General features: G+C 43.2%; 8 protein-coding genes across 14 annotated transcripts in view; 2 read left to right on the top strand and 6 right to left on the bottom strand.

Annotated features, from left to right (window-relative positions):
* The window catches only part of LOC139536098 (low-density lipoprotein receptor class A domain-containing protein 2-like), a 17,639-nt gene extending 16,975 nt beyond the window's left edge, over positions 1 to 664 (top strand). For all 5 annotated transcript variants that reach the window (XM_071336256.1, XM_071336254.1, XM_071336255.1 and 2 more), the window contains one exon: positions 1 to 664. This exon is cut by the window's left edge and continues 2,584 nt beyond it. The gene's annotated coding sequence lies outside the window, so the exon portion shown is untranslated.
* Positions 665 to 2,859: 2,195 nt separating this feature from the next.
* On the bottom strand, positions 2,860 to 4,049 carry LOC139536096 (G0/G1 switch protein 2-like). The gene is made up of 2 exons (XM_071336245.1): positions 3,942 to 4,049; positions 2,860 to 3,802 (listed from the first exon to the last, which is right to left on the bottom strand). Exon 2 carries the CDS (start codon positions 3,771 to 3,773, stop codon positions 3,423 to 3,425), a length of 351 nt encoding a protein of 116 aa, XP_071192346.1. The 5' UTR covers positions 3,774 to 3,802; positions 3,942 to 4,049; the 3' UTR covers positions 2,860 to 3,422.
* Positions 4,050 to 8,555: 4,506 nt separating this feature from the next.
* LOC139536093 (laminin subunit beta-3-like) lies at positions 8,556 to 28,597 on the top strand. Of its 2 annotated transcripts, none has more exons than XM_071336243.1 (22): positions 8,556 to 8,611; positions 8,908 to 8,956; positions 9,168 to 9,322; positions 19,854 to 19,968; positions 20,074 to 20,147; positions 20,264 to 20,455; positions 20,573 to 20,636; positions 20,858 to 21,039; positions 21,126 to 21,246; positions 21,443 to 21,631; positions 21,806 to 21,961; positions 22,093 to 22,383; positions 22,560 to 22,932; positions 23,118 to 23,278; positions 23,478 to 23,689; positions 23,834 to 24,037; positions 24,190 to 24,334; positions 24,556 to 24,763; positions 25,313 to 25,454; positions 25,601 to 25,777; positions 25,885 to 26,047; positions 28,338 to 28,597. In XM_071336243.1, the coding sequence occupies exons 2-22, from the start codon at positions 8,932 to 8,934 to the stop codon at positions 28,475 to 28,477; spliced, it is 3,489 nt and encodes a 1,162-aa protein (XP_071192344.1). In that variant the 5' UTR covers positions 8,556 to 8,611; positions 8,908 to 8,931; the 3' UTR covers positions 28,478 to 28,597. The 2 variants fall into 2 exon arrangements, with proteins under 2 accessions (XP_071192344.1, XP_071192343.1); XM_071336242.1 differs by lacking the exon at positions 8,556 to 8,611 and adding an exon at positions 8,618 to 8,722.
* LOC139536094 (calcium/calmodulin-dependent protein kinase type 1D-like) lies at positions 28,134 to 47,291 on the bottom strand. Its single transcript, XM_071336244.1, has 12 exons — positions 46,758 to 47,291; positions 42,175 to 42,300; positions 42,006 to 42,080; positions 41,612 to 41,750; positions 41,015 to 41,138; positions 40,635 to 40,710; positions 40,286 to 40,398; positions 32,174 to 32,252; positions 31,918 to 32,005; positions 31,474 to 31,793; positions 31,246 to 31,357; positions 28,134 to 31,090 (listed from the first exon to the last, which is right to left on the bottom strand). The coding sequence occupies exons 1-11, from the start codon at positions 46,841 to 46,843 to the stop codon at positions 31,285 to 31,287; spliced, it is 1,299 nt and encodes a 432-aa protein (XP_071192345.1). The 5' UTR covers positions 46,844 to 47,291; the 3' UTR covers positions 28,134 to 31,090; positions 31,246 to 31,284.
* A 13,451-nt stretch (positions 47,292 to 60,742) lies between these two features.
* LOC139535295 (inositol 1,4,5-triphosphate receptor associated 2-like) lies at positions 60,743 to 61,964 on the bottom strand. Its single transcript, XM_071334604.1, has 5 exons — positions 61,845 to 61,964; positions 61,560 to 61,701; positions 61,254 to 61,300; positions 61,063 to 61,113; positions 60,743 to 60,913 (listed from the first exon to the last, which is right to left on the bottom strand). Exons 1-5 carry the CDS (start codon positions 61,935 to 61,937, stop codon positions 60,743 to 60,745), a joined length of 504 nt encoding a protein of 167 aa, XP_071190705.1. The 5' UTR covers positions 61,938 to 61,964.
* Positions 61,965 to 69,082: 7,118 nt separating this feature from the next.
* On the bottom strand, positions 69,083 to 72,065 carry LOC139536092 (large ribosomal subunit protein uL1). The gene is made up of 6 exons (XM_071336241.1): positions 71,972 to 72,065; positions 71,398 to 71,469; positions 71,173 to 71,253; positions 69,945 to 70,093; positions 69,615 to 69,787; positions 69,083 to 69,298 (listed from the first exon to the last, which is right to left on the bottom strand). Exons 1-6 carry the CDS (start codon positions 71,974 to 71,976, stop codon positions 69,128 to 69,130), a joined length of 651 nt encoding a protein of 216 aa, XP_071192342.1. The 5' UTR covers positions 71,977 to 72,065; the 3' UTR covers positions 69,083 to 69,127.
* Positions 72,066 to 73,143: 1,078 nt separating this feature from the next.
* On the bottom strand, positions 73,144 to 125,098 carry LOC139536090 (peroxisome proliferator-activated receptor delta-like). Its single transcript, XM_071336239.1, has 8 exons — positions 124,752 to 125,098; positions 97,623 to 98,100; positions 87,809 to 87,960; positions 87,483 to 87,621; positions 87,127 to 87,347; positions 79,354 to 79,560; positions 76,473 to 76,716; positions 73,144 to 76,246 (listed from the first exon to the last, which is right to left on the bottom strand). Exons 2-8 carry the CDS (start codon positions 98,032 to 98,034, stop codon positions 75,999 to 76,001), a joined length of 1,623 nt encoding a protein of 540 aa, XP_071192340.1. The 5' UTR covers positions 98,035 to 98,100; positions 124,752 to 125,098; the 3' UTR covers positions 73,144 to 75,998.
* Positions 125,099 to 128,509: 3,411 nt separating this feature from the next.
* On the bottom strand, positions 128,510 to 140,887 carry LOC139536089 (differentially expressed in FDCP 6 homolog). 2 transcript variants are annotated; one of them, XM_071336236.1, is made up of 12 exons: positions 140,724 to 140,887; positions 136,059 to 136,199; positions 135,743 to 135,925; positions 135,349 to 135,576; positions 135,064 to 135,210; positions 134,767 to 134,875; positions 134,288 to 134,475; positions 134,048 to 134,158; positions 133,669 to 133,856; positions 132,349 to 132,547; positions 129,307 to 129,397; positions 128,510 to 129,171 (listed from the first exon to the last, which is right to left on the bottom strand). In XM_071336236.1, exons 1-12 carry the CDS (start codon positions 140,817 to 140,819, stop codon positions 128,942 to 128,944), a joined length of 1,911 nt encoding a protein of 636 aa, XP_071192337.1. In that variant the 5' UTR covers positions 140,820 to 140,887; the 3' UTR covers positions 128,510 to 128,941. The 2 variants fall into 2 exon arrangements, with proteins under 2 accessions (XP_071192337.1, XP_071192338.1); XM_071336237.1 differs by having other exon boundaries at positions 133,669 to 133,835; positions 140,724 to 140,886.
* Between the last annotated feature and the right edge of the window lie 3,292 nt (positions 140,888 to 144,179).

Below are 144,179 nucleotides of genomic sequence, written 5' to 3'. Positions count from 1 at the left end.
GCAAAAAGCAGGAGAACGGGAAAACTGCTGGTTGACTTCAAAACATACAAGACGAACTAGCACAGAGAGACAGGAAACACAGGGATAAATACACTGGGGAAAATAAGCGACACCTGGAGGGGTGGAGACAATAACGAGGACAGGTGACACAGATCAAGGTGTGACAGTTACTTGTTAAATCCACTTCCATCAGTGTAGATGAAGGGAAGGAGACAGTTTAAAGAAGGATGTTTAAGCCTTGAAACAATTGAGACATGGATTGGGTGTGTGCCATTCAGCAGGTGAATGGGCAAGACAAAAGATTTAAGTGCCTTTGAACAGGGTATGGTAATAGGTGCCAGGTGCACCGGTTTGTGTCAAGAACTGCAACGCTGCTGGGTTTTTCATGCTCAACAGTTTCACTTGTGTATCAAGAATGATCCACCACCAAAGGACATCCAGCTAACTTGACACAACTGTGGGAAGCATTGGAGTCAACATGGGCCAGCATCCCTGTGGAACGCTTTCAACACCTTGTAGAGTCCAGCCCCAAAGAATTGAGGCTGTTCTGAAGGCAAAGGAGGAGGGCGGTGGTGCAACTCAATATTAGGAAGGTGTTCTTAATGTTTTGTACACTTAGTGTATGTAAATATATGTTTGACAATATTAAACATAGAACAATGAAGATGGATTCGACATTGTCACATTATATACTGTAGACAAATATAATTTTTTTAATAAAATGTACAAATACTTTGATATTTGGCAGAATATGACACAATAAGACAATGCATTAACTTTGACTGGTCACTTTATCTTTCCTCCTTTCTCCCTCTCTGTTTCTGTTATAAAACGAGTATAGGTAGGGTATTCATCTGGAGCAGAATATAATTGCTGCCTGGTTGGTTGTTCATCCTCTGAGAGCCTTGTTGACAATGGGAAGAGCTTGGCAAGGTCTCACAAGCGTCAAACTGTGTCTGTTGCCTCTGTTACTACTGGCAACCTTTCAGAGCAAATCCCTCCCCTTCTACAAAGAGAATCCTCTGTTTGAATGGTGTTTAATCCCTACCTCTCTATACTCTACAGCCTGACTTTGATTCTGGGTTTATTGTTCTCTTGGTGAAACATGACTTCTCGATTAGATGTTTTTTTCAAAATGATTATTAATTGTTTGAGTGTTCCCAAGCCAATTTGTGCTAGGGACTCAGAGTCTAGAAAAATCATAGTTCTTGGTCCCACATTAATCCCAGCTCCATCAGGCTTTTTAGTTCTGAGTAAAACAAGCCTGTTTTGCAGCTCAGGGACAATTCTACAATACCTCTCCTGATTCAGGGCACCTCCAGCTATTAATGTGTCATGTCTGTCCTAGTGATAGCCAAACATTATTATTAGAGACATTTACATAGGAGGAGGAACCCATATTTCTCTCTGTTCAGCTCGGTTTGGTTTTTGGTCTCAATCACATTTATGTGATTATCTTTGAGCTAAAGGTGTCACATTGTTTGTTCGGTATCTCAGTCGTCCAAGCCACAGGAAGTGTCATCTATGATTCACCCCCACAGCGCTGTGACCCTATTAAACTAGGCCAGGCATAAATGGTCTCTGGTTTTAGTGGGGAAAGGTAAACACACTGAACCCAATGGTATAATACTGTATCTTCGTGTTGCAGGGAAGACTAGACTTTTCAGTCGAGCCCCTCATAAGAGTGATGATTGTCTGCATACAATGGAAATAATAATGGATTTGCATTTATAAAGCACTTTACACAAGGTCTCAATGCGCTTTACACTGTAAGGGTAAGGCAGGGGTGACCTCATCCAAGACTAATGTGTAGAACCAACCAGGATGATGGCCGGCAGACATAGTATAAGGATATTGTGAGATTTAGTTGCTTCACAAAAATTGTTTTCTGTCTCATGCGGCAAGAATGAAATCCATTGAATCCTGGATATCTAGATTTTAACTGGATGCCATGTTGCACATGTTTAGCTCATTCAAGTCTTAATAGAAACCATACAACACCAGAAGTTACCGTCTTACTCACAAAGACAAATCAAATGTTACCCATAGCCTCCCTGTGTAGACTTTCCTGTGCACTGTCCTCTGCCAAGGCTTCTGTGCCTTTATGGCAAGATCTTAATTTGAGCCAGTTTACGTGCTACAGCAGAAAAATAATCCTGAAGCAACAGGAAATGTGGATTATAATTAATGGACATTTTTGTAAGGGTTGATATAATTTTGGAAAGGGAAAAACAAGTCTGAAATTTCTAAGTGGAAATTACACATTTCAGAAGCCTTTTTAAACACACACTACAAGTTTTACATTTACTGCATTGCAACAGGGTGATCAAATTAAGATCCTACATCTGTACAATAGGTAGAGACTTACTCTGCAAATGCAGGGGTCGCTGATACAACCCCCTCCTTGCCTGTTCCCCTTCCATAGCTACACCTGTAAGACCCCTTTGGGAATGCATGCTTCATTCACTACTACTCTCTTGAAGCAGCTTCTTACAGATTTGACAAAGGCTAGATTTAAAAAATAAATAGGATTGTTACATTTCTTTCACTTATCCAATCACGTCTAGTTCAATGATTGCTCAAGGGGTGGAGGTAGCAGGAAGGAAGAATCCCAATTGGAATCTTTATTATAGGCTACATTCGGGCCCCTTTGCTTACCCAGTATGAAGGCGCCCTCTAGTGGATCCTGACATGATGCAAGAATATTCAAAAGAAAGGTAACCACTGTAGGCTACTAAACCTATGATAGGTCTACTCATTTTGGTTTTACAATGCTGGTCGTGAATGTGTTTATATTTGGGTGCTTATAAATAATATATCCAGTATATCTCTCTCAGAAAAGACCATCTATAGACATTGTAAATAAAAATATGAATTTATTGAGTAGGAAAAACATCTAATATATTTACAGCATTGACATAGCACACAACAAAATCTAAATGTAACACAATTGGCACCATGGATGTAGTGGAGAATGAGATAGCAGGGCTGCGGCTGTGCAGTCAACGCCCTATCTCTCATTATCTGATAGTGAGAGTCGGACAGCTGCTCTTTCGCCGGCTATTTCGACCCGGGACTCAAATTTCAGCTTGGAGCTTCCAACTGACGCGTCAATTTAGGCTAACCAAAGCAGCGCAGCAAAGCGCAGCTCAACAGAGTCAACTCGTTTTTCTGTTGACTGTTTGAGGTTGCCAATCATTCCACTGGGCACACATTGTGAGAAACAATGTGAGAAAAAGCATTACAATCAACGTTGTTTCCATGTCGTGGAATAGACGTTGAATTGACGTCTGTGCCCAGTGCGATTCCTCTTGTGAAGCTTTTTCGAGTGCGTATGTAGCGCACCGTATTTGGCGTGGCAAGGACTATACAGTTCCTTAATAATTGTGTAGGCTAACAGCGTTTTGGCGCTGGCCCGGTTTTTACGAGGCGTGCAGTCGGTTGGCTGCACCTGCGCTTCTATGCGCTCCCGTGGCCTGCTGTAGCTTCCTGGGTATGGTGATCTGCTCTGGGGCCGAAACTGTTGCCACCTCCTCCTGTCTCCTTCTCTCCTCCGTCTCGAGTGCCCTCTGCTCCCGAGCCATCAACTGAACGAGCTCTGCGTCCAGCGGCTCTCCGGAGGAGAAGGACTGGCAGACGGTTTCCACCAGGCCCAGAACCATGCCCAAGAAGGCCACCACGGTGCCCACAAGGTACACCTTCAGCATACGGCGGCTAGGCTTTTGCGCCAGCATCTCCTTGGCGAAAGGGATGATTTCGTGCATGGTCTCCATTTCTGTTGGATTATGTGGTCTGAATTTGACTGGGGAGAGAAGGAAAGCGTTTTACAATCACCTTTTATGCGTGCAGTTGTAAATTGTAACAAATAGGCCTAAGCACTTTTCATGTCACAACAATGTGAGAAAAAGCATTACAATCACGTGCAATGGTAGGCTACTTACTGTATTAAAGTAATTTATCTTGTCCTTTTCTGGATATTCGATTAATTTGTTCTGTGTCGCTTGAGCACACTTTCGGAGCTTCTCATTTATAAAGACTTGGTTATTTTCATCCACGCCCACTCAGTGACGCTTTATGAATATTCAGTGAGCACAAGCTCACTGAAGGAGCATGGAGCATAGGTTATTATTATTGTGCAATGCCATCTTCAATAGGCTACCTTGTCGTTTATCTACTGTAAAATAAAGGCTTACCAAATCTATATAGAGCAGAATTAAAATATATACAACATAATTCAACAAAATATTGTACATGTGAAAATTATAAATTGTTATTCTGTATAGAATTGTTAGGCTTGACGACACCTGTTGGCCATAGCCAGCATTCAAGATGCTGAGATCAGACAGTCTGAATTAAGTCAAAGGCCGTATAAACCCAGTCACCGTCCTGTCATGATCATTATATTTGCAGATACTGTGAACTCTGTCTGTACTGACACACACACACACACACACACATGCAAACTCTTCCTGAGCAAACTGTGACTAATTTGATGATCTTATTATTGCATGAATTTGACTGGACCAGTCATACATAATTCCATATGAATTTGAGACAGATGATGTGAGAATTGGAAATCAGAGATGTGAAAAATACGAGGACTCTTGGCCAGTGTTAATAAGCTTGTGAGAGTGAAGGGTTTTTTCTCACTTCACCACTGTTTACAGACAAAAGGAGTTTGTCGAAGGTTTAATGAAGGCCTTGTATTAGTGGCCATTTACACTCGTCATTTTGGAATTAGCGGGTACACATAGCTGTTTCAGATGAGTAGATAATGGACCCAATTTGACAGTGTACTCCCTCACCTGACCCCTCAACCTTGCTCACATACACAGTAATACACACACACACTGATGAGGCATTGTAACGATTGTTCTCCTCCTCGTCTGAGGAGGAGCAGGGATCGGACCAAAGCGCAGCTTTTGTGGAGTACATAATGAATTTATTCAAACAAGACGAACACGAAGCACACTTGAATAAATTACAAAATAACAAAAACGACGTAGACCGACCTGTACATGAGAACTTACATAACACGAAGAACGCACGAACAGGAACAGACTAAACAAATGAAACAGTCCCGTGTGGTACATACACAGACACGGAAGACAATCACCCACCAACAAACGGTGTGAACAGCCTACCTTAATATGGTTCTCAATCAGAGGAAACGTCAAACACCTGCCCCTGATTGAGAACCATATAAGGCTAATTAACAATGAACCTAAACAAGAAACAAATAACATAGACTGCCCACCCAGCTCACGTCCTGACCAACTAAACAAAGCTAAACAAAGGAAAATAAGGTCAGGAACGTGACAGTACCCCCCCCCCCAAGATGCGGACTCCGGCCGCAAAACTGAACCTATAGGGGAGGGTCTGGGTGGGCATCTGTCCATGGTGGCGGCTCTGGCTCTGGACGTTGTCCCCACCCCACCATAGTCAATCCCCGCTTCCGTAGCCTCCTCCCAATGGCCACCCTCCAAATTAACCCACCTGGATTAAGGGACAGCACCGGACTAAGGGACAGCACCGGACTAAGGGGCAACACCGGGATGAGGGGTAGCACCGGACTGAGGGGCAGCTCCGGACTGAGGGGCAGCTCCGGACTGTCTAACGACTCTGGCTGGTCCTGGCTGTCTAACGACTCCGGCTGGTCATGGCTGGCGGAAGGCTCCGGCTGCTCATGGCTGGCGGAAGGCTCCGGCTGCTCCTGGCTGGCGGAAGGCTCCGGCTGCTCCTGGCTGGCGGAAGGCTCCGGCTGCTCCTGTCTGGCGGAAGGCTCCGGCTGCTCCTGTCTGGCGGAAGGCTCCGGCGGCTCCTGTCTGGCGGAAGGCTCCGGCGGCTCCTGTCTGGCGGACGGCTCCGGCGGCTCCTGTCTGGCGGACGGCTCCGGCGGCTCCTGTCTGGCGGACGGCTCCGGCGGCTCCTGTCTGGCGGACGGCTCTGGCGGCTCCTGACTGACGGGCGGCTTTGAAGGCTCAGGACAGACGGGCAGCGCAGGCGGCGCTTGGCAGACGGACAGCTCAGACGGCGTTGGGCAGACGGGCAGACTCTGGCCGGCTGAGGTGCACTGTAGGCCTGGTGCGTGGTGCCGGAACTGGAGGAACCGGGCTAAGGACACGCACCATAGGGCTAATGCGTGGAGGAGGAACAGGGCTCTGGAGACGCACAGGAGGCTTGGTGCGTGGTGCCGGAACTGGTGGTACCGGGCTGGAGACACGCACCATAGGGCTAGTGCGTGGAGGAGGAACAGGGCTCTGGAGACACACAGGAAGCCTGGTGCGTGGTGTTGGCACTGGTGGTACTGGGCTGGGGCGGGGAGGTGGCGCCGGATATACCGGACCGTGCAGGCGTACTGGCTCCCTTGAGCACCGAGCCTGCCCAACCTTACCTGATTGTATGCTCCCCGTAGCCCGACCAGTGCGAGGAGGTGGAATAACCCGCACTGGGCTGTGTTGGCGAACCGGGGACACCATGCGTAAGGTTGGTGCCATGTATGCCGGCCCGAGGAGACGCACTGGAGACCAGACGCGTTGAGCCGGCTTCATGGCACCTGGCTCAATGCCCAATCTAGCCCTACCAGTGCGGGGAGGTGGAATAACCCGCACCGTGCTATGCACACGTACAGGAGACACCGTGCGCTCTACCGCATAACACGGTGTCTGCCCGTACTCTCGCTCTCCACGGTAAGATCGGGAAGTTGGCGCAGGTCTCCTACCTGACTTCGCCACACTACCCTTTAGCCCCCCCCCCCCCCCCCAATACATTTTTGGCCTTGACTTACAGGCTTCCTACCGCGTCGTCGTGCTGCCTCCATTCGCCGGTATCCCTCCTCACACTGCGCCAGAGAATCCCAGGCGGGCTCCGGCCTTCTCCCTGGGTCGATCGCCCACCTGTCGATCTCCTCCCACGTAGTGTAGTCCAGATTTTGCTCCTGCTTCCGTGCTGCCTCCTCATACCGCCGCCTCTCGGCTTTAGCTGCCTCCAGCTCTTCACGAGGGCGGCGATATTCTCCAGGTTGTGCCCATGGTCCTTTACCGTCCAGTATTTCCTCCCATGTCCAGAAATCCTGCGATCGCTGCTGCTGCTTTTTCCCACGCTGCTTGGTCCTTTGTTGGTGGGTGATTCTGTAACGATTGTTCTCCTCCTCGCCTGAGGAGGAGCAGGGATCGGACCAAAACGCAGCTTTTGTGGAGTACATAATGAATTTATTCAAACAAGACGAACACGAAGCACACTTGAATAAATTACAAAATAACAAAAACGACGTAGACCGACCTGGACATGAGAACTTACATAACACGAAGAACGCACGAACAGGAACAGACTAAACAAACGAAACAGTCCCGTGTGGTACATACACAGACACGGAAGACAATCACCCACCAACAAACGGTGTGAACAGCCTACCTTAATATGGTTCTCAATCAGAGGAAACGTCAAACACCTGCCCCTGATTGAGAACCATATAAGGCTAATTAACATTGAACCTAAACAAGAAACAAATAACATAGACTGCCCACCCAGCTCACGTCCTGACCAACTAAACAAAGCTAAACAAAGGAAAATAAGGTCAGGAACGTGACAGGCATTTGGTACAGTACATGAAGGCCATAGTCATTTGAGATGAGTACTAGTAGTTTTTGTTTGGTCATTAGAGCCTCCCTCTCCCAAAATATTATACCAAAGTGTTCCCTGTTGTTGCCACGGATACCTTACCAGTCCTTATTCTACCTTAGGGTAAGCGGAAGCTATAAGGTGTGCCTACAGCCGTCTGGCAGTGTGTGTGTGTGTGTGTGAGATGGAGGTGAGTCAGAGAACACACCCTGGTCCTGGCTGTTAGTCAGTGGCTATGGAGAAAAACAGTGTGCATTCAGTAGCCCTGAGGCTAGGTTTTATTACACACAGGTGATGATCCACACCGCCACACACCAACACAAAGAATGCCAGAGTTACAACATAGTGGTGCCAAGCCATTTTACTGCCAGCAGGATAAACATTTAGATGTGTGTGTGTTTCTGTGTGTGTTTGTGTTAGTATGTGTTTGGAGACTGATTTAGATGGGAATGACGAAGAGAATAATTCAGCAAAATGGGTTAATTTACAAATGTTGTTGCGCAATGTATCATAAACAATCACTGCATACTTAGACTACTCTCCTTGTTGAGACAAGCTGCTAACCCAACCACTGATCCACAGCTATGTTTTACCACATCGCTACAGAGAACTGTTTATAATGTTATTCTCTGTAGTTCATTTTGGAAGGTCCACCCTTTTCAAGAATATGTTGTTGTTTCGCTACACCCGCAATAACATCTGCCAAACATGTGTATGTGACAAATAAAATGTGATTTGATTTGTTAGATGTACCATGTGAAATTCCATCTGGTACGTGTGTGTATATGTACTGTGTGTGTGTGTGTGTGTGTGTGTGTGTGTGTGTGTGTGTGTGTGTGTGTGTGTGTGTGTGTGTGTGTGTGTGTGTGTGTGTGTGTGTGTGTGTGTGTGTGTGTGTGTGTGTGTGTGTGTGTATTCATCCCAGCAGGGTGTGGTTGCAAAGGGGAAGGGTGTGTCTGCCAGCTACCTTCTGACACACTCTGTAGCCCAGGTGAGACAGTGTTTATAAGGACACATCCAAGAACCCACACACACATTTAGACAGACAGATTCTGAACAGCACACACACACACGCGTGTCTACATACATACACCTACAACTGGTGAGTACTGAGCTGGATTGATTCACTTTCACTGGAGATTGGACCTTTTCTTTTCAATGTAGCTCAACTTATTTTGCCTTCATACATTTCCTGTGTTGTACATTTCTTCCAATTATTTAGTCAACCAATTATTTCTTAAATTGTTGTGTTGCCTTTATTGTTTATTGTCTTTTTGTCTTTTAAAGAATTTCTCATAGCAGGAAACAAGGATGTGGATTTTATTCCAGTTAGCAGGTATGTTTCATTGATTTCTAATTGAAAATGATCGATGAGTTGTTACAGTTATATACATTTTAATTTATTTAGATTTGTAGTTCGTTTTAGTATTAACATCTAGATTGTTGTGATAGTTTTGTGTAGGATATGAGGAAATATGTAATTGTGTTCATACTTCTAACTGGGATGATACTGATTCATTGATTGATGAATTGATCCCCTCCCCCAGCCCTGACTGCAGTGGCTGCGACACAGAGGGACTGTTCTCAGGGGGCCTGTTACCCCCCTATGGGAGACCTGCTCCTGGGTAGGGACCGTCAGCTCCACGCCTCCTCCACCTGCGGCCTCACCGGCTCTGAGGTCTTTTGCACCCCCTTCGGACAGGTACGACCCTACTCTTACTATTCTGAAAGACACAAAGAACCTCATATATTACAAAGACAAGTGGATCTCATTGACATTGCTAGTTTTGAGAGTGTATACATAAAAGTGTGTAAACTTTCAAGTGAAGGTATGGGCTGTTTCTCTACCCAGGGTGTTTTTAACACTAGTGCATCGGCACTGTAAGAGATGGGGGACAGTAGGGCAATTAGGAGGTGTTGTAGCTCTTAATTATTATGAGTTGTTCACCAAGGTTGTTTAATGTGTTACAACATTTCAGGTTTGAAGAGTAGCTATATCTTTAGGCATGTCAGTGAGCCAGACAGACATGCATGTATAAAGACAGAAGACATACAGACAGACTGCTTGGTTGTGCATGCTGCTCTCTGTCTCACCATGCACAGTAGGAGACCAGGGAGGGGGTGAAGGGGTGGGATGGAGAGAGGGAGAGGGTATATGGAGGGTCAGGGGAGAACTAGTTGATGTAATTTGTGAAAACGTCTGGATCTGGTGCCAGAGTCACACAGTGCCAGATGTTGCAACTACAGTCTTTGGAAAAACATTGGATAGAGAATGATTTATTTGACTTCAAAGGAACAAGAGAACAATCAAATATACTGTTTTGAGGGGATTGATTAACTTTCAAACATCAGTGTTTAAGCCAAACGAGGGGCTGAAACCAGGTGAAAGGAGAACAGAGGAAAAATCTTTCTGATTTAATTTGTGGTGCTGCGTGTTTGATCGATAGTCAAGTCTTTCATCTGAGCCACACCCTTCATCTGGTGTTGCTGGACAAGGCAAGTTCTGCTCTCACAAATACCAGGCTGTCTCTGTCTGTGCAGGCACACACACGTGCACACACCACACAAACACACATACAAACACACACACCAGACTGTAGATATTTTTGGTGGTTCTGGTTTGAGTTTTTGAAACTCCAGCACTTTTGTATTTGAATATTTACTTGAAGTGATTGTGTTTCACTGGATGCATGTGTTGATCACACAACACAAACATGACATATGTTTTTAATGTTGGGCGTGTGGGAGAAAGGTGCCCCAGGCCATAGAAACTGGTCTAGACTGGAGTGTTGATGTAGTACAGCTGATTGACTGTGTGTGTTGAGTCATGTGTTAAGGCTGTGGGTGTGGATCGTATATCTCTCTGACACACTCTTTATCACTCAGTACAGTTGAGACATTGTGGACACTAGCAAGATGTGATCTGAAAAGAGTTACCTAGACATTATGAAATGTTTTGACTAAAGAGTTGCATTTCAACTGGCATTCCTCTCAAGGCCACAGAGTTATTACTAAGTTGTTACTAAGGATAAGGAAGGACACTGTGGTGTTGGATTCCTCTCCTTCTGTCCTAGTGCCATCTTGCATGTCCTCAGAGTTTACAGGTTCATGCTTGGAGTTGAAATGAACAGGTGATAAAACATGCTGTAACTGTACCGCCTGGTGTGCAGGCTGGATAGTTCAATAGGTAATAGTACTACAATGTGACATAAAATAAAATGAGTAGATTAGATCAACTTTATTGTCCCAGAGTGGATTTTTGTTTGTTTGTCCGTAGTCCCTGTGTATTAATCTTTGCTTGTTTTATGCAATCTCTGTCAGGTGTGTGTGTTTACTGTAGCCACCTGCGTGGCCTGCGGCAAGGCAATCACTACTCTTTGTACAGTATCGAACTCTTTGGTGGACTGACTGCATTTGATGATGGAAGACATGCTGTGCTAAACCATCTAATGGTCGATTAGAATGAAATACTTTATTGATTTCCCAGCAGAAATGGATGAGATTGCCATATCTGCTGAGTCAGCCAGAAGGATAGATGAGCAGTACAGTGTGCCAGGGCTTTATCACTCAGTGTCCAGGCAATGGCATGCATGATCTGTTAATGGCTGGGCAGGGTGCCCGGCATGCCCCTGCAGAGGATTTTGAAAGACGGCGAAAGAGAGGGATAGGAGAGATAGAGAAAGAGGATAGGAGCCTTGGCTTTCCTATCCAGTGTTGACAGATCTATTCTGAAGGGTATGGTTGGATTTAGTTTGGCACAGTGTTACGGCTAAGTTTGAATAACCAGACGGGCCTAACTTCTCTCTCTTGTCCAACACTCATCTCTACCCTTGACCTGACCTTGGTACTGGCAGTTGCCAGAGAGTTGCAGATAGCAACAAGCCAACATGGTTCAAAGGGATTTTCCATCAGGGTTTGGTATGAACCAATCAGAGATGAGATAAGAAAGGCTGATCCCCTTTTACTCAGGGATGGAGGGGATCTTAGCCAATAGCTGGCTCTGAGACCAGGTCGAGCCTACTAACCATATCAGGTTTCACACTGTGACCTAATTTCATTCCATGGTTTATACTCATTCGGTATATTTATGTGGTTAAGTTTTTTCCTTTCTTTATAGAATTATCCATTGTTCCCTGTGTAGAAATGTGGAAAGATACTAATATTTGAGAGATATTAACAACGTTTCCATCCAGTTTTTATGCCAGTCATACCATATAAAAACAAATCATGACATCTGTGATGGAAACAGAATATTTCAGTACAATTTTATAAATGCAGACAGATAATTTGTTTGTTTGATATGGTGGGATCTTTTTATGTCTGTAAAATTAATTATGCGAGAAATCCGGTGGAAATGCCTTTATTCTCAAATTCTGCTATAATAACCATCATATCGATGGACTTGGAGTCATGCGACGATATGGTGTGTAGTCCTCCCACTACCGCTTGGAAACCGTGCAGTTTATAAGGGGCGGCAGGTAGCCTAGTGGTTAGAGCGTTGGACTAGTAACCAAAAGGTTGCAAGATTGAATCCCGAGCTGACAAGGTAAAAATCTGTCCTTCTGCCCATTAATAAGGCAGAATACAAGAAAGACTACACATGTACCATGTCAGATATAGAAATCTATTCAATTTTGAGTTTGCATCCCAATATTACACTTTATATACATCACAGATGACTGAAAAATAACAAAACCGTTTGATGTAGAAACATCAGATTTTTTGTGGATTTTTTTTGTTTATTGACTATGAAATTCTGAAAAATATGAATATTATTCCACCCATTAAGGTAATTTGACTGAAGGAAAGAGCTACCTCATTCCCAAATAATCTTGTTGACTGGTCTTATTTGTGGCCAAAGCATACATTAAAAAAAAAATAATAATTTAAACCCCACCTTGTCTCTCAAACAGACTGTTTAAAAAATGCTGGCTCATTGGCTCGGCCAATCAGTGATCTACTCGCATTAATATTTTTAATGACCGATATACGCCCACACCATTCTGTTGTTGGGGTATCCCCACACGATTCCAACACACAAAATCTGCTTTTTAACTTACTTAATTAAAAGATGTGGAAAGAAAAGTATTTCACTCATATTGCAATTAATTATAGGTCATATTTCATAGAAATCGGGAATTACTGTAAAGTTACTTTAAGAATTACCAGCAGGTGTCTTGATTATAGAAAAAGCGTCAGTGGTTCCTGCACCATAGACCAGTAATTGTTTTGGAGTTGAAAGAATATTTTGATATTCCTATATGATCAACCCATAAAGAATCTATACCTACATGCAACAGTATCTCTTGCAATTTTGACAATGATTTCACATGAGGCCTAATTCATATATCTGGCTAAATATTTATAACCCATCCCCACTGGCCACAGACATCAGTTCAACATCTACTTTTGATTTACATTTGGTTGAGTTGTCAACTAATGTAAATTCAACCTGAAATCAATAGAAAATGTCACCATGTCATTGGATTTAGGTTCAAAGTTGGGTGAAAAAAAGACGAAATGTTCTTAAATGTATGACTTTTTGCAAATCCTATCAGTGTTCCACGTTTATTCAACATCATCACATATATTTTTTTGGTTGAATTTATGTGGAAACAATGTTGATTCGACCAGTTTTTGTCCAGTGGGTAGGAAATGATCATATATTTTTCTTTTGATTATTTGATTAACCTAAATCATGTTATTTCAAGTTATCCCTTTGGAGCGCAATATGATGTTGTTAAGAAATATGTAGAAATTGGGCATGCCTATGAGTTGGGCAATTGACAGCATCTAGGGTATATGTGTTTGGTGATTAATGATAGACCTTACAAACATTTTATGCAACATTATTGGCAAGTGACTTGATGCCTACTATGCCAAAAGCGATTTAGAGTTCTTGAATGGGAGTGATGTGTGTGTTGATATAACGTTAATATGATCAAAATTCTTCTTTTTACAACCAGTACAATATACATATCACATTGTTCAAAATATCAGGATTTATCTATTTAAAAGGATTGTGCATGCCAACATATTAGACAATAATTACAAGTAGGCAAAGTGATCGTGAAAATTATATCAATCGTTTACCATTGCAACATTTGATGTACAGTCACATTCACCGTGGTTGTCTGAAGCCTGCTATAGAGTTCACGGCTGGTCACGCCTCATCGTGATTGATTATCGCCCATAATTTGCAACAATGTTACCGAGCCTCATCACTATCTTTTCTTTGTGGTAGCTCAAACTGTCGTGATTACCAGCTGAGATAAACTTTATGAGTTTATTTTACTCCTGGCTCAGAGTTTGTCTGGGCAGTGTCTTAACATCATCCTGAAACATACTCTGAGCTGGGAGTTTTTTTGGTCTTAAAACAGGTTTGAACAGGATTCCTAGGGCATTTTCTGAGATGCTTTGTGGATAAGGGCCCAGGAATATCTCCAAGCAGTATCATGGTCCATGCATCTTTGGCGTGAGTGTCTGTCCTCTGGTCCAGAGAGCCGGCCAGCTGGACATACACACACACTTTGATACAGACTGTTACATTGGCACACTAAGCTCTTCTGGTCAGATTCCAGTGGTCTGGAAGAGTTTCTCCATATTGTCCTTAGCAGCCCGCAGCCCAAGGGCACTGACTGTCTGGACACTAGCCAGAGCCAGGCAGGGTCTGATGCAGACTATACTTAACTGAAACACTGTGTCATACAGATAGCTATAAAGCCAAGACAGTGAACAGTGTTGTCCCGTCAGCATATATGTCTCGGGGTCAATCACCCAGTGAGTCCTGACCACTGGTCCAGAAATAGACACACAGACAGACCAGGGTCAAGGCTGATGCCACAGCATATGTATTTAGATATCACTGTGGTTCTGACAGTCAAAGTTGTTGGTTTGATTGCGGATGTAGTTTTTGCATGGGATACATATTTTGAGCCTTGCCATGGGTATACATTGAATCAGGGTTGATGGACACTGCATGCATTCATCTCTCCATACAATACAGTAGACTATACATATCCTTCTTTACCACACCATTGGTTATGGTACAATTCACATTGACTTCACCAAAATACATGAATAATATTATTACATCATTATCACCCAATGACATTACAATATAAAGTTGTTATACAACACTGGCAATAGTTCACAAATTAGTGGACATAATTCAGTCTTTATATAACATTGTATTAACAATGTATTAATACACTGAATCCACAGTAAATGTTTGCATTCGTGTGTGTGGGTGCATGTGTGAGGATATGTGTGTGCATATGTGTGTGCACTGTGCAGATTTGAGATTGTTTGACGAAATCGGATTGGCAACTTGCCTGTTAACTTTTGAAATCGTTGTATGGAGGAAGAGGGGGGATTGGCTGAAGGAGAAAGAGAGTAAGCAAGCAAACGAGAGTCAGGAAGCAATATATATATATATAGAGAGAGAGAGCGAGAGAGCGAGAGAGCGAGAGAGCGAGAGAGCGCAAGCTGGGCAGTTGGACAGTAGCTGCAGCTGGTGTTGAAACATCCAGTGCAGAGAGACCTTTCCCCCAGTGTGGAACAAGGCCATGACCTTAATGGGATCTCTCACAATTCAGGCTAACTCTCTGCCACAGCCTCAAACCACTCCTGCCAGGGAAAGCTGAGGTGAAGGGGAGTGGACACAAGGGGGTTGGAGGTACAGTGCCTTCTGAAAGTATTCAGACCCCTTTACTTTTTCCACATTTTGCTACGTTATAGCCTTATTCTAAAACGCATTACAAAACAAATCCTCAGCAATCTACTCACAATACCCCATAATGACAAAGTGAAAATAGGTTTTTAGAAATTGTTGCACATTTATCATGCTTTGGATATACCTTATTTACTTAGGTATTCAGACCTTTTGCTATGAGACTCGAAATTGAGCTCAGGTGCATCCTGTTTCCATTGATCATCCTTGAGATGTTTCTACAACTTGTTTTGAGTCTACCTGTGGTAAATTCAATTGATTGGACATGATTTGGAATTTGTCTATATAAGGTCCCACAGTTGACAATGCATGTCAGAGCAAAAACCAAGCCATGAGATTGAAGGAATTGTCCGTAGAGCTTCGAGACAGGATTGTATCGAGGCACAGATCTGGGGAGGGTACCAAAAATGTTCTACAGCATTGAAGGTCCCCAAGAACACAGTGGTCTCCATCATTCTTAAATGGGATAAGTTTGAAACCACCAAGACTCTTCACCACCAACTCTGCCTTGGTCAGGTTGGTGACCAAGAACCCGATGGTCACTCTGACAGAGCTCTAGAGTTCCTCTGTGGAGATGGGAGAACCTTCCAGAAGGACAACCATTTCTGCAGCACTCCACCAATCAGGCCTTTATGGTAGAGTGGCCAGACGGAATCCACTCCTCAGTAAAAGGCACATGACAGCGCGCTTGGAGACTAATCAGGATCGAGGCAAAGATTAACTGAGCAAAGTACAGAGAGATTCTTGATGAAAACTTGTTCCAGAGTGCTCAGGACCTCAGACTGGGGTGAAAGTTCACCTTCCAACAGGACAATGACCCTAAGCACACAGCCAAAATAACACGGAGTGGTTTCAGGACAAGTCTCTGAATGTCCCTGAGTGGCCCAGCCAGAGCCCAGACTTGAACCCAATGTAACATCTCTGGAGAGACCTGAAAATAGCTATGCAGCAACGCTCCCCATCCAACCTGACAGAGCTTGAAAGGATTTACAGAGAAGAATTGGAGAAACTGTCTAAGTACAGGTGTGCCAAGCTTGTAGCGTCATACCCAAGAAGACTTGAGGTTGTAATCGCTGCCAAAAGTGCTTCTCTAGGATAGGGGGCAGCATTTTCACGTTTGGATGAAAAGCATACCCAAATTCAACTGCCAGCTACTCATCCCCAGAAGATAAGATATGCATATTATTAGTAGATTTGGATAGAAAACACTCTGAAGTTTCTAAAACTGTTTTAATCATCTCTGTGAGTATAACATAACTTATTTAGCAGGCGAAACCCAGAGGACAAACCATTCAGATTTTGTTAGGTCACTCTCTTTTCAATGGGTTTTCATTGGGAATCCAGATTTCTACTTGATCTTCTTGCAGTTCCTACCGCTTCCACTGGATGTCAATAGTCTTTAGAAATTGGTTGAGGTTTTTTCCTTGTGTAATGAAGAAGTACGGCCATCCAGAACGAGGGTAACTTGAAGTGTACTGTTAGATAGAGGCGCGTGACCAGAAAGCTAGCTACAGTTTGTTTTAATCCCGTATTGAACACAGATCATCCCGTCTTCAATTTTATCGATTATTTACGTTAAAAAATACCTAAAGTTGTATTACAAAAGTAGTTTGAAATGTTTTGACAAAGTTTACAGGTAACTTTTGAGATATTTTGTAGTCACGTTGCACAAGTTGGAACCGGTGTTTTTCTGGATCAAACGCGCCAAATAAATTGACATTTTGGATATATATCGACGGAATTAATCGAACAAAAGGACCATTTGTGATGTTTATGGGACATATTGGAGTGCCAACAACAGAAGCTCGTCAAGGCATTAATTATATTTTTATAAGGCATTAATTATATTTTTATTTCTGCGTTTTGTGTCGCGCCTGCAGGGTTGAAATATGCTTCTCTCTCTTTGTTTACTATGGTGCTATCCTCAGATAATAGCATTGTTTGCTTTCGCCGAAAAGCCTATTTGAAATCTGACATGTTGGCTGGATTCACAACAAGTGTAGCTTTAATTTGGTGTATTGCATGTGTGATTCCATGAACGTTTGATTTTTATAGTAATTTATTTGAATTTGGCGCTCTGCAGTTTTACTGGCTTTTGGTCAAGTGGGACGTTAGCATCCCACATATCCCAGAGAAGTTTTAACAAAGTACTGAGTAAAGGGTCTGAATACTTATGAAAATGTAATATTTCAGTTTTTTATTTAAAAAAAAATTGCAAACATTTCTAGAAACCTGTTTTTGCTTTGTCATTATGGGGTATTGTGTGTTAGTTGATGAGGGGAAAAAACGATTTTATACATTTTAGAATAAGCCTGTAACATAACAAAATTTTGAAAAAGTCAAGGGGTCTGAATACTTTCAGAATACACTATATATGTAGTAGGGTTGTAGGTTATGGTTGTAGTGGAGAGGGGGAGGAGTTGCTGTTCTATATTTGTAAAAATGTATTGCAAGGGGTGGTAAGAGGTTGAAAAAAAAAAATATGAAAAAAGAAAAACATGTAATAAAATGTATGCACTCTACTGTAAGTCGCTCTGGATAAGAGCGTCTGCTCTTGGCCAGTAGGGATATCCTTGTCTCAGTATGTAAAAATGTAATAAAATGTATGCACTCTACTGTAAGTCGCTCTGGATAAGAGCGTCTGCTCTTGGCCAGTAGGGATATCCTTGTCTCAGTATGTAAAAATGTAATAAAATGTATGCACTCTACTGTAAGTCGCTCTGGATAAGAGCGTCTGCTCTTGGCCGGTAGGGATATCCTTGTCTCAGTATGTAAAAAATTTAATAAAATGTATGCACTCTACTGTAAGTCGCTCTGGATAAGAGCGTCTGCTCTTGGCCAGTAGGGATATCCTTGTCTCAGTATGTAAAAATGTAATAAAATGTATGCACTCTACTGTAAGTCGCTCTGGATAAGAGCGTCTGCTAAATGACTAAAATGTAAAAAAAAAAAATGTAAATGTAAGTGAACACAGCCCGGTTGGAGGTGAGGGGAGTGGTCAAGCTCCAACTCCAAGCATGGCTAGGTGGAGCTGAGTGGAATTTTTTGAAGAATTTTGTAGAAAGTGCTGAACAAATCAAATGTAATTGATTGATCAATGGAACAGGGTTTGGAGGTAGTGAGAGCAGTAAGAACAGTGATGTGGAGAATTTAAGGTTAGTGAAGGATGTGTGTATGTATGTATGTGTTTGTGTGTGTGTGTGCATGTGTGTATGGACCAAGTGATCTTGGGTCACATAATACACGTCGCAAACCCAGGGCTGGAAAACTCCACTAGTGTTACACAAGAGCCTTCCCATTGGTGTTCTATTGATGAAGTAGACTGCTACTACCACTACCACTACCACTACCAATAGCACTACCACGGTGACACAAATCCTGACCAGCTGAATGATGTGGCGCTTTATTTTCCTTTTCTTTTTTTATCCCACCACCCCTCCCCTAATTGGAGTAAACTAATAGACAACAACACTTAGGCTTCTACTTCCAGTGTGTACATACTATATATATTTTATGGACACAATGTATTTTACACAAGTTATCTTTTATTTTTAATCCGATCCTTCAGCTAACATCAACCCCTCCCATCCATCTCTGAAGACCATCCATTTTTTATTTCTATTTGCCATATATTTTTCAACTGTGCTGTGATGTTTCACAAAAGTTCTGTACCTTTCTATTTACATAGTTTCTAGAGATTGTACATTTTTGCTAAAAGCATTATATTATTGACAATGACTTGATGGATCAGTGTGATGATGTCACAGGGTCCTGGTTGTGATTGGACACCCCATTCAGGGAGAGGGGAGTTGTTGGTCAGGGTAAAGAGAGAGAGATAGTGTGAAGAGAGCGTGAGAGAGAGCGAGAAAGTGACAGTACATTTTTTGTTTATTTCACTTTTGTTTATTATCTATTTCACTTGCTTTGGCAATGTAAATATATGTTTCCCATGCCAATAAAGCCCCTTAAATTGAAATTTAATTGAGAAAGCGAGAGAGAGAAAAAACATTGAAGGCTTTAGCTCAATGTTATCTATGGTGTCTGTGGGAAAATCTACATTAACATTTAGTTGCACATTGGTCGTTGTGAGAGATTCCATTGTGTTGGAGGAGGAACTGATACCCTGATCTGTGTTGTTGCTGTGTGATTGCTATACGTTCCCTTAGTCCATATTGGTCTGGTAAACTAGCATTTCCTGTCAAAGTAAGGGCAATGAAACCTCCCACGACTCACGTGCTGTTTGAATGTGTGCTGACCAATGACTCATCATCACAAAAAGAGGTCAGGGGACATGCACATGCAAGACAAAGGTTGCCAAATGAAGAATATAATGCTAAGTAGTATTCAAATTATCTCTCTCTATCTCTCTCTACCTCTCTTTCTCTCTCTCTCTCTCTCTCTCTCTCCCTACCTCACTCTCCCTCCCGCCTTCTCTTGCTCCCTACCTCTCTCTCCCTCTCTTTCTCTCTCTCCCACTCTCTCTCTCTCCTCTCCCCATCAGTCGAAGATGAAGTGTTGTCCCTGTGACTCCAGGAACCCATCCAGTCAGTTGGCTCACACCATCCAGGATGTTCTATCCACTGCTGGACCCAACAGGTGGTGGCAGGCCAGGAAAGGTGAGGGGATACAAAGCTAAAGAACACATATCTTAGTGCTGAGATCCATCCTAAAACTATGTCCTGTTGTGATCCAGAAAATAAACCAAACCTATGTTTTTTTAGATGTGAGTCCAGTCACCGTACAGTTGGACCTACAGAACCTGTTTCAGCTGGACACCCTCGTTCTGACATTCAAGGTAAGATCCAGCCCCCAGACCAGCATGGACAGGGCTTTTCCAATGTGCAAGGGCCAATTAGTCTTTTTAAGTACAGTAGAATCTGATGGACTGATTTTCCTGTTGCCTCTACACAGGGTCCTCGTCCCAGTGCGCTGGTGGTGGAGAGGACGCTGGATAACGGTAAAACATGGCAACCTGCTCTCTACATGGCCTCAGACTGCAGATCGGCCTTCCCTGGCATTGCCATGACTACGCCACGTTCCCTGGACCAGACGTATTGTTACACTCTGCCCCCTGCCACCACTAACCCCTACCAGGACCAGACGGTAAGGGAGGGGGACACAATGTTGAAAACTGGAGAAAATTCCCATGATATTTTGTCTCTGTACCATGAATAAGTTGTTTTCTGTACTCTTTTTGATTTTGCTCATTGTATTAAACAGATTCAATTCAGCCCCTTGCGTCAGTTCTCTACCATCAGCGTCCCCAATGGGCAGAAGATTCAAGGTAAGATGCTTACCCATCCATAACGTCCCCCCACGGTTGCTATGGACAATATAACTACATGTCCAATAAGAGTACTTACAGTATATTCCAATCTTTACACATGACATTTAAGCCATTTAGCACGTGCTCTCCTCCAGAAACACTTACACCTTTCTTGATTGACACAATCCTGATCCAATGAGGTTCTTTGCCCAGTGACTGACAGCTCTCTCTGTCCACAGAGGTATCAGGATTGTCAGGCCTGCGAGTGAGGCTGACTAATCTGGGTGCTGTGCCCCGCCTGCCGGGCCGCGCTCCCTCTCTGTTCTACGCCCTCAGAGAGATGAGAGTGATGGGCACCTGCCTCTGCCACGGCCATGCCAACCGGTGTCTGCCGGATACTAACCAGCTACCTCACACACAGGTACATATTGTTAAACACGCAGGTTACAGTTACAGTACAAGTGAATGGCTCTTTAGTGGGTTTATAACTCTGTGTATGTGTTGCAGGTCAGTGCTCAGTGTGAATGCCAACACAACACGGCAGGTATAAACTGTGAGCGCTGTGCAGATCTTTACAACGACCTGCCCTGGAGACCTGCAGAGGAGGGGGACACACATACCTGCAAACGTACGCAACCACTAATGTCTTAATACACTGACTACATCTTTTTGGTACAAGTGTGGAGAAATAGGATGACTTTGCTAATGTATCGCACAAGCAGCAACTCTAAGTAATAACTCAGTGAAGACTGATTTGTGTGAGTTGACTGAACATATACAGTCACAGATGTGTTGATTATTTCCCATGGTGCTGCCCCCTATAGGTTGTGAGTGTAACAACCATGCCCAGCGGTGCCGTTTTGACCCAGATGTGTATGAGTCGAGCGGACGGAGGAGTGGGGGGGTGTGTGAGAGCTGTCTGCACCACACGACTGGACCCAAGTGTGACCGCTGTGCCCCTGGATACCAACCCAACCACCGGAGCAGCATGGACCGGCCTGATGCCTGCATACGTGAGTGATCTTAAAATCGTAGTTTAATATGTATTAATAAAATACTGCTGCCTTTAATCCTCTTTCTCTCCTACTATAGGTTTAATCACCACCACATTAGGTCGCAGTGTTGCAATATCTTTGCTGTGTTTGATTATTGTTGTGTTTCTGTTTTGTTTCCTGTGTTTTGTACAGGCTGTCATTGCAGTGCTGAGGGGGTGGAGAATGGGGATCAGTGTGATGACGTCACAGGGTCCTGTCGCTGTAAGGCCAATGTTGATGGATCGCAATGTGACCGCTGCAAGATGGGATACTACGGTCTGACCGCCTCCAACCCTCTGGGCTGCAACAGTGCGTCATCTTTCACTCTTGACCCTGAATAGGCAATTCATAAACTCTCATGTCATGATTACTTACAGCTGTATTCACCATACTGTGGTGTTGGTCTATCCCCATCTGACTCTGTGTCTATCTCTCTCCAGAGTGCCTGTGCAGTAAAGACGGATCCCTGTCCAGTGTGTGTGACCCTGTGAGTGGTCAGTGTCCTTGCCGACCTCATCTCCAGGGGCTGACCTGTGAGCTGTGTTCCCATGGTTACTGGAATCCATCCTCTCCCCGTGGATGTGAGCCCTGTCACTGTGACCCCACCAACTCCCATGGTGACACCTGTGACCAGAGTACGGGTCAGTGTCAGTGCAGGTCAGGGTTCGGAGGTCGTACCTGTACAGAATGCCCTGACAACACCTACGGAGACCCACTCATTGGCTGCAGATGTAAGTGCCCTGTCGTGTTCTGTCACAGAAACCTTCAAAGGCTCTTAAACATGCTTTGTTCAATGCTTTTGACAATTCAATCCAATGGGCAGACTAAGTAACAATAATTTTCTCTCCTCATGACCCTGTTCTCTTCCCTCTCTCTCTCCATCTCCTCCCTCTCCCTTTCTCCGTAGCGTGTCAGTGTGCTGCTGGGGGCACAGAGCCAGGAGGCTGTGATAAGCGTACGGGGGCCTGCCGGTGCCGGCTGGGTGTCACAGGTGCCCGTTGCGATGCCTGTACCCGTGGCCACTGTGACTCCTTCCCTGACTGTGAGGTCTGCCCCTCCTGCTTTTTCTCTCTGGACTCGAACATCCAGAACCTCACCCTGGGCCTGGAGAAACTCTCCTCCAGGATTCCCTCTCTTTCTGGGGGCTCATTACCTACCAGTCTGGGTCCCCGCATCAGAACCCTGGAGGCCACTCTCACCCAGATACGAGACTCTCTCCCACTGCCACCTCCCTCTGCCAGACAAGTCAACGACGCCCTCTCTCAGCTCCGCAGGCTAAGGTGGGGGATGTTCAGATGTCCCGGCAAACTTAGAATGTCTAAATAGAAGTGGGCATCAGATTCCATAAACTGCGAAACTTTGCTTTTCAAAATTTCAGTGTATATATTTAAACACCTCTATTCCTGTAGACTACAGTCCTTCATTACCCAGCTCACTGTCCCTCATATCCATTGTAATCCTCCAGGGACCAGTTGGATCAGGTGGATGGAGATTTGTCACCCCAAGGCCGAGCCCCTGAGCTAGGCACACAGCTGGACGAACTCCAGGCTCTACTGGACGGCCTGGGTCTGGTGTACAACACCAAGAGAGATGCTCTCAGGAACTCTGTCAACTCCAACAATGCAGGTGAGGGAGACACTGCCACAGAGCTAGGAGCACCATCTATGTGTCGAGTGGCAAAAACAAGGTTCAGAATTTAGAGTGTGGAATTTAGAATCCACAATCAAAATCAGAACCAAAGCCTTGATGCCAGTCTGTTTTGGTTTGAGCTAAATTATGGCTGCTATCACACCTGTTTCTGTCCTCTTGGTTGGTTCTCTCTCAGGGGCCTTTTCTTCCATAAAGGATGCCTATGACGAGTCAACTGACTCTGCCAAAAGTGTTGATGCTAGTGGGAAGACTGTAGACCAGTCAAAAGCAGTCAGAAAAGACGCCTTTGACCTCCAGAACCAGGTCCAACCAGCCAACACCAGAGACCTGGAGAAACTCAGTCACCAGCTGAACACCAAACCTGACCTCACACCCACTGCCAAGCAGGTAAACCTAGCCCTAGTCCTAGTCCCAGCCTTAACCCTAACCCAAACCCTAGCCCTAGTCCTAACCCGAACCATAGCCCTAACTCTAGCCCTAACCCTACCTCCACCTAAATGTGAATGTGTATTGTTATTCCCTGTCTCTCAGGTGTGTGGCAGCATGCGCTTTGCCCCCTGTACCCCTGCTCAGTGTGATGGTGAGCTGTGCCCTGCAGAGGGGACGCCACCCTGTGGCCGTGGGGAGCGTTGCGTCGGGGCTCTGCCTCTGGGGACCCGGGCTGTGAATGATGCTGAGGAGGTGAAAGACAGACTGAAGCAGCTCAATGGGAAGATCACACAGGCCGCTGCACAGGTAGGAGCTAACACTTTGTTTGTTTACTGTATGTTTCTAACCGTTTATTACAGTGTTTTAATACTTACATGAAGGAGATGACTAGTTGTTCAAGTGGTTTGTTTCATCATGTGGCGTTCAATGCTTTGTTCTTTTCTCCATTCAATTCACAGATCCAGGAAACACAGGACACAGCCAATAAGGTCAGACAGTCCACAGACGATCTGGACAATCAGATGAGGCGGGCCAGGGATGACCTGGATGCAGATTTGCAGGAGACGAGAGACTTTGTTAAAGAGCTGAAGGACTTCCTGTCAGGTGAGACATTGACAGTTATGTTCCAGTACCTTCAATAACCACTTACTTATTTACTCTTCGTAAAAGTATTCAAGTAGTAGTATAGAATTTTTGGGAGTCTCTAGTTTAATGACATTCCCCTCCTCTCCCTCCCTCTCCCCCACCTATCTTCCATTCTCTCTCATCCTCCATATTCCCCTCTATATCCTCCCTCCCTCCCTCCTCTCTCTCTCTCTCTCCAGACCCATCATCAGACCCGACACACATCAGCACAGTGAGTGAGTGGATCCTGAATGCCAAGCTGCCTGTCAGTCTGGCTACTCTGAAGAGGAAGCTCCAGGAGATCAGAGACCTGGCGGCAGGACTCCCAGACAGCACTGCAGTCCTGGACCAGGCTGGACCACAGCTCGACACCGCCCGGCGCCTGCTACAGGAGGCTCGGGACGCCAGGTATAACGCCTTATGACCTCTTTTGTCAGTCTTAAGACAGGTTTATGTACTGTAGACATTTAAGATCAGCCGCAGGAAGTAGGGGTGCTGAGGGTGCTACAAAAAATTGTGGTATTTGGTATTTTATTAGCGAAAGCAGCAGCTACTCTGCCTGGGGGCCACACAAAACATGAAACATGACATAATACAGAACATTAATAGACAAGAACAGAACTACATCAATTTAAAACAGGCACACATAGCCTCCATATCAATACATACACACAAACTAGTGCACTGGGCTTTTACTAGTCCTGTATTAGTGAGCCAATATAGCCGTCTGAAGCGCGGGCACCCCCCAGCACCCTCACCACCAAACATCTTCCATTCATTTAAGTAACGTATCTTTAAGTCTTTAAGTATCTTCTATGAATTTAAGTAGAGTATGACTAGTTGTTGTAATTAATGACAATTCTGTGTGGTTTCTGAGGTCACTTTAACATTGTTGTGACTGCTGTGAACATTGTAGTAAGGTTGCTGTAACATTGCTATTATGTTGTTGTGTGACAGGGACGCAGCGCTGGGTGTGAAGGCTGATGTTGACGGGCTGTTGGAGGGCTTCACTACAGTGGAGGGCTCCCTCTCTGGCCTGGAGGAAAAAGTGCAGGAGAGCCTGGACATAGTGGATGACATCAGCAGCAACCTCACACAGGTGAGAGACGGAGATTAATACAAATATGCTTCCAAACTAGTCTGACACCTACATTGATTAAACAGCTTCTTACTGTATTATTCCTCTCATTTTGATCCCTCCTCTCTCCATCCCCCCAATGACATCCTTATTTTGACTCCCTCCAGACCAAGGCCCAGTTGTCTCCAGCGGTGAAGGCGCTAGGGGAGGTGTCTGCCCTGGCTGAGGGGATGAAGCCTCAGCTGGAGGGGCTCAGGGCTCTGGTGCGCTCTGGAGATATGCTGGCCCAGAATGCAACAGAAGAGGCCGATAAAGCTAAGAGGGAGGCAGACGCTGCGGCCAAGGTGAGTTTAGTTTGTGTATGTGTACGTGTGTTTGCTTGTGTATGTCCGTCTCTGTATATGAGTTTGTGCTCAACTCATGGCCTGTCTCTTTGCCTATGTGTTTGTAGGAGCTGGCATCCCTGGAGAAGCAGCTGGAGCAGCTGCGTGCTGCAGAGAGGACCAGTGGGCGTGGCGATGGGACGGGGACAGCAGGGGCGCGTCTCCAGAAGCTGCAGGAGGAGGCTGGTTCTCTGGCCCAGGACACTGGAGACATGATAAAGGCACTAGCAGGTACGGATAGGGAATGGCAAGGAGACATGTACATCTGCTAACATATATATACAGTGGGGAGAACAAGTATTTGATACACTGCCGATTTTGCAGGTTTTCCTACTTACAAAGCATGTAGAGGTCTGTAATTTTTATCACAGGTACACTTCAACTGTGAGAGACGGAATCTAAAACAAAAATCCAGAAAATCACATTGTATGATTTTTAAGTAATTCATTTGCATTTTATTGCATGACATAAGTATTTGATACATCAGAAAAGCAGAACTTAATATTTGGTACAGAAACCTTTGTTTGCAATTACAGAGATCATACGTTTCCTGTAGTTCTTGACCAGGTTTGCACACACTGCAGCAGGGATTTTGGCCCACTCCTCCATACAGACCTTCTCCAGATCCTTCAGGTTTCGGGGCTGTCGCTGGGCAATACGGACTTTCAGCTCCCTCCAAAGATTTTCTATTGGGTTCAGGTCTGGAGACTGGCTAGGCCACTCCAGGACCTTGAGATGCTTCTTACGGAGCCACTCCTTAGTTGCCCTGGCTGTGTGTTTCGGGTCGTTGTCATGCTGGAAGACCCAGCCACGACCTATCTTCAATGCTCTTACTGAGGGAAGGAGGTTGTTGGCCAAGATCTCGCGATGCATGGCCCCATCCATCCTCCTCTCAATACGGTGCAGTCGTCCTGTCCCCTTTGCAGAAAAGCATCCCCAAAGAATGATGTTTCCACCTCCAAGCTTCACGGTTAGGATGGTGTTCTTGGGGTTGTACTAATCCTTCTTCTTCCTCCAAACACGGCGAGTGGAGTTTAGACCAAAAAGCTCTATTTTTGTCTCATCAGACCACATGACCTTCTCCAATTCCTCCTCTGGATCATCCAGATGGTCATTGGCAAACTTCAGACGGGCCTGGACATGCGCTGGCTTGAGCAGGGGGACCTTGCGTGCGCTGCAGGATTTTAATCCATGACGGCGTAGTGTGTTACTAATGGTTTTCTTTGAGACTGTGGTCCCAGCTCTCTTCAGGTCATTAACCAGGTCCTGCCGTGTAGTTCTGGGCTGATCCCTCACCTTCCTCATGATCATTGATGCCCCACGAGGTGAGATCTTGCATGGAGCCCCAGACCGAGGGTGATTGACCGTCATCTTGAACTTCTTCCATTTTCTAATAATTGCGCCAACAGTTGTTGCCTTCTCACCAAGCTGCTTACCTATTGTCCTGTAGCCCATCCCAGCCTTGTGCAGGTCTACAATTTTATCCCTGATGTCCTTACACAGCTCTCTGGTCTTGGCCATTGTGGAGAGGTTGGAGTCTGTTTGATTGAGTGGGTGGACAGGTGTCTTTTATACAGGTAACGAGTTCAAACAGGTGAAGTTAATACAGGTAATGAGTGGAGAACAGGAGGGCTTCTTAAAGAAAAACTAACAGGTCTGTGAGAGCCGGAATTCTTACTGGTTGGTAGGTGATCAAATACTTATGTCATGCAATAAAATGCGAATTAATTACTTAAAAATCATACAATGTGATTTTCTGGATTTTTGTTTTAAATTCCGTCTCTCACAGTTGAAGTGTACCTATGATAAAAATTACAGACCTCTACATGCTTTGTAAGTAGGAAAACCTGCAAAATCGGCAGTGTATCAAATACTTGTTCTCCCCACTGTATATGCGCGCGCATTTGTGGCACATTGAAAAAGACACTGAATGCTGAGGTGAAATCTGAAATTATGTGATGAGTATTAATGAATCAAACATTCCCCTCTCTCCCTCTGTCCCTTCTCCTGCTCTCCTCTCCTTCTCCTTCTCTCTCCCTCTGTCCCTTCTCCTTCTCTCTCCCTCTGTCCCTTCTCCTTCTCTCTCCCTCTGTCCCTTCTCCTGCTCTCCTCTCCTTCTCCTTCTCTCTCCCTCTGTCCCTTCTCCTTCTCTCTCCCTCTGTCCCTTCTCCTGCTCTCCTCTCCTTCTCCTTCTCTCTCCCTCTGTCCCTTCTCCTTCTCTCTCCCTCTGTCCCTTCTCCTGCTCTCCTCTCCTTCTCTCTCCCTCTGTCCCTTCTCCTTCTCTCTCCCTCTGTCCCTTCTCCTTCTCTCTCCCTCTGTCCCTTCTCCTTCTCTCTCCCTCTGTCCCTTCTCCTTCTCTCTCCCTCTGTCCCTTCTCCTTCTCTCTTCCTCTATCCCTTCTCCTTCTCTCCCTCTCTCCCTCTGTCTCTTTTTCTGCTCTCCTTCTCTCTCCCTCTTTCCCTTCTCCTGCTCTCCTCTCCTTCTCTCTCTTCTGCCCCCCCCCCCCCCCTTTTCTGTCCAGGTAAAGCAGACTCTCTGCATAGTCTACAGGATGAGGTCCTACTGAAGTCCCAGAGGCTGACTGGCCTGGAAGCCAAACTGCTGGACCTTGTGGCTGACATGAGACAGAAGGTCACGATCTTCTCCACCTGCCAGGGCTGAGGTCAAAGTGCAGAGATCATCCTCACATAGTCTGTTCTTTGGGATAGAGGAGCGATGTTACATATTTATTTTGTTCCACTTTTGTAGAATGAATGTCCCAATAAAGAGCTTTATTATTGATGTTGTGTGGTCTGGGAGTTTTCCTAAATGCGTGGCAGGTTTTTATTACTATGGTACATCCTGATTGGCCCAACATTGGTGGAAGGTTTGAGAGACAATCGGATAGCTGTCGAGGAGAGAGGGGTGGGATCTGTGATTGTGTAAGGTGAGAACACCAAAGCACAGAAGAGGAAGTTTATATAATTTGTTTTATGAAGAAACAAAACAAAGACGCAAAGTATAGTGCCGGTGGTTATAAGATATGAGCATCTCCAGTCATACAGTCACAATGGCATCGTCAATACAAGAGGAAGTCTATAGCAGCTTATGGCATAAAAGTGGCACATATCATTTAACCCTGTATGTAAAGTGGTGTTAGTGCACAGGACCACTTTAAGTGGTGTAACCATCTTCTCTTACACAGAGAAACGACAGCCCTCCAAACCCTTCTCGCCCTAAAGTCAGTGTGTTATGACATGGGTGTCAGGATTCAAATAGTGAGACCTGTCAATGCAAGCTTCATAACAGTCAAAAGCCTTACATTTAGGATTATAGAAGATAAAAAAGAATTCAGTCAATATAAAAATACATAACACTTCAACAATGACATCTCGAAACCCTTCTCCTTGAATACTGAGATGTTGTAAAGTATTCATAAACTTTTCGATGAAACCATTACTTTACCAGGTTTCCATTTTTCTCCAGATCCATTATTAGTTTCAGATGTGAGTGAAAGAACAACAAAGCTTGATTCAGTTCAGACAACAACATAAAGTAGCCAAAGAATTAATGAGTTGGAATCTAGCTGTCACAGCTATCATATCAGCAAAAAAAGTATATATATATATATATAAATAAAAGTACATTTGTTTTCCATAGGTCAATAAGCATTAGTCATAGACAATTATACATTGCAAATACAGTACCAGTCAAAAGTTTGAACACACCTACTCATTCAAGGGATTTTCTTTCTTTTGACTATTTTCTACATTGTAGAATAATAGTGAAGACATCAAAACTATGAAATAACACATACGGAATCATGTAATAACCAAAAAAGTGTTAAACAAATAAAAATATATTTTAGATTCTTCAAAGTAGCCACCCTTTGCCTTGATGACGGCTTTGCACACTCTTTTCATTCGCTCACCCAGCTTCATGAGGTAGTCACCTGGAATGCATTTACATTGACAGTTGATGAAACTGGCTCTCATGAGGACCCAGCGTTACCTCTACTGCAGAGGATAAGTTCATTAGAGTTACCAGCCTCAGAAATTGCAGCCCAAATAAATTCTTCACAGAGTTCGAGTAACAGACACATCTCAACATCAACTGTTCAGAGGAGACTGTGTGAATCAGGCCTTCATGGTCAAATTTCTGCAAAGAAACCACTACTAAAGAACACCAATAATAAGAAGAGACATGCTTGGGCCAAGAAACATGAGCAATGGACATTAGACCGATGGAAATCTGTCCTTTGGTCTGATGAGTCCAAATTTGAGATTTTTGGTTCCAACCTCCGTGTCTTTGTGAGACGCAGAGTCGGTGAACAGATGATCTCTGCATGTGTAGTTCCCACTGTGAAGAATGGAGGAGGAGTTGTGATGATGCTTTGCTGGTGACACTGTCAGTGATTTATTTAGAATTCAAGGCAAACTTAACCAGCATGGATACCACAGCATTCTGTAGCGATACGCCATCCCATCTGGTTTGCACTTAGTGGGACTATAATTTGTTTTCAACAGGACAATGACCCAAAACACACCTCCAGGCTGTGACAGGGCTACTTGACCAAGAAGGAGAGTGATGGAGTGCTGCATCAGATGACCTGGCCTCCACAATCCCCTGACCTCAACCAAAATGAGATGGTTTGGGATGATTTGGACCGCAGAGTGAAGGAAAAGCAGCCAACAAGTGCTCAGCATATGTGGGTACTCCTTCAAGACTGTTGGAAAAGCATTCCAGGTAAAGCTGGTTGAGAGAATGTCAAGAGTGTGCAAAATATGTTTTGATTTGTTTAACACTTTTTTGGTTACATGTGTTATTTCATAGTTTTGACATCTTCACTATTATTCTACAATGTAGAAAACAGTACAAATAAAGAAAAACCCTTGAATGAGTACGTGTGTCCAAACTTTTGACTGGTACTGCATATTTTTTAATACTTCAAATATTCAAATATATATATATGTTTCTGTTGAGATAGAAGGACAGAATGTACACTTCTAAAGCTTCATCGACAGTAGCTTGGGTCAAAGAAATTAAAGTTTGCATTTGTGTGTGTGAGTGCATACATTTGTGCGTGAGTGTAAATGTACTGCACTGTAATTGGGTATGAACCCCAGGTCTTCCTGTGTTCTCCTCTGGAGAAGGTTCGGGCCCCGGGTCCTTGCTATGGGCCCCTGAAAATCTCAGAAGAGCACTACAGAAATGAATCAGCAGGAGGCAGCAGACAGACACCTGTCGAGCAGCAAGGAGTGGCTCAAACTTCTTGACTGCAACACTGCAGAAACACTGGAGAGAGAGAAAGGGGGGTTCCACATGAAGATTCATATAATTAATGTGAGAAAGTTGGGTGTTTTCCTATCAACTTATCTCTCTGTATTTTGTTTATTGTGTGCATGAGTGTATTCAAATGAACATGCATTGTGTATATGAGACCAATTTACCTTGACGTAGTTGAATTGATCCTCAGGCCAATCAACCAATCACATGACAGAACACACCCCAGTCTGCATCGTCTGGCCATTCCTATTGGTCACCCTGTTCATGGCGTCACAGCTGAAACACAACATTAAAAAGCAGAGCCTTCAGAACCACAGATTCTACACTTAGTGGACATATCTGAACCCCCCCGACAGCTACATTCAACCTCCACTCAGTCCACTTGGACTCACCTCTTAGCTGCCGTGAATGAGGAGCAATTCTCTGCGTTATATGTCTCCATGACGACCGGCGCGTGCATGGGCTCGCTGTGACTGGCTCTCAGGCCCCGGTACTGTGCCTCTGGAGGGGTCATGTGACACACTGGGATCGGGAGGTTGCCGGTGGCGTCAACGTCCTCTGTGGTGATGTTGTTGACACCCCGCAGGGGATTCTGGGAGTTGCAAGGGTTGATGGCTATGGCAGGGATGGGAGGGAGAGGGGCGTCGGGGTCGGCGTGGGCCAACTGCAGCTTCTTCATATGTTTGATGGCTGCTGTGGCGTTGAAGGCTTGCTGTAACACACACAAACACACAGGAATATTAGCATTCATAATTGGGTTTTGTTAATAATAATAATAATAATATAATAAATGTATGTATGCTAGCATACTGTATGTCGCCTCATATGTTGCTCACCCTCCATTTGGACTTGGCAAAGTTCCTCTGGATCTGCATGCTGACTGATTCATAGATGTCCTGATCCCTCGCTGTCTTTCCAATGATCCTGCAACAGGAAATGACATTGATAGGGTCACCAGGAACAAGTAATAAACAGGAAAGAGTGAGCTACCTAGACACTGATCGGAGGTCAGTTTTCTATTTTCCTCCTCTGATGGCCATAGTTAAGATGAGGAGAGGATAGGCTGATCCTGGATCTGTGTGTGTGACTCACCAGGGGTGTCTGAGGGCCTGTTCTGTGGTGAACCGTTTGTTAGGGTGCTTCTGCATCATGTTCCGGATGAAGTCTTTCGCTATGGAACAGAGACAGACAGAAACATCAACAACTGACATGGAACTTTCAGCCTTCTAAAAATTATGAATATCTTTAATATATACAGTACCAGTCAAAAGTTTGGACACACCTACTCATTCAATGGTTTTTCTTTATTTTTTACTATTTTCCACATTGTAGAATAATAGTGAAGACAAACTATGAAATAACACATATGGAATCATATAGTATCATATAGTAAACAAGAAAGTGTTAAACAAATCAAAATATATTTTATATTTGCGATTCTTCAAAGTAGCCACCCTTTGCCTTGATGACAGCTTTGCACACTCTTGGCATTCTCTCAACCAGCTTCATGAGGTAGTCACCTGGAATGCATTTCAATTAACAGGTGTGCCTTGTTAAAAGTTAATTTGTGGAATTTCTTTCCTTCTTAACACGTTTGAGCCAATCAGTTATGACAAGGTAGGGGTAGTATACAGAGATAGCCCAAGTCCATATTATGGCAAGAACAGCTCAAATAAGCAAAGAGAAACGACAGTCCATCATTACTTTAAGACATGAAGGTCAGTCAATACGGAACATATCTTTCACGACTTCTGCCGAAGTCGATGCCTCTCCTTGTTCGGGCGGTGTTCGGTGGTCGACGTCGCCGGTCTTCTAGCCATCGCCGATCCATTTTTCATTTTCCATTTTTGTTTTGTCTCGTTTTTCCCCACACACCTGGTTTTCATTTCCCAATTACTGGTCATGTATTTAACCCTCTGTTTCCCCCATGTCTTTGTGTGTGATTGTTTATTGTTAAGGTCGGTACGTTTCCGGCTGGTTTGGTCCGGGTGCTGTGTTCACCCGTGTTGTACAGTAACCATTATTGTTCGCACAATGATTTTGTTACTTTGTGCTATTTTCGCAAGTAATGTGCGTTGTTCACTCATCTCTGCTCTCCTGCGCCTGACTTCATGCACCAGCTACACCCACCCCCTGACAATATCAAGAACTTTGAAAGTTTCTTCAAGTGAAGTCGCAAAAACCATCAAGCTCTATGATGACACTGGGTCTCATGAGGACCGCCACATGAAAGGAAGACCCAGTTACTTCTGCTGCAGAGGATAAGTTCATTAGAGTTACCAGCCTCAGAAATTGCAGCCCAAATAAATGCTTCACAAAGTTCAAGTAACAGACACTTCGCAACATCAACTGTTCAGAGGAGACTGCGTGAATCAGGCCTTCATGGTCAAATTGCTTCAAAGAAACCACTACTAAAGGACACCAATAAGAAGAAGAGACATGCTTGGGCCAAGAAACGCAAGCAATGGACATTAGACCGGTGGAAATCTGTCCTTTGGTCTGATGAGTCCAAATCTGAGAGTTTTGGTTCCAACTGCCGTGTCTTTGTGAGACGCAGAGTAGGTGTACGGATGATCTCCGCATGTGTGGTTCCCACTAGAGGCTGGCCGATTAATTACGGCCGATTTCAAGTTTTCATAACAATCGGTAATCAGCATTTTAGGACGGCGATTATGGCCGATTACATTGCACTCCACGAGGAGACTGCATGGCAGGCTGACCACCTGTTACGCGAGTGCAGCAAGGAGCCAAGGTAAGTTGCTATCTAGCATTAAACTTATCTTATAAAAAATATTCAATCTTAACATAATCACTAGTTAACTACACATGGTTGATGATATTACTAGCTTAACTAGCTATCAAACGTTGCAAATAATCAATGCGGTGCCTGTTAATTTATCATCGACTCACAGCCTACTTCGCCAAACGGGGGATGATTTAACAAGCGCATTCGCGAAAAAGCACTGTCGTTGCACCAAAGTACCTAACCATAAACATCAATGCCTTTCTTAAAATCAATACATAAGTACATATTTTTTAATCTGCATATTTCGTTAAAAGAAATTCATGTTAGCAGGCAATATTAACTAGGGAAATTGTGTCACTTCTCTTGCGTTCTGTGCAAGCAGAGTCAGGGTATATGCAGCAGTTTGGGACGCCTGGCTCGTTGCAAACTGTGTGAAGACCATTTCTTCCTAACAGAGACCTTAGTTCATTTTCCAGAATTTTACATAACTATGACATAACATTGAAGCTTGTGCAATGTAACAGCAATATTTAGACTTATGGATGCCACCCGTTCGATAAAATACGGAACGGTTCTGTATTTCACTGAAAGAATAAACGTTTTGTTTTCTAAATGATAGTTTCCGGATTTGACCAAAATAATGATCTAAGGCTTGTATTTCTGTGTATTTATTATATTATAATTAAGTCTATGATTTTATATTTGATAGAGCAGTCTGACTGAGTGGTGGTAGGCAGCAGCAGGCTCGTAAGCATTCATTCAAACAGCACTTTCCCGCGTTTGCCAGCAGCTCTTCGCAATGCTTGAAGCACAGCTCTGTTTATGACTTCAAGCCTATCAACTCCCGAGATTAGGCTGGCAATACTATAGTGCCTATAAGAACATCCAATAGTCAAAGGTATATGAAATACAAATGGTATGGAGATAAATAGTCTTATAATTCCAATAATAACTAGAACCTAAAAACTTCTTAACTGGGAACATTGAAGACTCATGTTAAAAGGAACCACCAGCTTTCATATGTTCTCATGTTCTGAGCAAGGAACTTAAACGTTAGCTTTTTTACATGGCACATATTGCACTTTTACTTTCTTCTCCAACACTGTGTTTTTGCATTATTTAAACCAAATTGAACATGTTTCATTATTTATTTGGGACTAAATAGATTTTTATTTATGTATTATATTAAGTTAAAATAAAAGTGTTCATTCAGTATTGTTGTAATTGTCATTATTACAAATATATATAAAAATCAGCCGATCCATCGGTATCGGCTGTTTTTGGTCCTCCAATAATCGGTTTTGGTATCGGCATTGAAAAATCATAATCGGTCGACATCTAGTTCCCTCCGTGAAGCATGGAGGAGGAGGTGTGTTGGTGTGGGGGTGCTTTTCTGGTGACACTGTCTGTGATTTATTTAGAATTCAAGGCACACTTAACCAGCATGGCTACCACAGCATTCTGCAGCGATACCCCATCCCAGCTGGTTGAGAGAATGCCAAGAATGTACAAAGCTGTCATCAAGGCAAAGGGTGGCTCCTTTGAACAATCTCAAATATAAAATAGATTTTGATTTGTTTAACACTTTTTTGGTTTCTACATGATGATCCCAAAAACAGACATAGTTGTCTTCACCTCAAACAGCAAGCAAACTATGTCTGTTTTTACATCCATTGAGAATTACAATAGTTCCTCAATGTATTTGAAAAATCTTTCCAGCTCTCTCCCTTTTGATAACCACTCAGCGTGAAAGGGAAAAATGTCATGCTCTGATCCTGTGGAAACGTCAATAAAAAAGGCTTATCAGTGCTTGACTTGGACTGAAATAGGTTCAGGTACTAATTTTGGGTGCTGGTACTGTTTATATTTAGGTGCAGGAGCTCCACAATACTTTTGAGCTAATATTCTATAAGAGAAAGAGGAGCTCAAGCAGTAGAACATTTGAGGTGCCAGTACCCAGCTCCGGTGAGCTTCTTCCCAAGTCAAGCACTGCTTCTTATCTCTTGCGCAAATAGCCTACAGCTGTGTCTGTCCTGAGCTTACTGGCATGGGAAACTCTGAGGGCCCAGAATATTTTATACAATGTTGCGCAAGCTTCGGGCCGGACCCAAGTTAATAGTTGACACAATGTTTCAAATTTCGTTGCAGATAGGCCAGGTGTAGCCAATGCGATTTATAGGATATTTATTTTTATCAGGATATTTTCTACCTGCAGGCTGCAATGTTTTTATTTGTCGGCTTTATGGAGGCTATTTTTACATGGTTGGCAATGCCAATAGAAGTTACTTTTTATGTTTGTATTATTTTCATTTAGATTTGGATAGAATTTTGATTAACCACATGACAATGATTTTGAGATATGACCTTATTATAAATTAAATTAAACAGTTTCACAAAAATATGCACATGAACACCATAACTGGCACGCAGAACGGTAGAAATGGTAAGATAAAATGGCATTCCACATGAGAAAGGTTGCAGACTCCTCGTGTAGGCTATAACCCGACAACTTCAGGAGAATTAGCACAAGTCAGCAGGAGCGGGAGGAGAATAGTTGGGTCAGTTTTCTTCTGGTTATCTAGATCTCTGGCGCCCTCTTGAGGCATCAAACCGTAAGCTTAAGCATCAGACAAGCTCAATGCATATAGTTGATTTTATTAAAACACATAGGGTGTGTCTATATATGGAAAAATACACGTTTGTGTAATCGATTGGTCGAAAGAACAGATGACTTTCGGTCTAACAAGATGTTTTTTAGTCAGGTAGCCCTACTATGTACATAAGTAGATATTATAAAAGGGACATCTTTTTTCTAATTAAACAATGGGCAGTTTGGGTTGCGGTTGGATTTTTTTTTGTAAATTTCTAGCCTGCAAAGTTGCTGTTTTTTATATGGTCTGTGCGCTGATAGAGTTTGACACCCCTTGGCTATCTTTTTATGTAGCAAGCTATTTATTTAGCAATATAAAAACACGGAGTCTAACGTTAGCTAGCTAGCTTGCTGCTGGGAGGATGTCATGTCATTGGAGGAGTGGGTGAGTGCCGACTTTTCCCCCTCATATCGTTTTTTGTTGGCTACAGCTAGAGCTGCTGCAGGTGTCATTTGGTTAACTAGCGATAAATGTGAATCGCTTTGCTAGCTAGCTAGCTACAGTATGCTGAACTTGAACGACTAGCATACCTCTTAGTTGTCAATCAAATGTATTTGGCATCGATCAAATGGGCAGGCAGGCAAGTTCTCATTCAGTTGTCAAAAAGTGGGTTTGGACAAGCATGCATTGACAGGCAAGTTGCAGAAGGACGAGCAGGCTACTATTCCCCATCATTTATCAGTGCAATTTTGACAGACAACTAGCTGAAAATGTTTGAGAGGGTTTATCTAATGTTCCCTCAATAGATTTTAGCTCATCTTGCCCTAGCTAGCATTAATTGCTGATCTTGTTGATGTACATAGTCAAATCTGAGGGCCTGTTGTCTCTATGGGGGTGCCACAGGGTTCAATTCTTGGGCCGACTCTCTTCTCTGTATACATCAATGATGTCGCTCTTGCTGCTGGTAAGTCTCTGATCCACCTCTACGCAGACAACACCATTCTGTATACTTCTGGCCCTTCTTTGGACATTGTGTTAACAACCCTCCAGACGAGCTTCAATGCCATACAACTCTCCTTCCGTGGCCTCCAACTGCTCTTAAATACAAGTAAAACTAAATGCATGCTCTTCAACCGATCGCTGCCTGCACCTCCCCGCCCGTCCAGCATCACTACTCTGGACGGATCTGACTTAGAATATGTGGACAACTACAAATACCTAGGTGTCTGGTTAGACTGTAAACTCTCCTTCCAGACTCACATAAAACATCTCCAATCCAAAGTTAAATCTAGAATTGGCTTCCTATTTTGCAACAAAGCATCCTTCACCCATGCTGCCAAACATGCCCTCGTAAAACTGACCATCTTACCGATCCTCGACATCGGCGATGTCATTTACAAAATATCCTCCAACACCCTACTCAACAAATTGGATGCAGTCTATCACAGTGCCATCCGTTTTGTCACCAAAGCCCCATATACTACCCACCACTGCGACCTGTACGCTCTCGTTGGCTGGCCCTCGCTTCATACTCGTCGCCAAACCCACTGGCTCCAGGTCATCTACAAGACCCTGCTAGGTAAAGTCCCCCCTTATCTCAGCTCGCTGGTCACCATAGCAGCACCCACCCGTAGCACGCGTTCCAGCAGGTATATCTCACTTGTCACCCCCAAAGCCAATTCCTCCTTTGGCCGCCTCTCCTTCCAGTTCTCTGCTGCCATTGACTGGAATGAACTACAAAAATCTCTGAAACTGGAAACACTTATCTACCTCACTAGCTTTAAGCACCAGCTGTCAGAGCAGCTCACAGATCACTGCACCTGTACATAGCCCATCTATAAATAGCCCAAACAACTACGTCTTCCCCTACTGTATTTATTTATTTATTTATTTTGCTCCTTTGCACCCCAGTATTTCTACTTTGCACACTCATCTACTGTCAAATCTACCATTCCAGTGTTTTAATTGCTATATTGTATTGTATTGTATTATATATTGTATTTACTTCGCCACCATGGCCTATTTATTGCCTTTACCTCCCTTATCTCACCTCATTTGCTCACATTGTATATAGACTTATTTTTCTACTGTATGTTTGTTTTACTCCATGTGTAACTCTGTGTTGTTATATGTGTCGAACTGCTTTGCTTTATCTTGGCCAGGTCGCAGTTGTAAATGAGAACTTGTTCTCAACTAGCCTACCTGGTTAAATAAAGGTGAAATAAATAAACATAGGGAACTGAGGGAGAGATAGACTACCTTTTCATGGTTGTTTGATCACTAGTATTGTGAAGTTCTCAAATGTAGGACTCCCGTGGTATTTACATATTTGCAGAAATCCATTCGGGTGTATTTTGTTTGTTCTAATGATCTAAAGTCACGCTGTTGCTATTGCCTGTAAACACACAATCCAGCTCAAAGTGAATGATGGCAGACCCGTGTGGCAAATGGCTTTTTTGCATATAGGCCTACTGTAGCTCTGATTGGCTATGGCACACCCGTCTGCGTAGAATCCGGTCTGCGTAGACTCTGGACAGGACAGATGTTTTTATTCAGTTTTATATCCTGCAGTGTCTATTAGTGTCCAAACGCACGGACGCTTTCACACTCTATATTGCTTTAGAATTTTCACAAATGCCTTACTCTACGTCTGTAATGTCTGCTTCCAACTCACACTCTCAAACACGTAGATCCCCTGAACACAGCTCACTTTCCAGCCCACTTTCCAGCTCACACTCTCAAACACATAGATCCCCTGAATGCAGCTCACTTTCCAGTTCACTTTCCAGCTCACACTCTCAAACACATAGATCCCCTGAATGCAGCTCACTTTCCAGCTCACACTCTCAAACACGTAGATCCCCTGAATGCAGCTCACTTTCCAGCTCACACTCTCAAACACGTAGATCCCCTGAATGCAGCTCACTTTCCAGCTCACACTCTCAAACACGTAGATCCCCTGAATGCAGCTCACTTTCCAGCTCACACTCTCAAACACGTAGATCCCCTGAATGCAGCTCACTTTCCAGCTCACACTCTCAAACACGTAGATCCCCTGAATGCAGCTCACTTTCCAGCTCACACTCTCAAACACGTAGATCCCCTGAACACAGCTCACTTTCCAGCCCACTTTCCAGCTCACACTCTCAAACACGTAGATCCCCTGAACGCAGCTCACTTTCCAGCCCACTCTCTCAAACACATAAACCCCCTGAACGCAGCTCACTCTCCAGATCCCAATCACCTGAATTCTAATCACCTGTTCACACACCTGTATGTCATTTACACACACTATTTAGTTCAGTTCTTTGCACCCCATCATTGTTAGGTATTGTTTGTTTTGGTACACATTCTATTCGAAGCTCTGTTTAGTTCCGTATTAGTCCTCCCGTGTATCGTAGTTTTTGGCCATCCTCACTAACGACACCTCCCTGCCTGTACTTTTGCCTATCAGATTTCCTGACATCTCCCTCTTGCCTGATCTCCCGGACCACGTTACTAGCTTTTTCCCTGCCTGTACTGTTACCTTTTTGGAGTCCCTGTGTATGACCTTCTGCCTGCCCCTGGACCCAGCTACCTGCCTCCTCCTGTGGTCCTTTACTAATAAACACCTGCTGCGCCCTACACTTGAAACCAGCACTCTGTCTCCCATCGTACTCATTACAACGTCATTTCCAAACATTCTATGAATTTATGAAAACGACCATATCTAAGTGCTCGCTTGTCTGAAAATGTAAAAAAAAGGTGTCATATTCTTCTGTGAGGTGTATATGAACAGATTTTAATAAGATTTCATGTTGCTAAAATGCTGTCAGTTCCACTTGAAATACCCTTGTTGTTGTTGTTGATGTGGTGGTTTTGTCTTACCTGACTCAGAGATATCATCCCAAAAGGGCGAGTGGAAAGCATAGTCGGCCCTCATGATCTTAGCGAACAGACGTGTCTCGTTGTCCTCGAAGAACGGAGGGTAGCCACACAGCCTGTCACACAGAGAAAGAGAGGGGACATACAGTCATTTTACAGAGTTAACACAGAGAGAGAGGGAACATCCAGTAGTTTTTAAAGAGTTAACACAGAATTCATCATAGAATTACAATAACTTTTCCCAAAAGTGATATAGAAATACCATCTCATAATGCAGTCATCCTGATACTATGAAATGGTTGAGAAGAGGTGCTGGCAAATATAGATCTAGAAGTCCTAGATAGGCACTCACAGGATGTATGTGATGACTCCTATGGACCAGCAGTCCACTGCCTTGCTGTAGGGTTTCTGAGCCAGAACTTCAGGGGCTGTAGAGGATCAAATATAAACAGGGTTAGATACCATGCTAATACTCTCTAGCTGTGCAATGAAGCTTTACTCTCTATTTTAATGACCAACCATCTAACACACACTTGCTGCACATCTGCATTAAATCAAATCGCATTTGTCACGTGCGTTGAATACAACAGTGTAGACTTTACCATGAAATGCTTGCTTACGAGCCCTCTGAATCATTGGGAAATGCTCGTAAGCAAGCATCTCACAGTAAAGTCTACACCTGTTTGGCGCATGTGACAAATTTGATTTGATTTGACACACACACACTCTCACCAACATATCCTGGCGTGCCGCAGGCTGTGGACATCACTCCATGGTCGGACATCTTGGACAGGCCGAAGTCACTGATCATGATCTTGGAGTTCTCGTCTGAGTCGAAGTATAGCAGGTTCTCTGGCTGCTCTCACACACAGGGAGAGAGAGGGGGAGAGGGTCAACAAGCAGCAGAGGAACTGTTCTCTCAACATGGTATACAAAAAATAGATGGGTTCGAGGTTCGCTGTGAGTAAAGTAACGCTCCCTATACTTTCAATGCATTTTCTAGTAAAAAGTGGGTAAACGCTTATATGTGTGTTTACCCTCCAATACACCACTGATGATATAGTAACGTGTATGAGATATGTTTGACTGGGGCTTATATGTGTGTTTACCCTCCAATACACCACTGATGATATAGTAACGTGTATGAGATATGTTTGACTGGGGCTTATATGTGTGTTTACCCTCCAATACACCACTGATGATATAGTAACGTGTATGAGATATGTTTGGAGTGGCAAATTGTATATTATTTATTTACTTTTTACCTACATTAAAATGTACTTTGACCCTCACTCTACCAGGTATGTTGACTGTGTGTGTGTAACATACCTTGAGGTCCCTGTGCACTATGCTGTTCTCGTGAAGGTAGTTGACAGCTTGCAGTACTTGGCGGACCAGCTGGCTGGCGTCCTTCTCTGTGTACACCCCCCGATCTATGATACGGTCAAACAGCTCTCCACCAGACACCCTAGGAAAGAACACACACATCAGAATCTCCCCACCATATTCACCATCATCATCCGCATCATCACCTTAAACATCCTCGTCATCACCATAAACATCATCATCATCGGCATCACCATCATCAGCATAATCATCATCACCATTCTCATCACCAGCATTTACAACCCTTATTAAACACCTGACTAATACAGCGAGTTCTCTAAAATAGTAACATTTATACATGTATTTAGCTTATGTAGTGATAATGGTTTGCACTCACAGCTGCATGACGAGGTAATAGTGTGTCTGAGTCTCATAGAAATCTTCCAGTCCAATCACATTGTCATGCCTTATCCTGAGAGGAAGATTGAGAGATATGTGATGTTAACTTGTTCAGCTGTGAGAGTGTGTAAGAGTATGAGCGTGTGTGTGTGCGTGCGTGTACTCACTTCTTCAGCACAGTGATCTCGTTCTCCAGGTTGCTACAGCTGAGGTGTTTTTTCTTCAGACACTTCAGGGCGTACAGGTTTCCTGTCTTCTTCTCTCGCACCAAATACACCTCGGAGAACGAACCCCTACATTCCCACACAGACAGACAGAGAAAAAGGTTAGTAGTAGTAGTAGTAGTAAGGCGCCCTGGAGAAAATTAGGGTTAAGTCCCTTGCTCAAGGGTACATCGATAGATTTTTCAAGTTATCGGCTCTGGTTCTCGAACCAGCGACCTTTCGGTTACTGGCCCAACACTCTAACAGCTAGGCTACCTAACGCCATGTACTGTAGGTGGAGTCACCACCACCCAGCCTCACTAGCCAGGCTCATAGCTGACACACAGCTAGGAACGAGACGAGGGTGTCCCAGATAGAGGCTCAGGTATGGCCAGTGCACCTGAGGCCTGTGCTCCTGAGGCCTGTGCTCCTGAGGCCTGTGCTCCTGAGGCCTGTGCTCCTGAGGCCTGTGCTCCTGAGGCCTGTGCTCCTGAGGCCTCTGCTCCTGAGGCCTCTGCTCCTGAGGCCTGTGCTCCTGAGGCCTGTGCTCCTGAGGCCTGTGAATAGCAGCAGGGCAGGACTAGTGCTCAAGCACTTTACATAACCCAGCCTGAAGCTCAGGACAGGGACCCCTGAACTGATTGATTGATTGATTGAACTGATTAGATCATTAAAAGTAGTAGTCTGCTCAAGCGGGAGACAACATAACATACATAAAAAATGATTGCCGTTAAAAACACAATAAAGCCTGGAGGCTTATTTCCATTGTGGTCTTAATTTGTTCATTGTGTCCATTTGTCTCTGTCTGACCTAGCACAGTCAACCCTGGATGAACCCTGAGCAGGCTGTGGGTGGGTTGTTTCTTCGTCAGACCAAACAAACACCCCAGCCATAACATGACATCAGGAGAGAAGTTAGTGTTAATGCCTGGGAGGGAGCCAAAAGGATCCTAAGACTCAAAATGGATCTACCCTCCATCTGCTGATTTCCCTGTTTGAAGGAGACCAAGGTGAGGGTAATCCTCTGTTTAGCAGACACTCTGGGCCTGACCGTCACATTCCGACACCTGTGATACTGATGCAATGAGTGTGTTTGTGCCCAAAGACATCACTGTCTGGGAGAGACAGACATACAGACAGACACAACTAGGCCTGGGTTCAAACACTGCACTATTTGTTTTCTTTCAAACACTTTGATTGAGCTTGCCACTTCGCTTCCTGGCAAAATGGGACCAATATACTAGTTCCAAAAGTGCAAATTCCTCTCATCTGATACTCCTAAAAGGCTCCATCAGACACTTAACGTATTTGAAAGAAAATTATACTAATTGAACCCAGGTCTGATGAACACACACATACAGATACTTAAATTCACAGTCAAACTCACACACGCAGACATGCAGGCACACACATTCCCTCACACAGTAAACACACAGACACACAATCCCAGGCCCCTAATCCTATAACAGAGTTAGGATGTTCCTGAGCTGTAAGGACGTCATTGCTCACCTGCCTGGCTCACACCTCTCTCTCAACGTCAGCCTCTCATTCACAGCCAGGGATGTTCTGGAGTATAAGCTGCTTGAGCAGGAGGCTCAGATAAACAGGGGCCAGCAGACATACCACTCTCACTCTGCAGATATCAGCATTGTGTGGACAACGCCGTTTCTTCTATTTGATTTCGCAAAGCACAACAAACTCTGAAACAGTCATAAAGTCCTCTTATACCCCACACATACTGTACATTCAAACACATGGGCTTAATGTATAAACACACCAGTGTTTTCCCTATATGCTGAAAAAAATCCTAGGGGAAACATTGCAAAAACAAATACCAACACATGCACACGCCCACAAGCTTACATGAACACACGGCCGCCCACACACACAGACAAGCACACACTCAGGCACAAACACACAACTAAACATGTACGCTCACACACTGGGCAGATATTGGTTAACAATTTTTACAACATTTTGCAATGTCCTGTCCTCTTTTGGTTACTTTTGCAATCTCATCTCAAAAATCTCTAAAGAATTGTCTGTACTTGGGTACTAGTTGAACCGTATCTAAAGAGAAAGAGGCTGTATTGTGTGAGCGCCAAGTATTCCACTTCAGTTGATAAAGAAGACCTGCCCTGACCTGGGTCCTGATAATCTGGGTGGAATGTTCAGGCCCGTCCAGGATTATAGTGCTAAACTAGGATCCTTCTCTGGAAACCGGTAAAGTAGGTCTCCTGGAGATCCCCTAAATCATGTAATAATGGCACTTTTGTCTGAGTTAAGAAGCTGACAAGAGTCGCTACCCAGCAACAAAGGTCCAGTGAAAACGACCAAGCAAAAAATGTCTGCCGTGCGTCACCCAGGTAGGTTCTACATATTAAATGATGTAAATTATCCCAAAAGCAAAACAATAGTGAAGACATCAAAATTATGAAATAACACATGGAATCATGTAGTATCCAAAAAAGTGTTAAACAAATCAAAATATATTTTAGATTTTAGATTCTTCAAAGTAGCCACTCATTGCCTTGATGACAGCTTTGCACACTGTTGGCATTCTCTCAACCAGCTTCACCTGGAATGCTTTTCCAACAGTCTTGAAGGAGTTCCCACATATGTTGAGCACTTGTTGGCTGCTTTTCCTTCACTCTGTGGTCAACTCATTCCGAACCCTCTCAATTGGGTTGAGGGCGGGTGATTGTGGAGGCCAGGTCATCTGATGCAGCACTTCATCACTCTACTTCTTGGTCAAATAGCCCTTACACAGCCTGGAGGTGTGTTGGGTTATTGTCCTGTTGAAAAACAAATGATAGTCCAACTAAATACAAACCAGATGGGATGGGGTATCGCTGCAGAATGTTGTGGTAGCCATGTTGGTTACGTTTGCCTTAAATTCTAAATAAATCACAGACAGTGTCACAAGCAGAGCACCCCCACACCATCACACCTCCTCCTCCATGCTTCACGGTGGGAACCACACATGCGGAGATCTTTGTTCACTTACTCTGCATCTCACAAAGACACGGGGGTTGGAAACAAAAATCAAAAATTTTAACTCATCACACTAAAGGACAGACTTCCACCAGTCTAATGTCCATTGCTCGTGTTGTTTGGCCCAAGCAAGTCTCTTCTTATTGGGGTCCTTTAGTAGTGTTTTCTTTGCAGCAATTCGACCATGAAGGCCTGATTCACGCACTCTCTGAACAGTTGATGTTGAGATGTGTCTGTAAAGCATTTTTTTTGTGCTGCAATTTCTGAGGCTGGTAACTCTAATGAACGTATCCTCTGCAACAGAAGTAACTCTGGGTCTTTCTTTCCTGTGGCGGTCCTCATGAGAGCCAGTTTCATCACAGTGCTTGATGGTTTTTGCGACTTCACTTGAAGAAACTTTCAAAGTTATTGAAATATTCCTGATTGACAGACCTTCATGTCTTAAAGGAATGATGGACTGTCATTTTCTTTGCTTATTTGAGCTGTTCTTTCCATAATATGGACTTGGTCTTTTACCAAATAGGGCTTTCTTCTGTGACCATACCTGGTCACAACAACTGATTGGCTCAAACGCATTAAGAAGGAAAGAAATTCCACAAATTAACAAGGCACACCTGTTAATTGAAATGCATTCCAGGTGACTACCTTATGAAGCTGGTTGAGAGAATGCCAAGAGTGTGCAAAGCTGTCTTCAAGGCAAAGGGTGGCTACTTTGAAGATTTGTTTAATACTTTTTTGGTTACTACATGATTCCATTTGTGTAATTTCATAGTTTTGATGTCTCCACTATTATTATACAATGTAGAAAATAGTAAAAATAAAGAAAAACCCTGGAATGAGTAGGTGTGTCCAAACTTTTGACTGGTACTGTGTATTTATTTATTAATTAAATGTTTTTGTTGTTGGCCAGATATGATGTTGGGATATCGGGAACCTAACTAGCTACAGTACCAAGAAGCCATTTCAGGCTATCAATCAAGTTAGAATAGCTAGCTTGTCTAACTATTTTAGCTGTCATGCTTGCTGGCAAGCAATTATTAAATGTACTGAATAAGATTCACATTCCTTTTAAACTTTTACCCAGATTTTAGCAGAGAAGCCTATTTAGTTTATTTAAAAAGAAAACACCAGTCAGGAGGATACAGACAGCTCAAGAGGTATGCTTAGATATAAAGAAAATAGAATAGAATTCATCATAATGATTATGGCTCTAGATTGTAGGAAAAGGCTGCTTCAGGTGTATGAAAAGTGCTAAATTCTCCAACTTCCCAACGGGGTCCTAGCCCCCTCCAGACCACCGCCCAGCCATACTTTATGCCCCCTCAGATTTTTGGGGTGCGTGAGGGCCCTGCCCAGAAGTAAAAGTGCTTTGAGTTAAAAACGTAAAACACATTAAATGGCTTGAGGCACAGAGACAGAGTTAAAATGTATATTAAAACCTAGACACCAAGGTTTGCCTACAGTGTCCCCTTAGAATGATTAAGTGGTGGTTTTAAACACTGACCTGGCTAGGAAAACCCTCCAGGCTCTAATCATATCAGACAAAGTACTTACGATCCCAGCGCTTGTTTGAATTCGAACACATCTCTGATGTTGTTGGTGACTTTCTTCCAACTGCAAGTTATTTCTTTGCGACCCATGTTGTCGTCACTGCAGGCTCCTGGAACAACAACATACAGACAGGCAGGTTTACTCTTCTGTCTCGTTAAGACTGGGCTGTCTTAGATGTATATACATCAATTTTTGTAACGACAACCCTCACCACACATAAAGAACATGACCAAACACTTTGGGCCAGTGTTTCACAAATGGCGGGTGGGTACTGGGGACCGACCAACTGGTAGGTCACAGCCAGTTCCTCTTGGGTCACGTCTTAGGACTAATATGGCAAGACACACTTCAAGTAGATCACAAAACAAAAAATGTTTGGGGACCATGGCTTTGGTGGATATCTCTGTTAGGTACCTTCATTTTGTATACAACCCTGTTTTCCTTACATAAAGCTTGCATGTTCAGTATGAGGTCAGTCATGATTGGGCTAAGCTTGTTTGTACCTATTACTTACAGAAGGCCCAAAGGGGTGCAGGATTAGAGCTGTAATGCCTAGTAATGGTTACTTTTCTACCCTCCCCCTCCTTTCTCTGCCAATTCAGGAAACAGATTACTGCTGATTCCCTGACAAACCCCCAAAACTTGGTCAACTTATTATCCTGACCTTCACATGAGGCAGTTGTTGTGCCTCAAACTCTCACCAAGCGGGTTGTTTATTTTTAAATCAGCATCTGAATGAAAAAGTATCCTAAGCCCCCTTGAGTTCTCTAAATGCCATAGAATATAACGATGATGAAAAGTCCTACTATCTGAAAAACATAGACTACCATCAGTAGATATATCAGGCAACATAGAAAGTGTAGGTAGACCATGGTAGAATTCCATTTTGGGAGAATCCATAAATGGAGTTTGCCGTGTGTCCATTCCATGCAGATTTCTTTTTGTAAGCTTTGTCCAGTTTAAAATGAATCCAAAAAACAACGTATTTTCCAGATCATTCATAATATCCAGTAGCGCTGTGGGAAGAATCCGGGTGATCATCTGATAGCATCCATCCAATAGATCCTCAGAACAGTGCATAAAATGTTCATATTCCTTTTACACATGGATAAATCCGGTGGATGTCGAAAACTATGCCCATATGAAACTACAGTAAATGGTTCATTACTTGAAGCCAGAGATAGCACTTCATTTCAATTATATAACATGCTCTATTTTTGTATATATTTTTTACAAACAACTTTATTTTCTCTAATAATGTAGCCTAAAGACAGAAAACAATGACACAACAACAAAGTCTTTAGATCTAAATAATTGAATGGAAAAGTAAAATGGCCATTTGTTCTTACCTTAGCTACAGAGAGGAGCGAGCGGACACTTTTTGAGGTATCTCGATAGACCTACCTGCCTCTTCCCTGCAGACACGGACACTTCAGCCGAGCGTCTAGGGGGCGTGTTTTGCCCTCCTCATCACTTGCTCTGCAGTCCGCCAACACATCCTGCGCGGTTTATTGGCGACAATGCAGTATAGTGTCAGTGGATAACGTCCTAGTTTACTGTATAGGAAAACAACCCGTAACCTGCCAGATTGGCATATTTTGCTTTAGATGGCCTCATTGTGAACCTATGGCAAGACTATTCAACTACGTAATTGCATTCCGGGGGTGCATACATTACTTTAAATAACTATACGAGTGCTTTCAATATTGTATTATGTCATAGTATCACGCATTTGCATTTGCAGTATTATAAATTATGAGTAAGTTGTTGATAATATCTATCTTTATGTAACATCTTACATTGTTATATGGGTGTAATAAGTGCTTATGCCAATTCTTGCCACGCATTGTAATGCATTATACCTGCCCTGTAGGCTTTTCGTATCTTTCCATGTGTACATTGAGGGTCCGAGTACAGGTGGATGGATTACTTTCTGTAGGAGCAAGGACTGGATGGTACGGAGACGAATAACTATAATAACTATTTAATAGCTTCAACCGTTAAACCACATTGAACACCATCAACCACAATTCAAGACTGTCCCTTCCAGCCTCAATAAAGCTATTACAACTTCATTCATGCCTTGGCCAATCAGAAAACATATGATTAGTTACTGGGTAAATCACAAATAACAAATAGATCTCGCTAGATTTGAGCATACCTCAGTATGATTTACCTCTCGTTCGTTCAGCCATTCCTATGGTTAAACTTATTGGGGAAAGAATAGGGTTTTCGAATAAACGCCAAAAATAAGGTCTGCGGTTAACACAGGCTTATGAGCTCTTATACGTTTTGTTATTTGAGATTTATATCAGTCAGTTAACATGACCTTTATGAATTATGTGTCACGTTCGTCATAACGATGAGACCAAGGCGCAGCGTGATTTGAATACATTCTTCTTTATTAAACAAAGAACACTTACCAAACAAAACGAACGTGAAGCTATTTAAACCGAGTGCTGACATGAAACTACACATAGACAACTACCCACAAATACAGGTGGGAAAAGGCTACCTAAGTCTGGTTCTCAATCAGAGACAAAGATAGACAGCTGCCTCTGAGAACCACACCCGGCCAAACACACAGAAATACAAATCATAGAAAAAGGAACATAGAATGCCCACCCAAATCACACCCTGACCAAACCAAAATAGAGACATAAAAAGCTCTCTACGGTCAGGGCGTGACATTATGAAGCCTTTATGTGTATTATGTGGGGGGGTTTATTACAGAAATGCTTCAAAATTCACAAAAAGTGACTTTAGCTGATGAAGATTATCTCATAGAACAAAACCTATAAGATTGCCTGGCGTGTATCCAAACACCTTCCAAAAAATACATACATTTTCCCATAGGCTACGTTCTATGAACCATGGTGGATTTGGTGCCTACAAAAATGACATTACCATTGCTCTCTATTCCACACATTTCAGAAATCCATGGAAAATAACTGAGTTTAGTTTAACAAAATAATAATACTATCTTACACAATCATCAAACTGTTTCATTATATTTCAACGTACCCAACTGCAGGTGCACATTGTTTGGCTGGGTATATAATCTACAGCCTAAATATGACGCCATCACCCCAATACCACACACAATTAGGCGCCTGCTGAATATCATAATGTGTAAGTCCCAACCTGTCTCCTCCCTCTGATATGAAAGCTGTCCTGGTTCACACCAAGCTGCAAGCATTCTCTCTGCCGTAGCATTGACAATAGTGTGTGTGTGTGTGTGTGCGTGACAGTGTTTGGAGACCTATGGCCTCACTCTGGCCACCTATTAAAATATAAATGCATGACAACATTCATCATGTCTGATTCTATGATTTTGATAGTCCCCTCGCTCTGCCATAGAACACGTTTTATAAGGCACAACACTGGACACCCTAAACTAAAGCTGGATAAAGAAGATTTTAGGGAGTAGAGAAGCCCTGTAACAGATTAAGAGGGTGCTAGCGCTTTCTCTATTACCTCATCATCCACTGCTGTTGTAGTTTTGTACCTACATACAGTTGGTCAGTTCTGGCTGCAGTGTCCCTCTGGACTGAGGGGTCAGATCAAGCCCTAGCACTATCAGGTTAGGAGTTCTTGAAAAGCATGTTCTTGAAGAACCAAAACATGAACTGGTGAGCTGAACATGTGACTAAAACTGCATACAGTCTGCTGTATTCCCTAAAATGGGGAGTCAATATCACATAAATCTACACTAGGTTCAGGGTTCAAATATGGAAATGGCTGGCCTGCTGGGCACTCCCACTTGCGTTTAAAATACCAAAATACCATCAGAGTAGGATTCTATTGCACATGACTCAGCCCATATGCCACCTAGGCCGGTGCAGCATAACCAATCAGAGCTGCAGTAGGCCTATACAGTATATAAATAGACCATTGCCATATATGGATCTGTGCCATTTACTTAGAACTGGGCTGTGTTTTCAGCTGTGGTTGTGAGTGTTTTGAGATCAAAGCAAGAGCTGCATGTAGCCATGTGTGGACATTTTATTCATAACCTTTGCTAGTTAGTGAGCTTTTAGCCCACTTATAATTTGTAGTCAGCAATAGGGGAGTTATTGTTTCCTTCAAGAGCACAAAATGTGTACATTTCTAGACATCTTTGAAAAGGGATTCAGGTAAATACATATTTTGTTTTACCTTAAAAGGGGCAGTGATGTATTTTGAGACAGGCTTGAATAAGCTAAGTAGCCAACATGCAGAGGGTAGAATAATTTGTCTGATTCTCTGTAATAATGGTATGGGAATAATAATGCATATTATTTTGTAAAGTGGTTTCTTGCATCAAACACCACAACAACATTTTCAGTCACCTCCTTGTCTGAAGGACAAGGTTAATGTCAACCTCTACGAGATCAGTGTCCCTATACCGGGACGGTTGTTGCTAACTGCCGCTAATGTGACTAGAATGACGTAAGTAACATCCAACTTTCCAGGACATAGACATGTCTTATATGTGTAGAAAGCTTAAATTCTTGTTAATCTAACTGCACTGTCCAATTTACAGTAGCTATTACAGTACACATATATCATGCTATTGTTTGAGAGTGCACAACAAAAAACTTTTATCACAGCACTTGGTTTGATACATTCAGTAAACTTGCTCTGATTTGTCATCCGGAGGGTCCTAGAGATAAAAATGTAACAGTTTTGTTTGATAAAATCTATTTTTAGATTCAAAATGTAGGGACTGGGTACTAAAGTTTGAACCCCTGCTGTTTCTGGTCCCACAAAACTATGCTACATATTCTCCTACATTAATTTCACATTTCCACAAACTTCAAAGTGTTTCCTTTCAAACGATATCAAGAATATGCATCCTTGCATTCTGGTCGTGAGCTACAGGCAGTTAGAATTGAAAAAAAGGGTCCGATCCTTAAGAGGTTTTTAATGTCAAGCCCTGCATGTTTTTCCCCCCAAATGTCTCCTGGAATGTAGGTACACTGAACACCACACATTGGCTGAATGATAGAACAGCTAATTCCATGTTAAAATGTTATGGGAAGCATTTTCTCCATTGTTTTTGATGGTAGGTCACTCTGGTAGGCCTACATTATCAAATAGCGTACTTGGCCACTGTTAAAACTGAGGGTACAGCCTCAGTGTTAACAGTAAACGCTCGCTGGAAGTTGCACAGAATTTTCACAACATTCAAGTTTGAGCTCAGCAGACTTGAAATTTGCTGTGCCGAAAAATATGAGGGAACATTGCCAATGTGTGCACTACCATTAGGCACTGAAGCTATCAACGTCATCCCAACCCAGACTTTTTAGGGCAAGAGAGGATACAGTTAGGCACGAAGGGTCAATGTAAAGTTAGAAGCCAGCAAAGTATACTGTTAATTTCAGCAGCCTCAGAATGTCCCTGCTCTTTCAGAAAGGCGGCAGTGGTTAGTCTTAGGTGCCCTCTGACTTAATTTAGCCTCATTGCAGCAGCAGTGGTGGTTGGGTGCCTAGATGAAGACAAAGAGGTTTGGTTTGTGTGGTGACAAGAATTGTCATCTTGTGGCCTGTGTGGTCTAGTGGTTGGTGCTGTTGACCCCAGCACACATATACCAGTCAGTCAGTTCTAAGCCAGCCCACTGTACTTCTGACTCGCATTCTAGATGGCATAGCAGTCAGACGTCCTTTGCCCTCGTCTTGTCGTGTCCCGTGTATATACTGTATATATTTACATCTTTCTTCGCATACCTTTTATATATTTTCTTTTCCAAAAACTCAACTTCAAAACTCTCCTGCAACCCGCCTCACCAAATATTTTTTTAAAGTATTATTTACCTCAAATCTGAAATCCACAATAGAAGCTAGCCAGAAGCTAGCCAGTTTACTGGCTAACGTTAGTATTCAGCTAACCACGGTTTGTGGTCATCAGCTATCCTTTAGCTTGAAAAGCTATCGCCAGTTTTGTACAACGCGACTCAGACCAGAACATACCGGACCTATTTTTCTCTCCATATCCCCGGATTTCAACTGCAAGCTCTGGACATTTACACCTGGATCTCGCAGCTAGCTAGCTGCTATCCGTGTGACTATTGGCTTACGTCGATCCCGGAGCAAACATCAATTATTCCAGAGCTAGCCAGCTGAAGTGTTCCATCAGCCACTCCTGGGCTACAATCACCTATCCGGACCCGTTTTACTGCCGATGCGGAGCCCCACCGGGCCTTCACGACTGGACTACTGACGTTATCTGCCCGAGGGAGTTATCCAACTGGCCCCTCCTTCGCGATGTTACCTGAACGCCCATCTGCGGCCCGCTAATTGTTAGCTGTCTTATCGGCTTCTATCTGAATAGGTCTATCTATCGGACAAATTTTCTTGGGTCACTATAACTATATCTATTTTGCCAATTGGATTGATCCCCTCTACCACACGGAACCCCACTAATCTACCGTCGGAAACGCACGAGGTGGCTAAAATCAGACTTCCATCCTATGCTAGCTTGCTACCAATGGCTCAGCTAGCTGTCTGAATCGCCGTTACCCCAACCATCTCACTACTCCCTTATGATCACTCGACTAAGCATGCCTCTCCTTAATGTCAATATGCCTTGTCCATTGCTGTTAGTGTTTATTGGCTTATTTCACTGTAGAGCCTCTAGCCCTGCTCATTATACCTTATCCAATCTTTCAGTTCCACCACCCACACATGCGATGACATCACCTGGTTTCAATGATGTTTCTAGAGACAATATCTCTCTCATCATCACTCAATACCCAGGTTTACCTCCACTGTATTCACATCCTACCATACCTTTGTCTGTACATTATACCTTGAAGCTATTTTATCGCCCCCAGAAACCTCCTTTTACTTTCTGTTCCAGACGTTCTAGACGATCAATTCTCATAGCTTTTAGCCGTACCCTTATCCCACTCCTCCTCTGTTCCTCTGGTGATGTAGAGGTGAATCCAGGCCCTGCAGTGCCTAGCTCCACTCCTATTCCCCAGGCGCTCTCTTTTGATGACTTCTGTAACCGTAATAGCCTTGGTTTCATGCATGTTAACATTAGAAGCCTCCTCCCTAAGTTTGTTTTATTCACTGCTTTAGCACACACTGCCAACCCGGATGTTCTAGCCGTGTCTGAATCCTGGCTTAGGAAGACCACCAAAAATTCTGAAATCTCCTTTCCTAACTACACCATTTTCAGACAAGATAGAATGGCCAAAGGGGGCGGTGTTGCAATCTACTGCAAAGATAGCCTGCAGAGTTCTGTCCTACTATCCAGGTCTGTACCCAAGCAATTTGAACTTCTACTTTTAAAAATCCACCTCTCTAAAAACAAGTCTCTCACCGTTGCCGCCTGCTATAGACCACCCTCTGCACCCAGCTGTGCTCTGGACACCATATGTGAACTGATTGCCCCCCATCTATCTTCAGAGCTCGTGCTGCTAGGCGACCTAAACTGGAACATGCTTAACACCCCAGCATCCTACAATCTAAGCTTGATGCCCTCAATCTCACACAAATTATCAATGAACCTACCAGGTACCACCCCAAAGCCGTAAACACGGGCACCCTCATAGATATCATCCTAACCAACTTGCCCTCTAAATACACCTCTGCTGTTTTCAACCAAGATCTCAGCAATCACTGCCTCATTGCCTGCATCCGTAATGGGTCAGCGTTCAAACGACCTCCACTCATCACTGTCAAACGCTCCCTGAAACACTTCAGCGAGCAGGCCTTTCTAATCGACCTGGCCGGGGTATCCTGGAAGGATATTGATCTCATCCCGTCAGTAGAGGATGCCTGGTTATTTTTTTTAAATGCCTTCCTCACCATCTTAAATAAGCATGCCCCATTCAAGAAATTTAGAACCAGGAACAGATATAGCCCTTGGTTCTCTCCAGACCTGACTGCCCTTAAACAACACAAAAACATCCTATGGCGTTCTGCATTAGCATCGAACAGCCCCCGTGATATGCAACTTTTCAGGGAAGCTAGAAACCAATATACACAGGCAGTTAGAAAAGCCAAGGCTAGCTTTTTCAAGCAGAAATTTGCTTCCTGCAACACAAACTCAAAAAAGTTCTGGAACACTGTAAAGTCCATGGAGAATAAGAACACCTCCTCCCAGCTGCCCACTGCACTGAGGACAGGAAACACTGTCACCACCGATAAATCCACTATAATTGAAAAATTCAATAAGCATTTTTCTACGGCTGGCCAAGCTTTCCACCTGGCTACTCCTACCCCAGTCAACAGCACTGCACCCCCCACAGCAACTCCCCCAAGCCATCCCCATTTCTCCTTCTCCCAAATCCAGTCAGCTGATGTTCTGAAAGAGCTGCAAAATCTGGACCCCTACAAATCAGCCGGGCTAGACAATCTGGACCCTTTCTAAAATTATCTGCCGAAATTGTTGCAACCCCTATTACTAGCCTGTTCAACCTCTCGTGTCGTCTGAGATTCCCAAAGATTGGAAAGCAGCTGCAGTCATCCCCCTCTTCAAAGGGGGGGGGGACACTCTTGACCCAAACTGCTACAGACCTATATCTATCCTACCCTGCCTTTCTAAGGTCTTCAAAAGCCAAGTCAATAAACAGATTACCGACCATTTCGAATCCCACCGTACCTTCTCCGCTATGCAATCTGGTTTCAGAGCTGGTCATGGGTGCACCTCAGCCACGCTCAAGGTCCTAAACGATATCCTAACCGCCATCAATAAGAAACAATACTGTGCAGCCGTATTCATTGACCTGGCCAAGGCTTTCGACTCTGTCAATCACCACATCCTCATCGGCAGACTCGATAGCCTTGGTTTCTCAAATTATTGCCTCGCCTGGTTCACCAACTACTTCTCTGATAGAGTTCAGTGTGTCAAATCGGAGGGCCTGTTGTCCGGGCCTCTGGCAGTCTCTATGGGGGTGCCACAGGGTTCAATTCTTGGACCGACTCTCTTCTCTGTATACATCAATGATGTCGCTCTTGCTGCTGGTGAGTCTCTGATCCACCTCTACGCAGACGACACCATTCGGTATACTTCTGGCCCTTCTTTGGACAATGTGTTAACTTCTTATGGCTGCAGGGGTAGTATTGAGTAGCTTGGATGAAAGGTGCACAGAGGTGCCCATAGTAAACTGCCTGCTCCTCAGTCCTAGTTGCTAATATATGCATATTATTATTCGTATTGGATAGAAAATACTCTGAAGTTTCTAAAACTGTTTGAATTATGTCTGTGAGTATAACAGAACTCATATGGCAGGCAAAAACCTGAGAAGTTCCACTTCCTGTTTGAATTGTTTCTGAGGTGGCAGATTTTCAACCAAGCTCTCATTGAAATTACAGCGAGATATTGATGAGTTTTCACTTCCTACGGCTTCCACTAGATGTCAACAGTCAATAGAACTTTGATGACTCTAATGTGAAGGGGGGCCGAAGGAGACAGGAATTAGTAATCACTGCCATGAGGTGACCACGCATTGAACACGCGCCTTCACATGAGGACCTCCGTTCCACCGCTCTTCTGAAGTCAATCTAATTCTCCGGTTGGAACGTTATTCAAGATGTATGTTAACAACATTCTAAAGATTGATTCAGTACATCGTTTGACATGTTTCTACTGACTTATGGAACTTTTGGACATTGTCACGTTATAGTGGATGCGCTCTGTGACTTTGGAATTGTTTACCGCTAACGCGCTAACCAAAGTAGCTAATTGGACATAAATAACAGACATTATCGAACAAATCAAGCATTTATTGTGGACCTGGGATTCCTAGGACTGCATTCTGATTAAGTTCATCAAAGGTAAGGAAACATGTATCATGTATTTTCTGGTTTCTGTTGACCCCAACATGGCGGCTAATTTGGCTATTGTTCTGAGCTCCGTCTCAGATTATTGCATGATTTGCTTTTTCCCGTAAATATTTTTTGAAATCTGACACAGCGGTTGCATTAAGGAGAGGTATATCTATAATTCCATGTGTATAACTTGTATTATCATCTACATTTATGATGAGTATTTCTGTTGAAACGATGTGGCTATGCAAAATCACTTGATGTTTTTGGAACTAGTGAATGTAACACGCCAATGTAAACTCAGACTTTTTGTTATAAATATGAACTTTATCAAAACATGCATGTATTGTGTAACATGAAGTCCTATGAGTGTCATCTGATGAAGATAATCAAAGGTTAGTGATACATTTTATCTCTATTTCTGCTTTTTGTGAAAGCTATCTTTTTGGAAAAATATCTGTGCTTATTGTGGTTTGGTGGTGACCTAACATAATCGTTTGTAGTGCTTTCGCTGAAAAGCATATTTGAAATCGGACACTTTGGTGGGATTAACAAGATTACCGTTAAAATTATAAGAGACATGTATGTTTGAGGAATTTTAATTATGAGATCTGTTGTTTGAATTTGGCGCCCTGCACTTTCACTGGCTGCTGTCATATCTATCCCGGTAGCAGGATGCAACCATAAGAAGTTAACAACCCTCCAGACGAGCTTCAATGCCATACAATTCTCCTTCCGTGGCCTCCAATTGCTCTTAAATACAAGTAAAACTAAATGCATGCTCTTCAACAGATCGCTGCCTGCACCTGCCCGCCCGTCCAACATCACTACTCTGGACGGTTCTGACTTAGAATATGTGGACAACTACAAATACCTAGGTGTCTGGTTAGACTGTAAACTCTCCTTCCAGACTCACATCAAACATCTCCAATCCAAAGTTACATCTAGAATTGGCTTCCTATTTTGCAACAAAGCATCCTTCACTTATGCTGCCAAACATACCCTTGTAAAACTGCCCATCCTACCGATCCTCGACTTCGGCGATGTCATTTACAAAATAGCCTCCAATACCCTACTCAATAAATTGGATGCAGTCTATCACAGTGCCATCCGTTTTGTCACCAAAGCCCCATATACTACCCACCACTGCGACCTGTACGCTCTCGTTGGCTGGCCCTCGCTTCATACTCGTCGCCAAACCCACTGGCTCCAGGTCATCTACAAGACCCTGCTAGGTAAAGTCCCCCCTTATCTCAGCTCGCTGGTCACCATAGCAGCACCCACCTGTAGCACGCACTCCAGCAGGTATATCTCTCTGGTCACCCCCAAAACCAATTCTTCCTTTGGTCGTCTTTCCTTCCAGTTCTCTGCTGCCAATGACTGGAATGAACTACAAAAATCTCTGAAACTGGAAACACTTATCTCCCTCACTAGCTTTAAGCACCAGCTGTCAGAGCAGCTCACAGATCACTGCACCTGTACATAGCCCATCTATAATTTTGCCCAAACAACTACCGCTCCCCCTACTGTATTTATTTATTTTGCTCCTTTGCACCCCATTATTTCTATCTTTACTTTGCACATTCTTCCACTGCAAATCTACCATTCCAGTGTTTTACTTGCTATATTGTATTTACTTCACCACCATGGCCCTTTTTTTCCCTTTACCTCCCTTATCTCACCTCATTTGCTCACATTGTATATACTTATTTTTTTCTACTGTATGTTTGTTTTACTCCATGTGTAACTCTGTGTTGTTGTATGTGTCGAACTGCTTTGCTTTATCTTGGCCAGGTCGCAATTGTAAATGAGAACTTGTTCTCAACTTGCCTACCTGGTTAAATAAAGGTGAAATATATTTTTTTTTAAATAAATAATATTCTTCCTAGTTTCCCATCTTCTCTTCACTGACCAATCTGTTTATTATGATAAAAGATGGTTATATATGAAACCTATGTTAGTGTGCTGCCATTGGTGACATTTCAAGCTAGCTGTGGAGTGAGCTTACGGCACGCTCTTAACTTTGTTACACTCACCCCTCTTAAAACTCACTACACAGCGAGAGACTCCAGTCGTTGAGCTGAGCCCAACTGCAGATCTGGGTCACAGCACCAGTAAAACAGATTTCAGTGTGCTGCTAACAATATAGCTTCTTCCACGGTCCCTGTCCCCATAACGGGCTCAAACCAGTGATCCTCTGATCGCAAACACACGTGACCGCCCTCCTTGACAACGACGACGCAGGGAGTACGGACGCAGTTGCAGATGGTGAGTTTAATAATAATGAATATAGCGTGTTACAAAACAAGCGCAGCGTCTAGACATGAAAACAGAACCAATACTGCCTGATGACTGAGGTTGGTGAGAGCTATATTAAGGGAGAGTAATCAGGGTGGTGATGAAGTCCAGGTGTGCTTAATGATGGGGAGCAGCTGTGCGTAATGATGGTTGCCAGGTGCACGCAATGTGGGTTGCAAGGACCAGTGGTTAGTAGACCGGCAACATCGAGCGCCTGAGGGAGGGAGTAGGCGTGACAACAACGTACTGTACCAACCAATTGAGCTATAGAAAAGGATCCAGTTTGCTATCCATTGGTGACATTTCAAGCTAGCTGTGGAATGAGTTTACTGCACATTCTTAACTCCGTTACTCTCACCCCTCTTAAACTCACTACACAGCGAGAGACTCCGGTAGTTGAGCAGAGCCCAACTGCAGACCACACTATGGGAACTCTTGCGTTCACAGAGCCAGGCCCAGTTTATCTCAGTTGGTGGTGGTGCATAGCTCAGAATTCAGTTCTTAGACCTCAGTGGTACAGAAGTAAAAATATGCACGGCATGCATGACTGTAAGTTGCTTTGGATAAAAGCGTCAGCTAAATTGCATAAATAATATTAAGTCATATCTCAGAACGTGGATCCCAGAACTCTGTGGTGTAGAGCTGAGATGTCAGAAGCTAGAGCTGTGGTGTGGAACTTTCAGACCCCAGAGGAGGAACCCCAGCAGCAGGAAGAAGTAGAGAGCAGGGAGGAGCAGCACCATCCACATCCAGTAAGACAGCCACGTAGCTAGGGGGCGCTGCTCTGACAGCACCACTAGCCTGGAGGGAAACGGAGGTATACAGATTAAAATCATGATCTCAGCAAATGTCCAGTATTCATGCTATGGCCAGATTTATGTCTACATCATCATTATCCAAAAGTTGCATGTTTGTTTACAGGGAATCCCAGGCTGTGTGTCACTATTGCCTTCAATGTACATACTTTCTAGCCTGGCCAGATAATGACAACTGTCTGCTATATCAGTTGAATAATATGGTGTTATCTTAATACATTTTAATATCACTTAATAGCAGCTTAATAATGTTAAGTCATCTTAACACTCACGGTTCTGTGGTGCAGACTGATTCAGCAATACAGGTACTGAGCTCACAGGTCTCGGATGTGCCTGCTCCAGACCCCGCTCCTACTCCAGACCCCGCTCTTGACTCCTTGGCTTCGGCCTCCTCTGAACTAGCCTCACGCACCACTATTGCAGACCTCCGCCTGTGATGTAGCGTCATCTGCCGGGAACTGAAACACACAGACACGGGCACACACACAGTATTAGAGGAAGGGAAAGCCCTGCATCAGTCACACCTGACCCTTTGGTCATTATTTAAATGTCAATGAGTCATAAATGGGGAACCTGTTGATGAGTTAGGGGCTACCCACCTGATGTGAGGGGCTACCTACCTGTTGTGAGGGGCTACCCACCTGGTGTGAGGGGCTACCTACCTGGTGTGAGGGGCTATCTACATGGGGTATGAGGGGCTATCTACCTGGTGTGAGGCACTACCTACCTGGTGTGAGGGGCTACCTCGCTCTCTTCCTCCAGGCTCTGGGAGCTCTGTGTGGAGCTCTGTCTGAACAGGAGGGGGGTGTGGTGGGGGGACATCTCAGAGGGCCTTTAAAAAGGAAACAGTTAAATTTACACTTCCAACTAAACAAGGTAATACTATAACAACAAACAATGCTGCTGTTACAGAGGTCTGTATAGTTCTGATGGTATGAACACAAGGCACAGCACATTGATAAGCCATAAGATCAACAGACACCATGCACACACAATGTGTTCTCTACAGCAGTTAAATCCATCATAGGTTTATACTGTAGTCCGTGCACTTGCGTCTAAGCCTGTGGTGCATATGCGTATGAAAGCCTCCACATTGACTAGTATGGCCATCTAGTGACTAGTGACAACTGACCATGCAGATGACTCTCAGTGCGCTAACTGCACTAATGACAGGGCAGATTTTCCTGTACCTGCTGGCTTGGTTCACACTGCCCCCTTCTGGCCCCTGGCTGTCAGTGTCAGCACTGGCCCTGCAACCCTCCTGGAACTTGGTCTCCAGGTCGCTGAGCTGAGAGGGAAAATGAGAGGGGGGAAAGAGGATGGAAAAGAGGCGATTGAAGAGGGGGGAGAAAAGAGAGGTCAGCATAGAATTAGAGTTATGCATACCATGATCACATGACCACAATGGGAGTAGGTCTTAGTGTTATTGTTTCTAACCTGGGATCCCGTTGGGATTAGTGTGACGCTGACTCTTCGCCGAAGGAGGGTCTGAGAAAGTCGGGGAAGTGAAATATTTAAAAATATATATAATTCAAGCCACTGGGCTGCCCTCACTGATATTTTCTATTTATTTAACTGAGATATTTGAAGGAAGGATATGAAAAGCAATGAAGTGAACTGTCTGTTACCTGTTGGGAGTCTCGCCTGGCAAACAGGTGCCTAACGTCTCCATCCTCTGTAATGATAAAAAGCCAACAGTCAGAACACAGCTTTTCCATATGTGGAGAATTTTGTTACACTGTACAGTCAGAGGATACTGTGCTCCTATTATGAAAATCAGTCACTTATGTATAGTGCATCAGGCCTACTTACAATTAATTATTCTTTTAAGAATAAATGTACTTTAAGAATCAAAATATTCAGAAAAGACTGCTTTGTGATTAATTTTCCTTTCACTTGTCCACAAAAAATCCATTGAGGGGCAGCACTCAGACCTGAATCGCTGTGTCTCCTGCCCCGGCTGCGGTGGAAAAACTTCCTGGTCTCCAGCAGCTCGGATCTCTCCACAGCGTGACGACGCTTCAGATGCTCCACGTGGATACCCATCATCTCCACAGAATGACACACGCGCGCCTCCTGACCCAGCAGAAACATTCATCAAAGTTTCATTCAAACTACATGTATAACAGTTTTAAACAAATATATTTTTCACAAAGCACTAACCAAAACATGGACTTATACCTCAAAAGAGCAAGCCTAGGATTACACGACAGTCTCACCTGGTGCACGGTCCCCAGCATCTCAGCAGCAGCGATGATGTCACTCACGCCGTCCAGCACTGTGTCCAGACTGGCCTCAATACGACTCAGCATCTCAGCGTCTACACATCTACCTCTCAGATACTGGGTGAGAAGAGGGGGGGGGAGAGGAGGGGAATAGAAGATTGGAGGATAGATATAGTAAAAAGAGAAAGGAAGTGTGGAGGAAGAGAGAGGTACGGTTTAAACTTTAAACATACATTTATCAGACCATTAACTGTGAAGCAGCCAGGTCAAACACACATGTACACACCCCTACCTGCAGTGTGTTTCTGGTTTGCTCCAGTTCAAGGATGAGGTTCTCCTGGGCCACTGTTCTGTCGTGTTCCTCAGCCTGCAGTCTCTGGGTCAGGGTGTACTGGTCACAACGGAACGCCAGTGCAAGCTGGGTAAACGCATTCTATAGGGGACAGAACAGTGTGTGGATGAGTGTGCAGTGTATGTGTATGCGTGCGTCTGCATGTGGGTGCATGTAGTCTCTAGTCTCTTTGTCCAAGTGTACTAATCGCAAAAAATTCTCACCTCAACCTCCTTTTCAGTCATCTCTGTACCACTGAGGGCAGGAAAGAAACGGTGAGGTAGAGAGCCAGGACAGGGGAAAGGGGAAGAAAGGGGAGGGAGAGGTAAGAGAAGAGTGAGGTTGTGACTATCGAAAAAGTTAGTGTTAAAGTAAGTGTGTCCGAGTATAAACTGACCTGCTGAGGCCCAATCTCTCTAGTATAAACTGACCTGCTGAGGCCCAATCTCTCTAGTATAAACTGACCTGCTGAGGCCCAATCTCTCTAGTATAAACTGACCTGCTGAGGCCCAATCTCTCTAGTATAAACTGACCTGCTGAGGCCCAATCTCTCCAGTAGAAACTGACCTCCAGAGGCCCAATCTCTCTGGTATAAACTGACTTGCAGAGGCCCAATCTCTCCGGTATAAACTGACCTGCTGAGGCCCAATCTCTCCAGTATAGGAAGGTGCTCCCAGGAGATAGCCAGCTGATCCTCTGGACTGGGCTCTGAGGAGAGGAGCAGAGGAGAGGACAGAGTGTTCATAGCTTCGCTAGCATACAACAACAGAGAGGACAGGAAATGGAAGTACAGCCACGTCCTGTTGCTGGCAACGATGCAGCTCAAGCAGCAAAACGGATTCCTTACCTTCGTCAGAGTCCGAGCTGTCCCCCAGTATGCCAGCATACTCACAGGGAGTGGCCTTCTTAGCAGGGTGTTGGGAGAGGGACGACACACAAATCAGTTAGCAACCTCGTGGCCAGGCTGTTATTGTAAATGAGGACAAGTTCTCAATAGACTTGCTTGGTTTAAGAATGTTTTCATTAAGAAAGAAATGTTCCTGCTTTACCTGTGCATTCATGGTCCCAGTGTTAGGCAGAGTGGTACAGAGTGTGAGTACAGTGTTGTTTATATCTTTCTCCACACCCCTGATACTTTTTACCAACCCTACAGAAAGAATACCTCACTGCTGAGAGAGAGAGAGAAAGAAAGAACACACAAATAAGATTCACACTTCCATTCTACAAGTATATTGAAAGATGGCACACACACACACCCTGTTAAAGGAAGGGAAAACAGGGAAAGATGGCCCACAATTTCATTCACACGCTCACAGGAATACTGACACTGACCCTGCCCCCAGGTCACAAGTTTAACGCTCAATTCATAATGTGACATCCTTTAAGAATGAGTAGAGAAAGCTAACAGGCAGCTCTCAGTTTCAATAGAGGCTGTGTCTGAGCACAGTACCACGGGGGAAACATGGACACAGAGCAGCATGCTGGAGAACAGTTAGAGAAAGATATGCAGTAGCTATAAACAAATAGAAGTGGGGGTAGGGACTATCGGAACACAAAGGAGGAGAGGAAAAGGACAATCATTAACTACATGAGTTTAACCTGAGGATAAACAGCTGGCTTGCTTTAGGAAACACCCACACATCTAATACTAACAATATAACCAAAAAACTCCAGACAGAAGCATGTACAAGTGTCACTATAAACACTTATTTTCTATTATTCTAAAGTAGCGTTAATAGTCCATACTTTTGACAGTGGACAGTCACAATATTCACGTCATAACATGAAAGAACAGCAGTTACATACTGTAAGACCTGAGGTTAACACGCTGTCTTAAGATGTCTCTGACATACAGTACCAGTCAAAACTTTAGACACACCTACTAATTCAAGGGTTTTTCTTACTTTTTAAAACTATTTTCTACATTGTAGAATTATAGTGAAGACATCAAAACTATTCTCTCAACCAGCTTCATGAGGTAGTCACCTGGAATGCATTTCAATTAACAGGTGTGCCTTGTCAAAAGTTAATTTGTGGAATTTATTTATTCTTAATGCATTTGAGCCAATCATTTGTGTTGTGATAAGGTAAGGGTAGTATACAGAAGACCGCCCTATTTGGTAAAAGACCAAGTCCATATTATGGCAAGAACAGCTCAAATAAGCAAAGAGAAATGACAGTCCATCATTACTTTAAGACATGAAGGTCAGTCAATACGGAACATTTCAAGAACTTTGAAAGTTTCTTCAAGTGAAGTCGCAAAAACCATCAACCTCTATGATGACACTGACTCTCATGAGGACCGCCACAGGAAAGGAAGACCCAGAGTTACCTCTGCTGCAGAGGATAAGTTCATTAGAGTTACCAGCCTCAGAAATTGCAGCCCAAATAAATGCTTCAGAGTTCAAGAAGAAGACACATCTCAACATCAACTGTTCAGAGGAGTCTGTATGAATCAGGCCTTCATGGTCGAATTGCTGCAAAGAAACCACTACTAAAGGACCCCAATAATAAGAAGAGACTTGCTTGGGCCAAGAAACATGAGCAATGGACATTAGACCGGTGGAAATATGTCCTTTGGTCTGATGAGTCCAAATCTTTGATTTTTGGTTCCAACCGCCGTGTCTTTGTGAGATGCAGAGTAGGTGAACGGATGATCTGTGTGGTTCCCACCGTGAAGCATGGAGGAGATGGTGTGGGGGTGCTTTGCTGGTGACACTGTCAGTGATTTATTTAGAATTCAAGGCACACTTAACCAGCATAGCTACCACAGGATTCTGCAGCGATACACCACCCCATCTGGTTTGTGCTTAGTGGGACTATCATTTATTTTTTAACAGGACAATGACCCAACACACCTCCAGGCTGTGTAAGGGCTATTTGACCAAGAAGTACAATGATGGAGTGCTGCATCAGATGACCTGGCCTCCACAATCACCCGACCTCAAACCAATTGAGAGGGTTTGGGATGAGTTGGACTGCAGAGTGAAGGAAAATCAGCCTACAAATGCTCAGCATATGTGGGAACTCCTTCAAGACTGTTGGAAAAGCATTCCTTATGAAGCTGGTTGAGAGAATGCCAACAGTGTGCAAAGCTGTCATCTAGGCAAAGGGTGGCTACTTTGAAGAATCTAAAATATATTTGAATTTCTTTAACACTTTTTTTATTACTACATGATTCCATATGTGTTATTTCATAGTTTTGATGGCTTCACTATTATTCTACAATGTAGAAAATTGTAAAAAATAAAGAAAAACCCTTGAATGAGTAGGTGTGTCCATACCTTTGACTGGTACTATTGTTTATCCTTTTAAAACATTTATTCAATAGACCAGTCACTGTTTCACTAAGAAGGTGATGCTCTTCTTTAACTGTTCTCTTCTCTAAGTTTAAAACAATTCCAAAAAGCAGCATAGTTACACACTGAAGTCAACTTTTATTCTCCCTCTATTTACTTTGGAGCTACATTTTTATGTCTAAACAAAAGGGAAACATCCATATTTAGTTATTGAGGGCTGTGGTAGTTGTGAAATGACAGAGATTCAGCCAAATATGTATAGGCCTATAGACATTCCATTATTTAGACACAGAAGACACAGACCAAAGTGGTCACAAAATAATCCAACATAGAACTAATAACTTTGAGTCTCAAAAAACCAACTAGTTCAATTTGAAACAGTGTTAGATATCTTAATACAATCTACTAAACTGCCAAAAACAGTTGCACGGCCATTTTGAATATGATGGGACACCATTATTATCTTACCGGTGTAGTGAGGCCCGTGGTGTCCAAGGATGTCTTGTTTTTCAGGAGCTACTGAGCACAGTGACATTCCGGTCTAGTGATGCAGCCCACACTCCTTCCTCGCTCTTCTTCCCTGTTCTCCTTCTCTCCCTCCTCATTCACTTTTCCCTATATTGGCTTTTTAAAGCTCCCCTGACAGCTGTTTGAATTCCCACCAGCTTTGTTCCCTCACACCAATGGGGGAGTCATGGTTTTCTAGAGGGTATGCATCCAAGAGCTGGTGATAAGGAGATTAGGGACCACCCTCAACCCCAAAACACATGCACACTTGTTTGAGTGAACTCTTGCTCACTCATACAAGAGTGAACTTCACCTGAAGCTAGAATGCTAGACTAAACAAACTTCCAAACAGTCTTCCTCCTTTGCTTACCAGTTAAAACAAGAGTTTTTATTTGACAAATTCAGGTAGGTCCCTTCCCGTTTTGTTCCGTTTGCTTCAGTTTAACAGAATCAGCGTAATGAATATGCTCATGGTTGCGATGTCAGAGCTCACTCATTCTCCCCTTCACACATCCAACTCCAAATCAACTTGAATGCCTATAGCTACTTGGGTGGAGCTGAAAGGATTAGATTGGTGTAAACATTATGGCAAATTGCACCAAGCCATTCAGAGATACTGGTTGGTCTTTAACCATACATAACTAATACATCCTTTTAGATCTCAATGAAGTGCCTAGGGGGGGTTATGATATTGGACAGCAGTCAGAGGCAGAAGGATGATAATATAAAGTGCATACAGAAAGTATTCAGAGCCCATTATTGTTTTTCCAAATGTTGTTACGTTACAGCCTTATTATAAAATTGTTTAATAGTCCCCCCCCCCATCAATGACAAAGCAAAAACAGGTTTAGAAATGTTGGCAAATGTATAAAAATAAAACAACTGAAATATCACATTTATGTATTCAGTCCCTTTACTCAGTACTTTGTTGAAGCACCTTTGGCAGCGATTACAGCCTTGAGTCTTCTTGGGTATGACGCTACAAGCTTGGCACACCTGTATTTGGGGAGTTTCTCCCATTCTTCTCTGCAGATCCTCTCAAGCTCTGTCAGGTTGGATGGGGAACGTCGAGGCACAGTTATTTTCAGGTCTCTCCAGAGATGTTTGATCGGGTTCAAGTCCGGGCTCTGGCTGGTCCCCTCAGCGACATTCAGAGACTTGTCCCGAAGCCACTCCTGCGTTGTCTTGGCTGTGTGCTTAGGGTCGTTGTCCTGTTGGAAGGTGAACCTTCACCCCAGTCTGAGGTCCTGAGCCCTCTGGAGCAGGTTTTCATCAAGGATCCCTCTGTACATTGCTCCATTCATCTTTCGCTCGGCCCTGACTAGTCTCCCAGTCCCTGACGCTGAAAAACATCCCCTCAGCATGATGCTGCCACCATGATGCTTCACCGTAGGGATGGTATTGGCCAGGTGATAAGCAATGCCTGGTTTCCTCCAGAATTAAAGCTTGGCATTCAGGCCAAAGAGTTCAATCCTGGTTTCATCAGACCAGTGAAACTTGTTTCTCATGGTCTGAGAGTCCTTTAGATGCCTTCTGGCAAACTCCAAGCGGGCTGTCATGTGCCTTTTACTGAGGAGTGGCTTCCATCTGGCCACTCTGCCATAAAGTCCTAATTGGTGAAGTGCTGCAATGATGGTTATACTTCTGGAACATTCTCCCTTCTTCACAGAGGAACTCTGGAACGCTGTCAGAGTGACCATCGGGTTCTTGGTCACCTCCCTGACCAAGGCCCTTCTCCCCCGATTGCTCAGTTTGGCCGGGCGGCCAGCTCTAGTAAGAGTCTTGGTGGTTCAAACTTCTTCCATTTAAGAATGATGGAGATCACTGTGTTCTTGAGGATATTCAATGCTGCAGAATTTGTTTGGTACCCATCCCCAGGTCTGTGCCTCAACACAATCCTGTCTCGGAGCTCTACGGACAATTCCTTCGACCTCATGGCTTGGTTTTTGCTCTGGCATGCACTGTCAACTGTGGGACCTTATATAGACAGGTGTGCCTTTCCAAATCATGTTCAATCAATTGAATTTACCGCAGGTGGACTCCAATCAAATTGTAGAAACATCAAGGCTGATCAATGGAAACAGGATGCACCTGAGCTCAATTTTGAGTCTTAGAGTAAAGGGTCTGAATACTTGTTAAGGTGTTTATTTTGAATACGTTTGAAAACAAATCTAAAAAGTTTTTGCTTCATCATTATGGGGTATTGTGTGTAGATTGAGGACAATTTTTATTTTGTAAGTCGCTCTGGATAAGAGCGTCTGCTAAATGACTTAAATGTAAATGTCAATTTTAGAGTAAGGCTGTAATGTAACAAAATGTGGATAAAGGGAAGGGGTCTAAATACTTTCCAAATGCACTGTATGCATTGAAGGACAGTTCTTACCCTGTGACTCAGCTCTATGCTCTCCAGTATCACCGAGTAGAGAAGACAAGATAATCGTATTGTCACAGCAACCTCCTGTGCTCTGCTATTGAGTCAAACAGGCAGGAACATCAGGGGACTGTTTGCTTACATTAGAAGTGATTGTGCATGCATTTTAATAGTGGTACACATTTTTGCTCTGACTACATGGACCCTGTTTTAAGGACCATTTCTTCATGACCCTTACCCTGCTCAGCCTCAACACCTGTTAATTTTGAGGGCCCACTAAGCCCATCTGAAGCAGAATGTCAACCAAGAACTGACAAATTGAAATTGTCAGCCATGCAGACTTCAAACCAAATATCACTTTTAGGGAAAATTAATTTAGGTCTGCATTAGATTTGACCATATGACCAAAAAATTGCTATCCCCCTCCAACCGCTTGTCATGTTGGCCACTCCCATCAATTTCACTTACTAGCTTCCGTAGAGACTGGGGCCGATTTTCTGTGAATCTGTACCTTGAGTCTCGATTGAGCCAATTTGCCCCCTTTAGAAACGTAATCTGTCTGACATTTAATATAAATGCATGCAATCTGTAGACATTGTGCTACTTCCAAAAACAGGCTGGTAAATATTTTGTTTTTAATATCAGACGTCTCTGATCCCTCAGAGGATGACCAGCACTACACAACGTAGTCTGGGACAACAAGAATACCCACAAAGCGAGGAGATATTTTTTTATGTCCTTTTATTGGTAGTAAAAGTAGTTTGGTCATCTAGTAGAGGCGCTGAGGCTTTCCCATGGTGCTTTTGACGTAGAGGGCACGGACATTCTGCCAGTTCTTCTTCAGCAGAGACACCAGGAAGTTAACTGCCAAGTGGATGTTGTAGACCAGCTCCTCCTCGGACATCTTCACGTGACCCACAGCCACTGCCAGACACAGCACCTTAAATAGAGTGGCGAGGAGATTGGGTCATGTTACACTGGCAGGTAGCCTAGCGGTTAAGAGCATTGGGTCAGTAACCGAAATGTCGCTGTTTTGAATCCGCGAGACGAATAGGTAAATAATCTGTCGATGTGCCCTTCAGCAAGGCACTTATCCAGAGTGACTTACAGGAGAAATTAAGGTTAAGATTGTCTGCTAAATGCTAAAATGTAAATGAACAGGCGGATACATAAATGCATTGATCCTACAGACTGCATGTATCCATCATGTAACATCTGCAATAAAACTACATATCTGGCACCAGACCGATTCATACCTTCTTCATCTGGAACTTGATGGTGGATTTGACCTCATCAACCTTGACGTTGAGGTTCTCGTTGTGGGTGAGCAGGGAGGGGAATTTGCCAGCCTTGTTGAGCCCAGGCCCCAGGATACGAGGGATCTGTTTGATCAGCGATTCCGAGGCCAGGAAGGCATCATACTTCTTGGCTGTTCGGGCAGAGATTAGAGTCAAGAACAGAACTATCAAGACCCAGACCTTCAGGACAGGGGAAATGTAAGACTCATTTAAATGCGGATAAACAGTAGTAAGACCTAGACAGATCATAAGATGGACTATCTGGAAATGACTTGAAGCACCACTCACCCAGTTTCTTGACCATTTTCTTGTTCTTGTTGAGTTTCTTGAGGGCCTCAATGTCCATGTGGGGCAGCTCTGCAGCCTTGGCCTCGTCACAATGCTGCTGGTCTCCCAGGATGCACACAGAGAACTTGGGCCTGGGGGTGGTCTTCAGTCTATAGGGGCAATTCAGTACAGTTGACAACCATATGGCACACCAGTAAAGCTCAAACCACATAACGCAGGGGCTTCACCATATGGCCATGCTAGAATGGACACGCAACTAAAGAGATTCTAACCCATAGCCCTTTCCTGCAGTCAATGACCAAAACTGCCCTCTGGCCTCATGGCTGGAATGTTAATATTTTTCCTAATTTTAACATTAATAAAGACATTAAAGACAAGAATCCAGTGTTTCTACATCAAACAGTTATTATATTTCAGTCTTCTGTGATGTATATAAAGTGTAATATTGGGATGCAAAATCAAAATTGAATAGATTAAATATATCTTACATGGTACATGTCTTTTTATGCCCATAAAACATATGTGAGGTGTATACTTTTATGTCAATTTTTTTATGTAATTTGTTTAAGACTACCAAAAATCACTTTGACCCTGATTTAGTCGACTGCAATAAAAGGCTAAATCTAACTTTACCCAATCCTTCCCCAAACCTAAATCCTTAACGTTACACCACTAGCTTATATACTTCCTGACTAGACAATAGTCACTTCCACCCTTCAACATTGCCATCCATTGACTCCCCAAAATGGATGAGATCCAAACCCAGAGGGATGACTTGTACCAGAGAAGAGTACTCTGTAGTCTTACCAGAACCACAGACCAGCTTCTCTTCTGGACTGCACCAGCAACACCATTACCTAAAATGGTCGGCTCGAGTGTGGGCACAAAGACCCCCCCCCTTGCCTCCCCTCATGTTTTAAGACCCAGGGTAGGGGTCCGTCCGCTGGTTCCCTCCCACAAGGCGAGGTTCAGTCAGACTACCCAGAACACTTCTGCACCATCCGTCCCACAACAGCCCTGCTATTGAATTTAGTTTCTGTATGAGTGAGTGTGTCAGAGATTGTACATTACTAGATAAGTGTGGATCTTGAGTGTGCATAAAGAGGACTGGGTTTGAGCCAGTGAGATTTTAATGTCCAGATCAAGGGGCCGAACCAGGCCCGTTCACATTCAGGACTAAACGGGGCAGACAGGCAGAAGGATGGGTGATACAGGAAAAAGGCCAAACCTGACTGTGCCAGAGAAACGCTTGTCCTTCTGGGGATCGTAGTTCTTCAAGCTGATCTGGAGCTCTACAGACTCTGTGAACCTTTAGGAAGACAAAGCACACCAATCAAGATCATCACTGAGATTTACCTAAATTAGGGATTGTGACATAACATGCATTATTTTATTAAAATGGCCAAACCAACGTGCAAAAGTTGCTAATGGTACACTAGAGAAAGGGTCTTACTTGCGTGGCTTGGCAAGAGATCCCGCCTGGACCTCCTTGACCACCTCATAAAGCATATCCCTGGATACCTTGCTGTAATTAAACACAAAATGTCATTGAGTCAGAAAGCCGATGTCAGTGTGCATAATTATACATAAATGTTTTGGCAAATGACTAATTAATTAATATTTGCGCCCCCCCATTCCACTGAACTGACTTGACGCCATAGCAGGTTCCCGATAGTAGTCGACAAACCGGTAGACAATCGAGTACTTATAAAAGCCAGTAAAATGTACAAATCACAACTATTACAACATTAACAATAATCCAGTTATGTACGACACTACTTAATTCAGTTCGGAACATAAACGATTACGATTTCATGTTAGATGGATGTGGATTTGACCGTAGTGTTAGCATTCAAGCTAGTTGCACTATGGCAGAAGTTAACTACTGTAACTACACTCCACACACTGCTCATGAGGTTCAAAGTGAACACGGTTATACTGCGGAGTTAGTAAGTCTTAAACTGATGACTGACAACAATATAACATGTCTGACTTCTTGTTTTTTTTTACTTGTGATTTCCTCTCACCTCATATTGACGGTACTGCTCTCACGCGACAAAGCATTGAAAAGAAGTAAGCAGGGGCAGTCCGTCGCAAGTTATAGACGTATTTCCGTGACGTAAATTTTGCGATTCCAGGGACGGCCATTTTTGTAGTTTCTCTCGTCTAGCCTATTTTATGAAATCAATATATGGATTTAGACATGTATATCACTTGCAATAACAATATGCTAGCTAAAGCATGTGAAAATACTATACATAAGCCCTATAAATAGTATTTTTTCGTTCAGTATCTTAGACTTTCAAAGACATAAAATAACAAATAAAGTATTTAGTCATAATGTGGCATTGGAGGCACAGTGAGATATTTATTACTGAACTGTGACTTGCCTTGCCCATGTGATCTTTTATAAAATCCAATGTCCATTTATAAGACAAAGTAGAGAACAGGGGACGCTACACTGGTAAGACTGATGCCCTTAGGCTACAGCGACAAGCGAATTGATGAGAGACTTGTGTTAACACATAAGCCATGTCTATCATCAATCATAACACCCCACAATTGTCACAATGCCTGTAAACTAAGTGCTTATGCACTAACTTTTACAGTCTCACATTCCTATTCCCATTCAAATGCAGTGGGGGGCTATAACAGTCTGATGTCAGGTTAGGGTTCACAGGAAGAGTGACACTGTATGTAGTGGTCCACCCAGACCCCCCCTCGGTGGGCTCCATTCAAGTTCAAGTTTGATTGAACTGATCTGTATGTAGGCTGGATACCGCAGCCTGAGCCAAGCCTGTCCGTGAAAAACAACGGCTGAAGGGTCAGCAAGGTCTCTGGGGTGTGATTGTTGAGACGCATGGCCTCGCTCACTGGGTTCACACACACCTCAAAGGAAACGCTGTCTCAGGAAGGAAGCCAGGGGCCCGCCAGGCTGTCCAACACATGACAGTCGATACACACAGACCTGACCCATCCCGTTGTAGAGGATTGGTTTTATTTACCTTGCTCTCACACATGCACTAAACTTATAAAGTGCACTACTTTTGACCAGAGACACTTTTTTGGGTTGATGTTCCTTGACATTACGATATAAACAGGTGTCAAACATTTAACATATGAGATTTTATCCAATAATTGAAAATGAGAACATCACATGTAGTCGAACAAGTAAGAAGAAAGCAGAAGACATCAAAAGTATTAACCAATGTTTTTTAATCAATCATTTATAGGAAGTTCTATACCAAAGGTAGAAATCCTATACTTTCCCTCAGACGGTTAACACCAGGTGTTTATACAGATGTTAAATAGGGGGAAATGCACAGTATTGCTGTGATAGACCGTAGAATATTTCAGACCTGTGCTGTTGTGCTCATACATTTGTATGCAGAAATAAAACTATTAGACAAAACAATTGATTTTCAAAGAAAAATGTACACAATTTAGCTTTTTTCTCATGCAGTAGTACTACTTTGCTGACATTTCATTGTAACTTGTTCTAGTCAGTAACATCAAATGTGTAATTATAACTAACCACAGGCGGTCCGTGACAATGACATTTCTAGGGGCACCAGAAAAAAAGCAGGAAAATAAAAGCAGGAAAATTCATACTGAGAGAAAGGAAGAATGTAAGAGAATTAAAGAAAGATGAGTACAGGGAGAGACAGGACCCCCCCCATCCGCCCCAGGGTACACTGACTCCAAGTGGATACAGCACTCTAACCAGAACAGGTGGTTCACCACTGCCACTTTATTATTATCATTGTCTCAACGGTTTCTGCAGTTAGGTGAGCATCAGATCACTCATTTGTGCTTTATCAACTCCCTGTGGGCAGAAATAAAGCGCTTATTCAAGAGATATCTGTAACCTCTCTACTGTATAGGCAAGGATTCACATATATCATGTCCTCCTCTTACTCGTGCTAGAATAAAAACTTTTTTTTGCAATTTTAATGTCACAATATAGAAAATAATAAAAACAGAAACATACATTGTTTTGCATATCATTTACATAATTGCTATGTACAGTAGGAAGTGCAGTATTTCATCAGTTACCATAATTGGCTGACCTAAAAGAATGAGGATAAAACTTTTTCCTCTCATGGCAATTTAGATTGGTCCCCCTGCTGCCATGCATCTCTGAATTCTGATGGCTTGTCTAGAAAATAAGTAATTTTCTAGAAGTAATTTCTTGACCGTTGCCATGTATTTCAACTCTTCAAATGCTCACTCACTCCCTTCAATTGATCATGATCTAGATGGGTACAATCTATATGGTGGAAGCACTACAGAAGCGTTTTCTGTATTGCTTTCATTTGACCAGGCCTTTTGAGATCAGTGAAGAAGTGAAAGCGATAGGAAGGAACCAAGGGAGACGGATCCATTTTTCTCTAAGTATTATGAACGGGTCATTCCCTGCCAGAAGTTAGACTGCGCGAGGGAGCGATAGCTGGCCAAATCCATAGCACCATACTTAGCGGAAGAATAAGAAGAGAGGAAAAGAAAGAAAGCGGGAAGCTCATAATATGAGAAAAGTACTGTTAGAGTTTGGCTTGTCGACTGTGCGCAGTTAACAGAACACCACCTGGCTGAAAAAATATATATACATACCATACTTCAATTATACATAATTAAGTAAACTTAAGTAAAATCAGGCATTCAAAACGTCTTATACAGACACTGTGATCAGGTTCTCCTTCACAGTATGACAACACAGCATCATCCCATGGTTTTAGACCCATCAGTTGTACACAAAAGAAAACATAAAAGGTATTGAGGTTAGGATGTTGTAAGAATCTATAAATGTACGTGTCCATTGAAAAGTGAGACTGACTGGACTGGGTGTGCTTCCTGGTCTAACAGGAGGAGAAGGGCTGGGGGTGGACCTCAAATGGAGGAGATTCATATATAAAAGGCATACACAAAATCACAGCTCCTACTATCACACATTCTCTGGGGGTGTGACGATGGATTTTGTTCACTAGCACAGAAGGGAGGTTCTTCGAACCCGGGACTGTGAGTTATCAAACAAATCCAAACCGTTCTATGATTAGATCAGTGGGAGGTTGAGGGGTGTGAATTTATACATATGTGGAAAGGAGAACTAAGGGGGGTTTGGTGATAGCTTATCCCAGTGTTATGGCCTTAGGATGGGATGGTAGGGACGGACGGTCAGGGGACACCTATGGTTGCTGACAACCCTCATTTGTACAGGCAAGCAGAACCAGCATTTTTCTGAATATCAGCATCATGGCTTCTCAGGAAGTTTGTAACACAAACAATGGCAGAACAAAGTCTGGTAATGACCCTGAACCGCAGGGTTAAGAATGTGTTGACCGTTGTAAAAAACACTGCGCATCGGGAGACTACAAAAATCTGTTGTATAAAAAGAGCAACGCTGATCATCCTTGTAACATTTAGGGGGAAAAGAGGAGTCTTGGTTTTGTTGTGGCGTTGGTTGATGAGCCGTTTGGTATTCTCCTGGAAATGAATACCTCGACACTGCACCTTCACCACGTTCAGAGCAGGACACTACAAGCCATTCAACTGCATCAGTCCTGTCCAACCACAGTTAAAGGCCTGCTATACAACAGCATCCACTTGAAACAGCACAAATCACCTTCTATTTCGGGCACCCAAACACGTTTAATATGTGGTAGGGTGTATGTTACTCTGTATGTCTCCCATCAGTCTCTTGCTCCATTCCAGGTCAGTACATGTCATTCGTACAGTCAAGAGACCCTGATGAAGGCAACTTGCTGCCCAAACTACGGTGATTTATAATAAATCAATTGCATCTGAACAAGTGTGCAGCTACATATACGTAGTTATAACTCCCACCAGCCAGCGGTTTCCTCATTATTTTATTGAGACGTCAGAATAAACGCTGACACACATGATTCAACTGATCAAGGTCGTGGTTGATTGGCTGATGAGGTGAATAGTGTGTTAATGATGGGCTGGAACAAAAACATGCACTCCCTGTGACTCCCAATCCCAGAAACCAGGAGTGAGTGAACACTGCCGCTGTACTCGGAAGCTAAATCAGTTCAGTCAGTACATGTCCTTGTAGATCTCCTGCAGCAGCGGGTGCAGCGAGGTCTCGGACTCTGTCTTCTTGATCTTCTGGACCAGCATGGCGTTCTCAGTTACCAGCTGGCGCAGGTCAGCCATCTTGTTGAGCAGCTTGGGGAAAAGGTACTTTGAGTCAGTGTGGTTGGCCAGCAGGTGCTGGTCCAGGGCCTGCAGGATGTTGTCCTGAATCTCCTCCACCTGCTTGATGTTTATCAGCCCCGGACGGTCTGACAGGAGGAGAGAGAGGGAAAGGATGGGAAGAGGAGAGGAGGGGCGAGAAAAGGAATGGGGAGAGGGAGGTAAGTATCTGTCAACTGGTAGAAAACAAACGTATATTTTAGCACTAACCTCAGCTTGTGATGATAGTAGAGGGGTTAGGGTTATTAGGACAGTGTATTGTGGTAATACAGTAATGAGTTTTCCCGGTAGCACCAGTATAGAATCAGCACATACCTCCACAGAGGATGATGGCGGCCACGAACAGGGCCAGGTCACTGTCATCCAGCTCCAGGGCGTTGAACTTGACCGCAAACTCAAACTTGGGCTCCATGATCTCGCTGAAGGGGCGCCGCAGGCTGCGCAGGAACTCTCGGGTCACAAAGCCCTTCCCATTGGCCACCAGCAACCCGTCCTTGTTCATGAGCGAGGGCAGCATGGCGAAGATGGCCTCGTGGACGCCGTACTTCAGCAGCGTCACCTGGTGGGGGGAGGGAGAACAGCAGCCTGATTATCATCACCTGATATCTCAACTCTTTGCTTATGTCAAGTATGTACACTGCATTTGGAAAGTATTTAGACCCCTTGACTTTTTCCACATTTTGTTACATTAGAGCCTTATTCTAAAATGGATTTAATAAAACATTTCTCATCGATCTACACACAATACCCCATAATGACAAAGCGAAAAACAGGTTTTAGAACATAGAACATGTATACATTTTCGAGTCTCATAACAAAGGATCTGAATACTTATGTAATTGTGATAGTTTATTTTTATTTTTATACATTATCAAAACAAATATCTGAAAACCTGTTTTTGCTTTGTCATCATGCAGTATTGGGTGAAGATTGATGGGAGGAAAAGCATTTTAGATTAAGGCTGTAAGGTAACAGAATGTGGAAAAAGTCAATACTTTGGGAATGCACTGTATACACGTTCTATATGTTATATTATAGTAGTTTGGGTCTTGAACACTGATTGGTTGAAACAGCATTCTAGCTGTGTGTGTGTGTGAGATAATTTTATATAAATATATATAATATGTAAGTGATTTTAGGGGCAAGGCCATTTGGGGCAAGGCCAAGGTCTGCCAGGGCACATAGGCCATTAACCAAAATAGCCAATTAAATTGATCTGAAAACCAAAAAACACTAGCTATTCTGTTAAGAAAAACATAAGTGTATGTTAATGTTAATATTTTTTTATTTAACCTTTATTTAACTTGGCAAGTCAGTTAAGAGCAAGGTGGCGCCGGCATAGATTGTCGCCTCGCTTCCGAATCCTTAGGAACAAGCATTTCGCTAGACTCGCATTAACATCTGCTTACCATGTGACCAATAAAATTTGAAGAACAAATTCCTATTTACAATGACGGCCTACCCCGGCCAAACCCGACCAATTGTGCGCAGCCCTATGGAACTCCCAATCACGGCCAGATGTGATGCAGCCTGGATTCGAACCAGGAACTGCACTGAGATGCAGTGCCTTAGACCACTGGGCCACTTGGGAGCCCAATACATACATAATAAGCCTACATGTCAAAGTGTAGGTGATAGGCTACAGTCTGTCATGTCCAGACCGATGCTGACAGGAGGGAGGCGCCTGAAAATGTAGTCAAACTTTAATTTGTCTTTTAATTACATAGATATAGGCTAAATGCCAGTCATGTTTGACAAATATAATGTAAGATAATTAATATTATCGTCTAAAGGCTTGATTCTGTCATACTCAAGGCACTGTTCGTTCAGATAGCAGAGAAAGGCCTGTTGTGCACAGCAACATCACCCGCCTTACAATCTGAGCAGATTGTCAACACTGAAACTATTTAACCATAATTATTTAAAACCTGGATGTTTTTTTGTAATTTTATGAGGCATGTCTTACCGTGTTCCAACCACAGGAATGTTAAGGCAATTATTTTATAAGCACTTCCTTATTTGCCATTGAAACCAATATCTCTCTCATGTTCAACTTTATTTTTCCAGCAGCCAAAGACGCAATCCTAGTCATAGAACAACCCATGCTAGTTGTTGCATCTTTAGATCTTGCCTCTAAATTTCTAAAGGCTATTTTCATCTCTGTCATATGAAACTGCTCACATTCGCGGTGCACTTTGGAAAACGGTGTTTTCCCGCTAATTGCTTTTTGGAACACTTGGGCTTATAGCCTACTGCTGTGTGCGCATTGCTGTGTTTATAATGTGAAGAAATTGCCTAATACTTGGTCAACATTTTAAGCTAAACATTCTGATCTGTTGCATCAGCCGCATTGCTTTAAAACATTTTTAAAAATGATGTACAGTGGTTGTATTAATTTGGGCTCTATCATCCCACAACTGTCCCAGAGTACGTTTGGAATATTTATTGCACAGAAGAAGAAGCTGACCAATAGAATAGGTCAACTTTTGTACTATGGGGGATAGTAGATTGACATAGGTAGTGCTTTTGCTGTTCGTTACTCATCTTGTTGGCTGACGAAAAGAACATGTGGACAGTTCCAGAAGCCAAAGTCACAATCCTAGTCATATTAGCAAACCATACTAGTTGTTGTATCTTTAGATTCCCCCGAAGTTTCTAACAGAGATATTTGTCTGTCACATATGCAACCACTATCAGGAGCACTGTTTAGAATGGTGTTTTCCCCCGAATTGCATTTTAACAAATGTTTAAAAATAATGTTTTATTGGCTGCATCATTACATAAGTTGCATGTTCTATTAAGATGCATTACCATAATCTAAATGTGACTGTCATTCTGAGCACCATGGACGCCCTAATGGGTTATGCACCCAAGGCATATTGTTCTGTTATATTTCTTAAATGGCCGGTAAATTAAAATATTTTTGTTCACGTTCTCCGGCGCCACATTTTCCTAACAGAAACCCTGATTGTCTTACATAGACACACAGCTGAAATGCTGTTTCAGCCAATCAGCCTCCAGGAACCAAATGACCCAGTTTATAATGGCCAACATACCACACCACCTCTGGCCTTATTGGTGAAATATATCATAGCTTGCTATATATACACAATTCCTGGCTGTACAATAACTTTCCAACTTGGATAACAAAACTATTGATTAACGATTTGATTGAATGTAGTGTTGCTGTATATACCTGGTCGTTGAGGAAGAGGTCTACGAAGCCGGGGATGCTCTTGGCGAACTCAGTGAGCTCCCTGACCGTCTCCACCGTGGTGCACTGGCAGCGGTAGAACACGTGTACCCCTATCTCCTTGTTGGGGGTCGTGCCGTTGATCAGCTGTTTCCACACCAGCCCGTTCTCAGCCTGGCACAAGGAGTCCATGTCGTGAATCACAAAGGGCTGCAGAGGAGGGAGAGAAAAGAAAAAGGGAGAGAGAGAAGTTATTTAGTTAAGAAATAGAAGTAAAATAACAGTAACAGACTTTTCACTGGAAATTGCATTCTGCCTGTGCCTGGTTTAGGAAGATACACTAATAGGAAGAAAGTGTTTGCATACAACGGTGACACTGACATTTTGGCCTGTTCCCCTCTCCTTCCCGTCTCAGACACAACAGTGATAAGGCCTTGAGACAACCAGGATTTTTACCACAAGCTTATACACAGCTGCTAGACAACCAACACTACTGGAGAGCTAGGCAGTGTGAACAGAAGTGAAGTTTTAGTGCAGCTGTGCACCTTGGTGCTCCTGTGCCTTAGACTGCCATTCTAGAGTATAAGCTACATGCCTGTTGCTTCAATTAGTGTTGATTGAAATTAGAATCAAAAAGGCCATGGACACAATTGAAGTGCATGGAAATAACTTAAGGTATAATTTTTTTTTAAAGTATTGTTTGATGAAACAGTGAATTTGGCCTTACTGCTATCAGCCCATAGAAATGCATTGAATAACAGGTTAATTTATGAATAAACAGAGTCCCTTCAAAAAATATAAGATAAAAAAATATATATTCTTGATCTTTCTTATAACTCCTTATTTTAGGCACTAAACTATCTCCATATATACAGTGCATTCAGAAAGTATTCAGACCCTTTGACTTATTCCACATTTTGTTACGTTACAGCCTTATTCTAAAATGTATTAACACCCCCCCCCCTATCTACACATAATACTCCATAATGACAAAACAAAAACCAATTTCAAATTTATACTAGAAATACCTTATTTACTTAAGTATTCAGACCCTTTGCTATGAGACTCAGGTGCATCCTGTTTCCATTGATCATCCTTGAGATGTTTCCACAACTTGATTGGAGTCCACCTGTGGTAAATTCAATTGATTGGACATGATTTGGAAAGGAACACACCTGTCTATATAAGGTCCCACAGTTGACAGTGCATGTCAGAGCAAAAACCAAGCCATGAGGTCGAAGGAATTGTCTGTAGAGCTCCGAGAGAAGATTGTGTTGAAGCACAGATCTGCAGCATTAAAAAGTCCACAAGAACACAATGGCTTCCATCATTCTTAAATGGAAGAAGTTTGGAACCACCAAATCTTTTCCTAGAGCTGGCTGGCCAAACTGAGCAATCGGGGGAGAAGGGCCTTGGTCAGGGAAGTGACCAAGAACCCAATGGTCACTCTGACAGAGCTCCAAAGTTCCTCTGTGGAGATGTTGTTTTTCTGGAAGGTTCACCCAATCTCTGCAGCACTCCACCAATCAGGCCTTTATGGTAGAGTGGCCAGACGAAAACCTGCTCCAGAGCACTCAGGACCTCAGACTGTGGCAAAGGTTCACCTTCCAACAGGACAACGACCCTAAGCACACAGCCAAGACAACATACGAGTGGCTTCAGGACAAGTCTCTGAATGTTCTTGAGTGGCACAGTCAGAGCCCGGACTTGAACCCGATCAAACATCTCTGAAAAGACCTGAAAAAAGCGACGCTCCCCATCCAACATGACGGAGAAGAGAGGATCTACAGAGAAGAATGGGAGAAACTCCCCAAATACAGGTGTGCCAAGCTTTTAGCGTCATACCCAAGACGCTGTAATCACTGTCAAAGGGGCTTCAACAAAGTACTGAGTAAAGGGTCTGAATACTTATGTAAATGTGATTTCAGTTTTTTATTTTATATAAATTTGCAAAAATCTATAAAAACCTGTTTTTGCATTGCCATTATGGGATATTGTGTGTGGATTGATGAGGTAAAAAAACAACTTAATCCGTTTTAGAATAAGGCTGTAACGTAACAAAATGTGGAAAAAGCCAAGGGGTCTGAATACTTTCTGAATGCACTGTACTTCCATGAATCTTTCCATTCAGACTAGTCTTGTGAGGCATCCAAGAGCAAAACAACCAACATGTTCAGGAGAGACTTGCCTTTCCACAGAGGGGTCATATTAGTGTGTAGCCCAAACGATTCAGACAGAAGTTGGCAGATCGGATGTACCAACTTCAGATCAATCCTGCGAGGCTTATGGGGGCCGTAAAGCAAAATGGAGAACACCATCGTGTTCATGGGAGCGTTCAGACGCTACAGACGTTTTTGTGAGAACACAGATTTTTGGGATGTCTCATGATCTGACAAACACAGCTCTAGCTTTGTCACCTTTCACCATAGATGCGGAAGGCAACATAGGCGGATGCAGTGGGTTGAGACACAGCCCATGCAAAAACAGTTATCTTGTATTTTTTTATTTCACCTTTATTTAACCAGGTAGGCTAGTTGAGAACAAGTTCTCATTAGCAACTGCGACCTGGCCAAGATAAAGCATCTCAATTTGACACATACAACAACACAGAGTTACACATGGAATAAACAAAACATACAGTCAATAACACAGTAGAACAAAAGAAACCAAAAAGTCTATATACAGTGAGTGCAAATGAGGTAAGATAAGGGAGTTAAGGCAATAAATAGGCCATGGTGGCGAAGTAATTACAATAAAGCAATTAAACACTGGAATGGTAGATGTGCAGAAGATGAATGTGCAAGTAGAGATACTGGGGTGCAAAGGAGCAAGATAAATAAATAAATACAGTATGGGGATGAGGTAGGTAGATGGGCTGTTTACAGATGGGCTATGTACAGGTGCAGTGATCTGTGAGCTGCTCTGACAGCTGGTGCTTAAAGCTAGTCAGGGAGATATGAGTCTCCAGCTTCAGAGTTGGAGAGTTTTGCAGTTCGTTCCAGTCATTGGCAGCAGATTGGAGATGCTTAATGTGAGTCTGGAAGGAGAGTTTACAGTCTAACCAGACACCTAGGTATTTGTAGTTGTCCACGTATTCTAAGTCAGAGCCTTCTTCTGCATTGATCGGTTGAATAGCATGTATTTAGTTTTACTTGCGTTTAAGAGCAGTTGGCGGCCACGGAAGGAGAGTTGTATGGCATTGAAGCTCGTCTGGAGGTTAGTTAACACAGTGTCCAAAGAGGGGCCAGAAGTATACAGAATGGTGTCGTCTGCATAGAGGTGTATCAGAGAATCACCAGCAGCAAGAGCAACATCATTGATGTATACAGAGAAGAGAGTCGGCCCGAGGATTGAACCCTGTGGCACCCCCATAGAGACTGCCAGAGGTCCGGACAACAGGCCCTCAGATTTGACACACTGAAATCTATCTGAGAAGTAGTTGGTAAACCAGGCGAGGCAATCATTTGAGAAACCAAGGCTGTCGAGTCTGCCAATAAGAATGTGGTGATTGACAGAGTCGAAAGCCTTGGCCAGGTCGATGAATACGGCTGCACAGTAATGTGTCTTATCGATGGCGGTTATGATGTCATTTAGGACCTTGAGCGTGGCTGAGGTGCACCCATGACCAGCTCTGAAACCAGATTGCATAGCGGAGAAGGTACTGTGAGATTCGAAATGGTCGGTAATCTGTTTATTGACTTGGCTTTCGAAGACCTTAGAAAGGCAGGGTAGATATAGGTCTGTAGCAGTTTGGGTCAAGTGTCCCCTCCCCCTTTGAAGAGGGGGATGACTGCAGCTGCTTTCCAATCTTTGGGAATCTCAGACGATTCGAAAGAGAGGTTGAACAGGCTAGTAATAGGGGTTGCAACAATTTTAGAAAGTGTGGGTCCAGATTGTCTAGCCCGGCTGATTTGTAGGGGTCCAGATTTTGCAGCTCTTTCAGAACATCAGCTATCTGGATTTGGGTGAAGGAGAAATGGTGGGGGCTTTGGCGGGTTTCTGTGGAGGGTCCCGGGCAGTTGACCGGGGTAGGGGTAGCCAGATGGAAAGCATGGCCAGCCGTAGAGAAATGCTTTTTGAAATTCTCAGTTATAGTGGATTTATCGGTGGTGACAGTGTTTCCTAGCTTCAGTGCAGTGGGCAGCTGGGAGGAGGTGCTCTTATTCTCCATGGACTTTACAGTTTCCCAGAACTTTTTTGAGTTAGTACTACAGGATGCACATTTCTGTTTGAAAAAGCTAGCTTTAGCTTTCCTAACTGCCTGTGTATATTTGTTCCTAACTTCCCTGAAAAGTTGCATATCACGGGGGCTATTCGATGCTAATGCAGAACGCCACAGGATGTTTTTGTGCTGGTCAAGGGCAGACAGGTCTGGAGTGAACCAAGGACTATATCTATTCCTAGTTCTAAATTTTTTGAATGAGGCATGCTTATTTAAGATGGTGAGGAAGGCACTTTTAAAGAATAGCCAGGCATCATCTACTGACGGGATGAGGTCAATGTCATTCCAGGATATCCCGGCCAGGTCTATTAGAAAGGCCTGCTCGCAGAAGTTTTTTAGGGAGCGTTTGACAGTGATGAGGGGTGGTCGTTTGGTCGCAGACCCATTATGGATGCAGGCAATGAGGCAGTGATCGCTGAGATCTTGATTGAAAACAGCAGAGGTGTATTTGGAGGGCGAGTTAGTTAGGATGACATCTATGAGGGTGCCCGTGTTTACGGATTTGGAGTTGTACCTGGTAGATTCATTGATAATTTGTGTGAGATTGAGGGCATCAAGCTTGGATTATAGGATGGCCGGGGTGTTAAGCATGTCCCAGTTTAGGTCACCTAGTAGCACGAGCTCAGAAGATAGATGGGGGGCAATCAATTCACATATGGTATCTAGGGCACAGCTGCGGGCAGAGGGAGGTCTATAGCAAGCGGCAACAGTGAGAGACTTGTTTCTGGAAAGGTGAATTTTTAGAAGTAGAAGCTCGAATTGTTTGGGTACAGACTTGGATAGTAATACAGAACTCTGCAGGCAATCTTTGCAGTAGATTGCAACACCGCCCCCTTTGGCAATTCTATCTAGGCAGAAAATGTTATAGTTAGCGATGGAGATTTCAGGGTTTTTGGTGGTCTTCCTAAGCCAGGATTCAGACACGGCTAAGACATCCGGGTTGGCAGAGTGTGCTAAAGCAGTGAGTAAAACAAACTTAAGGAGTAGGCTTCTAATGTTAACATGCATGAAACCAAGGCTTTTACGGTTACAGAAGTCAACAAATGAGAGGGAGTGGGAGTGGAGCTAAGCACTGCAGGACCTGGATTAACCTCTACATCACCAGAGGAACAGGGGAGAAGTAGGATAAGGGTACGGCTAAATGCTATACGAACTGGCCGTCTAGCACGTTCGGAACAGAGTAAAAGGAGCAGGTTTCTGGGAACGATAGCATAGATTCAAGGCATAGTGTACAGACAAAGGTAAGGTAGGATTTGAGTACATTGGAGGTAAACCTAGGCATTGAGTAATGATGAGAGAGACTAGAGATATAGTCTCTAGAAACGTTTAAACCAGGTGATGTCATTGCATATGTAGGAGGTGGAACAACATGGTTGGTTAAGGCATATTGAGCAGGGCTAGAGGCTCTACAGTGAAATAAGACAGTAATCACTAACCAGGACAGTAATGGACGAGGCATATTGATATTAGAGAGAGGCATGCGTAGCTAAGTGAACATATGGGTCCAGTGAGTGGTTGGGCTGACTGGGGACATGGCGATTCAGACAGTTAGCAGGCCGATGCTAACACGCTAACAGTTAGTAGGCCGGGGCTAAACAAGCTAGCAGTTAGCAGACCGGGGCTGACAAGCTTGCAGTTAGCAGACCGGGTTAGCAAGCAAGCAGTTAGCAGGGGCTAGCAGTTAGCAGACCGGGGCAGGCAAGCTAGCAGTTAGCAGACCGGGGCTAGCAAGTTAGCCTTTGGGGGACGCCGCGATGGGGGTAAGTCTGTTTTTGCCTCTTCTTGCGGTGACGTCGATAGACCAGTCATGGAATTAGTAGGGTTCCAAGTAGCTCTAGGTAGCTAGCAGGCCTAGCAGGTTAGCAGAATGGGCCTTCAGCAGGCTTCGCGCCTGAGGGGCCTGTTGGAATCCAAGGGCAGATTATGTCGGTACTCCAGTCGTAGAGGATCGGCGGGGTTCCGTGCCCCGTACCGGCAGTAGAAGGGTTCCGGATATTGTAGCCCAGAAGTGGGCTTCGGTGGTAGCACAGGAGCCCTGGCCGGGCTAGCTTCAGGCTAATTGGTGCTTGCTCCGGGATGGAAACGCTAGCCAGGAGTGGTCACCCGGGATTGCGGTTAGGTAGTTGCGAAGATCCAGATGAAAATGTTCAGAGTTTGCGGTAGGAATCCAGGGATATGGAGAGAAATAGGTCCGTTATGCGCTGTCACGTTGTTCGAACTGGCGAAAGCTTTCCGAGCTAAAGGTTAGCTGATGACCACTAGCAATGGTTTGCTAACTGATAGCTGGTAGGTAGTTAGCTGGCTAGCTTCAGTTGAGGGATTCCAGATCCGAAGTAAATAGAAATACCTCAGAAAAAAGCAGATCCACGCCACATTGGGTGAGGCGGGTTGCAGGAAAGTATTTAGAAGTTGAGGTTTAGGAAAATATTTTTAAAAGATATGCGAAGAAAAAGATATATACAAGGGACACAACAGGACAAAGACGTCTGACTGCTACGCCATCTTGGATGTATCTCTAGTTTAAATTGACAGATTTTGATGGTGATTTTTACAATTATGCTAATTAGATTCCCGCATACTGACATTGACTTTGGAGGTCAATACAGATGAAAATTGGAGCTGGTCTAAGGGTAACATATGTTTTATAGTCAGTATGCAGACTATGTATACACAGTACTGGGCTACAGATGGTGTTAAAGTATTATGTGTCTGTACTGTATGACGCTGGAACTGAAGTTAAAATATCAAATGTATAATATTTACATATGGAAAGAGTATGGAACTGGTGTTAAAGTATTATATGTATAGTGAACAAAAATATAGACGCAAGTGTTGGTCCCATGTTTCATGAGCTGAAATAAAATTTTAAAAGCCTATTTCTCTCAAATTTTGTGCCCAAATTTGTTTACATCCCTGTTAATAATGAGCATTTCTCCTTTTCCAAGATAATCCAGCCACCTGACACGTGTGACATATCAAGAAGCTGATTAAATGGAATGATCATTACACCTGTGCACCTTGTGCTGGGGACAATAAAAGGCAACTCTAAAATGTGCAGTTTTGTCACACAACACAATGCCACAAATGTCTCCAGTTTTGAGGGAGAGTGCAATCGGCAATGCTGACTGCAGGAATGTCCACCTGGACTGTTGCCAGATAATTACATTTTTATTTCTCTACTACCATAAGCCACCTCCAACGTCATTTTAGAGAATTTGGCAGTACGACCAACCAGCCTCACAACCGCAGACCATGTGTTACCACATGGCCCAGGACCTCCACATCTGGCTTCTTCGTCTGAGATCAGCCACCCAGACAGCTGATGAAACTGAAAAGTATCTGCCCTTTTGTGGGGAAAAACCTATTCTGATTGGCTGGGCCTGGCTCCCCAGTGGTTGGGCCTATGCCCTCCCAGGCCCACTCATGTGAAACCCATAGATTAGGGCCTAATGAATTGACTTCAATTGACTGATTTCCATGAACTGTAACTCATTCAAACTGTTACAAATTGTTGCATGTTGCGTTTATATTTTTGTTCAGTATATTTCATTTACATATGGATACGCTACTGGGCTGGAGCTGGTCTTTCCGGTGAGGATGCTGCGAGCCTTCTTCTTGGTCATGTTGAGGTTCTTCAGATAGGCGTTGTTGACTCGCTTGGCCAGGGATTTGAGATCTGAGCCATTAGGGTTGGTGGTCGGGACTTTCTCTCCCGCCAGGAGGCCCGCCACCAGCTTCCTCTTCTCTGCCTCCGGCATGCGGCCATACCGGATCGCTGGGAACAAGCAGGAAAACTCATTTTAGTCTGCATCCATAAATTGGGGATACTCACAAGTACTCACTGATGGGGTACATCCCCAACTTTCTCCAGTAAACATGTGAGAATAGGAGGAAGGTGGTTGTGTCTCACCGTCATGGGACATGCCCAGCAGCAGGCACTTCTGGAAGCGGCAGTACTGGCACTTGTTTCTGCTCTTCTTCTGGATCTTACAGCTGCGCTCACAGCGCTCATAGTCCAGCTTCATACGGATGGTCCGCCGGAAAAACCCCTGAGAGAAACCGAGTCAGTAGAGGGGGGGAAGAAAGCAAAAACAGTGAGAAAGGTTTTATTAGATATATAGAGCAGTAGACTTTACAGTTTATAAATTATGCAAAGAGCTGCTCCAATAGATTTTACGTAACACATTCTGGGAGCCTCCTGGGATCTTCCCATCCCTTCAATCACTGCTTCCTCACCTTGCAACCCTCACAGGCGTGTACTCCATAGTGGAACCCTGAGGCCTTGTCTCCACAGATACGACATTCCACATTGATCCCGGCCCCCGTCCCATCCTCTCGACCCAGGAGGAGTTGGTCCGACAGCGATGGAGACGACGTCTGGGACAGATCTGGAGAAAGATAGATAAGGGAAGGTTCTGTTATTCTAGGGCTCTGAATCCCTGACTGACTAACTAGGGACAGGAGTTTCTCCTGATCACATTACCAGACAAGGAACATCTCCTCGTCATATAAATGTACTTGTATTATATTTGGGATTACTGAACAGTTCAATTACTCATATAGTTAGCAATCCACATGGAAATGTGTGTAATATGAAAGCATTTCTCTGTAATACTGGAGTGACTGTAAAGAGATGGAAGTGAGATAAGGATGACACTGGAGTCAGACTAAAAATGTTAAAGTTAATGTTGGTGGCACCAGTCTGGACAGTATATTTATGGCTTTGCGTGTATCACTGGGCTATATGTACATTTACCAACACTACCTCAACAATGTTATGTATATGTGCAGTGATTAAAGTACTTAAGTAAAAATACCTTAAAGTACTATTTCAGTCGTTTTTTGGGGTATCTGTACTAACTATTGATATTTTTACTTCACTAAAATAATGTACTTTTTACTCCATACATTTTCCCTGACACCCAAAAGTACTCGTTACATTTTGGATGCTTAGCAGGACAGATTTTTTTTCTAATTTACACACTTATCAAGAGAACATCCCTGGTCATCCCTACTGCCTCTGATCTGGCAGACTCACTAAACACAAATGATTAGTTTGTAAATTATGTCTGAGTGTTGGCGCATGCCTCTGGCTATCCGTAAATAAAAATAAATAAAAAACAAGAAAATGGTGCCGTCTTGTTAGCTTTATATAATGAATTTTAAAATATTATATACTTTTACTTTTGATTGTTAAGTATATTTCAGCAATTACATTTACTTTTGATACTTAACTGTATTTAAAACCAAATACTTTTATGCTTTTACTCAAGTAGTATTTTACTGGGTGACAGTCACTTTTACTAGAGTCATTTTCTATTAAGGTATCTTTACTTTTACTCAAGTATGACAATTGGGTACTTTTCCCACCACTGTTATGTGCAATGGGAGTTTGGCGTGAGTGCACTTGCACGCATGTTTATGTGCATGTTTCTATATGTGTAAATGCAGTGGTGTAAAGTGCTTAAGTAAAACTACTTTAAAGTACTACTTAAATCGTTTTTGGAGGTATTTTTACTTTACCATTTATATTTTTGACTACTTTTATTTCATGACATTCCTAAAGAAAATAATGTACTTTTTACTCCAAACATTTTCCTTGACACCCACAATGGTCAAATTCACACACACTTATCAAGAGAACAAACCTGGTCATTCCTACTTCCTCTGATCTGGCGGACTAACTAAACAAATGCTTTGCTTGTAAATAATGTCAGTGTTGGTGTGGCCCTGGCTACTTTTGATACTTAAGTATATTTAAAACAAAATACTTAGACTTTTACTCTAGTATTTTACTGGGTGACTCACCTTAATAGAAAATGTATTTTAACTTTTACTCAAGTATGACAATTGAGTACTTTTTCCACCACTGTGTAAATGTGTATGTGTCAAGGATCTGCCCAGTGCTGGTGAGTTCCAGCCTGCTCCCTTTCTGAGATGTAATCTCTGCCACTGCCTGCCAAAGGGTTCTCCCAGTGGAGCCCATGAGCTATGCTAGAAATGCCAGGGGTAGGAGACACCATAGAATAACACCGGCTAAGAGGGACAATCGAATTAAAGTGACATTCCATTCCAGAACTTAGAACCATGTGCGTTCCACTCCACACATTATGTTCCAACCATGTGTTCTGTTCTATCCGTTCTGTTGCTAGGGGGATTTCTCCAACACCCTGTTTAAAACTAGAATAGCAAGGAGGGACATTACGTTATAAGGCAACATTCCATTTCAGAATTTGTAACCAAAAGCCTTCTGTTCTATCCACTCTGCTACACACCATAGAAACAGAATGGAGTAGAAGGAACAATCCACTTCAATGCAATGTTCCACTTGAAAATTTAGGACCACGTTACGGGTGTTCTAATCTATCCATTTAATTCTAGGTTTAACCTGACGGCAGGGCTACATTGCTAGGCTAGGCCAGGATGAAAACATGGGAAACCCAGCAGAGCAGGGGCAGGCCGGGCAGCGGAGAGCCACACAGAGAGCGAGAAGGAAGAGGGTCTGAGCTCCGCTGTGTGGGAGGAAGCCGAGGCGCCTGAGGAGAAGTAACTCCCCCAGAATGAGAACAGACTGACAGAGAACCGAGGGGGTTCTCAATGCCTCATCCATGACCACTTTCCTCTCTCTAAGAGACTCTTTCCCAATTAATCTTTCCTCCATTCCTTGCATCTTATTTCCTTGCCTCCTTCTCAAAAAACATTGGAGAATAGGGTCAGTGGGGAGAGACCTTGAGTCTTCTCCTATATGGCTGAGACGGAGGCGAGGAGATGTTAGCAAAGATTCATTGAGAAAGTGCCATAGTGTGCATCAATCAATCAAATCTATTTATAAAGCCCTTCTCAGCTGATGTCACAAAGTGCTGTACAGAAACCCAGCCTAAAACCCCAAACAGCAAGCAATGCAGGTGTAGAAGCACGCGTATCAGTCCAACACTAGGTTTTAATGACGAGGAATTCAGTGAACTTGCTTTTCTATTCGTATAACGTAAACTCTGCTTAAACATGAAGCACCTCATTGCCACCTTAATGTGCCTCCTTGGGGTAAACTATCAAACACTGAGTAGATAGAGATGTTTTCCATCTCCAGTATTTTTACCTTCAGTACTTAAACTGCCTGTTGTCCAGCGCCTGAGAAGAGTGGTGTTATTAATACGTTTCAGTGGCAAAGTTGCGTGACAAGAGTGTAGTCGTTTCGAGGGAAACACTAGATGTTGCTTGTCTGCAGCGATACTGTTTACTTGAAACCCTAATAGAGTGTAGTGTAGTCTGACTCATTCTCAATGTTTTTACGAAAAAGAAAAAACTTCACAGAGACCTCAACTGACCTGACCGTCGTACAGACCGCATCCTAACAACATTAGTTCCTTTGAGAAGGTGCCATCTCCCACCTGCCAAGACAAACACACACAGCTCGACTGACCAGACTGGAACATTTAGGTTGGCAGAGCTTGGAGAGGAGGCCAAATACGACCAGATTGTAGGAAATAGAGAAGAGTCCTATACGGGAGAATAAAGGAGAGAATGTCTACATGGCCCTGTAGAGAACAAGGTTTCTCATTCCATTACTCCCAGACCTCCACCTAGTTCTGTTGCACTACCTCATAAAATGTCTCCTATTGATTTTAATAGAACACCATGGAGGATGTCTCAGGAGCCACTGGTGGAGGAAACCGTGAGAGCAGTGTCCTCTTGGTACAGTAGCTGTTTGGTCTGACTGGTTGGTGTAAACGCTTTACCGAGACACATTGAACTGCTCCATGTACTGAGGGTGTGTGTAAGTTGGTGAGGGTGTGCATGCGTGTGTGAGTATGCACGCATGAATGGCGGTGTAACTATGTGTGTGTTTAAGTGGACTGGAGATAACGATCTCTCGTCCGTAAAACACAAACAGAGAGGCAGTGCTCCATATCAAAGGGTGTCTGTATCTGGAGGAGAAGTCAATGGGCCTCTCAAGGACACAGGGCTAACCATTCTCTAAAGCCATTTGTGGATGAGATCTAGGCCTGCAAATTCAGTTAAGGCTAATTGCCGACCATTTGTTTACAAGGTACTAGGGCTGTCACTGACTAAAGAAATCTTGGTCGACCGAAAGTCCTCTGTTCGTTCGACCAATCGATTGTATGTGGACACCTGCTCATAGAACATCTAATTCCAAAATCACGGTTATTAATATGGAGTTGGTCCCCGCTTTGCTGCTATAACAGCCTCCACTCTTGCGGGAAGGCTTTCTACTAGATGTTGGAACATTGCTGCGGGTCAGGGCTCTGAGCAGGACAGTCAAGTTCTTCCACACTGATCTCAACAAACCATTTCTGTATGTACCTCGCTTTGAACGAGGGCATTGTCATGCTGAAACAGGAAAGGGCCTTCCTCAAACTGTTGCCCCAAAGTCGGAAGTACAGAATCATCTAGAATGTTGTTGTATGCTGTTAAGGTGTTAAGGTTTCCCTTCACTGTAACTAAGGGGCCTAGCCCGAACAATGAAAAACAGCCCCAGACCATTATTCCTCCTCCAACAAACTTTACAGTTGGCACTATGTACTGGGGCGGGTATCGTTTTCCTGGCATCTGCCTGCCCAGTGACGCGAGCCTACCAGACGAGCTAAATGCCTTTTATGCTCGCTTCGAGGCAAGCAACACTGAAGCATGCATGAGAGCACCAGCTGTTCTGGATGACTGTGTGATAACGCTCTCGGTAGCCGATGTGAGCAAGACCTTTAAACAGGTCAACATTCACAAAGCTGCAGGGCCAGATGGATTACCAGGAAGTGTACTCAAAGCATGCGCGGACCAACTGGCAAGGGTCTTGTCGGGTTCACCTAGGGGTCATGAAAAGGGTTGTACCAAAATGTTTGATGAATTAGAATAATTGATTATGCTTAGGTTTTATTAATAGTAGGGGAGGGGTTATAAGACCCCTCCCTCCTTACATTTATAGGGTCCTAGACTACAGATTAACAATATATATATATTCATTATATAGTTTTAGAATTGTTCCACAGTTGTTTGCTTTTTCTCTCTCTCTCTCTTATAATGTGTGACAGAGAACTCTGCAGGGGAGTGTGGGAGATAAGAGACTAGTCAGACATTCCACAATAAATCTACTTTGGGGAGGGGACATTTATTGCCTAGCTTTTAGATAAACACTGAAACTCTATGTTTGTATAGCTATGGATGCAGGGTTTTGGTCTCAGGAATAAAAAGGTAATGACGTAGTCAGTGACATCACTAAGGCGGGAATTTGATTTAATAAAACAACTTGAGACCTTTTGTTTGATGCAGAACTTACTCAGCAACATTCATGATATGTTCCTGTTTGTCAACTTCTGTGTACAATTGCATTAAAAGGTTTTTGAATGATTTAATAAAAAATATTGTCATAATGCTAATTTCACCAATGAGTAACTGATTGATAAGGAAACGAGGAAAAGAACCCTAACAGTCTTCACTGACATTTTCAACCTCTCCCTGACCAAGTCCGTAATACCTACATGTTTCAAGCAGACCAACATAGTCCCAGTGCCCAAGGAAGCGAAGGTAACCTGCCTAAATGGTTACCACCCCGTAGCACTCACTTCGGTAGCCATGAAGCGCTTTGAAAGGCTGGTTATGACTCACATCACCAGCATCCACCCGGACACCCTAGACCCACTCCAATTCGCATACCGCCCCAACAGATCCACAGATGACGCAATATCAATCACACTCCACACTGCCCTTTCCCACCTGGACAAATGGAACACCTATGTGAGAATGCTGTTCATTGACTACAGCTCAGCATTCAACACCATAGTGCCCACAAAGTTCATCACTATGCTAAGGATCCTGGGAATAAACACCTCCCTCTGCAACTGGATCCTGGACTGACGGGCCGCCCCCAGGTGGTAACGGTAGGCAAAAACACGTCTGCCATGCTGATCCTCAACACTGGGGCCCCTCAGGGGTGTGTACTTAGTCCCCTCCTGTACTCCCCCTGTTCACCCACGACTGCGTGGCCAAACACAACTCCAACACCATCATTAAGTTTGCTGACGACACAATAGTGGTAGGCCTGATTACCGACAACGATGAGACAGCCTTTAGGGAGGAGGTCAAAGACCTGGCAGTGTAGTGCCAGGACAACAACCTCTCCCTCAATGTGAGCAAGACAAAGGAGCGGATCGTGGACTACAGGAAAAAGCCGGGCCGAACAGGCCCCCATTAACATCGACGGGGCTGTAGTGGAGCGGGTCGAGAGTATCAAGTTCCTTGGTGTCCACATCACCAACAAACTATCATGGTCCAAACACACCAAGACAGTCGTGAAGAGGGTACGACAACACCTTTTCCCCCTCAGGAGACTGAAAAGGTTTAGCATGGGTCCCCAGATCCTCAAAAAGGTATACAGCTGCACCAGCAAGAGCATCCTGACCGGTTGCATCACCGCCTGGACTGGTAACTGCTCGGCATCTCACCGTAAGGCGCTACAGAGGGTAATGCGTACAGCCCAGTACATCACTGTGGCCAAGCTTCCTGCCATTCAGGAACTATATACTAGGCGGTGTCAGAGGAAAGCACAAAAAATTGTCAAAGACTCCAGTCACCCAAGTCATACTGTTTTTTCTGATACTGCACGGCAAGCGGTATCAGAGCGCCAAGTCTAGGACCAAAAGGCTCCTTAACAACTTCTACCCCCTAGCCATAAGACTGCTGAACCATTAATCAAATGGCCACCGGACTATTTACATTGACACCCCCTCCCCTCCATTTGTATTGTACACTGCTGCTACTCACTGGTTATTATCTATGCATAGTCACTTCACCCCTACCTACATGTATAGAAGAGCTCGACTAACCTGTACCCACACACATTGACTCAGTACCGGTACCCCCTGTATATAGCCTCGTTAGTGTTATTTTTTTAGTTTAGGTAAATATTTTCTTATCTCTTTCTTGAACTGCACTGTTGGTTAAGGGTTTGTAAGTAAGAAATTCACAGTAATATCTACACGTTGTATTCGGCGCAAGTGACAAATAATGTTTGATTTGAAACCCAGATTCTTCTGTCAGACTGCCAGATGGTAAAATGCGATTTATCACTCCAAAGAATGCATTTCCACTGCTCCAGAGTCCAATAGCGGCAAGCTTTACACCACTTTAGCTGACGCTTGGCATTGTGCATGGTGATCTTAGGTTTGTGTGCGCCTGCTCGGCCATGGAAACCCATTTCATGAAGCTCCCGGCAAACAGTTATTGTGCAGACGTTGCTTCCTGACGCAGTTTGGAACTCATAGTGAGTGTTGCAACCGAGGACAGACAATTTTTTACGTGCTACGTGCTTCAGCACTCACCGGTCCCGTTCTGTGAGCTTGTGTGTCCTACCACTTCACAGCTGAGCCGTTGTTGCTCCTAGACGTTTCCACTTCACAATAACAGCACTTACAGTTGTCCGGGGCAGGTCTAGCAACGAGTGTGGCTGAAATAGCCGAATCCACTCATTTGAAGGCGTGTCCACATAGTTCTGGCCATGTAGTGTATGTAATGGGAATAGATAGACACTAACAACCAAACAAACAATTCACACAAAGACGTTATGGAACAACGAATGTGCACAAATTGGCAGTGGTGGAAAAAGTACTCAATTGTCATACTTGAGTAAAAGTAAAGATACCTTAATAGAAAATGACTCAAGTAAAAGTGAAAGTCACCCAGTAAAATACTACTTGAGTAAAAGTCGAAAAGTATTTGGTTTTAAATATACTTAAAATTAAGTTAAGTATCAAAAGTAAATGGAATTGCTAAAATGTAAGTAAAAGTATTAATAATTTCAAATTCCTTACATTAAGCAAACCAGACAGAACAATTGTACTTTTCTTTTTTTATTTGACAGATAGCCAGGGGCACACTCCAACATAATTTACAAACAAAGCATTTGTGTTTAGTAAGTCTGCCAGATCAGAGGCAGTAGGGATGACCAGGGATGATGTCTTGATAAGTGTGTGAATTGGACCATTTTCCTGTCCTGGCACCACTACTTTTGGGTGTCAGGGAAAACATAGAGTAAAAATTACATTATTTTCTTTAGGAATATAGTGAAGTAGAAGTAAAAGTAGTCAAATATAAATCGTAAAGTACTTTAAAGTATTTTTAATTAAGTACTATACACCACTGCAAATTGGCTGGAGAGTACACAATCGAGAGAGAGACGTGCATTGTGCATCCACACTCCCCTTCTTCTTGGACTGTGCCATCTCTGCGGCCTCTGCAATCGATTAGTCTCGGCCTCCGCAATGGACTAGTTCACTGAGATGGGCGTGAATAAGACCGGTGTCTCGTGTGCCCTAAAAATAAAACACACACACACTCTACTGCTAATTTTTTTAAAATCTTGGTCGACCAACAGCGTATCGACCAGTCGAATAATTGGGGTCAGCCCTACAAGGTACGCTATATCGACGTTGTAAGGGAGAGTTTTGTAAAGTGTACAGTATTGACATTTTTTTTTGAAAGAACTTTTAATTAAGTTTGATTTGTTTACCCTGTTCAAGCGATTATATCTGGGGATCAGTGTCAAAGGACACCAGGTTTAACAGTGGGCAGGGGGGGGTATGTGATAAGAAATTGTTGCAGTCTTTGCACCGTCTGAGGATTTCATTATGACTTTTCTCACCACAATGACCCCAGTGGAGAGTTAATTGTTGTAAAGTAACAATCACATAAAACCCTCTCTTTCCAGGCATGGTCACATCGGCCGTGACTGGTCACACTGTAGCTTTTGTCCTCCATGGGAAAATTTCCTCACTTCAAATTTTTTTAATTATACAAATCTGAGTATTAAATGCCTTCACATTTAGCTTGAAAATTATGCCAGGCGCCTGAGGATTACTTTTATCTTGGTGAGTGTAAATACAGAGATAAAAGCCTACTGTACAGTCAGAACAGAGTTCTAGATCATCAGCACACCGAGTTGTATATTGGAACACTGAGTTCTAGATTAACACACCGAGTGTAAAAACGTAATAAATATATGTAGAACCCCCCCCCCAAAAAAACACAGTTCTAGATCAACACACTGAGTTTTATGTCAGAACATAATTTAGAAGTTTAAATTATAGATCAGCACACAGTTCTTGATTGGAACACAGAGTTCTCTCAAGTCAACGAGGGGACTGGGTTATAGGCGCTATGTCTAAAGGTAAACATCACAGGGACTTTCCTTTGTGAGAATAAATAGCGTAAAAGGTGATGCTGTGTTTATGCTATAGGAACAACCACGATCAAAACAGATGTAGCCCACAAGGTGGGCCACATTTCACTAATCATCAACAACTGGGTTCAAATACATGTGTATTTGATATTTTTTCTGTCTATTTGAGTATTTTCAAATAATGTGGCCTGAATCAACTACTTCTATTGGAAGTAGGGCTGGCACAAATACTGTATAAATACCGTATAAAACACACCAAAAACATCAAAACCGTTTGTTGTTGTGTGGAACGACCAGCTAACTGAAGATGGAACGACCTGGCATTTGCACGCTTGAGTCTGTTCCCGCAGTAACATGGACTCTTTAGAATATGATGAAACTTTGTTGCTCCTCGCTGAAACAAGCAAGGTGTTGTAGCAAACAAGCCTGGACAACACCTCCCCTCCCTGCAGCAGCAGCAGTAGCAGCAGCAGCAGCAGCAGTAGCAGCAGCACATGCAGTCAGGAGCAGAGAGAGGAAACTGTGAATCTAAAAAAAAATATTATAAAAAAACATTCCAACAATTATAACGGTGACTGTGGTCATGTGGTTGGCCAATAACCGTATACAAAATTGCAGGACCGTCACAGCCCTAATTGGAAGTATTTGAAAGTATTTTCAAATAATTCCCTATAAATAGCCTACTATTTGAAAGTATTTTCAAATACCATGGGGATGGGAGTGTATTTAATTGTATGAGTATTTTCAAATACATGCCAATATTCAAATAATAAATATCTGAATACTTACCATGAAATGTATGTGAAAGTAATTGATACTTGAAATAGTATTTGAACCCAGGTCTTGTGTGTGTGTGTGTCTCACCTGTGCAGCTACTGGAGAGGGCAGGGCTGTCCGTATTAGAGGTGCTGTGGTTGTTACTACTCCCCTTCTCCTGCTGATCCTCTTGCTCCTGCTGCACAACCTCTTCGTCATGAGACTTCATGTCCCAGGAGCCAAGGCCCTCCTCCCTCTCAGGTGACACCTCTGCTCCTCGCACCCCCTCCTTCTCCCCCACTCTCTCTCCCAGCCCCTTCGACAGCAGGGATGGTTTTAGCACCTCCAAGGAGGACTCAAGCCCCCTCGCTCCGTCCGATGTGCACTCCCCATGTGGGGAGGTGGTCCCGTTCCGGCAGACTCCCCCTTTCCTTACCAAAGCCCCGACACGCCGCTTCCGATCCCGTCGAGGGGCTTTGCTTTTGACCGGTGCTAAGACGGCGGCCCTGGTGCCCTCCATGGTGCTGCGTAGCTTCTCCCCTGACTCTCAGCCGCCCTCGGTCATGGCAACACCATCGCCGCCCTGCTGGGGAGGAGGGGAACAGCCAATCAGAGCTGCTATCACAGAATACAGTGACTGTTCAATCGAAATGCCTTTTACAAAGTTAGACATCCAATCAGATCCATGAAACACCTCTCCCCAGTTAAAACAACACATTGAGAGACAATGAAAGGCTTGAACATGGAACAGTGTAACCGGCACAGTCTCTTCTGGAAACACTTGTAATAACAGAGACTTTGATCTGGTCTCATTCACCAGATCCCTCTGCAGATGAGGAAGCCTTAACCAGCACACCTCCAACCCAGAGAGACAGAAACAGCCTCCCCCACAGAAACATAGCATATGGGCCAGGTTAGAGGTTTTTGATGCAGGCCTGGAGTTAGTTTGTTGCTGAGGAGAGCCAGCTGTTAAGACTCTAAATTACTCTAAATCACTGAAATTCTCTCTCAGCTAATCACTAACAGAGAGAAGATAGAAAAAGGGGGAGATAAAAAGAGTAGCGAGAGAAAGAATAAGCTAACCCATTGGCATCAATGTGTAGGCCTTGTTGTTCAGAGAGAAACACATACAGCACACACAGTGAGTGGGCTAGCCTCCAAGCCCCAGCACATGTGGGTCCTGGGGCAGGCAAGTCTGGTGTTTTTCTACAGGCACTTGTTGGGACGGAGAGCCCTGAGCTGAAGACACTCTCTGTTTGTGTGTGTGTGTGTGTAGGGAGACTCTGCGGATCAGCTAGCACCACTGACCTTTTCCCACATTCCGTACTTCCTGCTGAACAGCCATGGACTTTCCCCCACTGGCCTTGGGTCGCTGTTCATGTGGGTGAGTGAGTGTGTGTGTGCGTTTGCCAAGTGGAAATAGGGTTCATATGAACAGGCTATTGGGCTGATTTCATGGGGGATCACCAAGTCTTTGTCTGGTGAGTTTAAAAGAGGGAAGAGACAATACCATAGACTAGGAATGTGACAAATGGAAAATTGTTCTTAAAAGGTTGATTTTGGGCACAAAACAGTCCAACTCCTCCTCTTTCTCAATTTTCTAACAGAAATGGGATGTGCCTTTCGCGGTTCATCGATGTGCCATTCTGGTCATGCGCGCCGCGACCGATGTAGCTAGTTCGTTAGTTAAGATAGCCACTGTTACCTAGCCAGTAACTCCTCCAATATGTGTTGACGTCATTTCATAGGATTTGTTTTTGTTTACCATTAAATAACCTGCATTGATCAGTTATACAGTTTATGCAGATGGTCTACATTGCGCTTCCTGCAGAGAGAGAAATGTTTTATAATTTATGCAGCTGGTGCTCTTGCTTTCCATGAGTGGCGCGTGTAGCTTGTTGTCATCCAATCACAAGTCATCAAACTGGCAATATTATTAGGAGATCGTGCCTTCAGAAAGTATTCGTACCCCTTGACACATTTTGTTGCATTACAGCCTGAATGCAGCAGTTAAAAGCGCTGGGCCAGTAAGCGAAAGGTTGCTGGTTTGAATCCCTAACCCCCAACAACAACAACTGCTCCCCTGTCGCTGATGATGTGGATGTCGATTAAGGCAGCCCCCCGCACCGCTCTGATTGAGGGGTTCGGTTAAACGGGGTAGACATTTCAGTTGAATGCATTCAGTTGTGCGACTGACTACAGTTGAAGTCGGAAGTTTACATACACTTAGGTTGGAGTCATTAAAACTTGTTTTTCAACCACTCCACAAATTTCTTGTTAACAAACTATAGTTTTGGCAAGTGGGTTAGGACATCTACTTTGTGCATGACACAAGTAATTTTTCCAACAATTGTTTACAGGCAGATTTTACTTATAATTCACTGTATCACAATTCCAGTGGGTCAGAAGTTTACATACACTAAGTTGACTGTGCTTTTAAACAGCTTCGGAAAATTCCAGACAATGAAGTCATGGCTTTAGAAGCTTCTGATAGGCTAATTGACATAATTTGAGTCAATTGGAGGTGTACCTGTGGATGTATTTCAAGGCCTACCTTCGAACTCAGTGCCTCTTTGCTTGACATCATGGGAAAATCAAAATAAATCAGCCAAGACCTCAGAAAAACAATTGTAGACCTCCACAAGTCTGATTCATCCTTGGGAGCAATTTCCAAACGCCTGAAGGTACCACGTTCATCTGTACAAACAATAGTACGCAAGTATAAACACCATGGGACCACGCAGCAATCATACCGCTCAGGAAGGAGACGCGTTCTGAGACGGGTTCGCAACTGCACATGGGGACCTCTTGTCTGATGAAACAAAAATATAACTATTTGGCCATAATGACCATCGTTATGTTTGGAGGGAAAAGGGGGAGGCTTGCAAGCCGAAGAACACCATCCCAACTGTGAAGCACGGGGGTGGCAGTTTCATGTTGTGGGGGTGCTTTGCTGCAGGAGGGACTGATGCACTTCACAAAATGGATGGCATCATGAGGGATATATTATGTGGATATATTGAATCAACATCTCAAGACATCAGTCAGGAAGTTAAAGCTTGGTCGCAAATGGGTCTTCCAAATGGACAATGACCCCAAGCATACTTCCAAAGTTGTGGCAAAATGGCTTAAGAACAACAAAGTCAAGGTATTGGAGTGGCCATCACAAAGCCCTGACCTCAATCCTATAGAACATTTCTGGGCAGAACTGAAAAAGCGAGTGCGAGCAAGGAGGCCTACAACCCTGATTTAGTTACACCAGCTCTGTCAGGGGGAATGGGCCAATATTCACCCAACTTATTGTGGGAAGCTTGTGGAAGGCTACCCAAAACATTTGACCCAAGTTAAACAATTTAAAGGCAATGCTACCAAATACTAATTGAGTGTATGTCAACTTCTGACCCACTGGGAATGTGATGAAAGAAATAAAAGCTGAAATAAATCACTCTACTATTATTCTGACATTTGACATTCTTAAAATAAAGTGGTGATCCTAACTGACCTAAGAAAGGGAATTTTTACTAGGATTAAATGTCAGGAATTGTGAAAAACTGAGTTTAAATCTATTTGGCTAAGGTGTATGTAAACTTCCGACTTCAACTGTAGGTATGACCTTTCCCACAAAACGACAAAGTGAAAACATGTTTTTCGAAATGTTTGCTAAATTGAAAATTAAAACAGAAATATCTTATTTATGTAATTATTCACACCCCTGAGTCAATACATGATAGAATACAACAAAAAAAAGTTCTCTCTTCAAGCTTTATCAAGTTGGTTGTTGATCATTGATAGACAGCCATTTTAAAGTCTTGCCATAGATTATCAAGCCAATTTAAGTCAAAACTGTAACTCGGCCACTCAGAAACATTCAATGTCATCTTGGTAATATTCGTTCTTGTGTTTTAAGTCATTGTCTTGCTGAAAGGTGCATTTGTCTCCGAGTGTCGGTTGGAAAGCAGACTGAACCAGGTTTCCTCTAGGATTTTGCCTGTACTTAACTTCATTCTGTTTTTTATTTACACTAGTCCATGGCGATGACTAGCATACCCATAACATGATGCAGCCACCACCATGCTTGAGGAAACCAAGCAGCATCGCGCCGACAGAGATGGTCGGATTGGATTTAATCCCAGTAGCCGACCCAAAACAAAGGCGCCGCAGAAGGGGCAGACGGAGCGGCCTCCTGGCCAGGCTCTGTTGACGTGCACTTCGCTCACGAGTATACTACTCGCCAATGTCAAGTCTCTTGACGAGGTAGATGAAATTCGAGCAAGGGTTGCCTTCCAGAGAGACGTCAGAGATTGTAACATTCTCTGTTTCACGGAAACATGGCTCACTCGGGATATGTTAGAGTCGGTACAGCCACCCGGTTTCTTCACGCATCGCACCAACAGAAACAAACATCTCTCTGGTAAGAAGAAGGGCGGGGGTGTATGCCTTATGATTAACGATTTGTGGTGTAATCATAACAACATACTGGAACTCAAGTCCTTTTGTTCACCTGACCAAGAATTCCTTACATCAAATGCCGACCGCATTATCTATCAAGAGAATTCTCTTCAATTATAAATCACAGCCGTGTATATCCCCCCCCAAGCAGACATCTCAACGGCCCTGAAAGAACTTCACTGGACTCTATGTAAACTGGAAACCATATATCCTGAGGCTGCATTTATTGTAGCTGGGGATTTAAACAAAGCTAATCTGAAAACAAGGCTCCCTAAAATGTATCAGCATATCGAATGCACGACTCCAGCTGGCAGCATTCTGGATTATAGCTACTCTACCTTCCGCGATGCATACAAAGCCCTCCCCCTGCCCTCCTTTCGGCAAATCTGACCACGACTCCATTTTGTTGCTCCCTGCCTATAGACAGAAACTAAAACAGGAAACGCCCGTGCTCTGGTCTGTTCAACGCTGGTCCGACCAATCGGATTCCACGCTTCAAGATTGCTTCGATCACGTGGACTGGGATATGTTCCGGATAGCCTCAGTGCCCTATACCTGCGCCCAGAGGGGAGTAGTTCAAAGTCCGGGTACAACGGGGGCTGGGTCTAAAATGATTTTGTGAGCCTTGCGGAGGGCCCTGACCTTAAAGATCTCATCCAGGCCTGTCTGTTTGACTCCAAGTACCTTGCTTGCTGTGGTGAAAATCCTTCTCAGCATATTTCTCTGGCTGACAGTGGAATTGCCAAACCAACAAACAATACAAACAGTTAAAACACTCAATGAAAGATTTGTAAAACAGAGTCAGTATAGTACAATTAACATTAAAAGATCCTAGCTTTTTGAGAAAGTAGTCTGTTGACTCTTTTTGTAGATCAGGTCTGTACATTAACTCCACTGAAGCTTATTGTCCAAGAGGACACCTAGATATTTGTATTCCTCTACAATCTCTATATTCTGACCTCTGGTTGATGTTGCAGAGGTAGGTGTTGTACACTTCCTGAAGTCTATGCACATCTCTTTGGTCTTATTGGTATTGAGGACCAAGTGAGATTCGTCACACCACTCTACAAAGTAATTTAGGACCGGGCCATGGTGTTCCTCGTCATCAGCGAACTTAACAAGGTGTCTGTCAGGATGGGAACTAGTACAACACATCCCTGAGGAGAGCCTGTGTTGGTGTTGCGTATGTACGACACATGGGGACCTATTTTGACCCGCTGTGACTGTTGGCTCAGGAAGTCCAACAGCCACAAAGATGGGGGGCTGGTTAAGGAGAAGTCCAGAATGAGTCTCTGTGCCAGAACGTAAGACTGGATTGTGTTGAAGGCAGAAGAAAAGTCAACAAACAAAACCCTGACATGGGATTTGAGGAGAGTAAGAATGGCATCATCAACTCCTCTGCTCGGCTGATAGGCAAACTGAAATGGGTCGAGGAGCTTCTGGGTGACGCTGAGAATATGACTTTTTACAATTTTCTCAAGGCATTTCATTACTAAGGATGTCAAGGCGACAGGGTGGTAGTCATTCAGCACAGAGGGTTAAGATGCTTTCGGAATTGGTATAATTGAGTTTTTCCACAATACTGGTACGTGCTGCTGGTCAAGCGAGGATTGGAAAATGTCTGTAAAAACACCAGCCAATTGTTCAGCACAGTGCTTTAACACATGTCCACTTATTTTGTCTGGGCCTGAGCTTTTGTGTGTGTTACATCCCCTGAACAACTTCAAAACATCAGCCTGTTTAACAACCCTCTCAAACATTTGTAATGATGCTTCCATTTGTTTTACCTACGACACAAGATTGTCTGATTCAAATCTTGAGAAGAAAACATTCAGTTCATTAGCCATGTTCTGGCCCTCATGTCTCCTAAGGTCAGCACTGGTTTTTCCCCTGCCTATGTGGAGGGCACTAGCCATGGATCTAATCCCTTGCCAGGCCACCCTTGAGTTTCCTGAGGAGATGGTCCTCTCCACCATTTGCTTGTATGCCTCCTTGTCCACCAGTATCTGTCTTTTGATCTCACGTTGTACATCTCTTAAAGCCTGTCTATCACCCTCAGCATAAACTGCCTTCTTCCTATCAAGTAGTGATTTTAGATGTTTTGATACCCAAGGCTTATTGTTTGGGAAGATTTTACAGGTCTTAGTAGGCACAACTGACTCAACACAGAAGTTTACATAGTCTGAAACAACATCTGTGAGTTCATCAAGATCAGAGCTGCTGTCCTCAAATACCTCCCACATAGTACGGTCAAAACACCCCTGGAGACAAGTGATACTGTTGTCCTTCCAGATCTGGACAGTTTTAACTATGGGTTTCTCCCTCTCCAGGAGCTGACAGTAGGTTGGCCTGAGGTAGACAACATTGTGGTCTGATGTCCCCAGGTGGTGGCTGGGAACACAACTGGTATTGTCCCATAGCACAAATCAAGAGTCTTATTTTTCCTAGTGTGACATTTTACATACTGGTGGTGTGTGCGCAGGACTTCGTGCAAAGTACAGTTGTTAAAATCCCCTAAAATAAATGTGGATGCAACGGGGGAGATGAATTCCAGTTTCTGTGCCAGATTATATATTCTCTGATGCCTTTGTTATATTAGCTTTCGGTTGAATGTACACAACGGTAACAAACAATTGGGGGAACTCTCGGGGCAGATGGTAGGGTCGCAGTGACGCAGATAGCAGTTCAATGTCGGGGGTACAGAATCTCTCTTACCAAGATCCACCACTGGTCCCTGACAAGCAGGCAGACGCCCCCGCCGTGATGTTCCCTGTGACTGTCAGATCACAGTCCGCTCTGACCAGAGTAAAGCCGGCCGGCTCCACTTCTCTGTCCGGGACTCTATCATCCAGCCAAGTCTCAGTAAACGCCAGCAAACAGGCCTCCCAGTATTCGTGTTGGAGGCGCAGATTCGCTGACAGCTCATCCGCTTTCCCCCTCAGTGACTGGGCATTGATCAGCAAGGTGGTGGGTAAGGGAAGTTTGTTCTTAAATTTTTAAAGTCTGTGTCTGATTGCCCTGCATTTTCCACGTTTGTCTGCGAGTGGGTTACAAACCCAAATGCAAAGCGGGGATTAGATGGATCATTGGGATATCCAGCACGTTTGTGTTTGAGATTCTGTACCCCCGACATTGTAGTAGGAACTCTCCGCTGTATTGAATTCCGCTACCAGCATCGTTTTCATCATTTAGTCAGTTTGTAGAGGGTATGTACACGATCAACAAGATCAGTCCAACACCCCACCACCGTAAATCCATCATTGACAGATGGCAGATTGTTCCAGAGGGCTCAGGACCTCAGACTGGGGCGAAGGTTCACATTCCAACAGGACAACGACCCTAAGCACACAGCCAAGACAACGCAGGAGTGGCTTCGGGACAAGTCTCTGAACGTCCCTGAGTGGACCAGCCAGAGCCCGGACTTGACCCCGATCGAACATCTCTGGATGGACCTGAAAATAGCTGTGCAGCAACGCTCCCCATCCAACCTGACAGAGGTTGAGAGGATCTGCAGAGAAGAATGGGAGAAACTCCCCAAATACAGGTGTGCCAAGCTTGTAACGTCATACCCAAGAATACTCGATGCTGTAATCGCTGCCAAAGGTGCTTCAACAAAGTACTGAGTAAAGGGTCTAGATCCTTACGTAAAATGTGATATATATAAACTCAGCAAAAAAATAAACGTCCCTTTTTCAGGACCCTGTCTTTCAAAGATAATTTGTAAAAATCCAAATAACTTCACAGATCTTCATTGTAAAGGGTTTAAACACTGTTTCCTATGCTTGTTCAATGAACCATAAACAATTAATGAACATGCACCTGTGGAACGGTCGTTAAGACACTAATAGCTTACAGACGGTAGGCAATTAAAGGTCACAGTTATGAAAACTTAGAACACTAAAGAGGCCTTTCTACTGACTCTGAAAAACACCAAAAGAAAGATGCCCAGGGTCCCTGCTCATCTGCGTGAATGTGCCTTATGCCTCCTTGCAGCATGCCTGAGGACTGCAGATGTGGCCAGGGCAATATATTGCAATGTCTGTACTGTGAGACACCTAAGACAACACTACAGGGAGACAGGATGGACAGCTGATGGTCCTCGCAGTGGCAGACCACGCATAACAACACCTGCACAGGATCGGTACATCCGAACATCACACCTGCGGGACAGGTACAGGATGGCAACAACAACTTCCTGAGTTGCACCAGGAACGCACAATCCCTCCATCAGTGCTCAGACTGTCCGCAATAGGCTGAGAGCGGCTGGACTGAGTGCTTGTAGGCATGTTGGTCCTCACCACCAGACATCATCGGCAACAGCGTCGCCTATGGGCACAAACCCACCATCACTGGACCAGACAGAACTGGCAAAAAGTGCTCTTCACTGATGAGTCGCAGTTTTGTCTCACCAGGGGTGATGGTCGGATTCGCGTTTTTATCGTAGAAGGAATGAGCGCTACACCGAGGCCTGTACTCTGGAGCAGGATTGATTTGGAGGTGGCGGGTCCGTCATGGTCTGGGGCGGTGTTTCACAGCATCATCGGACTGAGCTTGTTGTCATTGCAGGCAATCTCAACGCTATGCGTTACAGGGAAGACATCCTCCTCCGTCATGTGGTACCCTTCCTGCAGGCTCATCCTGACATGACCCTCCAGCATGACAATGCCACCAGCCATACTGCTCGTTCTGTGCGTGATTTCCTGCAAGACAGGAATGTCAGTGTTCTGCCATGGCCAGCGAAGAGCCCGATCTCAATCCCATTGAGCATGTCAGGGACATGTTGGATTGAAGGGTGAGTGCTAGGGCCATTCCCCCCAGAAATGTCTGGGAACTTGCAGGCGCCTTGGTGGAGGAGCGGGGTAACATCTCACAGCAAGAACTGGCAAATCTGGTGCAGTCCATGAGGAGGAGATGCACTGCAGCACTTAATGCAGCTGGTGGCCACACCAGATACTAACTGTTACTTTTGATTTTGACCCCCCCTTTGTTCAGGGACACATTATTCCATTTCTGTTAATTACATGTCTGTGGAACTTGTTCAGTTCCTGTCTCATCTGTTGAATCTTGTCATGTTCATACAAATATTTACACATGTTAAGTCTGCTGAAAATAAACGCAGTTGACAGTGAGAGGACGTTTCTTGTTTGGTCCTGACTAACGCCGAATAAACTATCAAAATAAAGAAAGTCGCACACTCCATGTATAAACTTCCAGCAATTTAATGAGTATTTACCAACGTTTCAGCATTACTGTGCCTTCCTCAGGGTAATGTCATGAATACTTGAACCAGGTTATGTAGACAAACTGTGCAATTAGTGCAACCAATGACAATAGTGAGGGGTGTGTCATAATGATTAAGGTAATTATAATTAACTAGTGAAACTGTTAAAAAGAACTGTATATGGCATATTAAATATATTACGCTATTGTTATCATAGAAACATAATGGAATATTGTACATCATATTAGCATCAACATACATTATTGTTTAATTCAATTTCACATAATCATTTCGTATTTTTTTTTACATGTAATATTTTGGTTCAACCTTAATGTATAATGAGCATCATTAAGAGGGGGAACATATTAGGTGTATGCTAATAAAATGTAGAAGGCCTGAGATCAAAGTCAATAATCAGACCACTAGGGGTGAATGTTTTTAGATAGGGTATCCAGTAAGCCTTATACATGGTGTGCGACTTTATTTTGATAGTATGTAACTATAGTCCTAAAATAATTCATGGTTAAATGTGAGGGGGGGGGGGGGAAAGGTCACTTTCAGTGATCTAAAAGGTTAAAAAAGTGACATCTCAAATCATAACAAAACTGTCAAACAATTATTCTGGCATGATTTTTTAAGGGTCTATTGCACTATACGTCTGTATGGGTAAGACAGTTTAGGCAGAAAGGTTTTAAATACTTTAAATACTTATGTCTGGATAAACAGCCTTCATGATTCTCATTCGGTGAGACCGACATGAAGTCACTATTTTGGATCAAATCACATGATGGTACTCATGTGACAGGATGCGACATCATGAAGATGCCTGTGAGATACCATTCAGTTAAGAAAAGGTTAGCAAGTCTCTCGTAAATCTTTGATAAGTTTACATTTCCACTTCCGGTCAGGTTTTAGCCAAAAATTCTGATCATTCGGTGCGACCGCTAAAAACCAATTAAAATGTTGAATTATCTGAAAAGCTTATATTTTATTTCGATACTCAAGATACATACTTAATGTTAAAGTGTTCACATGTGTCCATAAGCAGTTGCCTCTAAAACATGTACAGTGGGGAGAACAAGTATTTGATACACTGCCGATTTAGCAGGTTTTCCTACTTACAAAGCATATAGAGGTCTGTAATTTTTATCATAGGTACACTTCAACTGTGAGAGACGGAATCTAAAACAAAAATCCAGAAAATCACATTGTATGATTTTTAAGTAATTAATTAGCATTTTATTGCATGACATAAGTATTTGATACATCAGAAAAGCAGAACTTAATATTTGGTACAGAAACCTTTGTTTGCAATTACAGAGATCATACGTTTCCTGTAGTTCTTGACCAGGTTTGTACACACTGCAGCAGGGATTTTGGCCCACTCCTCCTCCATACAGACCTTCTCCAGATCCTTCAGGTTTCGGGGCTGTCGCTGGGCAATACGGACTTTCAGCTCCCTCCAAAGATTTTCTATTGGGTTCAGGTCTGGAGACTGGCTAGGCCACTCCGGGACCTTGAGATGCTTCTTACGGAGCCACTCCTTAGTTGCCCTGGCTGTGTGTTTCGGGTCGTTGTCATGCTGGAAGACCCAGCCATGACCCATCTTCAATGCTCTTACTTAGGGAAGGAGGTTGTTGGCCAAGATCTCGCGATACATGGCCCCATCCATCCTCCCCTCAATACGGTGCAGTCGTCCTGTCCCCTTTGCAGAAAAGCATCCCCAAAGAATGATGTTTCCACCTCCATGCTTCACGGTTGGGATGGTGTTCTTGGGGTTGTACTCATCCTTCTTCTTCCTCCAAACACGGCGAGTGGAGTTTAGACCAAAAAACTCAATTTTTGTCTCATCAGACCACATGACCTTCTCCCATTCCTCCTCTGGATAATCCAGATGGTCATTGGCAAACTTCAGACGGTCCTGGACATGCGCTGGCTTGAGCAGAGGGACCTTGCGTGCGCTGCAGGATTTTAATCCATGACGGCGTAGTGTGTTACTATTGGTTTTCTTTGAGACTGTGGTCCCAGCTCTCTTCAGGTCATTGACCAGGTCCTGCCGTGTAGTTCTGGGCTGATCCCTCACCTTCCTCATGATCATTGATGCCCCACGAGGTGAAATCTTGCATGGAGCCCCAGACCGAGGGTGATTGACCGTCATCTTGAACTTCTTCCATTTTCTAATAATTGCGCCAACAGTTGTTGCCTTCTCACCAAGCTGCTTGCCTATTGTCCTGTAGCCCATCCCAGCCTTGTGCAGGTCTACAATTTGATCCCTGATGTCCTTACACAGCTCTCTGGTCTTGGCCATTGTGGAGAGGTTGGAGTCTGTTTGATTGAGTGTGTGGACAGGTGTCTTTTATACAGGTAACGAGTTCAAACAGGTGCAGTTAATACAGGTAATGAGTGGAGAACAGGAGGGCTTCTTAAAGAAAAACGAACAGGTCTGTGAGAGCCGGAATTCTTACTGGTTGGTAGGTGATCAAATACTTATGTCATGCAATAAAATGCAAATTAATTACTTAAAAATCATACAATGTGATTTTCTGGATTTTTGTTTTAGATTCCGTCTCTCACAGTTGAAGTGTACCTATGATAAAAATTACAGACCTCTACATGCTTTGTAAGTAGGAAAACCTGCAAAATCGGCAGTGTATCAAATACTTGTTCTCCCCACTGTATATGTGAGAAAAGTCATACGGTGTAACCAAAATGATCATTCGGAGTTACCAGAAATTCAACGGTTGTACTGAATGATGTCAATATGTTTGTCTGTCTTTGTAGTAAGTTATCTATATATATTTTTTGGTACACACAAATACATCATATTATCTCCTTGTATGTAAAAACACAAGTTTTGTATGATAAGAGTGTTTTGTCAGTTTTATAGTATAGCACATCAAGCAGCTAATACTGAAAATAAGTTTATGTAAATAACTACTATCCTATCTATCTATATTAAATGAGAGTCAATTTGCCGATGCCTTTATCAAGCAAATGCTTTATCGTCAGAACACAGATTACTGTTGACTCTGTAAATTAGCCACAGAAATTCAGGTGTTCCACTTTGGGGGGAGTAGACAGCAGGATACGATCCATACAAGTGTTGCGTACACATCAGAGGAAACCCAGTCCTACGCCACCATATTTGACTCCTTTAGACATGAGAGAGCAGTATGGGCTCACCTGGAAGAGATGGTCCTTAGAAGAGATGTCAAGAACAGAATCCACAAATCACGACATTCCACATGACGAGCGATGGTCCCGTCACCCAATACAGAAACAAGAAGAACATGTACCTACTCAGCCATATATTTATGAATTCAGACAAATCACCTGGAACTTCTCTGAAAAGGGTAACGGGAAGGGGGCACCAGATGGCATGGGTGGGGCTGTGACACATTGTGCAGACAAACACATTCAACGGGGGAGGATGTGCAGATTCCCAAGGAGTTATTCGAACTACTCGAAGAGTGGATCGAGCATCAAGTTCTTTTGGATTACAGATGTCACGAAGCACAATGAAGCTGTGCCAAACAACTTTGCTGGAGTCAAAGGAACCATGAAATTGCACCAGGTCACCTCCACAGTGGCAGGGAAAATAAAACACTGAAGTGTCTTCCTTCTGTAGCAGACCAAGCATCTGCAACACCTGTTTCAGTGCTGTGGAAGTGAACTTCAATGAAGAACACCATCAGGAGAACACCATTACTGAGGAACAGCAAGATGAAGCTGCAGCCAAGTCAACACTTGCTGAAAGTCTAGGCAGTTTTGTCATTGCCAGCTACAAAGACCACCCCTTTGTAGGCCAGGTACTGAAGGTGATTGGGGAGAAAGTGCAGATCACTTGTATGCAGCAGCATGGAGTGAGGAATGTTTTTGTCTGGCCCTATGTGCCAGACATAACCTTCTACTATGAGGGAGATGTGAAGTCAATGATCAGTGAGCCCGAGCCCTTCAGCGCAAGAGCATCTCGGTTGTCTGACACAGACTGGGCTGCTTTCTTGTCACACTAGTTAAACAACATCAAAAACACTGTTCTAAGAATGCAAGTTTGATTGTCAACTTCAATGAGTTAGTGTTACAACAAAGTGATAATTTATTTGTGTTCAATGTTTGAATCTCATGAATTGTTTGCACAATTAAACTTAAATTCTCAATTTTAATCTTGCAATGTTCTGTACAAACTTAAATCACATAAGTTGATGTTTTAATATTAGAATCAGAAAAACTTGTCCACAAGACTGCAAAGAAACATTGAACATGTAGAAAAACACTTTGTATTTTATATTTTAATGTTTGAAGGTTGAATTATTGTATTTCAATAACTACTATTCATTTATTATTACAATGATTCTTAACACTGTTTTTAACATTGATCATAATGCATCATTTTACTCTTGTTTTTAGAAGTTCATTTGTCATGTTCATGATGAAAAGTTTCTGCGTGATAATCATTTGAGTCACATTTTTGGTATTTTATTAAGCATTAAAGGCTTCATTGTTGTTGAATAAGAAACCATGTTGACTCTTAATGTGTGTGTGTTTGATTAAGAGGGAAAGAGTGAGATCTGCCCAAAAAATGTGACCATAACAAAGTAGTAATGCGACCAGGAATGATCATTCGGTAAAATCAGTGTTAATGTTAAAAAAACAATTAAATTATGTTATTGTCTCAAAATGCAGAGAGAAGCTCAGTCTATAAGAGATAAATGCATTTCTGTAAAATGTTATGCTTTTCATTTATTTAACAGAAGTTGTAGTTGACGAACCCTCATTTTGAATGACCGTCAAGTGACGTTTTATGTGATATTTATTATACTGTAACTTATAACTTCTTAAAATGTTGAATATTTGAGACCATGCGCATTAATATCCTACCTCTTCTTTGCTTGAAATATCGGTCCGAAAAGCTTTTATTTTTTATTACTCATGGTCGCACCGAATGACTTAAAAAAAATTGGGGGTCAATTTATTAATCGCACAAAAACGAACAAAGATTTTTTTGCGACAAATTCTGAAGGTGCATAGGTAACACTCAAGGGAACATAAAAAGTGTTTAAAAAATATATATTTTTCCCTTTTAAAAACCTTATAACTCATTGACCCAAGTGTGCAGGAGTCCAACAACCTATTCTGCATTCAAACTATTTACGTCATCAATTCTCAATTTCCGGACACCCTGTAAGCGAAACAAAGCCCACTGGCTGAAATCCGAATCATAACGGTGATGGGCCAGAACGATACCAGTATCGCGACACTCGTTAGTATCGTGGCAAGGAAACAAAACAGGAAGTGGACTTAAATTCTTTAGGAAAACAGCTCTAATGTTGGAAACGAACATCATTGTGTTGTCATCCAGAGTCAGATGTATTTATTTTCCAAGCTATAGCAAACAATATTTGACATAAAACAGGTTAAAAGGACATAAGAATTTGGTCTACTTTGTGTTTTCATTTTTTGTCATGGAAGAAATATTGAAATACCCTATAATGGTGACATGACCAATGACAACCCATTCTCTGACCAATCAATGACATTGGCTAGGTGAGCCTGACTGCCCGGAGACCCCAGCAGGGGATCAAAATGCTAAACTTCAAAAAACTTGCCCAACAATCCCCAGCGTTGCTGTGATTAAGACAAAACAAGGAATGCATTAAGTGTTAAATTAGAACATCTTAAAACTTCTTCGGGATCAGTGTCCCTTCCATGGGACGGTTGAGCTAAGGTAGGCTAATGCGATTAGCATGAGGTTGTAAGTAACAAGAAAATTTCCCAGGCCATAGACATATCTGATATTGTCAGAAAGCTTAAATTCTTGTTAATTTAACTGCACTGTCCAATTTACAGTAGCTATTACAGTGAAAGAATACCATGCTATTGTTTGAGGAGAGTGCACAATTTTGAACATGAAAAGTTATTAATAAACAAAGGCACATTTGGGCAGTCTTGACACAATTTTGAACAGAAATGCAATGGTTCATTGGATCAGTCTAAAACGTTGCACATACACTGCTGCCATCTAGTGGCCAACATCTAAATTGCACCTGGGCTGGAATAATACATTTTGGCCTCTCTCTTGCAATTCAAAGATTGTACAAAAAAATACAAAAGAACAGTTGGTTTTTTCTTTGCATTATCTTTTACCAGATCTAATGTGTTATATTCTCCTGCATTCCCTTCACATTTCCACAAACTTCAAAGTGTATCCTTTCAAATGGTACCAAGAATATACATATCCTTGCTTCAGGGCCTGAGCTACAGGCAGTTAGATTTGGGTATGTTATTTTAGGTGAAAATTGAAAAAAAAGGGGTGGATCCTTAAGCAGGAATGAGAGGCTGGCTGGGCCAGAACTAATCTACTGGCTGGAGGGTCGTTCCGTTTGATTTGAATCACTTTTGATTTGAACAAAACTTTCCATACATATTTGTATATGCCAAAACATTCAGAAGATAAGAGGTGCTCAAAGTTGACCCATTTTGTATACCCCACCATTTTTTTTTTTTTATTCATAAAAGCTCTGATGAAGGCCGTGAGGCCGATACGTAAGCTTATTAAAGATCAGTGATACTATCAAGAGCAGTGTGCGGTTTCCCTTTTCCTTCATCTTGTTCAACTGTTGCCATGCACCTGCGAAAAAAGATTGCTCAGATGTGCGAGTGCCTTTTGAAATTTGTATACCCCACCATACCAAGATGGCGTAGCAGTCGGACGTGTGTTTGTCTTGTCTTGTCCCGTGTAAATAGTCTTCGTATTTTTCGTATACATTTCGTATATATTTTAATTTCACTTTCCATCTAGGAACTGAATATACATTCCTACATTCCGCCTCACCCAATGTGGTACGGACCTGCTATTTTTTATACTTTAGAACCGTAACCCCAATCAGAAGCTAGCCAGATAACTAGCTACTAGCTAGTAGTCAGTTAGCCACTGCTGCGGTCTTCACCCTTAACTCGGACACAGCCAGCTTCAGCTCGGGCCAATACCTGCCAGTCTGCAAGCGCGATATCAACCCAGAGCATATAGGACTGCTTTTTCTCTACCACATCACCGGATTCCTGACGCAAGCTCTGGACAATTACACCGTATCATCACAGCTAGCTAGCTGCAACCGAGTGGCTACTACTGGCTAACACCTCTGTCCCGAAGCAAGCACCAGTTAGCCTTGAGCTAGCCTCGAGCTAGGCCCATCTGCCGGCTAGCCGAAGAGGTCTACCAGCGAATTCTTGGGCTACAATACCTCTTTTGCCAATTGGACTGGACCTTTTTTTGCCGACACAGAGCCCTGCCAATCCATCACAACTGGTCTAAATCAGCTACAAGCTAATTTAGCCATTTTTTTTGCCGCTGCTAGTAGCTTTTACCTTCTGCACAGACACCAGCCCTGTTATTAGCCTGGATATTACTCACCAATTTACCAGCATCGGACTGTCTCTCGACAACAACGCCGGATTCCTGCCGTAATCCCTGAGCCACTACTTCTGATCCTCACAGCTAGCTTGCAGCTAGCGCAGCTAGCGCCACTGCCACGAAGCTAGCACCAGTTAGCAAACACAATTCTACAATTCACAACCTCTCTTTCGCCATCCGGCTTGGATTCTCTGTCGACACGACCACGTCTGAGCAGACCCCCTCCGTCTGAGCAGACCACCCCCCGGGCTACTAACTTTAAACGCCGCGTGCTAGCTTAGTGGAGGCCTCCCTGCTCCATCTACGGCTGCCCCCTGGACACTATGATCACTTGGCTACATAGCTGATGCATGCTTGACTGTCCATTAATTCACGGTACTCCATTCTGTTTATTTGTGTTTTATCTGTCGGCTCTGTGCTTTAACTCAGGATCTGTGTGTAGTTAATCCGACCCTCTCTGCCTAGTCGTCGCCATTTTTACCTGTTGTTGCTGTGTTAGACTAGCACCCTGTTATTGCTGCTGTTATCTTACCTGTTGTTTTAGCTAGCTCTCCCAATCAAGACCTGCAATCACTTCATGCCTTATTGTATGTCTCTCTCAAATATCAATATGCCTTGCATACTGTTGTTCAGGCTAGTTATCATTATCATTGTTTTGGTTTGCAATGGACCCTGTAGTTCCACTCTCCGTACCTCTGATACCTCCTTTGTCCCACCCCCCACACATGCGGTGACCTCACCCATTGAGACCAGCATGTCCAGAGATACAACCTCTCTTATCATCACCCAGTGCCTGGGCTTGCCTCCGCTGTACCCGCGCCCCACCATACCCCTGTCTGCACATTATGCCCAGAATCTATTCTACCACGCCCATAAATCTGCTCCTTTTATTCTTTGTCCCCAACGCTCTAGGCGACCAGTTTTGATAGCCTTTAGCCGCACCCTCATCCTACTACTCCTCTGTTCCTCGGGTGATGTGGAGGTAAACCCAGGCCCTGCATGTCCCCAGTCACCCTCATTTGTTGACTTCTGTGATCGAAAAAGCCTCGGCCTCATGCATGTCAACATCAGAAGCCTCCTCCCTAAGTTTGCCTTACTCACCGCTTTAGCACACTCTGCCAACCCTGATGTCCTTGCCGTGTCCGAATCCTGGCTTAGGAAGGCCACCAAAAATTCTGAGATTTCCATACCCAACTATAAAACTTTCCGTCAAGATAGAACTGCCAAAGGGGGAGGAGTTGCAATCTACTGCAGAGATAGCCTGCAAAGTTCTGTCATACTTTCCAGGTCTATGCCCAAACAGTTCGAACTTCTAATTTTAAAAATTAATCTCTCCAGAAATAAGTCTCTCACTGTTGCCGCCTGCTACCGACCCCCCTCAGCTCCCAGCTGTGCCCTGGACACCATCTGTGAATTGATCGCTCCCCATCTAGCTTCAGAGTTTGTTCTGTTAGGTGACCTAAACTGGGATATGCTTAACACCCCGGCAGTCCTACAATCCAAGCTTGATGCCCTCAATCTCACACAAATCATCAAGGAACCCACCAGGTACAACCCTAAATCCGTAAACATGGGCACCCTAATAGACATTATCCTGACCAACCTGCCCTCCAAATACACCTCTGCTGTCTTCAATCAAGATCTCAGCGATCACTGCCTCATTGCCTGTATCCGCCACGGGTCCGCGGTCAAACGACCACCCCTCATCACTGTCAAACGCTCCCTAAAACACTTCTGCGAGCAGGCCTTTCTAATCGACCTGGCCCGGGTACCCTGGAAGGATATTGACCTCATCCCGTCAGTTGAGGATGCCTGGTCATTCTTTAAATGTTACTTCCTCACCATATTAGACAAGCATGCTCCGTTCAAAAAATGCAGAACCAAGAACAGATATAGCCCTTGGTTCACTCCAGACCTGACTGCCCTCGACCAGCACAAAAACATCCTGTGGCGAACTGCAATAGCATCGAAGAGCCCCCGCGATATGCAACTGTTCAGGGAAGTCAGGAACCAATACACGCAGTCAGTCAGGAAAGCAAAGGCCAGCTTTTTCAAGCAGAAATTTGCATCCTGTAGCTCTAACTCCAAAAAGTTCTGGGATACTGTAAAGTCCATGGAGAACAAGAGCACCTCCTCCCAGCTGCCCACTGCACTGAGGCTAGGTAACACGGTCACCACCGATAAATCCGTGATAATCGAAGACTTCAACAAGCATTTCTCAATGGCTGGCCATGCCTTCCTCCTGGCGACTCCAACCTTGGCCAACAGCCCCGCCCCCCCCGCTGCTACTCGCCCAAGCTTCCCCAGCTTCTCCTTTACCCAAATCCAGATAGCAGATGTTCTGAAAGAGCTGGAAAACCTGGACCCATACAAATCAGCTGGGCTTGACAATCTGGACCCCCTATTTCTGAAACTGTCCGCCGCCATTGTCGCACCCCCTATTACCAGCCTGTTCAACCTCTCCTTCGTATCATCTGAGATCCCCAAGGATTGGAAAGCTGCCGCGGTCATCCCCCTCTTCAAAGGGGGAGACACCCTGGACCCAAACTGTTACAGACCTATATCCATCCTGCCCTGCCTATCTAAGGTCTTCGAAAGCCAAGTCAACAAACAGATCACTGACCATCTCGAATCCCACCGTACCTTCTCCGCTGTGCAATCCGGTTTCCGAGCCGGTCACGGGTGCACCTCAGCCACGCTCAAGGTACTAAACGATATCATAACCGCCATCGATAAAAGACATTACTGTGCAGCCGTCTTCATCGACCTGGCCAAGGCTTTCGACTCTGTCAATCACCATATTCTTATCGGCAGACTCAGTAGCCTCGGTTTTTCTAATGACTGCCTTGCCTGGTTCACCAACTACTTTGCAGACAGAGTTCAGTGTGTCAAATCGGAGGGCATGTTGTCCGGTCCTCTGGCAGTCTCTATGGGGGTACCACAGGGTTCAATTCTCGGGCCGACTCTTTTCTCTGTATACATCAATGATGTTGCTCTTGCTGCGGGCGATTCCCTGATCCACCTCTACGCAGACGACACCATTCTATATACTTCCGGCCCTTCCTTGGACACTGTGCTATCTAACCTCCAAACGAGCTTCAATGCCATACAACACTCCTTCCGTGGCCTCCAACTGCTCTTAAACGCTAGTAAAACCAAATGCATGCTTTTCAACCGTTCGCTGCCTGCACCCGCACGCCCGACTAGCATCACCACCCTGGACGGTTCCGACCTAGAATATGTGGACATCTATAAGTACCTAGGTGTCTGGCTAGACTGCAAACTCTCCTTCCAGACTCATATCAAACATCTCCAATCCAAAATCAAATCAAGAATCGGCTTTCTATTCCGCAACAAAGCCTCCTTCACTCACGCCGCCAAACTTACCCTAGTAAAACTGACTATCCTACCGATCCTCGACTTCGGCGATGTCATCTACAAAATAGCTTCCAATACTCTACTCAGCAAACTGGATGCAGTTTATCACAGTGCCATTCGTTTTGTTACTAAAGCACCTTATACGACCCACCACTGCGACCTGTATGCCCTAGTCGGCTGGCCCTCGCTACATGTTCGTCGTCAGACCCACTGGCTCCAGGTCATCTACAAGGCTATGCTAGGTAAAGTGCCGCCTTATCTCAGTTCACTGGTCACGATGGCTACACCCACCCGCAGCACGCGCTCCAGCAGGTGTATCTCACTGATCATCCCTAAAGCCAAAACCTCATTTGGACGCCTTTCCTTCCAGTTCTCTGCTGCCTGCGACTGGAACGAATTGCAAAAATCTCTGAAGTTGGAGACTTTTATCTCCCTCAACAACTTTAAAAATCTGCTATCCGAGCAGCTAACCGATCGCTGCAGCTGTACATAGTCCATCTGTAAACTACCCACCCAATTTACCTACCTCACCCCCCATACTGCTTTTATTTATTTACTTTTCTGCTCTTTTGCACACCAGTATCTCTTCTTGCACATGATCATCTGATGATTTATCACTCCAGTGTTAATCTGCTAAATTGTAATTATTCGATTTATTGCCTACCTCATGCCTTTTGCACACATTGTATATAGATTCTCTTTTTTTCTACCATGTTATTGACTTGTTTATTGTTTACTCCATGTGTAACTCTGTGTTGTCTGTTCACACTGCTATGCTTTATCTTGGCCAGGTCGCAGTTGCAAATGAGAACTTGTTCTCAACTAGCCTACCTGGTTAAATAAAGGTGAAATAAAAAATAAAAAATAAAAGAAATACCATGAGACATCCAAGTCTTCATCACTGGAAAATATTAACTGTTGAGTTTGGTAACATAAAAATTATAAAATAAAAAAAATACTGCAAAGTTGGCTAGGAGATAGGAACAGGGCGACCATGTCTGTCGGCGCCATCTTGTTATCAAATTACACCTGCTAAGTAAAAGAGAGAACAATGTGCCATCGAGATGGATAGAGAGCAGTTGCTTCGCAAGGAATCTCTACCTGAAAATACATGATCTAAGTGATTGATAGTTAGTATTCAGCAGTCATAAAACTATGCCTTATTTACCCTGAAGAACTACTGAAATAGTGATTTTGTCAAGACAACCTAGGCAGCAGCTCTATAAAGATGAGATGACTTGGGAAAAAAATGATAAATTCATCAAATAAAACAAATGTAATATACACAACTGAAATATTTTATTAAAGTAAAGTAATGTAAATAAATGATGGTTAATAAGTAGTAATGGAGAGTCACTATCATCATGGGAATTGTATTAATTGTTTGTTCTGTGATGTTACAGCATTCAACACACATAATACATAGTGCATTTAATGACATTTAAAAGTGATTGTTTTTTTCCTAATCGAACCGACCTCAAAGCACTAATCGCTCAGCACTACAATAGAGCCAATCAAGTTCAGAGTTTACTGTAGAAGTTTCCACCAAATTACTTTCACCAATAATGCTCTCAGAGATCTGTGATTGCTTCGAGGAAGGGCAGTAGGGTTGAATTGTACCAGTATTCCAACAGGTCTCTGTCTGGTCCCTGTTTGTGGAACTCTGCGTGGGTGATTGATGTTGTGAATTGTGCATTTCCTGAGTCCTCTCCTGCTCCCAACCCCAGTCCCTTCTCTCCACCCCCCCCCTCCAATCTCTCCTCTCATGTGAAACAGAGCAGATGAACTGCTGCTCCTCCCTCCGTGCCCACTAAAACACACTGAATGGGACGACCTTTCACTTCCGACCCAGATCAGTGGTAAACGCACATTGTGAAAGACCAGAGGGAGTCTTTTAAATGGAGGGGAACATGGCGTAGGTGGATTCTATGGAGCTCATCAATTATTAGCTCTTCAACTGACCTAGATGAATTCTGCCTGTTCTTACTTGCATCTCTTACCACAAAGATATGAATGCCACCACAATGTTATACATCAGTCAAGTCTACACATTCTATATTCATGACGTATATGGGTGCATTTGCAATCTAGGTTACGGGTTTCTGTCGTATACTGAAAGCATGAATGGACTGGTTTCCATTAACACAGTCATAAGAGACAAAATGACCCCTTTCAAAAATGCTTCTACTAGGGCAAACCAATATGACAGGTTGTGTGTGGGTGGACAAGTCTAAACTCACCCGGGTAGAAACTTAACCACAAGTCATGATTGACTGAAGGCAGCAGATATAGGCCTAGTAACTGAGTTGTGACTGTAGTGTGTTGCTTATGAAAGAAAGAATCAACAAGGCTTAGTGTCAATGTAGACAGATGAATCTTCTTCCACACAAAACAAAGTTTTGGAAGTTCTTGCAACATCCTTGCGAAATACAAAATACTAGCCTATAAACTTCAACTAGGTCTATGCTTATGGCTACAACAGGTAGCCTTGCTCCTGGTTTTCTAAACAATGAAAGAACATTGTATAAATGTTACTCCACATCACAACATTTTAAGATAATATATAGCCCAAAGCCCAACTGTTACTATATAAGTATTTAAAGCAAATTACTTAGAAGGAACATGGACAGACCATTACAGTCCTGACATTACATTCTCGTAGGGTTGCAAAATTATGGTAACTTTCCTTAAAACTGGGGAATTTTGAGAAAGTTACTGGAATTTTGCAACCCTGACTACATCCTCCTAAAATACACACACAAACAACACCGACCATAAACAAACTACAATGACGTGGAAAAACTTGTACAGGACATTTCTAAATCACCAATTGGCACTAACAAGTGCCTGCTGCACCTCCCATTGCAGCATGAATGAATCAACATCAGCAGACATGCCCAAGCCAACCCACAAGTCTGTGTCCTTTCACACAGTGGTAACGAACTGCCTAGTCAGACCGATGAGGTGTGAAACCACACAACGTGTCCTTCACACAGCTCTAGTCGGGTGTGGTGCCACTACAACTAAAACTGCTGTTGTTCACTTCAATAATCACAGAAAATGCATTGTACATTAAATATTACCAGTGACTACCCAAATGCCAAAGACGTGATCAAATGATAGGCTGAGGAGGACTTTTGTTTATAGAATAAAAAAAGAACATGACCCTGTGGTGTAGCGGTTCTTAGTAATAAAAGGGGAATCCAATGTGAGGAATATGTGAACCCTGGGCTCATTTATATACATTCTGCCCTGTACTCTTACATTTTAGGTTGGCTTTCTTCCTCCGGTTCTCTCTCCCTTAGTCCATAACTCTTGTACGCTCTTAAAGGGACACAGTCATTTAACATGAACATCACAGACGCCAACTGTAGCATTGTATTCTGCTTCTACGAAGAGCGTGGCTAGATGCTTATAGCTAGGGTATTCAACCGGGGGTCCACAAAAATATTTATTGCTAGCAACAACAATACACTTTTTTATTACATACCTAAAGTAGAAAAGAGGATACTTTTTTTTTTTAATGTTCTCTTTCTCAACTACTATTATTGAGCAAATTACACACATTGGAGTCAATTACACAATCTGACATAGGCTTTGAAAAAGCACCTACGAATAGCCAAGCTGGGTTGGGGTCAATTCCATATCAATTCAGAAAGTCAACCTCAGTTAAAATTTGTCCTAATTGAAAAGCATTGAAGAGAATTGGAATTTCAGTGTACTTCCTGAACTGAAATAGAATTGACTGTAACCCTGGCGGCAAGTGCCGCTGGTAAGCTTTCTTGACTTGGACGTACATTTTTGCCAAGACATGGATAACCTTTGTTTAACTAGCTAAACAGCTGCTCTTAGTGAAAATGTGTTTTAAGTTACCTTTCTAGCTAATAAGCCATGTTAGAATTTACACTTCCTCATCAAATTATAATGTGGGGAGGTCAAAATAATGGAAAACTGTCTACCAAATCTATTCATCTTAAAATGTTGATTACTTCTCCTTGCCATCAAGGGGTTCCTGGGTCGCCGGTTTGCCTGGGAGGGTGTCCCTGGGCAAGAAAAGGTTGAAGACCCCTGGCTTGCTAACCTCTATAGTTATATTAACTACTAAGTAAAACTAAACAAATAGAGTAAAGAAGCCTTTGTCCAATAAGCTTGTTTGCCCACTGCAACAGGCCCATATCACTGAGATGCACCCCAGAGCTGGTAGCTTACCTTGCTTCATGACCACTAAACCCATAATAAGTTGAGTAATGCAATTAAGCATCTAATTGGATAGATCCACCCACTTTCTGAAGAGAGTGCTATTCACAGACCCCTTAAACCCTGCTTATAGACTCTGCTGGCAAACAACTGTTGCTTGTTAATTGCTACCTGGCTTGACAACGGAAAAATTTGGACCAATCTAGACAAACAACTAGGGCCAGGACGATACCAGTATCGCGATACTCGTTAGGATAGTGGCAAGGATACAAAACACGACGCGGATTTAACTTCTTTAGGAAAACAGTCACAATGTTGGAAACAAACATCATTATGTTGTCATTCAGAGTCACGTTTATTTATTTTTCAAGCTATAGCACACAATATCTTATAACCACCGGGTTTTTAATGGACCAAAGAGTTGTGTGCTTCTTGTTTCCATTTTTGCCATGAAAAAAAAAAAAGTGTGATACTTATATCGTAACAGCCCTACAAACAATGGTAAACACATCCCTGACATTAGCTTGCCTACCTCCCAGCTAGTCTCAAATGACCCCAACAGCCAGACATGTGTGTGTGTGTGTGTGTGTGTGTGTGTGTGTGTGTGTAACAGCTCACCACCAAGAGAGCTGAGAGAGACAGAGCTAGCATTAATGCCATGGGTATAAGGAAGGAAACTCAACTCTCCAGACAGACAGTGTTACCCCCTGCCATAAAGCCCCCCAAAAGGGGGAAGCAGGGGTAAAAGAGGAAGAGAGAGAAAAGGAGGAAAGAGAGCGATTTAATGAGTAAGTGTTGGAGAGTTTGTGGGAGTTGAAGAGGTAGTAAAATATGGACTGATGGGGATGAACTGAAATAGGATTGAAGGAAAGAATGAGGGAATATATGCGAGAAACAGAGAAAAGACTAACCCACACACACAGAGAGGCTAGACAGTTGATGATAACACAACGGCATCATCATCGTTTCTACTCTGTATTCCGAGTGCCCTTCGGCCCACAGTGTGGGCTGCTTCTCTCTGGTATCTACTAGGGGAACAAGAGTTTCGGAGAAACTCAAACACTAGCACAGCCATTACGCAACTGTTTCCACTAACGTTCTACTGGAAAGTAGGGCCGGGACGATACCAGTATCGCGATAGTCGTTAGTCTCATGTCAAGGAAACAAAACACGAAGCGGAATTAACTTCTTCAGGAAAACAGCCCTAATGTTGGAAACAAACATGTTGTCATTCAGAGTCACGTTTATTTATTTTTCAAGCTATAGCACACAATATTTTACATACAGCAGGTTTTTAAAGGACCAAAGAATTAAGTCTGCTTTGTGATTTCATTTTTGTCATGGGAACAAATATTGCGATACTTGTATCGTCACAGCCCTACAAACAACAGTAAACACATCCCTGACATTAGCCTTTAACACAAACACTAGTACAGCCATTACGCAACTGTTTCCACTAATGCTCTACTCGATAGACAAACAAACAACAACTAGGCCAACTCAAAACCTGATCAACTGCTAAAACAACAGAGGATTCACTATGGTTCAACCTTCAGTTGAACTGCTTCATTTTCTGTTTGTGAAGTGGGGACATGGTGGAATCAAGTGTCAATGTAACTATATCGGACATGTCCCTTTCTCCAAGTCGTATATTTCACTGGTATGATAAGCTGGAAACCCATCATCCTGCAAACTGAAGAAATGAATGGGTCACTGGTGGAATCCCTCACTCCCTACTGGATTAGATGAAACACTGAATAAAACGCTCAGTTGTAATGAAGTTGTAAATTAAGATTTAAGATTTAAGATTATTTAATATATAACAAATGTTATTACAATACCATAATCAACTATTTTGATTATTGAAAAGGGAAGCAGATGGTAGCTAACACTCACTGTCATAAAACTAGCTTTTTACTGTTTACTCGAGGTTATCATGTCTAGTAGTAGTTATGTCATCAGGTCATAAATATTCTGTCACCAAAGCAGACATGGTTTGCGATAAAATGGGAACTTCAGTTAGCTAACGTTTGTTACACACACACAGACTGTCTTAGAGCTGGCTAGCCATATTAGCATCTAGTTATAGTCATCTAGCTAGTAAAAATTAAAACTAGGTAAGTAGCCACACATTGTTAATGTTAGTTAGATAAGTTTGTAAATGTTGAAATATGTACAGTATTCAAATTGCTTACCCAAGGTAGTTTGTCAGCAAACTAAACAGACTGAATTTTGATAGCTAACGTTAGCAGTTAACTGGATAGCTAAAATAGCTTGCTTGCTAGCTAACTGAATAGCATGTCATCTGATTCTAATGCTTGGCATGTTTCATATATCCACAAAATCACAAAAACAAATGTATTTGTCCCATGCCGAGACATTTGACCCACAGTTTAACTAGCTTGTTGTCATTTTACTCTAAAAGTTACCGTTAGCCATTTAACCTAGCTAGCAAATTTTATGTGAGCTGGTTACAGTACTAACGTTAGCTGGTTAGCTATGTGTGTAGTTGAGGCTCAGCAGTTTAGGCAAGCTTTACGATATGCTAATGTTGGTTAAGGTCAAGTTTATATAATTTTACCTTTGCTGCATGCAAACAATTGTTCCAAGCAGTAGGATCCTGGAGAGTCTGAATTTCGCCTGCTGATGTGTTCCCCGACTCTTATTCCACGTTCATTAACGAACACACGGAACGTTATTTCTGTTTTCCCAGCTTCTTCTACCTGACAAACTCGAATTGCGACTTTTTTTAAACGTAAATATAATACGCTTGTCGCCTATTAGTTCATTCGTTGCATATCTCGTACGTTAATAATAGACAGAGCATGTTGGTCGAACAGTAGAAGGACATGTTATTCCCAAAGTTTTTTGTTTTTCTTCAGTCTAGCGCAGCTGCACGATCTGTCACACGCACTTCTGTCGTCGTGGTTTTACGTCACACCATCCGATGAACGCGTACATCGTAGTGTCGAGTGTCAGTGCGGTCACTGTATCGATTTTACGGTACTTTGTTTTTCAGAATGAAAGGCAAATAACAACACGAGCAAAGTTTACGTTTATCCTACAAATGATTTACTTACACTTTAAGAATGAACGTGCACAGCGCGTTATCCATATTTTGTACCCAGTCTGACCTACTCATTGTGGAAAGAAAAAACATGTTAAAAGTGTAAAATCACCTTTAATATGTTTGAGAACTCCTGTACGTTTGCAGCAATATGATATATCCGGTGAAAAAAACTATAGTCCCATCAGTAATAATAATAATAATTAAAAAAATACACCACTCCCTATGTTTCTGTGACTGTCAGTAACCCACAGAAGGAACGTGTTATTATGCCACACCCTAAATGATAATTATTCATGATTGGATGGTGATTATTTAATCACCACCCGATATATGTTTATATATATATTAAATATATATATATGCAGATACACTACCTTTCAAAAGTTTGAGGTCACTTAGAAATGTCCTTGTTCTTGAAAGAAAATTTAAAAAAATGTCCATTAAAATAACATCAAATTGATCAGAAATACAGTGTAGACATTGTTAATGTTGTAAACGGCAGATTTTTAATAGAATATCTACATAGGCATACAGAGGTCCATTATCAGCAACCATCACTCCTGTGTTCCAATGGCACGTTGTGTTAGCTAATCCAAATTTATAATTTTAAAAGGCTAATTGATCATTAGAAAACCCTTTTGCAATTATGTTAACACAGCTGAAAACTGTTGTTCTGATTAAAGAAGCAATAAAACTGGCCTCTAGACTAGTTGACTATCTGGAGTGTCAGCATTTGTGGGTTCGATTACAGGCTCAAAATGGCCAGAAACAAATAACTTTCTTCTGAAACTCGTCAGTCTATTCTTGTTCTGAGAAATGAAGGCTGTTCCATGCGAGAAATTTCCAAGAAACTGAAGATCTCGTACAACGCTGTGTACTACTCCCTTCACAGAACAGCGCAAATTGTCTCTAACCAGAATAGAAAGAGGAGTGGGAGGCCCCGGTGCACAACTGAGCAAGAGGGCAAGTACATTAGAGTGTCTAGTTTGAGAAACAGATGCTTCAAAAGTCCTCAACTGGCAGCTTCATTACATAGTACCCGCAAAACACCAGTCTCAACGTCAACAGTGAAGAGGCGACTCCGGGATGCTGGCCTTCTAGGCAGAGTCCTCTGTCCAGTGCCTGTGTTCTTTTGTCAATCTTAATATTTTCTTTTAATTGGCCAGTCTGAGATATGGCTTTTTCTTTGCAACTCTGTCTAGAAGGTCAGCATCCCGGAGTCGCCTCTTCACTGTTGATGTTGAGACAGATGTCTACACTGTATTTCTGATCAATTTGATGTTATTATAATGGACAAAGAAATGTGACATGTCCTAGCTTTTCTTTCAAAAACAATGTGACCCCAAACTTTTGAACGGTAGTGTACATGTAGGTAGAGTTATTTAAGTGACTATGCATAGATAGCATAGATAATAACAGAGAGTAGCAGCAGTGTAAGGGGGGGGGGGGGGGGGGGGCAATGCAAATAGTCTGGGTAGCCATTTGATTAGATGTTCAGGAGTCTTATGGCTTGGGGGTAACCTCTTGACCTCTTGAAGCTAGGGGCCAGAATTTTTATGTTAGGAAAAAATAACGTTCCCAATGTAAGCTGCCTATTTCTCAGGCCCACATGCTATAATATGCATATACTTGACAAATTAGGATAGAAAACACCCTAAAGTTTCCAAAACTGTGAAAATATTGTCTGTGAGTATAACAGAACTGATTTTGCAGGCGAAAACCTGAGGAAATCCAACCCGGAAGTGCCTCTTATTTTGAGAAATCGCTGTTCCATTGCCCGCCGTTCCTCCATTTAAAGGGATATCAACCAGATTCCTTTTCCAATGGCTTCCACAGGGTGTGAACAGTCTTTAGACATAGTTTCAAGCTTTCATTCTGAAAAATGAGCGAGATTTATCAAAATGCGTCAGTGGATAGCTGAATGTCCTTCGATTAGTTCATGCGTGCGAAAGTTGTAGCTCAACATTTTCTTTATCTCTTTTATTGAATAGTTTACCGTCCGGTTGAAATATTATCGATTATTTATGTTAAAAACAACCTGAGGATTGATTATAAAAAACGTTTGACATGTTTCTACGAACTTTACGGATACTATTTGGAATTTTCGTCTGCCCTTCATGACCGCTCGAGCTTGTTGTTTTCTGAACATAACGTACCAACCAAATGGAGGTTTTTGGATATAAAAATAATATTCATCAAACAAAAGGAACATTTATTGTGTAACTGGGAGTCTCGTGAGTGCAAACATCCGAAGATCATCAAAGGTAAGCGATTCATTTTATTGCTTTTCTGACTTTCGTGACCAATCTACATTGCTGCTAGCTGTTCGTGATGTTTTGTCTAGTGATCGATAAACTCACAAACGCTTGGATTGCTTTCGCTGTAAAGCATATTTTCAAAATCTGACACGATAGGTGGATTAACAACAAGCTAAGCTGTGTTTTGGTATATTGCACTTGTGATTTCATGAAAATAAATATTTTTAGTAATTTTTTTTGAATTTGGCGCTCTGCAATTCAGCGGTTGTTGACGAAAAGGATCCCGTTAAAGGGATCTGTGCGCCAAGAGGTTTTAAGCCTCTTGGACCTAGACTTGGCGCTCTGGTACCGCTTGCCATGCGGTAGCAGAGAGAACAGTCTATGACTAGAGTGGCTGGAGTCTTTGACAATTTTTTAGGGCCTTCCTCTGACACCGCCTGGTATAGAGGTCCTGGATGGCAGGAAGCTTGGCCCCAGTGATGTTCCCATGCCGTGCGCACTACCCTCTGTAGTGCCTTGCGGTCGGAGCCCGAGCTGGTACCATACCAGGCAGTGATGCAACCAGTCAGGATGCTCTCGATGGTGCAACTGTTGAACCTTTTGAGGATGTGAGGACCCATGCCAAATATTTTCAGTCTCCTGAGGGGGAATAGGTTTTGTCGTGCCCTCTTCACGACTGTCTTGTATTTATGTCTTTTTTTTATGTCTTTTGATGTATGTTATATGCATGCCTGTAGTTTGTTGATAGTAAAGTTTCCTATGAGATATTACAGTATTCCATTCTATTATTTTCTACTCTACTGGTATTCTGTTCACTACCTTTCTATTTTGCTTTATTGCCATTGTTGTCAACCACACTGCCACTAGGTGTCTCTGTTGACCATATTTTCTGCAGAGGTAGAGGACAGCTTTTGCAGGGTTTTGCATGTCACCAGCATTGTTTGGTGGAGGATGTATATAAAAGCAGACTGCTTCAAGAGAAGGAGCAGGAAGGCGCAACCACAAAGGATATGATGTAACAATCATTATATATAGTTTATTTCCATTTCAAACTCTTCATCCCACATTTCAAAAACAATCATCATCCAAGTTGTCCAGTGGATTTATTTAGACTCATGTTGTTTGATTAACAACTGCTGTTTTTGTTACAGAGCTTTTGTTTTCAATTACAATTAAAAAGAGGTTACAGAATAAACACATTTATGGTTCAAATTTGAAGACTTTCCTGCCATGAAAGCACCAAGAATATTAGCATTATTTTGCTAATATTATTACCGTCATAGTAATTGACCAAGTAAGGACAGGGAGAGAGAGAAAAGAAAGGTGAAAATACTCACATAAAAATACATCCTCTTAAGTAAATAAAAGGTGATATCAAATGATCTGATAGTACAATCCCAGTGGTATGTATTTACATTAATATTAGCTTGGGGGTGTTGGGCCTCAGGCACAGTCCCCATTGGAGGCTTGAGACAGATGCCTCTCCTCTCTCCCTATGATGCTCACTCTCTCCTCACACTCCTTCTCCTCTATGTTCTCCTGCTCATTCTCTCTCTCCCTCTCCTTCTCCCTCTCTCCCTCGCTCCTCTGATGGTACAGGCGTAGGCTTGAGTCTCGTAAAGAGGGCCCACGTACAACCGGATCCCCTGAGCCTCCAAGTGAGAGTCTTCTCTCTGGGATAGAAAGAGGGAGGGGAGGAGAGAATCAGAGCGAAAGCAAAAAAGAGAATGCAGACAAGGAGTTTGAGACAGGCACCTGTTCACACTTAGCTTTACACACCATAATACTTCCCTCACAACTCAGCTCACCTCCCGGTCCAATAGGATGCATCAGTCTGTTCATCTGGACATTCCAGTGTTTGACACTAGTGCTGGCCTGCCGCAGCTTCCTCTGAGCAGCCTGAGGGAGACCATGGAGAGGAAGGGGGATGAGAGGTTGTGAGAAAAATAATGTGAAAGGGTGAAGGGGAAGAAAATGAGAGATGGAGTGAAAGCGAAGACAATGGGGGAGTCAATTAATAAATTATTGTGTTTTATGCTGAATCCAGAGGCCACTGTGCTTCATTTTGAGATGTTTATCGGACAAGAAGGACAAAACATAGCGTGCACACTGACACACATACAGCAACTAAATAGTGACTAAATAGTCATCATAGTGGGGGAAAGTGCTGCATAACATCTATCTACACTACCGGTCAAAAGATTTAGAACACCTACTCATTCAAGGGTTTTTCTTTATTTTTACTATTTTCTACATTGTAGAACTATGAAATAACACATATGGGATCATGTAGTAACCAAAAAAGTGTTAAACAAATCAAAATATATTTTATAGTTTAGATTCTTCAAATAGGCACCCTTTGCCTTGAAGACAGCTTTGCACACTCTTGACATTCTCTCAACCAGCTTCACCTGGAATTCTTTTCCAACAGTCTTGAAGGAGTTCCCATATATACTGAGCACTTGTTGGCTGCTTTTCCTTCACTCTGCGGTCCGACTCATCCCAAACCATCTCAATTTGGTTGAGTTTGGGGGATTGTGGAGGCCAGGTCATCTGATGCAGCACTCCATCACTGTACTTCTTGGTCAAATAGCCCTTACACAGCCTGGAGGTGTGTTGGGTCATTGACCTGTTAAAAAATAAATGATAGTCCCACTAAGCCCAAACCAGATGAGATGGCGTATCGCTGCAGAATGCTATTGTAGCCATGCTGGTTAAATGTCCCTTGAATTCAAAATAAATCACAGACAGTGTCACCAGCAAAGCACCCCCACACCATAACACCTCCTCCTCCATGCTTTACGGTGGGAAATACACATGCGGAGATCATCCGTTCACCCACACCGCATCTCACAAAAACACAGCCGTTGGAACCAAAAATCTCCAATTTGGACTCAAGATCAAAGGACAGATTTCCACTGGTCTAATGTCATTGCTCGTCTTTCTTGGCCCAAGCAAGTCTCTTCTTCCTTTAGTAGTGGTTTCTTTGCAGCAATTCACCATGAAGGCCTGATTCACGCAGACTCCTCTGAACAGTTGATGTTGAAGCAATTATTTGGGCTGCAATTTCTGAGACTGGTAACTCTAATGAACTGCAGCAGAGGTAACTCTGGTTCTTCCATTCTTGTGGTGGTCCTCATGAGAGCCAGTTTCATCATAGTGCTTGATGGTTTTTGCGACTGCACTTGAAGATACTTTTAAAGTTCTTGAAATGTTCCATATTGACTGACTTTCATGTCTTAAAGTAATGATGTACTGTTGTTTCTCTTTGCTTATTTGAGCTGTTCTTGCCATAATATGGACTTTGTCTTTTACCAAATAGGGCTATCTTCTGTATACCCCCCCACCTTGTCAGAACACAACTGATTGGCTCAAACGCATTAAGGAGGAAAGAAATTCCACAAATTAACTTTTAACAAGGCACACCTGTTAATTGAAATGCATACCAGGTGACTACCTCATGAAGCTGGTTGAGAGAATGCCAAAAGTGTGCAAAGCTGTCATCAAGGCAAAGGGTGGCTATTTGAAGAATCTCAAATATAAAATATATTTTGATTTGATTAACACTTTTTTGGTTACTACATTATTCAATATGTGTTATGTTACGGATACAGGTATCCTGTGTGTATCCTGTGTGTGTATTTCTTTTCTCTCCTTCTCCCCTCACAGGTGGCAATCGTCATTCCCCAATCAGTCATCAATCAGAAGACACCTGCTCCTTTTCCCTTACCCAATCACATTCCCTTTCCCTTGGTTTAAAAACCCTGTCAGTTGTTCTCTCTAGAGCTCAATCTCTCGGTCATGCAATCTCTCTGTAGATCTCCTGTTTGGTTTAGCAACGACATGTCCCTTTATCCTGTGAGTATTGTTTTGTTATGGTGTTTGACTGTTTGTTTGACAGTGGGAAAGGGGGTACCAAGACAAGTCGCCCATGGGCATACACTACCCGTAGGAATACTTTGTCTAAGAACACTAGTTAGAACTGGGCGGACCACCCACTCTATTTTTTGGTTAGTTAGTTACCCAGTATTGAAGTAGTCTAGCTTAGATGTGTTTTTGGATATTTGTTTCTTTCCTTGGGTCCAGCTCAGCCCCTTTTCCTGCCCCCCCCCCCCCCCCCCCCTTTACTGTGTGTTTACCAAATAAACCATGAGTGTTTGACGGTAGATTTAAGTTGTCTGGTTATTTGTTCTCACTGTTAGTTTTTCACTACTATACTTTGCATGAGCTATGTTACGGGTCTCGTTACCATCCCCCCCTAGACTGCCAGGCCAAAGGGATTCGTAACATGTTATTTCATAGTTTTGATGTCTTCAGTATTTTTCTACAATGTAGAAAAAGTAAAGATAAACCCTTGAATGAGTAGGTGTGTCTAATCTTTTGACCAGCAGTCTAAGATCCTGAACGTTATCTTGCCGTCCCGTTATCTTGCCGTCAACATTATGCTCATTCACATGCATTCCCGATCACACAAACGGGGCAGCAAAGGTAGTTAATCGGACTATAATTTCTTGATGAGTAGTTTTATTAGTCGTATGTACAGGATACATATGGTATACCTTGTCTAATGAACTGCTTACTTGCAGGTTCCTTCTAGACAATGCAACAACAATAAGAAATAGTGAAAAAGAATAATACGAAAATAACTTAAAGGCAGTAGAATAGAATAAAAATGTTAGCATAAGTGAAATACAGGAAGGCACAATTTATAGTATAATATATCCATATGTAAGGGGGGAGGGGGCAAGTGTGTAAATTGAGTAGTTGTCGAGTAGCTATAGTTTTTTGCAAAGTAGTTCCCAGATTTGTATTTAGCAAATTTGATTTATTTTAATTTTTTTTGCACTCACTGCAATGTCCTGGTCCATTCTGTGCCGGTTGGCACGAACCTTCTCCAGCTGGTGTTGGGCCTCCTCTAAATCCTGGGACTTGGCTACCATCTCCTGCCTGAGCTCCTGCTTCTCTCTCTGGGTCTTCAGGATGTACTGCTCCTGTTCCTCTTGGAGGGCCAGCAGGACCTTCATCTTCTCCTCCTCCTCCACCAGCAGACTGGTGGTGAAGAGAGAGAAGGAGAGAACCCTTATGCACGGTTCTAATCACACTACACTTCAGGCCTTGTTGGAGCTCTAAAATTAGTTGGTTGGACCAATGTTAATAATGTTAGTTACAGATTAGGGATGCCCACTTATTGTGTACTGTATTTTAAAACTTCTATTGGTGTCCTGATTTCCTTATTGTATGTGTCATTGACATTATGAAGGGACCAATCAGAGAGCAGGGTTATGAAGATGTCATTATGAAGGACCAATCAGAGAAGTGTTATGATGATGTCATTATGATAAACTAATCAGAGTGCAGAGTTATTACAATGGCATTATGATGGGACAAATCAGAGAGCAGAGGTATGACAATTTCATACAGGATCAATCAGAGAGCAGGGTTATGACCATGTCATTATGAAGGGACCAATAAGACAACACGGTTATGGGGATGAATCAGAACAGGGTTATGACAATGTCATTATCAAGGGACCAGTCAGAGAGCACAATTATGACAATGTCATAATGAAGGGACCAACCAGAAAGCAGGGTTATGGAAACACTAAACCTGAGCTCTCCTAGGGGGTCAAAAAAGAAAAGAACACCTTAAGATGTTCATTTCCTGAGAAAGCAGACAAACCACAAGTAATGAGCAGAGATAACAGGAAATCGTTGGTGTTTCTCTGAGAGCAAACACGTCTACCGACAAACACAGCTGTGTGTATGACTGAGGGTTCCTTGCATTTGAAATAAACTGAGGTACAACTTCAGATTAATACCAGTGTTCATTTTGGTTTGGCTAGTTTTTGATTTGGGTTAACTTATCTTTAAAAAGATGTAATTGTGGTTTGCAGATTTCACTAAATGAAGCACACACTGTAACTAGCAGGTCAAGGCCATCACTTCCAATGTGAAACGTCCCCCTACCTTCATTTTTTGTGTGACTTTGCGGTAACAGACTGAAATGACAGGAAACTGTGAGCACAGTGAGCACTAAAGTCAGACATTTACAGAAGACATGTAAGTGTCAGTGGGTATAAGATAGTCCTTTTCCATGACGTGTGCTACCTGTGTGTGTGTATACTGTACATACAGTATACATGTATGTGTGTGTGTGTGTGTGTGTGTTACCTGGCCTGTGCAAGGCGGTAGGTCTCCTCATTCTGTCTAGCTCTAATCTCCTGGTGCAGAGCCTCCTCCAGGCGGAGCTGCATCTCCTCCAGCTCCCTGATCCTCTTCCTCTGGCGGTCCGTCTCCGCATCCTTCAGGGCCATCTCCGCCTGCATGTTGTCCCGCTCCTGGCCCATGACAAACACACACTTAAACCAGGACAAAGCCACAGTTAAATCCTTAAAGATCTTTAGAGTTAGACATGTATGTTGGGTCCTTCTTCTCATTGTCTCACACCTTCCTTCTCCTCTACTTATCCTTCTCACCTTCTCTTCTCCTTCCTCCTCTTACCGCTACCTTCTTTCCTTCCCCGGCTAATCTCATCTCCTTAGCCTCTCACCTCTTCAGCCTGCTGTAGCTGGTCCTGCAGGGTTCTCTGCAGGTCCTCATGTTTCTGTCTCCTCTTCTGCTCCTCCTGCAGCAGTGCTGCCTGGGAGTGCCTCTGCGCCTCCTGCACACCAATGATACCAACAAATATAACAGAGGTTATTGTGATGCTTTTATCACATAGCTATCCAAAGTTCTGTTGTCTCTCGCTCTCTCTCACTCACTCACACACACACCCCTCCCCCCTACCTACCTGTAGGAGCTCCAGCTCGGCCAGCTTGCTTTCCTTCTCCCCTTGGAGGAGGCACAGACGTTGTAGCTCCTCCTCCTTGGTGGTGCGCCTCCTCTCCCTCTCCTCCCTTAGCTCTCTGCGTCGCAGCTTCAGGTCCTTATGCAGGGAGTTCTTCCCCTCTACACACAGACGGATGGCTGTCTGGATCGCTGCAGGAACAAAGTTAAGCTTGGGCCCGAGGCTAGTATTTTTAGACTGGGCTAGTAGAATATGTGCCAAAAGAGCTTGGTGATTTATGTCTGTAAATGTAATTTATTATTATTATTATTAATAAACAACCCTAGTTTAATAAAATATCGCATGGCACAGATTTTACAACCGTTGGCTAGTAGAATATCACCCCGGCTCCTAGATATTGCCCAAAATCTACCCCTAAATGTTCTCGTGGCTTTAAAAACACAGTGTGTGTGTTGTGTACAGTAGCGAGTATGATCTCTGACCTGTGGTCCACTCCTGTCTCTGCTTGGTGTCGGGGGCGCTCATCTCGTAGGTCTTAGTTAGCGTCTTCACACAGAACATACACCTCTTCCCCTCCTTCTCTGGTAGCACCTGTCAGTGCAACCACAACACTGCTGTGAGAAAATAACCATCACAACAACTTGCACACTCCAACGTTCTTATTGTTATAAAGAATGGGGTCATATTCATTCTATACATGCTACCATGAAGCCTTGCGCTCTGAACAAATCTCTCAGCCCAGCTGTGCCTTCTATTCTACATAACCCAGCGTTGTGTACCTCCACACAACAGTTGTGGTCCAGCTCGATACAGCCTTTACACTCCTTGCGGTCCTCACTGACGTAGTAATGCAGAGTACTGGGCCGGAGAGAGAACCAGCGCTCGTTCCAGTTCCTCCGCATGTGACCCTTCTTCCACAAATACCCCTGAGGACAGATACATACACCCACACAAAGTTACACATGCCTAATTATATAAATACTGTCATACTTTATACGTTTATTACATGCATATTACATGCACACCAACACAAACATTTCTAATAATCTTTATGTTAAAAGCACCTCTTTTATGATATTGCCCACTATCTCCTGGTAGACCTTGTCTATCGCCATGGTGACAGAGTCATTCTCCACGCCTCTGGTCAGCCTCCCGGTGTTGACAAAGTCCAGGAAGGCCCACACTGTGATGCCGCTCAGCTGCACAGGCTCCTGGGATATGAAATCCTCCATGTCCACACAGCTAAGCTCCACACTCATGGCTAAGCAGATTTTCTTCAGGAGGTATTCCACCTGAGAGGGGCCATATTGAATGAATGGGACACATAATGGGACAAATCTGAACTTGAGACAGAATCTCCCATTGACATTATTGCAAGATTTGCATGAAAGGTTGATGAACGTAAGAAAGAAAAGAGGAAAATGATTTTGGATTATATGTCCAGGGCTAAGAACTCACCTCCTCTGGGGCCAGGACCAGTGGATACTTGTCTTCAGACAGGAAGTTGAAGATGCACCAGAGATGGAAGGCGTCTTTATCAAGCAGAACACCCACGCCATCTTTAGGCCGGTAGTTCTTTTTGGCACAGAGAGTCCAGCAGAACACATCTACATTCTCCTTATCAAATGTGCCCTCAACCACCTGGGGTCAGAAAGAGAGGATGTCAAGTGTGTGTGTGTGTGTGTGTGTGTGTGTGTGTGTGTGTGTGTGTGTGTGTGTGTGTGTGTGTGTGTGTGTGTGTGTGTGTGTGTGTGTGTGTGTGTGTGTAAAGTACCTTGTCCAGTATAAATTTGTTTAGGTAGGGCATGTAACCCTGGTTGGACACCGGCCCATCATCATCATCTCTGAAGTGGTCCTCTAGAGCCACAGGGTCGTGGGGGATGTTCAGCGCAGTGTACAGGTTATGAGACAAAACCTACAACTCATCAACACAGAGTACAGGTTATGAGACAAAACCTACATCTCATCAACACAGAGTACAGGTTATGAGACAACCTAAATCTCATCAACCCAGAGTACAGGTTATGAGACTAAACCTACATCTCATCAACACAGAGTACAGGTTATGAGACAAAACCTACAACTCATCAACACAGAGTACAGGTTATGAGACAAAACCTACATCTCATCAACACAGGGTACAGGTTATGAAACAAAACCTACATCTCATCAACACAGGGTACAGGTTACGAAACAAAACCTAAATCTCATCAACACAGGGTACAGGTTACGAAACAAAACCTACATCTCATCAACACAGAGTACAGGTTATGAGACAAAACCTAAATCTCATCAACACAGAGTACAGGTTATGAGACAAAACCTAAATCTCATCAACACAGTGTACAGGTTATGAAACAAAACCTACATCTCATCAACAGAGTACAGGTTATGAGAAAACCTAAATCTCATCAACACAGAGTACAGGTTATGAGACAAAACCTACATCTCATCAACACAGAGTACAGGTTATGAAACAAAACCTACATCTCATCAACACAGGGTACAGGTTATGAAACAAAACCTACATCTCATCAACACAGGGTACAGGTTATGAAACAAAACCTACATCTCATCAACACAGGGTACAGGTTACGAAACAAAACCTAAATCTCATCAACACAGGGTACAGGTTACGAAAGAAAACCTACATCTCATCAACACAGAGTACAGGTTATGAGACAAAACCTAAATCTCATCAACAGAGTACAGGTTATGAGACAAAACCTAAATCTCATCAACACAGAGTACAGGTTATGAGACAAAACCTACATCTCATCAACACAGAGTACAGGTTATGAAACAAAACCTACATCTCATCAACACAGGGTACAGGTTACGAAACAAAACCTAAATCTCATCAACACAGAGTACAGGTTATGAGACAAAACCTAAATCTCATCAACACAGTGTACAGGTTATGAAACAAAACCTACATCTCATCAACACAGAGTACAGGTTATGAGACAAAACCTAAATCTCATCAACACAGAGTACAGGTTATGAGACAAAACCTACAACTCATCAACACAGAGTACAGGTTATGAGACAAAACCTACATCTCATCAACACAGGGTACAGGTTATGAAACAAAACCTACATCTCATCAACACAGGGTACAGGTTACGAAACAAAACCTAAATCTCATCAACACAGAGTACAGGTTATGAGACAAAACCTAAATCTCATCAACACAGAGTACAGGTTATGAGACAAAACCTACATCTCATCAACACAGAGTACAGGTTATGAAACAAAACCTACATCTCATCAACAGAGTACAGGTTATGAGAAAACCTAAATCTCATCAACACAGAGTACAGGTTATGAGACAAAACCTACATCTCATCAACACAGAGTACAGGTTATGAGACAAAACCTAAATCTCATCAACACAGGGTACAGGTTATGAGACAAAACCTAAATCTCATCAACACAGTGTACAGGTTATGAAACAAAACCTAAATCTCATCAACACAGAGTACAGGTTATGAGACAAAACCTAAATCTCATCAACACAGAGTACAGGTTATGAGACAAAACCTACATCTCATCAACACAGAGTACAGGTTATGAAACAAAACCTACATCTCATCAACACAGAGTACAGGTTATGAAACAAAACCTACATCTCATCAACACAGGGTACAGGTTATTAAACAAAACCTAAATCTCATCAACACAGAGTACAGGTTATGAGACAAAACCTAAATCTCATCAACACAGAGTACAGGTTATGAGACAAAACCTACATCTCATCAACACAGAGTACAGGTTATGAGACAAAACCTAAATCTCATCAACACAGAGTACAGGTTATGAAACAAAACCTAAATCTCATCAACACAGAGTACAGGTTATGAGACAAAACCTAAATCTCATCAACACAGTGTACAGGTTATGAAACAAAACCTACATCTCATCAACACAGAGTACAGGTTATTAAACAAAACCTAAATCTCATCAACACAGAGTACAGGTTATTAAACAAAACCTTCAACTCATCAACACAGAGTACAGGTTATTAAACAAAACCTAAATCTCATCAACACAGAGTACAGGTTATGAGACAAAACCTAAATCCCATCAACACAGAGTACAGGTTATGAGACAAAACCTACATCTCATCAACACAGACTACAGGTTATGAAACAAAACCTACATCTCATCAACACAGGGTACAGGTTACGAAACAAAACCTAAATCTCATCAACACAGGGTACAGGTTACGAAACAAAACCTACATCTCATCAACACAGAGTACAGGTTATGAGACAAAACCTACATCTCATCAACACAGAGTACAGGTTATGAGACAAAACCTACATCTCATCAACACAGAGTACAGGTTATGAGACAAAACCTAAATCTCATCAACACAGTGTACAGGTTATGAAACAAAACCTACATCTCATCAACACAGAGTACAGGTTATTAAACAAAACCTAAATCTCATCAACACAGAGTACAGGTTATTAAACAAAACCTACATCTCATCAACACAGGGTACAGGTTATGAAACAAAACCTACATCTCATCAACACAGAGTACAGGTTATGAGACAAAACCTACATCTCATCAACACAGAGTACAGGTTATGAAACAAAACCTAAATCTCATCAACACAGGATACAGGTTATGAGACAAAACCTAAATCTCATCAATACAGAGTACAGGTTATGAGACAAAACCTACATCTCATCAACACAGAGTACAGGTTATGAAACAAAACCTACATCTCATCAACACAGAGTACAGGTTATGAAACAAAACCTAAATCTCATCAACACAGAGTACAGGTTATGAGACAAAACCTACATCTCATCAACACAGAGTACAGGTTATGAGACAAAACCTACATCTCATCAATACAGAGTACAGGTTATGAGACAAAACCTAAATCTCATCAACACAGGGTACAGGTTATGAGACAAAACCTAAATCTCATCAACACAGGGTACAGGTTATGAAACAAAACCTAAATCTCATCAACACAGGGTACAGGTTACGAAACAAAACCTAAATCTCATCAACACAGGGTACAGGTTACGAAACAAAACCTACATCTCATCAACACAGGATACAGGTTATGAGACAAAACCTAAATCTCATCAACACAGAGTACAGGTTATTAAACAAAACCTACATCTCATCAACACAGAGTACAGGTTATGAGACAAAACCTACATCTCATCAACACAGAGTACAGGTTATGAAACAAAACCTACATCTCATCAACACAGAATACAGGTTATTAAACAAAACCTACATCTCATCAACACAGGATACAGGTTATGAGACAAAACCTAAATCTCATCAACACAGAGTACAGGTTATGAGACAAAACCTACAACTCATCAACACAGAGTACAGGTTATGAGACAAAACCTAAATCTCATCAACACAGAGTACAGGTTATGAGACAAAACCTACAACTCATCAACACAGAGTACAGGTTATGAGACAAAACCTACAAGACAGGGAGAGACAGACAGACAGAAAAAATGTATTTTTTTTATTTGATAAAATCTCAAACATTTTATGCCAGCAAAAATTTCAATTTCAATTTACATAATTTCAGTTTTGGAGCCTGTAGTCTTAGAGCAAGGAGATGGAGGTGGCGAGACACAGGGACTCTTTGACAATGTCGTTATAGCGACGGCTGGGACACAGAGCCCAAGCCCCTCAGTGTGACTGGGATTAGAAATGTCACAATGCCTGATCCCACACACAACTCAACACAACATCACTGACCCATAACACATGACAATACAGCACACACGTATTCACCCAAACACCAGTGCAATAACACACCACCAGCCCCCCAGAATCATGAGGGGGCTCATAGAGGGTCTGCCTCTGAACATAGAGATAGGCCTATTGCCATAGCAGATTATTGATGATTGCTTCTCCATAGTCTGGCCCATACATAATCCCAGAAATTAGCCCAGTTACAGTCATGTGTTTGTTATTCTAGACTTGAGGAGGGGGGCCAAACATCAAAACTAGGGCTGTGCAATGATGAAGTTAATTACGAATGTGATCAAATTCCAATAGAAGGGGTTTGATCAAGCAATAACATTATCTAAGATACCAATCAGTATACAGTGCTGTGTAGCTCATGCTAAAGGACATGTCACACCCACGCATTGAGCTAACAGGAAAGAGATCAGATCTTGAAAATAAAGTGTCTCATCTAATGGGGTTGACCTGACTAGATCAATAAATAAACAAATAAAACAAGTTCTGATGCCAATTACATAAAAATATAATTTTCCTAAAAACAAGGAAAATATGCTGAAAAGATTAACAAAAACAGTTAAGTGTAAAAACATCAATAACACACAAACCAACACATTGGAAGGGCAGACAGACACGGAAGAAAATCAATCCCATCCTCCCTGCTCTTTGACCCCTATACTGCCCCCCGACCTCTCACCTTTAGCTGGGACTTGGACACCTTCCCACTCTTCTCCACGTCCAGAGAGGTGAAAGCATACCAGATGGACTTCAGCAGTTCAGCTCGCAACTCCATAACTGCTTCTGCTCAGCTCTGCTTATTTTACTGCATCGCTGTGTATGTGTATGTATGGCATACAGACCTGTGTGTGTCTCAGTAAACCCCCACATCCTGCTCTCTGATAAATGGCTGCCCTGAAGCTCACTGGCGCAACCTACAGTACGGTTTCTGTAGCAAACAGGAAGACTGTAAAGAGTCACCAAGGGCAACAGTGTGGGGTATATTTGGAACTAGCCACCAGAGGACAGCATCTGACTGTACTCCACACTGAGGAACTCAACTGCAGTGAGTATGCATTGTTGGCCATTACACTACTCTCACAAGTTAAATATGCAACTGTCTCAATACAATTAATTCTGGTTCAGGTTCAAGTCACAGTTTAAAACAGTTTGTTTGCATATCTAGCGCTCCTGGACCTGATTTTGAATCAACTCCAGCAAGCAGAATTTTTTATTTATTTCACCTTTATTTAACCAGGTAGGCCAGTTGAGAACAAGTTCTCATTTACAACTGCGACCTGGCAGAATAGCACAATGCAGAGAGATCAACCATCTCCTTTATTGGTTTTGTTTATGTCAACAGTTGGCTTGATTATCTCGAGTTGGTTTCCTGCTGTTCTGATTGTTCTCTTGTTTTTGGAAAACCACTACAGGGTCCGATTTTTGGTTGTCACATATGCACATCCCCGACCTCACGCGCCGACTTTCGTCTACAGCCGACTTCGTTACACGGACCCCAAACCGGCTGCGCGCGTGCGCCATCGTGCGCTATCGTGCATAAATATATTTTGCCCCCCCACACCAAACGCGATCACGAAACGCAGGTTAATAAAATATCAAAACAAACTCTGAACCAAAGACATTAATTTGGGGACAGGTCGAAAAGCATTAAACATGTATGGCAATTTAGCTAGCTAGCTTGCACTTGCTAGCTAACGTTAATTTGTCCTATTTAGCTAGCTTGCTGTTGCTAGGTAATTTGTCCTGGGATATAAACATTGAGTTGTTATTTTACCTGAAATGCACAAGGACCTCTACTCCGACAATTAATCCACACATAAAACGGCCAACCGAATCGTTTCTAGTCATCTCTCCTCCTTCCAGGCTTTTTCATCTTTGAACTTATATGGTGATCGCATCTAAACTTTCATTGTATTACCAGACAACCGGCAACAAGGTTCGTCTTTCAATCATCCACGTGGGTATAACCAATGAGGAAATGGGACGTGGGTACCTGCTTCTATAAACCAATGAGGAGATTACTTTCAGCGCGATCTGCGTCAGAAATAGGAATGACTTCTATTTTGGCGTCGCAGACGCTCGTTGGCACGCGCGAGCAGTGTGGGTGCAATAATTGAAATACATGGATTTCTACATTTATTTTGCGACGTGTCCGGTCTGGTCAGCATGTTAGCCTTACCGCTTGAACACACACACTGCAACACCACAGGATAATTGCCGCTCCCGAACGCAGCTTCGATTGACAAGCCCTCTACCTGAGCATGGCAAAAGGAACAAACAATTCACCTCTTCAATTAAGAGCAATTACTCATATAAAACATCATAACCACATGCAAATAAAATGATTACATGTGCTCCTCATAATCAATAACACTGTCCTGGTTATTTAATAAGGCAGGTCAGAATATAAGGCATAGACTGACACCAGCTCTATGTGTGCAAGGTTTAATTCAACGAAATGGCCAGGGGTGCTTTCAGTACACCAAAACGGCGTTCAACGTTTAATTCAACGGAAACGGAAACAGTACTGAATGGCCAGTTGAAGAACGACGTGATTATGACGGTCCAGAGGGCGATTGTGTATGAAGTGCTGCACGAGTTTTGCGATTTCAAGTGGTCACACCCATATTGATCAGACCACACCTCGCTGCACCCACCAAATAGAAGCAAGTGTAGCTCCAAGGCTGTTTAAGAACAGTACGTACCGCTTTGGGGTAACGTGTTGTTCAGTACAAACTGTCACGAAACCTAGCAAACGTTGAACCGAACTGAACGCATCTGTCTGGCACCCTTTGTATATCCGAAGGCTCATAGACTTGGCAGAGGCTGCCAGGCGGGAGGGTGTGTGAAATGTGTCTAATTAAGTGATAATGCCCGAGAAGCCAGTGTTTGGAGGATATTTTGGCACAGGTGTTGTTAGTCCCGAGACGAAGTCAATATATCCCCCAAACACCGACTTCGAGGGCATTATCAATTTTATACAAGGGGTTACCAACATACTCAAATAATGATTGACATATTTTAATTAAAAACATAATTTTTATTAATTTATTCATACTATTTCATCCTTCCACAAGATATAGTCCTGAAACAAGTCTAGGGTTGCTACCAGAGACACGACCCAGACATTGTTCTAAATGTTCCATTGCCATACTGGCTGGCAACGTTCTTATCCCTTGCTTGCTAGCTAGCCAACTACGACTAACTCAGTCACGTCAAACAGTGCAGCCAGAATAACAGCAAAGTATATGCATTTGCGTTTGTTTAAGCTGTTTTCTAGTGACATTTATTTGGATACATCCATAACAATGAGTTAATGATGAGCGATTTTACCTGGCATAGAAAATGTGCTCTCTCGTCAGGACACTTTTGTTCAGAGGAGCTAACCAACAACACAACTAACACAATCACTTCAAACTGAAGCTGGAAATACTGCAAACTAGCTACACTTCGTTTCGTTTGACCTTTTTTCAATTGACATTTCCTTGTATATATCCATAAAAATTATGCCAGCTGATTCATGATTTCGACTGCCTGAGAAACGCTGCCTTATACATGTCTGTTTCATCCCCACTCATTCATTACTATAGGACAGTTGGAGATCGAGGTATATACAAATATCCGCTGTTGAAAACAACATTTTAGTCTAAAAGAAATGTGAGATAATGTCTAGATGCTTTTTATAGTGGAGATCAAGTTTATCAATTGCCTGGCTGGGCTGATGAGACAGTGGATTGCGCAGTCAGGTGGTACAGAGTAAATAGGCATTTTAAGGTCATAGATTTAGCCGGTGGTAATTTGTGGAATAGTCACCGGCTGGAATGTGGTTTTAACCAATCACTATTCAGGATTAGAACCACCCTTTGTATAATACCAAATAGAAATCCACTGGTTTCACAACCCGCTATGCCAAATAACCTCCCCCACCAGAACCACATTGCTTACATAAAATGTGGTTCTGGGTTGCCGAGATTATTATTCACTCAGACTATTGAGAAATACTTGAAGAAATGAGGAGATGGGCATTTTAATGGCCAATAAATGGAGGAAGATTGAAATAACACCCAATTGACTTCCACTCCTTGAAGGAGTGCACACATTGTCCCAGAATCGCCCAGAATGCACCATGCGGCCC

The sequence above is a fragment of the Salvelinus alpinus genome, chromosome 12 (assembly GCF_045679555.1).
Source record: "Salvelinus alpinus chromosome 12, SLU_Salpinus.1, whole genome shotgun sequence".
NCBI classification, from domain to species: domain Eukaryota; kingdom Metazoa; phylum Chordata; class Actinopteri; order Salmoniformes; family Salmonidae; genus Salvelinus; species Salvelinus alpinus.
Note: the sequence above shows the minus strand (reverse complement) of the source record. Positions and strands in the feature narration are given on the sequence as shown.

Excerpts from the sequence above, each read along its gene's own strand:
- LOC139536093 (XM_071336243.1), top strand. The coding sequence starts at position 8,932 with ATGTGGATTTTATTCCAGTTAGCAG. Across the intron at positions 22,384-22,559 it reads CCCACTCATTGGCTGCAGAT|CGTGTCAGTGTGCTGCTGGG; the intron begins GTAAGTGCCCTG and ends CTTTCTCCGTAG. Across the intron at positions 23,690-23,833 it reads TCACACCCACTGCCAAGCAG|GTGTGTGGCAGCATGCGCTT; the intron begins GTAAACCTAGCC and ends CCTGTCTCTCAG.
- LOC139536089 (XM_071336236.1), bottom strand. The coding sequence starts at position 140,819 with ATGGAGTTGCGAGCTGAACTGCTGAAGTCCATCTGGTATGCTTTCACC. Across the intron at positions 134,159-134,287 it reads CCGAGCTGGAGCTCCTACAG|GAGGCGCAGAGGCACTCCCA; the intron begins GTAGGTAGGGGG and ends ATTGGTGTGCAG. Across the intron at positions 133,857-134,047 it reads AGCTACAGCAGGCTGAAGAG|TGTGTGTTTGTCATGGGCCA; the intron begins GTGAGAGGCTAA and ends TCCTGGTTTAAG.
- LOC139536092 (XM_071336241.1), bottom strand. Across the intron at positions 70,094-71,172 it reads CGTTTCTCTGGCACAGTCAG|ACTGAAGACCACCCCCAGGC; the intron begins GTTTGGCCTTTT and ends TTGCCCCTATAG. Across the intron at positions 69,788-69,944 it reads GAAAATGGTCAAGAAACTGG|CCAAGAAGTATGATGCCTTC; the intron begins GTGAGTGGTGCT and ends CTGCCCGAACAG.
- LOC139536094 (XM_071336244.1), bottom strand. The coding sequence starts at position 46,843 with ATGGGTCGCAAAGAAATAACTTGCAGTTGGAAGAAAGTCACCAACAAC. Across the intron at positions 41,139-41,611 it reads TAGTGCACAGGGACCTCAAG|CCAGAGAACCTGCTATACTT; the intron begins GTATGTTACACA and ends GTGTGAGAGCAG. Across the intron at positions 32,253-40,285 it reads GGATGATATCTCTGAGTCAG|CGAAAGACTTCATCCGGAAC; the intron begins GTAAGACAAAAC and ends TCTGTTCCATAG.
- LOC139536096 (XM_071336245.1), bottom strand. The coding sequence starts at position 3,773 with ATGGAGACCATGCACGAAATCATCCCTTTCGCCAAGGAGATGCTGGCG.
- LOC139536090 (XM_071336239.1), bottom strand. The coding sequence starts at position 98,034 with ATGGAGGGCACCAGGGCCGCCGTCTTAGCACCGGTCAAAAGCAAAGCC. Across the intron at positions 79,561-87,126 it reads GCCCAGTAGCGTATCCATAT|CCCTTTGTGATTCACGACAT; the intron begins GTAAATGAAATA and ends CCTCCTCTGCAG. Across the intron at positions 76,717-79,353 it reads ACCTCTTCCTCAACGACCAG|GTGACGCTGCTGAAGTACGG; the intron begins GTATATACAGCA and ends TCCCCCCACCAG.
- LOC139535295 (XM_071334604.1), bottom strand. The coding sequence starts at position 61,937 with ATGCTGAGTCGTATTGAGGCCAGTCTGGACACAGTGCTGGACGGCGTG. Across the intron at positions 61,114-61,253 it reads CCAGGCGAGACTCCCAACAG|ACCCTCCTTCGGCGAAGAGT; the intron begins GTAACAGACAGT and ends CGACTTTCTCAG. Across the intron at positions 60,914-61,062 it reads TAATCCCAACGGGATCCCAG|CTCAGCGACCTGGAGACCAA; the intron begins GTTAGAAACAAT and ends TTTCCCTCTCAG.